The sequence below is a fragment of the Haliotis cracherodii genome, unplaced genomic scaffold (assembly GCF_022045235.1).
Source record: "Haliotis cracherodii isolate W230 unplaced genomic scaffold, xgHalCrac1.p SCAF_1, whole genome shotgun sequence".
NCBI classification, from domain to species: Eukaryota; Metazoa; Mollusca; class Gastropoda; order Lepetellida; family Haliotidae; genus Haliotis; species Haliotis cracherodii.
The window spans coordinates 49,164,504-49,308,682 of NW_027266264.1; the positions used below are offsets into that span (position 1 = coordinate 49,164,504).

The 144,179-nt window shown below is 40.2% G+C and overlaps 6 protein-coding genes across 8 annotated transcripts; 5 read left to right on the forward strand and 1 right to left on the reverse strand.

The window, feature by feature from the left end:
• Positions 1 to 201: 201 nt before the first annotated feature.
• Positions 202 to 17,349, forward strand: LOC139478943 (uncharacterized). The gene is made up of 18 exons (XM_071261647.1): positions 202 to 269; positions 2,207 to 2,259; positions 3,533 to 3,684; positions 5,442 to 5,572; positions 5,926 to 6,061; positions 7,415 to 7,483; positions 7,917 to 8,029; positions 8,561 to 8,642; positions 9,319 to 9,486; positions 9,790 to 9,876; positions 10,319 to 10,413; positions 11,218 to 11,325; positions 11,884 to 11,944; positions 12,060 to 12,167; positions 12,743 to 12,807; positions 13,942 to 14,013; positions 16,139 to 16,308; positions 16,791 to 17,349. The coding sequence occupies exons 1-18, from the start codon at positions 235 to 237 to the stop codon at positions 16,949 to 16,951; spliced, it is 1,866 nt and encodes a 621-aa protein (XP_071117748.1). The 5' UTR covers positions 202 to 234; the 3' UTR covers positions 16,952 to 17,349.
• Positions 17,350 to 20,774: 3,425 nt separating this feature from the next.
• On the forward strand, positions 20,775 to 39,840 carry LOC139465009 (uncharacterized). Its single transcript, XM_071246679.1, has 17 exons — positions 20,775 to 20,905; positions 22,020 to 22,171; positions 26,434 to 26,564; positions 27,555 to 27,690; positions 28,506 to 28,574; positions 29,107 to 29,219; positions 29,730 to 29,811; positions 31,494 to 31,661; positions 31,895 to 31,981; positions 32,513 to 32,607; positions 33,523 to 33,630; positions 34,570 to 34,630; positions 34,746 to 34,853; positions 36,115 to 36,179; positions 36,599 to 36,670; positions 38,783 to 38,952; positions 39,617 to 39,840. Exons 1-17 carry the CDS (start codon positions 20,794 to 20,796, stop codon positions 39,760 to 39,762), a joined length of 1,875 nt encoding a protein of 624 aa, XP_071102780.1. The 5' UTR covers positions 20,775 to 20,793; the 3' UTR covers positions 39,763 to 39,840.
• Positions 39,841 to 47,584: 7,744 nt separating this feature from the next.
• Positions 47,585 to 59,628, forward strand: LOC139465019 (histamine H3 receptor-like). 2 transcript variants are annotated; one of them, XM_071246698.1, is made up of 4 exons: positions 47,596 to 47,672; positions 50,655 to 50,710; positions 52,550 to 52,589; positions 58,088 to 59,628. In XM_071246698.1, the coding sequence occupies exon 4, from the start codon at positions 58,110 to 58,112 to the stop codon at positions 59,139 to 59,141; it is 1,032 nt and encodes a 343-aa protein (XP_071102799.1). In that variant the 5' UTR covers positions 47,596 to 47,672; positions 50,655 to 50,710; positions 52,550 to 52,589; positions 58,088 to 58,109; the 3' UTR covers positions 59,142 to 59,628. The 2 variants fall into 2 exon arrangements, with proteins under 2 accessions (XP_071102792.1, XP_071102799.1); XM_071246691.1 differs by lacking the exon at positions 50,655 to 50,710 and having other exon boundaries at positions 47,585 to 47,672.
• A 6,091-nt stretch (positions 59,629 to 65,719) lies between these two features.
• LOC139465033 (prokineticin receptor 2-like) lies at positions 65,720 to 68,159 on the forward strand. Its single transcript, XM_071246710.1, has 2 exons — positions 65,720 to 65,737; positions 66,896 to 68,159. The coding sequence occupies exon 2, from the start codon at positions 66,909 to 66,911 to the stop codon at positions 67,944 to 67,946; it is 1,038 nt and encodes a 345-aa protein (XP_071102811.1). The 5' UTR covers positions 65,720 to 65,737; positions 66,896 to 66,908; the 3' UTR covers positions 67,947 to 68,159.
• Positions 68,160 to 73,617: 5,458 nt separating this feature from the next.
• On the forward strand, positions 73,618 to 82,132 carry LOC139478960 (uncharacterized). Its single transcript, XM_071261681.1, has 2 exons — positions 73,618 to 73,657; positions 76,735 to 82,132. Exon 2 carries the CDS (start codon positions 76,747 to 76,749, stop codon positions 77,743 to 77,745), a length of 999 nt encoding a protein of 332 aa, XP_071117782.1. The 5' UTR covers positions 73,618 to 73,657; positions 76,735 to 76,746; the 3' UTR covers positions 77,746 to 82,132.
• Positions 78,520 to 106,874, reverse strand: LOC139478947 (uncharacterized). 2 transcript variants are annotated; one of them, XM_071261661.1, is made up of 18 exons: positions 106,412 to 106,874; positions 105,771 to 105,837; positions 102,406 to 102,554; positions 98,736 to 98,866; positions 98,148 to 98,283; positions 95,961 to 96,029; positions 93,735 to 93,838; positions 93,040 to 93,121; positions 91,911 to 92,078; positions 91,246 to 91,332; positions 90,185 to 90,279; positions 88,214 to 88,321; positions 86,584 to 86,644; positions 84,738 to 84,845; positions 83,292 to 83,356; positions 82,856 to 82,927; positions 80,528 to 80,697; positions 78,520 to 80,335 (listed from the first exon to the last, which is right to left on the reverse strand). In XM_071261661.1, the coding sequence occupies exons 1-18, from the start codon at positions 106,436 to 106,438 to the stop codon at positions 80,208 to 80,210; spliced, it is 1,827 nt and encodes a 608-aa protein (XP_071117762.1). In that variant the 5' UTR covers positions 106,439 to 106,874; the 3' UTR covers positions 78,520 to 80,207. The 2 variants fall into 2 exon arrangements, with proteins under 2 accessions (XP_071117762.1, XP_071117772.1); XM_071261671.1 differs by having other exon boundaries at positions 105,771 to 105,850.
• Positions 106,875 to 144,179: the final 37,305 nt, after the last annotated feature.

The following is a 144,179-nucleotide window of genomic DNA, read 5'->3' on the forward strand; positions in this document are numbered from 1 at the left end:
ATGAATGAAAGGAATGAAAGAATGAGTGTTTTGACGTTGATCAATAAATGAATGGATGGATTGACTTAGGATGAATACATATTAATAATAATATTCTCTTCTCTACCTGTCGGGAAACAGCTGTTCTATCCTAACCAGCCAATCGAATGAAGAGATGCCAGGATAAGGCCCCTAACCCTGATAGCACTAAATAACATCTGGCGTCAGTCACCTGGGACCCGCACAATCTGTCAAATGCGGAATACCCCACCATATGGACACGGAATGAGGTACGTTGTCCCCATTTCTTGTTGAAAACACCCCGTGACGACCAGGGTTGAGAATCTGCCCGTGAATTAGGACGACAGTCTACAATGTTGTTCTCTAGTTTTGTTTGTTTGTTTGTTTGTTGTTGTTGTTGTTGTTGTTTAGAAGCAACGCCCAAGGCTGTCGGGGCACTATGACACTCAGTCAAGCAAGTCACCTTGGCTACCGATTCTTTTCTTCGCCTCGAAAAAGGATAGGTTGATGGGGACCACTTCTAACCCGGACTAGCCAAGGTGGAGGACTAGTTAATCCCTTGAGGGTTGGGGGTAGAATATGTCCCAAACATAGCTGAATTGCGGCGTAAAACAACAACCACGCACCCTTCATGTAACTCTGTTAACGCCAACCTACTTCAATATGTGTAGCTGGCATACCTTATTTAGTGAGTATGCTAGAAAAGGTAGCATAAGTGTAGTAGATAGGTTTATCGTTATATGTCGATATTTAATACCAGGTTTTTAACGCATGAAGTGCAACAGATGGCCTGTATTAGACATTCACCCACTCCATAATGATACAACATCAACTGTTCTCCGACATGTTTCAATGATATGTTTAGGGAGAAGTGTGTTTTAGACTTTGTTTTTGTGTCATTATTGTGTGGATTTCTTTATGTATGTGCTTTATGTGTGAGCATTACCGCTAATAAGCATAACGAAAACGTCCAGTGACATTTTAATCACGAGAAATGTGTGCACGTGCGAAGAATTGACAAAACGCCGGTCGAGTCTACCTCCGCATAGAGATCAAAGAGCCGATGTATTTATTTTTGGTCGGAATTTTACAAATATTCAAAATTTATTTTGACATATATGGTCTGCGGTTTCAAAAATGGATAAAGCACGACTCGGATATGCTTGGGATTGTAACCCTCGATCGGGAGTGAAAGATGATATGGCCACACACATTTGACACTCTCGAACAGTGCATGAAGCTCGTGGTAACAAGCACGTTGACCTGACAGCTGCCCCCTGTGAATATGCATGAGTGGCGTAGTCCATTACTTCCTTGGGGATGGTTGGTTTGGTTTTGGTTTGTTGTTTTACGCCGCACTCAGCAATATTCCAGCAATATGACGGCGGTCTGTACATAATCGAGTCTGGACCAAACAATCCAGTGGTTGATATCATAAGCATCGATCCACGCAATTGGGATCGATGACATGCTTCAACCAAGTCAGCGAGCCTGACCACCCGATCCCGTTAGTCGCCTTTTACGACAAGTATAGTTGCCTTTTACGGGAAGCACGAGTTGCTGAAGACCCATTCTACTCAGAGGTCCGGGGGGTGATGGGAATAGATAAGCTCTAGGCACATGCTTGTTTTACGCATAAACGTAACCTGATGTGCTCTAGTATCCAGCAACCAACATGCAAGGCACTGAATAAGGTCGGTGTTCATTTAAATTCTTATGACATGTTGTTGAGATTATTGTCTGACACATTCATGCGCAGAATCAGATCGAGGCTGTACGTGGTGATCGTGATGTCCGTGCTTTTTCTAACCAACTAACAGTTAAATTCTCAATTCTCACAATCACGAGCTGACACAGCTGTGATAAGCGCATTGATGACATCTAGGTGAGACATGTCACCTTGATCGGTGTTAAATCCCTTTGTAAACGTGTATTAGATTACTGGACGAGACGCCAGTGATACACTTATATATTAACATACATTGACATTGACAAGAGTGGCACACGCCTTTTAAACCTTGGGTAATGTACTGTATACACTGCATGCCGTTATTATATTTCAAGGGATTTATTATCCTTGATGGCAGATAGAGGGAGTAGGGATTTCAGAGTGTGGGGCCAACTGCATTCGGCAGATCACTGCAGCCATGTCGGCGTCCAGATTCAAAGTTTCTGCCAAATGTCTATTTGCTTGCTTCATTTCCAGCCTGGTGCTTGTTGCTGTTATTGTGCTGGCCACACAGCTGGCTCCGTCAGCTGGTGAGTGTTCATTTCATATGTCATTCTGACAGCTTATGTACATTTCACATATATTGATAGTTCATGTACGTTTCATGCTCGCATTGATCATGCTCCAAACACCGGTAGGTATTGACCGATGAAAACGCAATGCTAGTTTGATTGTTTCCTGTTCGACGCCGCACTCAGCAGTATTCCAGCGGTCTGTAAATAATTGAGTCTGGGCCAGTGGTTGACATCATGAGCATGGGATACGATGGCATGCATCAACCTCGTCTGCGAGTCTGACCACCCGACCCTGTTAGTCCTGTGACGACAAACATGGGTTGATGAAGACCAATTCCAACCGGGTTCTTCACGGGTGCGCCGTGTCATACTCTACTGTGGGCACTTCTCGTATTATTAAAAACCACTTGGCAATGACGTAACTCCTTTCCCCCCTATCGTTTGTCTTGATGACAGAACAATTTCATGAAAAACCTTTGTCGCCAGCGGGATTCGACAGACGACAGCAGCCATGTTTATTGTTGCAGGTCGAAATGGTACAGGTTGATCATTATGTGACAGAACGCACACCGGAGTGGCCAATGTTCCCATGGTGGGGAGACCCGCCCTGTCACTTACACAAATCGATCAGTGCCGCGTCTCCCTGACTGACCATATCAGTCGGGTTTTGTTGAGAGAGGTATTATTACATAAGGTGTGGCAAGGTCATTATCCCACGTGTATTTATATACATAAGATCCGGCGACGTAAGGATGTGTTAACTGACATTTATAGATAGCGCTGGAGCTTAAGGGCCCTGCCAGGAGGGGGCTTATGATAAGAAAGGATACGCCGAATGTTTCCTGAATATATTAAACAGACAAAAGGCATAGCATTTCGGTGCACGTGGAAACATGTTGAACCAATTAGGTATTGAAGATAAATGAAATGTTAAATAAAAGTTTTGAAATGGTTTGCACTATAACATTATGTATGCATGGTCTATCTACGGTTTTGCATCTTTGTTCTCCCACATTCAGAATCTGATCCCGTTATTTTGAAAACAGTTCATTGATGTATAATTTTGAAATAATCTTGTGAAATCTATTGTAATATTAATGTACATTTTCATACGCTACATAAGAACATGTTTGTAAAGAGAATTGACTCACGTACTACAAACAGGCTTTACATAGTGAACTCTTGTAGATCACCAAGCCTTCACGTCACATTTTCAGTGAAACGCTTTTAGTATACACAGCGTAAATAACGGAATACTTTAAGACTATTGTTGATTGGAATATGTCAGGTGGATCAGCTGGCGATGACCTGCGGTCACTGGAGGCCGAGTTTTACCGATGGCGTGAGATGGACTCCCCGGAGTTTACCACGGAGACTGGCGTCCACACGTACGACAACACAGTAGAAGATTTCAGCATGGTGTCTTTGGAGACGAGAAAGGTGAGTGTGACGGGAATGGCTTTAAGTATGGCGTACCTGGAGACGAGACAGGTGATGCTTGGCCTAATGACCTTCAGGAGGTTGAGTGTGACTAGATGGTCTCACCTTGAATGTCGTACCTCTTTACGACGAAGGTGAGTGTGGCTAGATGATCGCAAACCTAAAGCATGGCATATTTTAAAATGTGGAAGGCGAGTGTGGCTAGATGGCACCTTAGTGTGATATACATGGAGAGGAAAGCAAGTGTGGCTAGACGAGGGAGGTGAATGTTGCTAGTGGTCTTCCAGTATGGCATACCTAGAGATGAGGGAGGTGACTATTGCTAGTGGTCTTCCAGTATGGCATACCTAGAGACGAGGGAGGTGAATATTGCCACTGGTCTTCCAATATGGCATACCTAGAGACGTGGGAGGTGACTATGACTAGTGGTCTTCCAGCATGGCATACCTAGAGACGAGGGAGGTGAATGTTGCTAGTGGTCTTCCAGTATGTCATACCTAGAGACGAGGGAGGTGACTATTGCCAGTGGTCTTCCAGTATGGCATACCTAGAGACGAGGGAGGTGAATATTGCTAGTAGTCTTCCAGCATAGCATACCTAGAGACAAGGGAGGTGAATGTTGCTAGTGGTGTTCCAGTATGGCATACCTAGAGACGAGGGAGATGAATATTGCTAGTGGTCTTACAGTATGGCATACCCAGAGACGAGGGAGGTGAATATTGCTAGTGGTCTTCCAGTATGGCATACCTAGAGACGAGTACGAAACGTTGACTAGATGATCCATGGCACATTAAATTGTACGATGGACAACGCGGCTATTTTGGTATATTACATGATACTAGGTGGAGCACCTATTCCAGTGGAATAATGTAGTCATGTGGACAAGAAGATCAACAACGTTGTCCTGCGAAGATGGAAGGCCAGTTATGATATTATCCAAGTGACAACAAGTATTCATAAACACGACAGACATGATTTGGATAACAACGACATGCGTGACATGTTATTTGTGTACTGAGTCTGTCCGCAAGACGTCTGATAAGGAAACGTCCAGGGACATCCCCTGGAGAGAAGCATGTGTAGCTTAAATGATCAGAAGACGCCATGTGGATCAAGATTACAAAACCTCATGGCTTGACAGAAATACAGCAAGATATCAAACGGGCTCAGGACTGAGCACTGCATGATGTCTGATGGTGGTTTTCTGTGGAAATATATTAAACACGTTCTTAACGTTTGTTTCGACTGGAAATAAATGGTCTTTGTTTGTTCCAAAATGAGATAGTGTTAATGCTTTTGACAGTATTATCTCGTAACAACTAGTATTAAGCCGACATATTTACACAATTGCTTAACGTTAATATACAGTGCTTCTGTGGTTCTATTATAACAGACTAGGGGGCACAGGTGGCACAGTCGTGTAAGACGCCGCGATTCGCTGTGCAGAGTTGCGTCCCTTGGGCACGACAGAAACCTATGATTGCGGGTTCGAATCCCTGTTCGCCCCGATTATGTTTCTAGGTTTGTCAGCACCATACCCGTGCTCGTGGCTTTCACCGAAGTGGTAAACGTCTGAGACCTGCATCACTTCGGGCTTTCCTCCCACGTTAAGCAGACATGCCGCGATATAACTGGAATAATGTTAAAAGCGGCGTTAAACCCAACTCACCCACTCACTCACTCACTCACTTGCCTCACTAAAGAAATATGATAAGTATGTGATATACGAACTGAACGTACTTGCTGTTTATCTATAGGCCAAAGTAGATGACTTTATCAGCCGACTCTCCACCATCAGCACCGACGCATTGACGACATCGGAGAAGTACAGTCATGAAGTGTTTAACGACACTCTGTCCACGGTTTCGTTTAACCACCAGTGGCGCTTGTACGTATGTTCCTAATGTGATGCCAAATTGAGATGTTAAAATACGATGAGTAACAGTATATTTCTTAATTACGTTTGGCGATCTGTTGAATTTATTCATTATGGAACTTTGGCATTAAAGGCCAACAATAACATTATAAGCCAGCTTGCAATTCACTGTGGTTTGGTGGATGGCACCTTCCTTTGACGGATCAGCGAGGCTCAGTTGTCATTCTGGTTTCTGGGCTTTAAATAGTCATTATTAACACTGTACTACTGGCTCTGGTTATTAAGTATCCACGAGCTGTGAACAGGCCGAATGAGGATGGACTAGTCAGTGTTAGTGTGACAGCCGGTGTATTTCCTTGTTTCAGCTATGGTCCGCTGAATCCCCTCAACTTCCTGGAGGGCGACCAGATCGATCCTGCATACAATGTCCGCATCCTTAAATATGAAACAAAACAAGATTACGAGAAATACCTCTCCCGGTTACAACTGTGGCCGACTAAGGTAAACTGGAGTTTATTGGGTGTTAGTCTAATCGTTGTTAAATGTTGTTCAAAGCTACCCAAAAGACTGTATGAAGCGAGGGATGACTTCAACTTTCCAACAGTCAACTTTCCCTTTATGTCGAGCAGCATTCCAGCGGCTCCAGCCTTTGGTTTCTATATTTCACTTTTGAGGTACAATTGAAATGTTCTCTCCGCGAAAATGTCCGACGCTTGCTCAAACGCTTTGTTTGATGAGGGTTACAATATTCAAAAGCGTTCAAACAGTTTTATAATAGACATGTGGCGGATATTTCCAAATTTGACGCATCAGTAACAAAAATGACGACTGATGGAATTTCCTATTTGACTTGAGCCATATGTTCCCGTGTTTTGTCAGGTGAACAAATTATATGATAATACCTTTGTATATTTACTAACGGGTGCCACCAACGGGGCAGGATACGCTCACCTTTTAGCGAACACCTGGTATCATCACTGTTTAATACCGATTCATAGCTAGACAGATGCTTATCATTTAGAAGGAATCATACAGTGGTCACTTCTTACGGACATTTCTTATGATTAAGGAAAGGGCTTTATTTGTATCCAATGTTACGGCTCACTACCGGAATGGCCGGAATGGCATCTGCTTTTTTATATGTCCAGCTACTAAATTTTCTGACTGAAAGGCCAAGCATATGATTTAGCGTCAAAGTATGCCTCTGCTACACGATTGAATTTGGAAGTCATTTAAAATATGTAAGCTTGGATTTTTTAAAGAAAAACGCCTTGCAACAATGTAATATTTCTGACAGGCAGCTGTTACATACGATCAATGCCTGACTTACCCGTGAAGATCCGGGTTAGAATAGTTCTCCAGCATGCAAGTCATCGTATCCCATTTGCGTTGATCGATGCTCACGATGCCAATCACTAGATTGTGTGGTTCAGACTCCATTATTTACAAACCACCGTCATATAACTGGAATATTGCTGAGTGCGCCGTTAACAACAAACTTGTCATGAATCTCTGATCTGGTGCGCATTGTACATATTGTATTTAACATCGTATAATATTTAAAGGCCTTCGTGTCTCCCTTCAAATTGTCTCATGGTCTTAAGTAAATGCATAACGACAGCATTATTTCAATTCAAGAAAAGTCTTTAACATTCTATGAACGGTTCTTCAAACATGCTAAAACCTTTGTACATATACTTTGTGTAGAATGTTAACACTGATAATGATAAATTACCACATATCCATTTATTGTATATTTGTATTGTAACCTTCAGTGGTTTCTTGAGTTATCGTTTGCCATATCAGCATCGGTCACGTTAAATTTAACACAAGGATATACACAACATGTTCTAGTTTACCCAGTACATCACACGGTTCAAGGAAGCGGCCAAGAACGGACATACGTACCATCGAGTCTCAGTGGTAAGAACACATACAAGACAACCGTCAAGGCAAAACATATCTTTGTATCGTAGTCTAAAGAATTTGATTGGTACCACATATGTATCTACGCAAGAACCAGATGCCTTTTCCATATGCTACTGCAAATAGTAAATCCGGATCCTCAACTTGATATTAAAAGGATGCAACGGACAGTATTATTTTTGATGTCACATTATGAAATATGTTATCCGTGATAAGCGACTTGCTCTTGAATTCATCGGTAACATTTAAATTGCATTCGATTAATAAGTATAGATTGCATACGTGAAGCAAGGGACCAGTTTGTGTTTATTTTGAGGAATAATTTTGTTATTTGAAAATAACTTTCGACAAAGATACAGAAAATGATTAAAACAGTCAGAGTGACTTCAATGATCTGTCCTGGATCTGATGCTCGTGTATAACCCTCCAGGACAAACTCCCAGGACAAATTGAGCCGCTGCTGGTGGCAAACCCTGAGACATCAGTCTTCTACAAGCCATTCACCACTGACGTCGACAAGCTGCCCATCTCCACAAATGACAAGTAAGTGAAAGGATACAGCTGAACACTAACACATGACCATGAAATGATGACCATGAAATGATGACCATTCAGCGGCATCTCAACCTGTGGGTCACGGGTTGGCCAGACGGCAAGATGACTTTCCACAGTTGAATGATAGTGCGTTCGAATCCCAGATGTGCATATGTTATTATTCTTGGTTTGTCAGTACCATACCCGTGCTCATAGCTATTACAACTGGAATATTGTTCAGAACGGTGAGCTTCGGACGAAAACAGTAAAGGTTATGACACGTTATATTTATAAGACGTATGACACCTAAAAAAATGCAATTTTCATGTAGTTAGAATAAAAGCATAAACGGGTACTTTGCGAGGGACACTTTTACATTCTTGTCGCAAAAATAAAGAAACTACCAATATTATGAAGCGAGTAATTAGGCTGACTACAGCATGATACACTGCCCTCTTCCTATTCCTGTTACAGTGGAACCTAGTTTTGTAGTTTGCCATAGCTATCTACATACATGTCGTTTCTCTCTTTGACTTCTAGAAACGATTTGCGCTCTCGTGGTCGACACGCTGTTGTGAATCTGCTGCAAGCATTCAAGGGAATCAAGGAATACCTGGAACAGGTAGACGCAAAGACTGAAGGACTTGTACAATTGAAACTAATTTGAACTTCTAAAATCACTTAGGTAGCTAAAATATTTCAATAAGGCGCTTACGAAGCTGAGATTCGTCATGTTACAAGAATGGGCCTGATTATGCATTGCGATAATCTGACAGAAGATATAGACAATGCTATATATATTTGTCCACAACACAACGACTTTGTCCACTCTCAACATATGTGTGTAATGTTTTTATCTTTTTTAGATCTTGATTATCTTGTGATCAATTTGTGTACCGCCAAAATGTTTGCGTATGCAAATACATGTATACCTTTGGATGTTTCTCCAGTGGTGTCTTTTTAAACAACTTGATAGCTTGTTGAGACATCAGTTCTTCAACAAGTTGAAAGTTTTGGGTGGTAGCACCTGCTGTCAAATGGTGTTGGGCGGGCTGTAAGGGTGGATGTGGATTACAATGATGACCCAGAGACGTGACGCTAACCCCATTTCACCTCACCCCACCTACTGACGTCACTCATTCACAGCTACTGACGTCACTTTCATACCCACTGACGTCACTCTTTCACACCTACTGACGTCACTGATTCACACCAACTGGCGTCACTGATTTCCACCTATTGAATGACAGCTGCCCCAAGTACTTCTACTGCTTGTCACGTGCCATGTTCTGTTGCAGGACTACATCTTCCAGACACGCACCACGTACGGTGTGTTGGGGCTGCCTAAAGGTAAAGACTTGTACAGGGCCTGCCTGAAGTGGCACATCTCGGTGGACCTCACCCCAGAGGAGGTGCATCAGAAGGGCAAGGAGGAGGTTGCGCGGATCAGCTCAGAGATACAGAGAGTAGGATAATTTAAAAAAAAGATATAATGACGTTAAATTTTATGTTTTAAACAAAGACAAATATTTTATAAATACGAGTTGTAAGTACCTTGGTTTGTAAATGTCATTTGATATGATTATTCTCACACGAAAGTTCGGAAATTACTAAATGCCATGGAAACTTGTGACAAAGAGAAATTCAGACATGACTAATCTCATGATACATATGGTCTACGTGCAAAGAGTGAAAAGACAAACTGCCTCTAATATATTCACATCCCCAATCCGAGTATAAAACTACCTGTATGAATGACTTACTTTTAGATAATGCGGAAACGAAATTACACTGGAACAGTGGCGGAATTCTACAAACAGTTGAAAGAACAACCCCAGTTTCACCTGAACAGTGCCGTAAGTTAAGGCGATTTATGAACAGTGTACATCGACTCTTTATAACCCCAGGTTGTATCAAGGATTTAACAAAGATGTGTAGCCTCATCAGGGGCCATGGTGTTCAATAACCGCTATCTCTGGAAAAAAAGATAGGCGTATACAACAACCTAGATATATCACAATTTAATAATTTAGTTGTTTTCTAATTTTTAGCTTCAGACATATCCTAGGTTGCACGCATAAAAAAAGTTAGCTACGCTCTCTACTATTAGCGATTAGTTTAGGAGTTTTCGAGTGTGTATTAGAGGTCCTGGTTCGAATTCCACAAAGGCTGATGAAAGGTTCCTCGGAAGCCATCAAGGTCATCATCCTTCTCACTCACTTTATGAGCTCATATGTTGAACTCAGTTTTAATGAAGACATTTAAATTGAAATAATAATGTGGCATTTCCATTTTTAGGATGAACTCTTGAAGGAATACCGATACATGATATATGACAGAATATACCCACAGTTGTCGAAGGCCTTCAAGAATATACCAAACCTCAATGTCACGTAAGGAATTTATACTATGGATCACGCTGGGAATGATGCACAATGAAATGTCGCTGAACTTGTGGTGCAGCATTGGGTCCCACAGATGCAACTGGCTCCCCATTAATATCTGTCTCTGGATCTGTCATTACATCATTTCGGTCTTAACCATACATAAATGTCGTAATTGCGGTACACAAGGCCAGAATCGGTGATCATTGTATCTCACTTACCAATCAATTTATAAATCGAAACGACCCGTGAAGATCCGGGGTAGAATAGGTCTTCAGCAACCCATGCTTGCCGTAAAAGGCGACTATGCTTGTCGTAAGAGGCGACTAACGGGGTCGGGTGGTCAGGTTCGCTGATTTGGTTAATGCATGCCATCGATCCCAATTGCGTGGATCGATGCTTATGATATCATTCACTGGATTGTCTTGTCCAGACTCGATTATTTACAGATCGCCGTCATATAGCTGGAATATTGCTGAGTGCGGCGTAAAACAACCAACAAACCATCTATAAATCGAAACTAGATGAAGATATAGGCGTTTTTTATCGATTTGTGTAAATGTTAGAAGAAGTGGTCGTATTTGCTCTTGCGGCAGTTGTAGATGACATAGTTAGTGTGATGTGAAGTGAAATTTGAGTCATTGATTGTTATTCTTCAGTAAAAACGTCAGCTGTTTAAGATAATTTCCCGACAATCGCGAATGTCTTGCGCCATAAGTGCGATTATTGAGACGTTTGTTTGTGTTCAATTTTGCAAACTGTATCTCAACAGTAGTTACAATATTAAAGTTATGATATTTGTTCCCTCGCTAGTGTGGAGGCTATGCCTAACGACGGACCAGGGGGGATGTACGTATCGGGGACAGCGGACGGATCACGTCAGGGAGTATTCCAAGTTAACCTAAAAAGGCCAAACGAAACGTAAGTCCACAAAAATAAAAATGATTAGCAGAGTCCAGTATCCGGTTCCGACTACAACATGAGCCATGTGTTTGTGAAATTGTGATGATACCAGGCTAGCGTATACATAAAACGTACGTGTTGGTTCCTGACGGAGCACTGCAGTACGCCTGCCGTACTCCTGCTATATTCTGAAACGCCAACCTTTATGAACAGTTTATGTACATGACACTTATGACGTTTGTAAGGAAAGCTATAGCATTAGATGGAGATCTGTATGCCCAAGAGAATTATATTCGTACGAGTGGTACTGACTTTACTGAAAAAAATAATCCTGGGTTTGTTTGTCGAGATCTTAGCCTCCTGTCTTGGAGTTATTTTCTGGTAACGTAATAACCTAATATACAGATAAGTGCTGGCTCGCTGACTCGTTGCTGCATCAGATTCAGTCTAAAAATTGAACCTAAAATCGTATATGAAATAACATCTAATATTTGGTATTTTACGAATATTAGTGATGTCTTCATGATAGATGAAGTGTGTTCTGGTGCTCAGTTCTGTCGATGTATCTTCTTTCAGAAACACGTTCAGTATGATGGCATTGACTCTACATGAAACAGTACCTGGTCATCATCTACAGGTGAGTCATTGACATGATCACAAAGTGTAAACACGTTCTCAGAGACGATATACACAGCTACATGTTGTAACATGCCACCTAATCAGTGAATACCTTCTACTCCCCATCGTTTCAGTCCGTGTACGCGCTCACTGCCAGCCTGCCAGACTTCCAGAGAAATATTGAATATGAGAAATATTTTGCCGTTCCTTATCACTTTCCGTTTTACACGGCGTACACTGAGGTGAGTAGCTGGGTGTGGTCTACATCCAAGCAAGTATGATCAAACTAAATATTACACTGTGTTGAACTGCAAACTCCGAGTTTATTATGTATATCAGTGTAACAGTCCATGACTACGAAGCGTACATCCCAAATATCACGCTCTCCCTCTCTCTCTCTGTCTGTCTGTCTGTCTGTCTCTCTCTCTCTCTCTCTCTCTCTCTCTCTCTCACACACACACACACACACACACACACACACACACACACACACAGAGCATATCGAGTTAAGAACGTAGACACTCTGTGGTAACACACGACTGATTGTTAGTTTTGTCATTAATTGGTCCACATTGGAAACATCTCTTCTTAACGTACATACTTCTCTTTATGTTTCTATGGTTCGCGTTACTTTTGGTTTCCTTCTGGGGTCAATATTGAGAGGTTGTTCATCAGTCAGGTGTTGATATTGGGCCGTGAGTTTTGCAATGTATCGCCACTCAGTCAAAACTGTCAAGACCGTTCTCCCTGCAGACCAATGCCTCGTTCCAGACTGACTTCCTCATGGAACTTTTATTTTGATGTGTTTCTTTATCAGGGATGGGGTCTATACGCAGAATCTCTCGGAGAATATTTAGGTATCTATAAAGACGATAACGAACTGTGAGTATGAATATAGTCACACCTTATATGGCAAATAAACATGACCAACAGCAATGGCAATTGTATCTGTCTCAGTTTGGTAACGCATGCAACCATTGCTGAGCATGAGGATTTGGAGATTAACATTCCCTAGATTATAAAAGAATTTAGTAGTTCACCCAGCAGGTACCCGATACATTAAATAAATCAATCAATCAATCAATAAATCAATAAATCAATAAATCAATAAATCAATAAATCAATAAAATTAAATAAATAAATAAATAAATGCAGCAAAGAAGGTTTGGGTGATCCTTGCACAGTCATCAGTTCAGGGCCCTAGCCCCCTCTACACGCAGACCAGACAATCGAACCCACCAAGAACCTTTCGGAGAATGTGAAGACTCCCCAACACTGCAACCTTCTGCATTACCCAGAATGTCATTCCTGGAAGCAAACCCGGGTACTCTCCCAATGTCAGTCAACAGAGTGAGAGGTACTAAACCTATAGGCACGGAGAACAATGGGAATATGGTACATGGGGTGCAATCGTGGCATTTCGAAGTCTGCATATTTTGCCATGTTTTTCCTGAATCTTGTCAATCACATTAGTGTGAAAAGGGAGAGAAAATTCCATAATAAAAATGATTTCATTTGATTTACAAGAAAGGACAAGGTCAGGTTTGTTGGCCTGGATAGGCCTGAGGCTGTATACGGGCCTATTCCAAAGAATTTTGTAGTAATCATTTTCCATGGCGCCCTCTACATATTCCAAGTCGTACCATGGATGGACCTCTGTGTCAAAACCACAAGCATGGCGAGGACTGTGCTAAAAGATCATGTCGCTTAAGATACTGTGCTTTTGCCAAAGCTGGGCAATAATTATTATTATTGGGGCGGTTGGGTAGCCTAGCGGATATAGCGTCCACTCGTCACGCCGAAAATCCGAGCCCGATTCACCACATTCGTGCAAAGTGTGAAGTCTATACCTGGTGTCCCCCGCCGTCATATTGCCATCATACTCACTTGCTCACTATTCTTCTTCCTATTATCATTGCTTGACGAGGAGGACGGGCAATCTTTAATTCCTGCCTTCCTGTACGACGTTCAACAATACAGTGACGTTGTCCTAATAATTTCGTTTCCAATTCTCAGACTTGGTCGATATGGGGAGGAGATATTCCGTGCGTGCAGACTGGTCGTTGACACCGGATTACATTTCTTTGGGTGAGTTCCAATCAACAATGTCTTCCATGTGCCCAGCAGACATGAAGTGTTATCGTAACGTACCTGCATACCACAGATGGACGACCAACGTCGGAAGCGGCAGGAAACATATATTTCACAAGGGACAGTTAACTGTCTCTTTAATCTTTAAAGATTATACACTCTCACTGAGCATGAATGTGATGATTTAGGTGTCTGTCATGGGAGACGGATTGAGACAAGTCGGAGGAGGGCAAGAGGCCTGAACAGAAAACAATGTGTCTGTCATTAGATCTTCACCAACCACTAGTTTGCTGTCTTTTGCTAGGAATATTGAAGCAGAACAAGCTCTCAGGAAACGCGCTATTTTATTACTGTATTGTCTGGTCCACTATCACTTGATTGTCTGGTAAAGACACCATTATTTACGGCAGGAACACCCCTGTGCGGCGTCAGGCAACAAACAAACAAAGACATGTTTACCTCTTCGTGAACACCTGGTGTCATCACTGATTTTCAGTGATCCATCTATATAATATTTACCAATATTTTTGCATTTCACGCCCGTCAGGGTTCTGAAGTGCCTTTAATATGTGGTAAACAGAGTAGTCGTCGGGAAGTAGGACGTAGCAGGACGTGGAGAGTTTCGTTCATGTGGACGGTACAGGTATCAGAGAAAGGTGGGGTGAAATGGAGTTTAACGTCGCGTCGAAGTTTATTGCACTGTGTAATATGGCGACGTGTTTGCACGTGTGTGAGAAATATGGTGAATAGGAGATACGTTTAATAAAAGAAAACCGAATACTAAAATACAACATACAATGATATTCAAATGTTCCTCCTAAGTCCGGGGGCACGGGTGACCCAGTCGTCTAAGGCGCCGCGATTCGCTGTGCAGAGTTACGTCCCTTGGGCACGCCAGAAACATATGATTGTGGCTTCGAATCCCGGTTCGCCCCGATTATGTTTCTAGGTTTGTCAGCACCATACCCGTGCTCGTGGGTTTCACCGAAGTGATAAGCGTCTGAGACCTGCACTTGCTTTCCACCCACATTAAGCTGACACACCGTGATATAACAGGAATTCTGTTAAAAGTGGAGTTCAACCCAACTCAGTCACTCCTCTTTAGTCCCGGGAAAAATATCCTGACATCATCTACGTGACGTAATTGTGACGTCATCGAGGACAGTAACTTAATAATGTTCTCAGTTAGTCTCACTGATGACGGACTTCCAACCACCTGGCGTCACTTCTACTGAAATATGTTTAATATTTTCTTTCACAAAATTATTAATATTGATACAGTAGTGTAAATATTGTCACGGGTGAAAATTGAATCAAATGTGGCACAAATCAATACAGAATACAGGGGCACTTTCATAGTTCAGAGGTAGTGACTTCAATGCAAGTCCAAAGACTTGAATGACAAAACTAAACTGCCAATTTGAGATTTCGTAATATCCCTGACGGATAACGACGGTTGTCTATGGCTGTACCTGCAAGTCAACCTAAGTAGAACGTCATCGTTCATCAGTATACGTCTTCTCCTATAATTGTATGGGGTTCCCTGCGCTGTGCTGGCGATGTGGCGGACATAGTGTGTCTGCAAAAGTTTGACACAAATATAATTTTTTTCTGGTTTCTTCTCAGGTTCAGACCGCCTCCGTGGTCTAGTGGTAGAGCGTCCGCCCGGAGAGCGGAAGGTCCGGGGTTCGATCACCAAAAGACGTTAAAAGATGGTACTTGTTGTTACCCTATCTGGCGCTCGGCATTAAGGGGCTAAAACAAGGACTGGTCAGCTCGGAGTCAGTATACTGTGTCTGAGTGGGGTATTCATGTTTAACTGCGGCATGGTATCTCAGTGAGCTAGCACTATGAATCGGCATCAGTCCGGACTAGTACAAGCAGCCACACAAACACATACACGTACATGAACGTCGCTATATAAGTGCAATAATCTTGGACGCGACGTTAAACCCAATTTCACCTCACCCCACTTCTCAGGTTCAATAATACAAGGGTTATGTAGATGTACATGTTCAAACGACGCACGTCCCATTCTGTATTAGGGCGGTCAGCGGGTAGATGGTCCATAACTGTGTGTATATTGAGGATGAGTTCATGTCTGTTTTCTGTTTTGACCCAGATGGACACGACAGCATGCGATCACGTACATGGCTGACCACACCCCGATGGGCCAGAATGAGATTGAAATAGAAATAGACCGCTACATCACGTGGCCCGGACAGGCATGCGCATACAAGATTGGAGAACTTAAAATAAAGGAACTGCGACAAACTGCTATTGACAAACTTGGTTCGTTCGAGATGTTATCGTTGCTTTGCATTTAATTAATTGACATTTTATCATCGGGAATTCCCTTTCACAAAAGGAGGACGGCAGACCCTTGAAGGTTCAACAACCCATGCTTGTCGTAAGAGGCGACTAACGGGATCGGGTGGTCAGGCTCACTGACTTGTTGATCGCATCCCAATTGCGTGGATCGATGCTCATGGTGTCAATCACTGGATTGTCTGGTCAAGACACGATAATTTACAGACTGCCGTCATATTGCTTGAATATTGCAGAGTGCGGCGTTAAACAACCCACAAATAAACACACAAATGTCCTCATTAATTCTTTATCAACATGGAAAGAAACTTTGCGGGGGACCAGTACTTAAAAGCAGAACTGTCGGCCTTCAGAGACTTCAGAAATAGATTCATTATATTCAAACGATCTGTAAGTGTATGGTGGACCTTACACATATTATAAGAATGTCCTGTTTATAATTTCAGGTTCCAAATTCGACATTGGAGACTTCCATAGTCAGATTCTGGAGAATGGTCCAGTACCGCTAAGTCTCTTAGAGAAGATCGTCAATAACTGGATAAACGGAGGTGGTGCCACGGGACAGAACTCTCCCAACCTGCCTCTGCTTCCTAATATTGTGGGATAACTGCTGACTGAAATGCAGAAGGGATATTAAGTGCTATGTGTTATACGCAACACTCGCACTCAGCTAAATGCTGACATATATTTATGTTAATCTATACAATAAAGGTACCACCTACCTTTTAATGTCTCAGGGCATCCATTGGATAATTATTTATTGTGTGTACAATCTGAGGTTCGATTTTGTTCCACTATATATTTTTACCAAATTGTTGAAAAGAAATGAAGTGCACCAATTCGTGAAATTTTGGTTGATTTTTTTCACTGGCATTTGGAACTATAACCCTGAATCTGTCGTGTTGCTTTCTGTTGACGTTCGTTAGGACACGGTCACGCCTATCCAGAAAGCCCAGATTGAATCTGGACTCATCTGAAAACATTACACGATGCCATCGGCGATTTACCCTGTTTCTACGCTCTACACACAATTGGCGTTCAAGTGGAATGTGTTGATTTGTTAACAGTGGTGCAACATGCAGACGATTTCCTAAACCAAACTATGTTTGCCGAAAAAAGGCGGCAATGCTTGTCGTAAGAGGCGACTAAAAGGATCGGGTGGTAGGCTCGCTGCCTTGGTCGATGCATGTCATCGCATCCCAAACGCGTAGATCGATGCTCATGGTGTAAGTCACTGGATTGTCTGATCCAGACTCGATTTTTTACATACCGCCGTCAGGGTTAAAAAACAAACAAATAAAACTTCACTTAAACTTCGGTGACCTAGCTCGTGACCTGATTGGCTATGTGGACTCGATTTTTTAAAGCCAGGTTTCATTAGAGCCGATCATTAACGTTTTGTTCTGCAGAAACATGTTACAAAGTAGGCAAATCACAGTCTGAGACACACAGAGCATATCGGCAACCACTCACTGAGTTCTTCCAGTTAAAAAACGTGCCCATCGTATCCCAATTGCTTGGGTCGATGCTCATGGTGTCAGTCATTAGATTGTCTGGTCCAGACTCGATTATTTACAGACCGCCGTCATATTCAGCTGGAATGTTTCGAACCGGGATTCGAACCCACAATCATAGGTTTCTGGCGTGGCCAAGGCACGCAACTGTGCACAGCGAATCGCGGCGCCTTAGACGACTGTGCCACCCGTGCCCCGGTTTCACTGAAGTGAATCGAGTGAATCAAGTGAATCAAGAATGACCCACTGGAGGGGAGGAAGCCTGGTCCACGTGCAATGTTTCGGGTGTGTTTGTGCGTTAACATTGTGGTTCCGAAACCGTTCTATCCCTGGCATTTTTCAAAGCTGATCGACCTTCTTTCGACCGATCATGATATAGATTTCATGATTTCCTGCTATTTTTCAAGAGTATAAATTAATTCTAATCTAACATATTCACAAACTTCATTGACAGAACAACAGTTACCTTATCGTTAATCTTTTGTATCATATCCAAAACAAACTTACATACCTCAAGTGGCATCATAACTTTGTTTTTCGACCTTGTTTCATCTCACAAACAAGTCCTTCCATTAAATCCAGCTCAAGTACTTATTTTTTGGTCGATAATTGACATATATTCGTATTATATTTTGACAAATTTCATCCGCAGTATGAGTCTATAAATCAGTTCTTGAGAAGAGTGCATGGAGAGTAAAGGAAGATTGAAATATCGCCCTCGTCTTTCTCATGAAGCTCATCAATCGTGCCAGCACTTATATTTACATTTATATTATATACTCATCGCCAAAAGAAACGCGAACCATAGAAACATATAGAGAAGTAGAGATGTTTCCATTGTGTACCAATTGGTGATAAAACTGACAATCTGTCAAGTGTTACCACAGAGTGCCTTTGTTCTTGTCACGATATGCTGCGCGTGATTTCCAAACTTTACACCCTAATCCTGCACGAGACAAGTGGTGCATCTCGAGTCATGGATCTATGACGTCACATCATGCGTTCATGAGCGTCGTTTCACACATCATACCAGCATGTTTGTTTGTGCATGAAACCAATCTAGTATCTCATGATTATGAGTTGTTCATATATTAACCAACATATGGTGTTCGCTTTTCTTTTGTCGGTTATTATATATAAATTTATATTATATTTACATTTATATGGACCGTGTTTCTTTTTCGAAATGGTGTGCATAGATATTGATAATGATCATGTAATAGCAGAAGTCGGTTTTTGAGTCAGATAAAACAGTCAAACTTCGGTTTTATTCCTTGGATTTATTCCACTCATGTGGGTTTTACATCGCATAACATCCCTCGGTGTGATTATAGATATAGGTACATCTTCAAAGTTTGAGGACATTTTTTTAACTATAAATGCAAATCAGAGCTTATTAAGAAAGCAATTAAGGCAAGAAGTAGCATCCCAATGTGCACAACTGTACTGCTTTCCTTGCTGATCTGTTTCTTTATGCATTTCAATAAAGCTGTTTAAAGATTTGGCCAGACGTTTAACTTATTCTTCATGTATAACGAAGATCTGATACCTTTCACTGATGGTAAAAATGCTAAATTCCTTCCACTTATCTGAGTAGAAATACAATAGACAAATGAAACTGTTTCATACTAGTATTTCAGAGAGATAAAAACAAGACTATGTCAGGAAGGAAGACTTCATCTTTCCTATAGTCAACTTTCGTGTTTCCCCAATCTCAGCAGCTCCAGCCTTTAGTGTGTACATTTCACAACGTTTGAGGTACAATCGAGCTCTCTCTTTCCACGAAAGAGCGTCATATGACTCTATATCTTTCTCAAAAGTTGTTTGCTTCTAGGTACAACATTCAAGTTCTTGGTGTTGTTTTTTTTCAAGTGAATAATTGACTTGCCTTCGCGTGTGCTTGTAACGAGTGCCATAGGTGGGACAGGATACGCTCACCCTTTCACGAACACCTATTGTGAATATTGTGATTATGAAAAGAGTTGTGTCACGTATATTTTTTAACTGGAAAGAGTTGTTACTTTTATTTTTGCTGCATGCAATACCTGGCATCTATGATCTGTTTATCCAAAATACACGAAAAGTTTCGACGCTCAACTAATTTTCCCAACATGTTCACACAGCAAATCAACTTTTTGTATAAAGTTTTATATATTACTTACTAATATTTCGATTTTGTCACCGACATTAGCGTTACACAGTGTACTCGTGTCTTCAGCGGCCGAGCGAACTCTTTAAACTAAAAGGTTACACAATTGTTATAATCATCAGTGTGTGTGTGTGTGTGTGTGTGTGTGCGTGCGTGCGTGTGCGTGAGCATGCGTGCGTGCGTTAAAAGATTAAGGGAAACCGGGTTTAGATTTGAATGAAATGAAGCATGCCGAAACATTTATAAAGGCGGATCGATCTGACGCAGGTCTTATAAATGGCTAATGAGGCAATAGGCCTAGCATTAAAGGGATCTGTGGCAGCAAGCGTCCATGATATATCGTGGTTCAATGTGGTTCAATAGGAGAGACGCATCGGAGGGAATACTTTTAAACAAGACGATATCGCGATTTGAAACAGCTGTGATAAGCGGATAAGCGGATGACATCTAGGTGAGACATGTTTCATGTGAGAGACCTGCACCTCCTAGATCTGTGTTAAATCCCTTTGTAAAGCGGTATTAGATTACAGTTGCGGGCACCAGGGATGGACATGAACTCACTTTCATTGAATTGAGAAGCCCGGGGTGACAGATTGCCACCAGTTGACGTCCCGGGGGTGAGAGAGGCCTTTTACACCTTAGGTAATGCACTGTATACCCTGCACGCCGTTATTATATTTCAGAACATGAATAAATAATAAAGAGACTTATTATCCTTGATGGCAGATAGAGGGAGTAGGGATTTCGGAGTGTGGGGCCAACTGCATTCGGCAGATCACTGCAGCCATGTCGGCGTCCAGATTCAAAGTTTCTGCCAAATGTCTATTTGCTTGCTTCATTTCCAGCCTGGTGCTTGTTGCTGTTATTGTGCTGGCCACACAGCTGGCTCCGTCAGCTGGTGAGTGTTCATTTCATATGTCATTCTGACAGCTTATGTACATTTCACATATCATAATAACAGTTTCATGCCCGCATTGATAATGTGTGTCAGCCACGTTGGTAGTTGTATCATTTTATATGTGTGCATGTTATTCCCTGTTAACTATACGTACACCTTGTAATGCCGATATCCATGTTATGTTTTTATACAGTACATATATGTGAAATGCGTTTATTTGATTGTTAATAATTCTCGGCACTGTACATTAGGTAACCAAGCTTTATTCTACACGTACATTTGTCACATAGTTGAATACTTTCCTTCAGATATTCACATTAATACTCGTATCATATATATGTACATCTGTACACTGTTATATAATTAATAAAACATTATCTATATACATTTATGCAAACAGGGTTTATGCTATTCAAAGTCATAATTCGGTTATTTAAAAACGTTTAAAGATAATGCTTTTATAACTACAGTTATAGTAATGTGCACCTTCATACAATACACAAGAACTTGTTTGTAAACAGAATTGACGAACGTAAACAACTACTACATGTGCTATTTCATTCGCATTCACACATCAGACACCCAGGCCGTGTGAGGTCACCAGCTTGATGCATTCCACTCCACACTACCACAGGCACTTTGTCATTCTAAACCACTAATGACATTGGCTTGAACGACGAGCTTTTACACTGGTGTCACCATAGGTCAAATCTTGACCTGTGACCTTTCACTTTGTGGGACGAAAATGTCGGTGTACCGACTTTAATACTCCCAGTACCATAGCTTGCTGCGCATGTAACGTAATAAGTCTCTGATTTGATAACTATAGATAAGGGTTTTTGCATGTTTTGCTTTCACCATTTCGTAGGAAGGTAAAAATTAGTGGGTGCGTTCGTTCGGTCGTTCGTTCGTTCGTTCGTTCGTACTATATATTGGTTTCACGTGTTCCTTTGTTGGGAATTTAACCCGATATTTCGACTCTTTAATTACTAGGCCACCATTTTTTTCGGTATTTGATAACGTATACAGTGTAATTTATTGAGTACTTTAGAAAGCTTATTGAAATATACACATGACTGGTTCGACCGCAATGTAATTTTACCGGTTGGTATAGGTGGATCAGTTGGCGATGACCTGCGGTCACTGGAGGCCGAGTTTTACCGATGGCGTGAGATGGACTCCCCCGAGTTTACCACGGAGACTGGCGTCCACACGTACGACAACACAGTAGAAGATTTCAGCATGGTGTCTTTGGAGACGAGAAAGGTGAGTTTGGTTTAATGGCCCAAGAGACGAAGAGGTTCAGTGTGGCTAGTTGGTCTCTGTTTGGCTACTTGGAGACGACAAACCGACTGAGTATGGTGCACTTAGATGCGAGAGAGTGTGTCTGGATTGTCTCCCCATGTATGGTGCACTTAGAAGCGAGAGAGTGTGTCTGGATTGTCTCCCCGTGTATGGTGCACTTAGATGCGAGAGAGTGTGTCTGGATTGTCTCCCCGTGTATGGTGCACTTAGATGCGAGAGAGTGTGTCTGGATTGTCTCCCCATGTATGGTGCACTTAGAAGCGAGAGAGTGTGTCTGGATTGTCTCCCCGTGTATGGTGCACTTAGATGCGAGAGAGTGTGTCTGGATTGTCTCCCCGTGTATGGTGCACTTAGATGCGAGAGAGTGTGTCTGGATTGTCTCCCCGTGTATGGTGCACTTAGATGCGAGAGAGTGTGTCTGGATTGTCTCCCCATGTATGGTGCACTTACATGCGAGAGTGTGTGTCTGGATTGTCTCCCCGTGTATGGTGCACTTAGATGCGAGAGAGTGTGTCTGGATTGTCTCCCCGTGTATGGTGCACTTAGAAGCGAGAGAGTGTATGGATTGTCTCCCCGTGTATGGTGCACTTAGATGCGAGAGTGTGTCTGGATTGTCTCCCCGTGTATGGTGCACTTAGATGCGAGAGAGTTTGTCTGGATTGTCTCCCCGTGTATGGTGCACTTACATGCGAGAGTGTGTGTCTGGATTGTCTCCCCGTGTATGGTGCACTTAGATGCGAGAGAGTGTGTCTGGATTGTCTCCCCGTGTATGGCGCACTTACATGCGAGAGTGTGTGTCTGGATTATCTCCCCGTGTATGGTGCACTTAGATGCGAGAGAGTTTGTCTGGATTGTCTCCCCGTGTATGGTGCACTTAGATGCGAGAGAGTGTGTCTGGATTGTCTTCCCGTGTATGGTGCACTTACATGCGAGAGAGTGTGCCTGGATTGTCTCCCCGTGTATGGTGCACTTAGATGCGAGAGAGTGTGTCTGGATTGTCTCCCCGTGTATGGTGCACTTAGAAGCGAGAGAGTGTATGGATTGTCTCCCCGTGTATGGTGCACTTAGATGCGAGAGTGTGTCTGGATTGTCTCCCCGTGTATGGTGCACTTAGATGCGAGAGAGTTTGTCTGGATTGTCTCCCCGTGTATGGTGCACTTACATGCGAGAGTGTGTGTCTGGATTGTCTCCCCATGTATGGTGCACTTAGAAGCGAGAGAGTGTATGGATTGTCTCCCCGTGTATGGTGCACTTAGATGCGAGAGTGTGTCTGGATTGTCTCCCCGTGTATGGTGCACTTAGATGCGAGAGAGTTTGTCTGGATTGTCTCCCCGTGTATGGTGCACTTACATGCGAGAGTGTGTGTCTGGATTGTCTCCCCGTGTATGGTGCACTTAGATGCGAGAGAGTGTGTCTGGATTGTCTCCCCGTGTATGGTGCACTTAGATGCGAGAGAGTTTGTCTGGATTGTCTCCTCGTGTATGGTGCACTTAGATGCGAGAGAGTTTGTCTGGATTGTCTCCCCGTGTATGGTGCACTTACATGCGAGAGAGTGTGTCTGGATTGTCTCCCCATGTATGGTGCACTTAGAAGCGAGAGAGTGTGTCTGGATTGTCTCCCCGTGTATGGTGCACTTAGATGCGAGAGAGTTTGTCTGGATTGTCTCCCCGTGTATGGTGCACTTAGATGCGAGAGAGTTTGTCTGGATTGTCTCCCCGTGTATGGTTTGATTAGAGACGACAAATTGAAGGTGGGTGTGGCTAGATAGTCTCCAAGTATGACATACCCAGATACGAGAAAGTTGCGTGTACCTCTCTAGGGTCTTCCTCTCCAGCATGTTGTTTATGTACAGACTGTCAGGTAATAGGATCTTCCTCTCAATCATATTGTTAATGTACAGACAGACTGTCAGGTAATAGGGTCTTCCTCTCCATCATGTTGTGTATGTACAGACTGTCAGGGAAATGGGTTTTCCCCTTCCAGGATATTGTTTGTGTACAAACTGCCAGGCCAATGGGTCTCCCTCCCCATCATGTTGTTTATGTACAGACAGTCAGGGAAATGGATCTTCCTTTCCAGGATATTGCTTATGTACAAACTGTCTGGCTAATGGGTCTTCCTCTCCAGCATGTTGTTTATGTACAGACTGTCAGGTGATAGGATCTTCTTCTCAATCATATTGTTTATGTACAGACATACAGTCAGGTAATAGGGTATTCCTCTCCATCATGTTGTTTATATACAGACAGTAAGGTAATAGGGTCTTCCTCTCAAGAATGTTGGTTATGTACAGACAGACAGTCAGGTAATAGGGTCTTCCTCTCCACCATGTTGTTTATATACAGACAGTCAGGTAATAGGGTCTTCCTCTTAAAATGTTGGTTATGTACATACTGTCAGGGTAATGGGTCTTCCTCTCCATCATGTTGTTTATGTACAGACTGTCAGGTGATAGGATCTTCTTCTCAATCATATTGTTTATGTACAGACATACAGTCAGATAATAGGGTATTCCTCTCCATCATGTTGTGTATGTACAGACAGTCAGGTAATAGGGTCTTCCTCTCCCGCATGTTGTTTATGTACAGACAGTCCGGTAATAGGGTCTTCCTCTTAAGAATGTTTGTTATGTACAGACAGTCAGGTAATAGGGTCTCCCTCTCCCGCATGTTGTTTACGCGTATGTACATATTGTGAGGCAATAGGGTCTTCCTCTCCATCATGTTGTTTATGTACAGACTGTCAGGTAATAGGGTCTTCCTCTCAAGAATGTTGGTTATGTACATACTGTCAGGGTAATGGGTCTTCCTCTCCATCATGTTGTGTATGTACAGACAGTCAGGTAATAGGGTCTTCCTCTCCAGCATGTTGTGAATGTACAGACAGTCAGGTAATAGGGTCTTCCTCTCCCGCATGTTGTTTATGTACAGACAGTCAGGTGATAGGATCTTCTTCTCAATCATATTGTTTATGTACAGACATACAGTCAGGTAATAGGGTATTCCTTCCTCTCCATCGTGCTGTTTATAACAGACAGTCAGGTAATAGGGTCTTCCTCTCCCGCATGTTGTTTATGTACAGACTGTCAGGTGATATGATCTTCTTTTCAATCATATTGTTTATGTACAGACATACAGTCAGGTAATAGGGTATTCCTTCCTCTCCATCGTGCTGTTTATAACAGACAGTCAGGTAATAGGGTCTTCCTTTCAAGCATGTTGTTTATGTACAGACAGACAGTCAGGTAATAGGGTATTCCTCTCAATCATGTTGTTTATATACAGACATACAGTCAGGTAATGGGTCTTCCTCTCCAGCATGTTGTTTATGTACAGACAGACTGTGAGGCAATAGGGTCTTCCTCTCCAGCATGTTGTTTATATACAGACATACAGTCAGGTAATAGGGTCTTCCTCTCCAGCTTGTTGCTCATGTACATACAGACTGTGAGGCAATAGGGTCTTCCTCTCCAGCTTGTTGCTTATATACAGACATACAGTCAGGTAATAGGGTCTTCCTCTCCAGCATGTTGTTTATGTACATACAGACTGTGAGGCAATAGGGTCTTCCTCTCCAGCATGTTGTTTATATACAGACATACAGTCAGGTAATAGGGTCTTCCTCTCCAGCTTGTTGCTTATGTACAGACTGTCAAGTTATAGGGTCTTCCTCTCAAGAATGTTGTTTATGTTCAGACAGACAGTCAGGTAATAGGGTCTTCCTTTCAAGCATGTTCTTCATGTACAGACACACACACACACACACACACACACACACACACACACACACACACACACACACACGCATACGCACACGCACACGCACACGCACACAGACACAAGTGTGTGCACGTCAGTTTAGAAGTGCAATAATTTTGAATGCGCGTTTCACCTCACCTCCGTACTTCATTATTAATATCTTTCCAGCCGAGGTATTGAAAAGAACACACATGACATTTCCAGAAAAAGACATTGTATTAACGGTTTGTTTGGAAATGTGTGTGATATATACTCACCGAAATTTGGTGTATTCATGCTTTGAACACTCACGCGACATCTGTTCTATATGAACGTGTCCTTGCCATCGATCTGTGTTCCAGACTGACCGCTCTTCCTCACTGATGATGATGATTCCCCTAGCTTGAGCTCTGTTTACATTTCTGGGTCGACAAATCAACGACTCAAAGGTGTGCTTGTATAACGTTATGTGATATTTAATTTCAGGCCATAATAGATGACTTTATCCGCCGACTCTCCACCATCAGCACCGACGCCTTGACGACATCAGAGAAGTATAGTTATGAAGTGTTTAACGACACTCTATCCACGTTTTCTTCCAACCACCAGTGGCGCGTGTACGTATATGTTCCTAATGTAGGTTTGTGATATCAAGATGCGTTTCACATTATGTGCTTTATGATAGAATACGACCCGTGAAGATCTTGGCTAGAATTGGTCTTCAGCAACCCATGCTTACCGTGAAATGCGACTATGCTTGTCGTAAGAGGCGACTAACGGGATCGGGTGGTCAGGTTCGCTGACTTGGTTGATGCATGTCATCGATCCCAATTGTATGGAGTGATGCTCATGATATTAATCACGGGATTGTCTTGTCCAGACTCGATTATTTACAGACCGCTGGAATATTGCTGAGTGCGGCGTTAAACAACAAACCAACCAACAACGAACCAATATGATAGAATACGTATCTCTATATTTGTATTATGCTGCTATACCTATCACTTACTTTGTATTACATGGTAAGTCATTATAACAGTGACCTACAGGTAAGCCAGCCAGGATAAGCTGAGTTGTGACCTGACAATTAATCCCTTATGACTATGTATGAGGTCCGCCCACTGGCGCGCGCCATTTTAAAGAAAGGGGTAGCGGGTGGTCCTCGACAAGTAGTACCATGGATGTCTCGGCTAAGAATTCTGGTATCGACATAATGGTCTATGAGCAACACTTGAGTCCATGGGAGCGTAGTCAGTTTCATCGTCATGACCTGCACGTGAACAATATGCATACACCCTCTCTACCTGTATAATAAACCAAATATGTTTGCCCAACTTCTGTGCACCGCCTACTTGTCTCAAACGCGTTTTGTGAGGTGCTTTACCTTATCCTGGATTACCAGTAAGGATACTATTCATGTATTTGTATTATGTTAGAAATGTGATTGAAATTGTTTCATCATGTGATAATTTGCCTTTAAAGTGCTTCTTCACACGATAGATTTTCAGTCAGGACAATTGTTACTTTATTGATGCTTTATGATTCAATACTGACACGATTAACATATTTGTACTTTCTCCTGTTACTGTTATATATGCTTATTTCAGCTATGGTCCCCTGAATCCCCTCAACTTCCTAGAGGGCGACCAGATCGATCCTGCATACAATGTCCGCATCCTTAAATATGAAACAAAACAGGATTACGAGAAATACCTCTCCCGGTTACAACTGTGGCCGACTAAGGTAAACTGGAGATTATTGGTTTCTTGTTTTGTGGTTTGATCAAATGTCTTTATGTATCCAATGTTAAATTCATTGACTGCTCACTGTCCGAAATGGTCTTATTAAGATGTATTTTAGTCATTTCAAGCTAGTAATTGTCATAAGCACAATACGCATGACCGTGGAAAGTAGCGATTGTTCATCTCTCGCCAGTATACCACAGCTGGCCGGACAACTGTTAGTATAGGATTTACATATGACCGGAAGATAATGTACCTGGTCATTGTGGTTTCAATATATGGTTGAATTACGTGCCTGATACGTCATGTCCTAAACTGATCATGAAGTCAAACCGATGAAGCTGACATGTAGATTTCTAATGGGATATATTTGAGTGCTACACATCTGGTTGTAGACACTTAATAGGATATAAGTCCGTTCGTCTTAAATTCGTCTTGTGACAATATTTGTATCGTGTTGGTTCCATGTCTAGAACGAGAATTCTACATTTAGGATGCACATTTTACAATCCCTTTTCATTCATTGTCGCATTGTCTTGTATAAATGCAGTTAAAACATGCAAGTAAACACATTTTATTGAATAGTTCCCCAAACATAGATTTATACATATTTTGGGAATGCAAGGATTAACGATAAAATGTCGTCATTTCAATATCCACGAGAGTAGACGCTTTAATGTTCACCTCATGAACTGCATTCGTTTAAGATATCTACGTTGAATTTGTAAATGTGACTTTTCGTGCTTTCATCGTTAATGATTTGACATATCAACTTTAGTTATACCTCATAATTATAATATACACAATATGTTCTAGTTTAACCAGTACATCACACGGTTCAAGGAAGCGGCGAAGAACGGACATACGTACCATCGAGTCTCAGTGGTAAGAACACATACAAGACAACCGTCAAGGCAAAGCATCTTTGGTCGGGTGACACATTTGTATCTTCTCTAGAACCAGGCGCCTTTTCAAGTGTTACAAGTAATTGTATATCTGGATACATATCTTGACAACAAACGGTGTTATCTATTTTTTTTATCTCACTCTATGAAATATGGAATCTATTGTTATGCAACTCTCCATTAGGCTCTTGAGATGAGAGTGGGTAGATTTAATGACCTGGCTGATTGGGTGGCATCTTACCCTGGTGTTTGTATCGGTGCTTGATTATCCGAAACCGGATTGTTTATTCATAGGCAATATTTATATGTTGCATTGGATTAATAAGTATGAAATGCATACATGAAACAATCGACAAGTTTATCTTCACTTTTTTTGACGAAAGAATGCTTTATCATTGAAAAGAATCACCATAGTGTAAAACATGAGACGACGATAAATATAAACATATATAAAAATGTATAGTGACTTCAATGATCTGTCCTGGATCTGATGCTCGTGTATAACCCTCCAGGACAAACTCCCAGGACAGATTGAGCCGCTGCTGGTGGCAAACCCTGAGACATCAGTCTTCTACAAGCCATTCACCACTGACGTCGACAAGCTGCCCATCTCCACAAATGACAAGTATGTGGAAGGGATGCAATAGAACTCTTAAAAATGATAATAAATACGGATTACCTAGTCCTCTGAGGATTGGCAATGCAACTCGCTGTGCAGAATTGCGTTCCTTTCAAGTGCCATTCTCCTGTGAAAGTGGGTACCATTCCCAGATTCAATCTGTTTAGGGCTTTACGTCCTCTTTAAACTGTCACGATGTGGCATAACTGAAAAACTGTAGCCCAAACAATAACTCTTTTTTTGGATTGTGTAGAATATGTGAGTGAGGATCAGAGTTCAACATACCAAATTATAAAGTAAAGTTGTAAAGTTGTCTCAAAATATTGTGACATGTAAAAGTATTTAGAGCTTCCATGTAGATGGACTCAACGTTTTAATTCTTACGGTCGGAAAATGTAATCAATAAGCTGTTGAGGCGTAATACGATTGACACACTGGCCTTCGACGTTTGTTACAACAGGATACGGTGCAAGGATCTTTAGATCCATCGTATATAGTCTGTCTATTTATTTCCAGGACAGACTTACGCACTCGTGGTCGACAGGCTGTGGTGAATCTGCTGGTCGGGTTCAAGGGAATCAAGGAATACATTGAGCAGGTACACACAGTGCTGGGTAGGACTGAATGGCGTAGTGAAGTAGAAAACTGATTTGCACTGATAGCATGCGGTAGATAACTAATATTTCTCGTTTTCACATGTTATATTTGTTCATTGACTTTGTTTCATATGTTAAAAATATAGGGATTCCGCTTTCCTCAATGGTAGTTGTTTATGAGATGAGATTCTATGATAAAATACTTGAGAGACCACTGTCATTGTCGTTTAGGGCAGGTCGCACCTAGACTTTCCCAAGGGTTAGTTGACTTAGAGCTGAGAGTTATAAAAAAAAATGTTTGGTTGTTTGAGTGAGTGAGTTTTTACCCCGCCTTTTAGCGATTTTCAGCGATATTCCAGCAATATCCTTGCAGCGGACAGCAGAAATGGGCTTCACACTTTGTACCCATGTGGGGAATCGAACCCTTCGTCTTGACGAGCGAACGTTTTGACAACAAGGCTACGCCACCGACCCTCTATATTATATGCATATTGTTTATATGTGTTTCTGTCGCGTGATAATGGTTTACTAATTCTTAGGTTCACTATACACGAAGAAACCTCCAATATTTCAATGTATTTCGGTAACAACTAATGACGGTGGGTGTGGAAGCTCTCTGTTCCTTTATCTGCCTGGGTTGTGTGTAGGTTACCGGTAGAGCAGAGCATGCTTAAGCTGTTCGTTTACACCTGGTGCTGTCACTGAGGTTTAGTGAACCATTCATATAATTTACTGACATCACTTAATAATGCCTATTGAGGCCACTCGTTCACCTACATGTACTAGCATCACTCATTCACCCCCACTGGCGTCACATCTACTGACGTCACTCATTCACACCTACTGACGTAATTCAATCACACCTACTGACGTCACTCATTTACACCTACTGACGTCAATCATTCATACCTATTGACGTCACTCATTGACACCTACTGACGTCATTCATTCACACCTACTGACGTCTCTCATTCACACCTACTGGCGTCACTTATTGACACCTACTGACGTCTCTCATTCACACCTACTAGCATCACTCATTCAAATCTACTGGTGTCACTCATTCACATCAACTGACGTCAATCATTCACACCTACTGGCGCCACTTATCTACATCTACTGACGTCACTCATTCACACCTACTGACGTCAATCATTCATACCTATTGACACCACTCATTGACACCTACTGAAGTCACTCATTCACAGCTACTTACATCACTCATTCACACCTACTGACGTCACTCATTCACACCAACTGACATCAATCATTCACATCAACTGACGTCAATAATTCACACCTACTGGCGCCACTTATCTACACCTACTGACATCAATCATTCACATCAACTGACGTCAATCATTCACACCTACTGGCGCCACTTATCAACACCTACTGACGTCAATCATTCATACCTATTGACGTCACTCATTGACACATACTGACGTCCCTCATTCACAGCTACTGACGTCACTCATTCACACCTACTGATGTCACTCATTGACACCTACTGACATCACTCATTGACACCTACTGACGTCACTGATTCACGCCAAGTGACGTCACTTATATATACCTACTGAATTCAATCCTTTCCCCCTCTTGACGTCACTGATTTCCACCTACTGAATGACAGCTGCCCCAAGTACTGCTGCTGTGAGTCACGTGCCATGTTCTGTTGAAGGACTACATCTTCCAGACACGCACCACGTACGGTGTGTTGGGGCTGCCTAAAGGTAAAGACTTGTACAGGGCCTGCCTGAAGTGGCACATCTCGGTGGACCTCACCCCAGAGGAGGTGCATCAGAAGGGCAAGGAGGAGGTTGCGCGGATCAGCTCAGAGATACAGATGGTGAGATGAAGGATGGAAGGAAGGAAACAATAACATTGACAAAGTGAAATAAGGAATGAAAAGAAATAGCTTTTGGAAATGTATGACGTACCCTTTAGACTATCATTCAATTCTTCAATGCCATCATTTTACCTCACAGTGGATTGATACGGGGTATGTGTCTCCACTACCTGTAGTTTATACACATCTCCAAACTGAGTATAAAACTACCTTAATGGATGAATTCATTTTAGATAATGCGGAAAAGAAAATTTACTTGGACTGTAGCAGAATTTTACAAGCAGTTGAAAGAACAACCCCAGTTTCATCTGAACAGTGCCGTAAGTTGAGGTGATTCATGTGCAGCGAGTTATATATACAAGTATATCGGATCTTTATATCATCCCGTTTCCTTGTAGCATCACCAGGGGGTACGATGCGTATATAAAGATAGCTCTTGTTATCAAAGTTAAATAATCGTTATATGTAGAGGAAAAGGAAAGGCAGATGACATAATCTAGATGTTTCAATTTGTGTCAATTAAATTCTTATGAATTCATAAATATGTAAACCTTAATGGATATCCGTAGTTTATTTCCAATCAGGATTGTAATATCACCCTCCTATTGAGTATTGGTTAGCGGAGGAGTTAGTACGTTTAAGTATGTAGCAGATGTTCTGGTTCGAATCCCAAAACGGGTTCATGTCGAGCCCATGTAATGTTCCTCGGATACTAGTACCAAGGTCAGCACCCTTCTCACTCTCTCGCTTATCTCGTATGTTGAATGTTTACGTGTTTACAAGATGGAAAGAAGTACGAAAGACGAAGGAATTGAAATTATATTGAAGAAGTTCCCTTTCTATAATTCCAGGATGAACTCTTGAAGGAATACCGATATATGGTATATGAGAGAATATACCCACAGTTATCGAGGGCATTCAAGAATATACCAAACCTCAATGTCAGGTAAGACACACATGGATTGCACTAGACGTAAGACAATGAAATGACGAGGCAACGCGATTGGCAGAGTTCTGTCCATTCGCTGCAAATATCAATGGCTGCCGATTAAAATCTGCCTGTCTACCACTTGGTCTATGGTCACATGTCGTTCTAAATCATATTTTAAAGCCGAAATTACCGTAAACAATGATTATTAGCAGCCTTCCTATAGATACATGTTATTATTGTTTGAGTGATGGCATCCGTGGTCTAGTGGATAGAGCGTCTGCCCAGAGAGTGCAAGGTCGGTGGTTCGATCCCCGGGTCGCGTCATACCAATAAAGCCTTCATATGGTACGTGTTGTTACCCTGTCTGGCATCCGGCATTTAAGAGGATAAAACGCTGGCTGGTCGGCTCGGCTGTGTCTGAGTGGTGTATGCATGTTATACCGCGGCATGGTATCGCCAATGGACCAGCACTATAACACCGGTATACACACACACACACACACACACACACACACACACACACACACACACACACACACACACACACACACACACACACGTATAAATATGGTGGTAGAAGTTGTCCTAGTTACTGCTGTAGCAGTGAAAATTGTATCTTTGACCTTTGTTATTTGTTATTCTGTTCAACAGAAACGTTGTTGTCATTGGGTAAGTAGGAATTTGTTTCATAGGGAAGTAGGATGAGAGGAATTTGGTTCATGTGTTCGGTATCAATGTCTCGCGTCAAAGTCGCGATTATTGGGACGTGCTCTACAGTTCATTACAGTCATCGCACGATCGCGAAAGATATGCATTCAACACTCCAGAGGTGAGCGTTGAAATCCATTTTACAACTGAAGGGGTCGCTGACGTACATTAACGAAAGTTGCAATATATAAAGAACTATCCCTGTTGCCCCTCCGTCACCAGTGTGGAGTCCATGCCCAATGACGGTACCGGGGGGACGTACATAGCGGGAACAGCGGACGGATCACGGCAGGGAGTATTCCAGGTCAACCTTAAAAGGCCAAACGAAACGTAAGTAAATATATCATCATAAGTAAACACTTTCCTCCAATAAACCGAATAAACAGTTCCGGAATAACACACTCGGGTTTCTGTCGTAAATGATAACAGCGTCAAATATCTTTCCATAATCTTAAGAAATCTTCGTTGTCCAGTGTACGATTCCGACTATATCACAAGCAGGTTTTTATGAATCACTAGCACATAGTGATGATACCAGATGTTCGCGAAAAGGCGACCGTATCCTGCCCCGCCGATCGCGCCTTTCACAAACACTTGTGCAAAGGCATGTAGATACATATGTCAGTATATCTATGTCAACCACGTTTTTGGACAAACGCCCCCATGAAATCTTTCCTCAGGTTTTTCGTTTTTGAAACGAAAGAATCGCCTAAAATGAATTATTCACTTACATTACCATACTCGGATGTTGAGCTTATATGCTTGAGATACTCACAATCAGAGAAGTAATTTTTTTTATGTATGCTGAACCTACATTACAGATTAGGTCAGACCAAATGGATTATTTGTTCTTTGTCGCATTCGTCGCTGCCAGTCGTTGGTAGTGATATGTGCTCAGTAAAATGTCATTAGTATATGTGGTGGTGACTTAATAACCTGCAGGGTCAGTCGGGTAGCCTAGTGGTTAAAGCGTTCGCTCGTCAGACCGATTCCCGACATGGGTACAATATGTGAAGCCCATGTCTGGTGTTCCCCGCTATGATATTGCTGGAATATTGCTAAAAGCGGCGTAAAACCATACTCACACACACTCACTTATAACCTACATGTAGTGGCGTTGGTACAAAATAATTTCGTTTCAGCAGTCTTTAAAACAAAGTACCTAGTCAATGTTATGCCATTATATATATATGTTCTTAGCGACGCCACCATGACACACCATATCCAACGTGTTCTGGTGCTCAGTTCTGTCGATGTATCTTCTTTCAGAAACACGTTCAGTATGATGGCATTGACTCTACATGAAACAGTACCTGGTCATCATCTACAGGTGAGTCATTGACATGATCACAAAGTGTACACACGTTCTCAGAGACGATATACACAGCTCCATGTTGTAACATGCCACCTAATCAGTGAATACCTTCTACTCCCCATCGTTTCAGTCCGTGTACGCGCTCACTGCCAGCCTGCCAGACTTCCAGAGAAATATTGAATATGAGAAATATTTTGCCGTTCCTTATCACTTTCCGTTTTACACGGCGTACACTGAGGTGAGTAGCTGGGTGTGGTCTACATCCAAGCAAGTATGACATAAGTCCGTCATACACTTTGTTTAACTACAAACTCAAAATGTATTTTGTATATAAATCTAACACTTAATGGCAACCAAGAATACATACAAATGTCAGGGTTACACACCTAGCACCAAATACAACTCCTAGACCTAGACATATACTTGTAATCAGAATAGAGTGTTTCTCTTCAACTACTTTAACATCAGATCAAACCCTTGCAGAGAATTGGGAGCACGGATGGCCCATTCGTCTAAGGCGCTGCGATTCTTTGTGCGGAGTTGCGTCCCTTGGGCACGCCAGAAACCTATGATTGTGGGTTCAAATCTCGGTTCGCCCCGATTATGTTTCTAGGTTTGTCAGCCCCATACCCGTGCTCGTGGGTTCTGAGACCTGCATCACTTCGGACTTTCCTCCTACTGTCACGTCGCGATATAACTGTAATACTGTTAAAAGCGGCGTTAAACCCAACTCACTCACTCACTCACAAAAACACTGGGAACAGTCAAAGCAGAGAAGCCAGGCATCAGGACAAGGGTCGCTGTGATATTGAATCATTATTTTGATATGGTATAAAAGCTATGGCAATAGACAATAAGTCATATTAGCTGAATATGAGATTATATTGGATAAAGACGTTAAACATTATTGTATTAGTCAATCTTTATTCATGGTACTGATGAGGCCAGAGGCCTGTGGGACATTTTCTTGTGTATGTTCAGAATTCATTATATATTTTCTTTGTTTTATGGAATTGAATATGAGCTAAAACTGCCTTTCATTATTAAAGAATGTATATACATTCCGTTTGAGGCAGAAATGGTCTTTTACACATTTGGGTCTTAAATTACTTTATTTCAGTCAATACTGGTAACAGTGGAGAACCAAGCACCTGAACAGGAAAATGCATTGTATTTTAACCCCAGGGCTTCCAGGCCCAATAACTCTCTGATTGGGCTGTTGTGATATTATAATTCAATGATAGGCCATGGCCATTATGCGCAGAGACAATACCTCATATTGACTCGATCTGCGATTATTTTCAATGAAGTCCGTATTGATGTATTTAATATGACATTGGTTCCCCCTGGAGGCAGTATTAAGAGATTCATCATCGATGGTATTACAATATATAAGTCAATTTTAAATTGTCCAGACCATGCGCGCTCTCTGCAGACCAATATCTCATTCCAGACTGTCTTCTTCATGGCTCTTTTATTTTGATGTGTTTCTTTATCAGGGATGGGGTCTATATGCAGAATCTCTCGGAGAATATTTAGGTATCTATAAAGACGATAACGAACTGTGAGTATGAATATAGTCTACTGCGCTTCATATTACCATTTCATGCAAAATATCCAACGGTAATTTCAATGGTCCATATAGCCATTGCTGAGCATGTAGCCCTTGGAAGTAAAAGAAAGTATTTAGAAGTTCACCCAGCAGAGAATGGGTACCCAACAGGAAAGAGCTTGAGTTGTATACTCCCGAGGAAGTTTTGAATGCAAATTTTACATTGACTCCTTGACAGAGTAATACATGTATGTGCTATTTGAAATTCACGTCATATTCTATTTATGATGACGGTGATGGTGATGGTGATGGTGATGGTGCTAGTGATGATGAAAATAATCAGCATCATTATTGTGGCTGGAATAGGAAGACCTGCGCGACGTTTAACAGTAAAGCACCCCAGTGTTCATGGTTTCGTTTCCAATTCTCAGACTTGGCCGATACGGGGAGGAGATATTCCGTGCGTGCAGACTGGTCGTTGACACCGGAATACATTACTTTGGGTGAGTTCCAATCAACAATGTCTTCAATGTGCCCAGCAGACATGTAGTGTTATCGTAATGAACCTGCATACCACAGATGGACGACCAACGTCGAATGCGGCAGTTATGGCATTGGAAAAATATATATCACAAGGGACAGTTAACTGTCTCTTTAATCTTTAAAGATTATACTCTCTCACTGAGCATGAATGTAATGACAGAGGCGTCTGTCATGGGTGAAGGATTGAGACGTGGAGACATGTCTGACGTGGGGATGTGGCCTGAACAGAAAGCAATGTGTCTCTGTCATTAGATCTTCACCAACCTCTGGTAAAGTCAAGAAATAACGTTGCAAAAATAGCCATGTCGTCATTGGGTAAGCAGGAATTTGTTTCATAGGGAAGTAGGAAGAGAAGAATTTGGTTCATGTGTTCGGTATCAAAGTGAATTTGTGAGGATGACATACCTGCACTAAAATATAACAATAACAAACGAATACTAAATATGATGATACATAAAGTTCCTTTTTAGTCTTACAAATCTCACGTTGATGACATCATCTACATGACGTATTGCTGACGTCATCGGGGACCGCCTCCGTGGTCTAGTGGTAGAGCATCAGCCTGGAGAGCGGAAGGTCCAGGGGTTCGATCCCCGGCCGCGTCATACCTAAAGACGTTAGAAGATGGTACTTGTTGTTACCCTGCCTGACCCTCAGCATGAAGGGTCTACAACAAGGAGTGGTGTTTTCGGACACACACACACACACAAAGAGACACAGACACACACATACTCACGTGCGTGCATGCACGTGGCTATATAAGCCCAATAATCTTGAACGCAACGTTAAACCCTATTTCACCTCACCTCACCTGACGTCATCGGGGACTGCAATTACACAATGTCGGCGTCGTTTGCACTGAAATACTCCGACTTAGGCTGTTTTTTCGAAATCAACGAATATAGTGAGATAAGGTGATATTGTGAAAATATTGTGACGACACAGAAACTTCAAATGAGACATAAATCAATACAGGATGTATGTGTGAAAGCAGTATATACCGGAGTAGACGAGCTCAGTTGGCTTATGCATAACGAGATCGAAGGGGTGATCTCGAACGTTCAGCTCGAAAAAGCCTGCACATCCAGCTTGTGACACATGCAGCTTGTGACACATGCAGCTTGTGACACATCCAGCTTGTGACACATCCAGCTTGTGACACATGCAGCTTGTGACACATCCAGCTTGTGACACATCCAGCTTGTGACACATGCAGCTTGTGACACATCCAGCTTGTGACACATGCAGCTTGTGACACATGCAGCTTGTGACACATCCAGCTTGTGACACATCCAGCTTGTGACACATGCAGCTTGTGACACATCCAGCTTGTGACACATCCAGCTTGTGACACATGCAGCTTGTGAATCATATATGTCTTGTAGCCGCCATCGGAGTCGCACTATTGTAAACCGCGTAAAGTAAAGACAGTTCACTGACACTGTATTTCCCAGCAGCTTGTGACACATCCAGCTTGTGACACATGCAGCTTGTGACACATCCAGCTTGTGACACATCCAGCTTGTGACACATGCAGCTTGTGAATCATATATGTCTTGTAGCCGCCATCGGAGTCGCACTATTGTAAACCGCGTAAAGTAAAGACAGTTCACTGACACTGTATTTCCCAGATGGAGATTCCGGATTAAAATAGTTCCCTAGCAACATATGCTGGTGGTAAGAGGCGACCAAACTGGATCGGCTAGGTGACTTCATGTATACATACAGCTGTAATACTGCTGATTGTGGCGTTAAACAACAGCAAACAAAATACATGGGTGGAACTTTGATGACAATGTCCATGTCTTAATAGTATACCACCTCATATACCAGTAATTACGACAATCTCATATAACATTCATATCATTGGGAAATACGACAACCTCATATAGAATACATCTTTGAGGGAAATAGGCTTTTCATTATCCATGGGTTTGTCTGCTCCAGTGACAATAAAATGTAAATCGGAGTACATGCGTCCCGCCCTGGCTCTGTATCAGCGCTGCTGGTAGTTGAGCCAGAGTTATGTGTATTTTGACCATTACCATGTCTGTCTTTCTTTCCTATCGAAGATGGACACGTCAGCAGGCCATCACGTACATGGCTGACCACACCCCGATGGGCCGAAATGAGATTGAGATAGAAATAAACCGCTACATCACCACGCCCGGTCAAGCATGTGCTTACAAGATTGGAGAACTTAAAATAAAGGAGCTACGACAAACTGCGATGGACAAGCTGGGTTCGTTCCATATTTTAATTGACATAATACTACAGGAAAAAGCCTCATACAATACAGAAGATTACACTTAGCTGTTGGGTAGTGGTTGGTTTGACTCGTGATGTAGTAGCTGCGTGTAAGACTGAATGAATTCATTATACCTAAAATTAATATAAAATTAAATATTAAATATTTAATAAATATTAAAAGTATACTTTATCACACCATGGAAAGAAAGGTTTGCTCATCCATATGTGCATGACCAGTCCCTAAAAGCAGCGGGGACACGGGTGGCCCAGTCGTCTAAGGCGCCGCGATTCGCTGTGCAGAGTTGCGTCTCTTGGGCACGCCAGAAACCCATGACTGTGGGTTCGAATCCCGGTTCACCCGCGATTATGTTTCTAGGTTTGTCAGCACCATACCCGTGCTCGTGGGTTTCACCGAAGTGGTAAACGTCTGAGACCTGCATCACTTGGGGTTTTCCGCCCACATTAAGCTGACAAGCCGCGATATAACTGGAATTCTGTTAAAAAGAGGCGTTAAACCCAACTCACTCACTAAAAGCAGAATTATCAACATTCAGAGACTTCAAAAATGGTTATTTTCAACGGTCTTGATGTATTTGGTGCACTGTACAAATGCATTCAAAGAATGTATTCAAAGAATGTCTGGTTTATAATTTCAGGTTCCAAATTCGATATAGGAGATTTCCATAGTCAGATTCTGGAGAATGGTCCAGTACCACTGAGACTGTTAGAGAAGATCGTTAATAACTGGATAAACGACGTTTCCGGAAACGCAGCGACATCTAGCGGTGGTGGTGCCGTGTGACACAACTCTAATTTTGTAACACCAGCCTCTGCGGCCTAATATTATGGAATAAACCTGACAGAAGCGGAAGTTCGTTGATCGTTGTTTAGCTTTTAGTTTCATGTGTTACAACTTCGGCTACAGTGTATATACTGACATATATTTATGTACACCTACGTAATAAATGATTTAAAATCAAATTCTAATTATATTTACTATTCAGAAAAAAAGGAAAAACGGAAATATTGCGAATTCCGAAAGACCCGGTGGTGAAAGGCAACACTTTGGACACAATTGGACAAAAGTGCATGGGATAACTGAATATTTACCTGAGAAGTAAGACTTCTCTCAAATTTCAATATATTTTCTCTTTTTGGGGTTTGAAAGCCATATATAAGCACAACACATACCACTTTGTTCGACATAATAATGTTGGTTTTTGAAACGTACACTGTCGAAAGGAAGGATGTTAAACATTCCAATTTGATTGGATAATACGTGTTTTATATTGACACAGCTCTCTTAGTGACTTCCAAATTAACTTCGCATATGTTTACTTATTTCAATATTTCTCATTTCCATGAGTTTAAACATGGTTTAATTTCTATAAATGTCATTTGACATCAATAGTGGAACGTACAGTATCGAGAACATCTAGACAGATTGTTTTTCCTTCTGATACACCTGGGTGAAATTGTATTTAGATGAACCCTGATGCGCTAAAGGTCAACTGCACAATTAAATTGAACCTTATATCTTGGCGTGAACAAATCTTTGAGCCTTTGATAAATTGGTATCCTCGCCGAAGTTGAAAACCTTTGTTTTCTGAAAAGTCTGAAAAACGCCAAATGTTGATCTTCTAACTCACACACTAGTTCACTTAATTTATGAGAAAGGATATCTTATATTATATAAGGATATTACGAGAACATTAAAATAATATTATGGGATCACATATTAATGAACTGATAATTTAGAGTAATTGAAAAGGTTAATCTACAACGAGTTGATTATTTCTGTTTCTGTGGGTCCTTAGGTAGTATTTCAGTACTACAGATACTTCAGAACAAAATATATTTATATATAATAATCATAAATATAGGTCGAAGCCTATTATTTTCTTATTATTTCATCTCTTGCATGCCGATACTCCGTATGTACTCTCGTCACGTTAATTGTTGGATGACAATAGTTATTAAAAGTTAAGTTTAAGTTAATTTAAAGTAATTATGTAAGAACCAAAGAAGAAAAATTAAATTCCAGCCGAATATGCATTTGACGTTTTTATCATTTGAAAGGCAATTTAGAATCTCTTTATGGTGCGATTACGTCTTTTCTGAGTCTCCTTGTCGGGGAAATAACACGTTCACGGAATAAAAAGAAGAATAAATTCAATTTTGCACTACAAAGGCATCACGTTTCTTGTATCACGGAGTCAAATTATACTGGAATCGGACAAGATGATTTGGTATCTGACAATTACACCGCAGTGCATGCGCAATTTAAACTTTTTACCTTCCTCCAATATAAAATGCATTTTAACATTCAACGATTTTTATTTTTCCAACACAAAAGGATGGAGCGAATCAACAAAATCACACTATTTTAGCATCGACTCAAAATTACGATGAACAAGTCGAATTTTTAGTGTTTTTTGATTGACTAATATAATTATGACATTATTACGCCATTATCGTCTTCTCACTCTGGAGCTAGGAGCACGGGTGTCCCAGTCGTCTAAGGCGTCAAATGTCGTCCCAGAAACCTTTGATCGTGGGTTCAAATCAAGGTTCGCCCTAGTTATCTTTCTAGTTTTATCAGCACCATAGCCATACTCGTGAGTTTCCACAAAAGTGATAAAGGTCTATCTGATTGGCATTAATCTGACATGCCATGACATTACTGAAATACCGTTCAAAGCAGCGTTAAACCCAACTCGATCACTCAAGATCTCACTTGCTCTTTTTCAAGGGGGACTGCACTGGGGCCAAAACCAGGTCGTCTCCGTCCTACAGTGTGAGTGAATGAGGAGCAGGCATACTTTTAGCAGTATTCCATCAATTCCACGGTGGGGGGCACCAGAAATGGGCTTCGCACATTGTATCCATATATCTCCGACCGAACTGTTTAACCACTAAGCTACCCCCCACCCCTACTATATTGTAACTATCAATCAACCTGTTGAGGATTGTGTTAGGTACACAGGAGCAATGCCTCAGTTTCACATGTGGCACTATTTACAATGTCTTGACCCAGCCTGGAATGCTGACCACACCAGTGAACATAGCCCCCATTTAATTAAACTTACGACCAAAAGAATCTTTACCATAGTTTTAAATCACTCTACTTTAAAAACCACAAAAGATAGACGCACAGAAAAAAGTCAGTCGTCTAATGATGTCATGTGGGATATGTCGCTATTCTTCTTGGAGGGCCTAGATAAGTTTTTGTCGGTTTGCTGGAGCTGTGTTCGCTGTCGAACACGACGATCCATGACATCCCAGAGGTGTTCTTTTGGGGACATGTGCAGGGCACGGCGATACGTTGACGTTGTTGGCTGCAAGGAAATTCTGCACAATTCGGACTGTATGGGGTCTGACGTTGTCATGCTGATAAAGGACACCACGTGGCAGCTGTCCGTAGTCGGACGAAGAATGTCATCCATGTAACGCTGAGCTGTCAAATTAACGATGACCAGTATGTTCTCTCCTGCTTACACCATAACACGCCCTCCACCACACGGCACGACCCCTGAACTCAACATGCTGCCGTTCGTTCTTCCCTTCGGTGGTACACACTTGCTGTCTTCCATCAGCTCTGAACAGAGCTGGCTTTCATCAGTGAAGACGACCCTCTGCCAGTCACGTAGTTGCCAACGTAAGGTCTGTAAGGTATGTGATTCCTATTTCGCCTTGTCACTGTCTGTCGAGTAGCCGTATGCCCTAAGGTATTCGTCACTGATGACGTCACTATCAGGAATCGATTCCGGAGATGCAAAGCACGCAAGTACCGGTCTTCATTGGGCGTAGTAACCCTGGGTCTGTCTGTTCTTGTCCTGTCTGATGTCTGCCCGGCCTGTCTGTAACGTTGCATTAGGTTAGTTACAGCAACACGGGAGCAGCCAAACGTTCTAGCAATATGGGCATAGGTGGCTCGGATCTGTATCATACCCAGAGCCAGCTCGCGTTCTTCTGGTGTCAGTCGTGGCATTTCTGTGGTGACGTTTTTTTTTTATCAGCGTGAGTGTCTGCCATGCTCATATGTCGGCCGCCAAAGCGGCATTTTTTATCCATTTTTCGCATTTTCGTCACAAAAAAAACGTGCCGTGGACGTATATCACTTTCTGCATAGAACATTCATTTAGTTTGAACTTGTGTTTTTAACTTTTTGCAATTTCATTATTAAAGTGGTAAAATTTCTTACGGACTTTAGTTTATAAATCTATAAACTGTCCTGGTTTGTAAAACAAATACATGAATTTGCGAGCTAAAAAGTATTTTGTCTTCAACAGAAACTAACGAAACGAAGTGCATGACGCTGTATTGCAATTATATAGGCCACGTACACAGTGTACCGCGGTCTGGCACACCACAAAGGAAGCAGTGCTTTACATGAGCTGTGGGTTGTGAACTGACATAGTTTCTCTAATTGTTGCGGATCTGATTTCTGTCGCTTGTTAGTGCCAGCCTGGCACTACATTCACCCAACTTTTGATGTGATTTTTTTGTTATCCAGCGACCGCTAGGTCGGGCGATGTGTGGGAAATCTTTGTTGTCATGGTGACATCCGCAAATCTACTGAGAAACTAATATATAGCATTTTCGTTTATATTTTATAGGATGTCCTTGGTCACTCCTGACTCCAACATCCACTAATCTGTATTTGTATAATAGAACTTTCGTGTTTCGTGAATTATGTCAAAACCAGAATCCCCACCGTATGCTGGTCAGTTCAGTGTGTGAGGGACTTGTGCTGAATGCTTTTTTGAACAATGTGTCATTTACATCACTACGTGTCCCTCTGTGGGAGAGAATATCCAGGTCGTGTATCATTTTACTAAACTTTACAAACACGGGTTTGATCCTGACAAACCAAAGATCGCATTCTGCGATTCGAACCCACTATTGGAGGCCGCACATCCAATTAGGCCGCTGGTGCCCGTGTACACTTCGCAAGGAATATGGTGACTCAAACGAAGCAAACGAACTGTGTTTTCATTCAACAGGGTCGAGTTGATAAGGAAAATTTCTGTACAGTTTGAGGTCATTGAAATGCATTGAGCTTCGGTATTATCAAGGGTTACTGGTTGACTGGTGTTGACTTTATTGCGCTGTTTTCAGAAGCGACGAGAGAGTGTTCTGTTTAGTTTCACACATTCCACGCGTGTCACAATAGGGTCTGACAGTACATCTGACAGATTTGGGGCTCATCGTGGGAATGTGATTGTACCACGACTGTCATTCATTTCATAATTTGTTTCACTCGTTTTGATAGAATTAACTATAAGTGTCCTCCATGGGTTAGTTGCAGGGAGGTGACTGTAGACATGGTTAGTTCACGTATAGGAGAATAACATGCACTTTGATTGAATCAGATAAAATATATGTAAATCATGTTTAAGTTTGTTAATTGTTGAAGGTATGACTGTAATGCATATACTCTAACGACATTAGCATAATCCTTGGTATGTCGATACGCGTTTTGTGATTAACACTTCTCGGTGAAGTTGGCGCGAATTCTGTAACGTATACTCCGTCTACAGCGTCTTCGACGCCTACACTGTCTACAACGTCTACAACACCTTCACTGTCTACAACGTTTACACTGTCTAAAACGTCTACATTGTCTACGACGCCGACAACGTTGTTGCCGTATTGACTCAGGGAGAAGGTTGGGCTCAGACATACTGCAGAGCTTCGACCTAATTTTATTGGCATTATTAAACTTGTGCTATAAACTACATTCTACATTCCAGCGATCATTGATTGTATCAAGCTTCCCTGTGTTCACATAGCACAAACAATATTACCACAGGCTGTTGAATTGCCCTGCAAGTAATTGTCTTAACTGTAATTATGGGAGTAAGGCATATAGAAGTATGTCACCAATTGGCCATTGAAAAATGTGTGTTGACCGTTAAACAAAACGCAGTGTCCTGTGATTACAGGATTATCACTGAATCAAATGACATTAACTACAGATAACGAACACACGAATTCTTTCCGAACGAGATAGTACGTCTTTTGAAAAGGACAACGAATAATCTCAGCTTGGTGTATTTTATGCTATTAACCATTGCTAAGGAGATCAGGCAACGCTACTTCATCAAAGAAGCGTGACTGTCACCGCCGTCATGAATATTCTGCTTGGACGGCCCAAATGCAATTTTTCGTCGGTTCTTGTTACTTTTTATGATCAGCTGATTGCATCTGAGAGATCGATTGTGATTCGAGAAAGCTCCGCTCTGCAAGAGCTGTGGCAAAATGTCGCAAGAATTACATTGGAGACACGACGGGAGGCGGAATAAGATATTATGGGCAGGATGGATAAAAGAACACCGTGGCTAACGTGGATTGATGGACAAATGGGGGCACCGATTGAAGTATCCGAAAATTATGAAATATAGCCATAGTACCAATACATAAAGACTGATACACAGTAACAAGATATTATTGAAAAGAGACACGGTATGGTTAAAATGCATCGATGGAAGAAAGGAAGCATGGTTGTCGAGCATTGACGGACAAAGAGTAACAGTGGCTACCATACTTGTCGAGCATTGACGGGCAAGAAGTAACAGTGGCTATCATAAATCGCTGGAAAGAGAGGAATCATACATGTTGAGCATTGACGGACGAAGAGAAACCGTGGCTGCCATTAATCGATGGAAAGAGAGGAACCATAGTTGTCGAGCATTGACGGACGAAGAGTAACAATGGCTACCACTAATCGATGGAAAGAGAGGAACCATACTTGTCGAGCATTGACGGACGAAGAGTAAAAGTGGCTATCATGAATCGCTGGAAAGTGAGGAACCATACTTCTCGAGTATTGACAGACGAAGAGTAACAGTGGCTATCATAAATCGCTGGAAAGAGTGGAACCATAGTTGTAGAGCATTGGCGGGCAAGAAGTAACAGTGGCTACCATTAATCGTCAGATGTCAGAGCGTACACAAGAAATATAGGGCTGACGTCACCGTATCCTCACATTCGTTAAACGTTAATAATCAGTCACTACTAAGGATATGAAAGGCTATATAGGGAGTTTAGACAGGATTTTTCAGCACATTTCTATGATACACTCAATTGATACAAATAATATAATATACTAAGGGGCAGGAGTTTTGTATGTAATTGAATATTAAAAGAACTGTTGTTAAACCTGATTATGTCTACGGCATTCTGTGATTATCTGTCAAATTATTTTAGTACATATTCGACATATCTTTAATATTATTTAATTTCGCAATGATGACTGGACGTCCAGTGCCAATACTTTGGAAATCCCTCCCGCCGCGTAATTGTATCGACCAGTTTGGCGTCGTCGTGTCAATTTATAACAACGCACTGTCACTGTTCCTGACTTGCAAAATATTCTCCAATGTTCCACATTAGACCTCGCTGTTCCTGAAGTTTACACATCACCATAGCATCTAAAAATAATTCCTCACCTCTGCTTGACACAAGTAATCATTGTTCAAATACAAGGCCACGAGCTTCTACTGAACCTGACCAGAAACAATGGAATACAGTTACAACCATTGTTCAACATTAAAATACACATACAGCAGTGTACACAATAGAATGTTGGCAAAATACATCCTACAAAACACCAGATAGTGACATAACATAATATAGAAATTGATTTCCACTTGAGAGTCCATACGTTACAGTGAACGTCAATTCTTAAATGATATAACCACTCAATACCACATAAAACCGCTAAACCACGTATGTAACGATGAACTAAACGGAGTGTGCTGTATAACGTTTAGCAGGACATGGATATGTCTTTTTGTTTTAAATTCAAACTTTCCATTCTTACCCATAAAGCGGCCATAAACCCAACTAACTCTTCGGGTAAAGGGTGTCACAGATGTACACACGTCAGGCATAGAATCGAAGGTTCTCAGTGTGACGAGTGAGAGGTGTGAGGCAGATTAAATGAGTAGTGTTTGATTACAGACAAGCCGTTTTACCTCTCAGTGAATAGTGAGTGAGAATGTTGGGTTTAACGCCACTTAGAACAATATTCCAGTTATATCACGGCGTGTAAGTTTAATGTGGGAGGAAAGTCCCGAAGGCATGCAGGTCTCAGACGTTTACCACTTTGGGGAAATCCACGGGCATGAGTATGGTGCTGAGAAACCTAGAAACATCAGGTCGGACAAGGATTCGAACCCACGATCATAGGTTTCTGGCGTGCCAAAGGGACTCAACTATGCACAGCTAATTGCAGCGCCTTAGACGACAAGGCCACCCGTGCCCCCAGAACATAATAATAAGCTCACAGAAACAATCCCTATGCCTCGCACATGAATGGTTGAGTACTTGAGTAACTACGCCAGCTGTATGAAAGGAATATCAATTTACAAAAGAAGGGACAAGATGGCTTGCAATCCGTCACGTGGCTCACTGTAACCATCAGTACCTATGACCAGTGCTTACGATAGGGATGAATCCTGACAGCCTCACAAAGGAATGTGAGCAAACCTTGTTATCGCTTTTAACACATTTCATTGTAATTCTGATATCAACTCAGCATCGGACGTGGACGTTGTTCCTCACACTCCGGCAATTCCACACAGCCGTGACCTTTCGTTACCAGCAGAGTCGTTTAAACCTGGTAATTGGACGTAAAATTGGGACACACTGTCGAGGTTTCCGCTTTAGACGTTGTCACATTGCTATGGTCGGGGCAGAGGTGAGGTAAGAATGTTTACCAATTGCAGTATGGTATTTGTAAACAATGATCATTTTCAGTGTATACGGAATTTCCACACTGAAGCTGCAAGATATGGTTTTATAACATCCGATCTGTATGTGTAGAATTCATCCTTTGTATAACAGGTTATGTGTTGATTACAGAAATGCAAGTTCATCAACTCTGAACATAAAATGTGACATTGGTACTCTCTGAACATACTTGTAAATAATGCTATTTGTAGAACATTATAGAGGTCAGCATACTGAATTAGACATATAACTCTAGTATATATATATGTATGGTGTATGTAATTTTCTTGACTAGACATTTCAACATTTCAACGTTGGACAGCTATAGTACTAAGAATCTCTGACACGCCAAACTGATGATTTATGATAGGTCCATGTGTATATGAATTAGTTGTGTTCATGTTAATACCATAGGCTTTGTCAAAACGAGTGTGCTATGTATCAACAAGGATAATCATGTTATGGTATATTTCAGTATCCAAGGCCTTATCACAATTGTAGTGGTATATGTATCAACTATAATGATTATGTATATGCAACTGGTACAGTATTCTTAAGTATCCTCTGCCGTATGACAATAAGAATAGTATATATCAACTATGATAATTATGTATATACAAGTAGTATAATATTTTAGTATCAAAGGCCGTACTACAATTGTAGTGGTATGTATCAACCATGATACTTATGTATATACAAGAGGAATAGTAAATTTAAGTATCCCAATCCTTATCACAATTAAAATGGTTAGTGTTAACTGTGATAATTATGTTTATATAAGTCGGATAGTATAGTTTAGTATCAAAGTCCTTGTCACAATAAAGTGGTATGTATCAACTATGATAATGACGCGTATGCTGGTAGTACAGTATATTTAAGTATCAAAGTCCTTGTCACAATAAAGTGGTATGTATCAACTATGATAATGACGCGTATGCTGGTAGTACAGTATATTTAAGCATCAAAGTCCTTGTCACAATAAAGTGGTATGTATCAACTATGATAATGACGCGTATGCTGGTAGTACAGTATATTTAAGTATCAAAGTCCTTGTCACAATAAAGTGGTATGTATCAACTATGATAATGACGCGTATGCTGGTAGTACAGTATATTTAAGTATCAAAGTCCTTGTCACAATAAAGTGGTATGTATCAACTATGATAATGACGCGTATGCTGGTAGTACAGTATATTTAAGTATCAAAGTCCTTGTCACAATAAAGTGGTATGTATCAACTATGATAATGACGCGTATGCTGGTAGTACAGTATATTTAAGTATCAAAGTCCTTGTCACAATAAAGTGGTATGTATCAACTATGATAATGACGCGTATGCTGGTAGTACAGTATATTTAAGTATCAAAGTCCTTGTCACAATAAAGTGGTATGTATCAACTATGATAATTACGCGTATGCTGGTAGTACAGTATATTTAAGTATCAAAGTCCTTGTCACAATAAAGTGGTATGTATCAACTATGATAATGACGCGTATGCTGGTAGTACAGTATATTTAAGCATCAAAGTCCTTGTCACAATAAAGTGGTATGTATCAACTATGATAATGACGCGTATGCTGGTAGTACAGTATAGTTTAGTATCAAAGTCCTTGTCACAATAAAGTGGTATGTATCAACTATGATAATGACGCGTATGCTGGTAGTACAGTATATTTAAGTATTAAAGTCCTTGTCACAATAAAGTGGTATGTATCAACTATGATAATGACGCGTATGCTGGTAGTACAGTATATTTAAGTATCAAAGTCCTTGTCACAATAAGAGTGGCTTGTATCAACTATGATATATGCAGTGGTAGTTCCCTAACCGTGGCATACCAACCCATATATCAGCGCACGTGGTATGTCATATTTTTATCACATTTCTTGTAATGAGAGAGATATTAAATGATAACCGCGTGCAATAAGCATTAAAGCAGTGTAACCAAGCGTTCTAAGTTATTTACATAGTTGTATATGAGGAGACATATTTAAATAAAAATGTTCAGCGAGGTAAAAAAATCATATTCACAGCACATATCGCATTTAATGAAAAGATTCGTCTTTAAACAGGATACAATAAAATTCTTCACTTTTGAAACCACTTATTTGGTGGTTTATTCTATGTATAGTGAAACGTTTCCTCGTATACAGGTTATTTTAACTGCAATTTTGTTAAGATAGAGTTGGTTTATTAAAAAATAAATAAGTAAATCCTTGTTATTACAAAAATCAGGGGCGGTCGGGTAGCCTAGTGGTTAAAGCGTTCGCTCGTCACGCCGAAGACCCGGGTTCGAGTAACGATATGGGTACAATGTGTGAAGCCCATTGCTGGTGTCCTCCGCCGTGATATTGCTGGAATATTGCTAAAAGCGGCGTAAAACCATACTCACTCACTATTACAAAAATCATGTCAATGTAAAGTTTATGAAATCAACTGAACGTTATGTTGATAAGGCTCTTCGGGATCAACCGCCCCAACATCCTCCACTGGATCAGCACAAGAAGGAACTGTACGGGTTTCCAATGACATAAGTACATTATTAAGTGCATTAATGATATAAACTACATTCAATACATAATATATGACAGGCGGTTTGGGTAGCCTAGTGGTTTAAGCTTTGGCAAGTCAAACCGAAGAATTGGGTTCGATTCCCAACATGGGTACGATGTGTGAAGCCCATTTTCCAGTGTTCGCCGTCGTGATATTGCTGGTATATTGCTAAAAGCAGCGTAAAACCATACCCACTCACTCGTCAGTATCCAGACACTTTTATTATCCAGATCACTTGGAAGCTGATCCATCTTTATCATAGTCTCCCCATGCCACGTGAATGTAGTTCTAGATTTTGTCCATGTACGTTATTTAACATGAGACAAGTGAGATTTATATGAATTCTCTGAACAAAACTTCATGACATATTTAGTAGATAAACAAACCTTCTTTTTAATGTAGAGCTCTGTTACCTGAAGAATTGACCTCGCAAGATTGAATCTAGAACGATCTTACTGGTGAGTGAGTGTGAATGTTTTCTTCGCCGCTTTAGGCAATATTCCAGCAATACCCCGGGGGGCACCATTACGGGCTTCGCACAACGTACCCCCATTCTATCACGAGGTCTTCGTGGCTTCATATCGTCTTTTCTGCCCACTATATATTGCCAAATGTTGTAACTATTGCTCTGCATTTGAAACCTACAACTGTACATGCCCGCCGACAATGGTTAGAGAAGTACTTATGTTATGTCAACATGTCGTTATTGTGTCTACACATTCCAAGGGGTAGGTGAGTTAAACTGTAACGTTACATCGGCAATAACTCGCCATATAGCGGACAGAACAGGTTCATTGTTGGATGCCACAGTTTAGACTGGTTCGTGTGTTTCAACATATTCTAATCAGGTTCACTGTTTTTCAACACATTTCAGACAGGTTCACTGTTTTTCAACACCTCTTAGGCAGGTTCGATGTTTTGCTTCACATTCTAGACACGTTAAGGTTCAACTGTTTTCCTTCACGGTTTAGTCAGGTTCATTGTTTTACTGTCAGTAGCTAGTCACAATCACTGTTTTACTGTTCTGTCCGGTCATGTTCGGTGTTTTACTACACGGTCGTTTTATGTTCACTGTTTTACTACACGGTAGTTTTATGTTCACTGTTTTACAACACGGTTTAGTCAGATTCACTGTTTTACTACACGGTTTAGTCAGGTTCATTGTTTTACTACACGGTTTAGTCAGGTTCATTGTTTTACAACACGGTTTAGTCAGATTCACTGTTTTACTACACGGTTTAGTCAGGTTCACTGTTTTACTACACGGTTTAGTCAGGTTCACTGTTTTACTACACGGTTTAGTCAGGTTCACTGTTTTACTACACGGTTTAGTCAGGTTCATTGTTTTACTACACGGTTTAGTCAGGTTCACTGTTTTACTGCACGGTTTAGTCAGGTTCACTGTTTTACTACACGGTTTAGTCAGGTTCACTGTTTTACTACACGGTTTAGTCAGGTTCATTGTTTTACTACACGGTTCAGTCAGGTTCACTGTTTTACTGCACGGTTTAGTCAGGTTCATTGTTTTACTGCACGGTTTAGTCATGTTCACTGTTTTACTACACGGTTTAGTCAGGTTCACTGTTTTACTACACGGTTTAGTCAGGTTCATTGTTTTACTACACGGTTTAGTCAGGTTCACTGTTTTACTGCACGGTTTAGTCAGGTTCACTGTTTTACTACACGGTTTAGTCAGGTTCACTGTTTTACTACACGGTTTAGTCAGGTTCACTGTTTTACTACACGGTTCAGTCAGGTTCACTGTTTTACTGCACGGTTTAGTCAGGTTCATTGTTTTACTACACAGTTTAGTCAGGTTCACTGTTTTACTACACGGTTTAGTCAAGTTCACTGTTTTACTACAGAGTCTAATCAGCTTTACTGTTTTACAATACGGTCTGGTCAGGCTCACCGTTTCATTACACAGTCTCAATCAAATTACTTAAATATGTTTTTTTCCAAATGGAATGTACTTATTCAAATCATCAACCGTTAATATACAGATAAAAGTAGGTAGTTCATATCTTGGATTTCAAACCAGTGAAAGCTATCATGACATTCATGCCAGAAATATGCGGCCTAATTGCTCCATTCTGCCCTCACATTGTGCTTTGCAGTGAGGAAATGGTAACGGAAGCCAGGGAAAGTGTGTTTGTTTGCTAAAAACATGTGTGAGGAAGTGAGCTGGGTCAACGCTCACACTGTATATACTAGCCTCTCGTAACAAGGGAGGAGGGCGAGGGTGAAGTAAATATCAGTCACAAGAACATGTTATTTTTGTGTTTTTTTTCCTCCAGGAAATGGACGACGTAATGCAATTCCAGGGCGTCACATGAGGTAAGAAAAATTATTTAAATTTGAAAAATCCAACACCAAAGTTTGTTTGACTCGAGCCCGTGAACGTGTCAAGTGTTCTTGTGATTAATTGCTGTAATACGATTAGGACTATTGTTGACATATGTGTACATTGACCCTTGTGTTACTCTGAATTGTAATAAGGGAGTATGTCTTGCAATGGAAGTTTATCTGCCTCTAAGACTGATTAGGACGGGTGTTTTCGACCTGTACTACCTGGAGGGCAGGAAACGCTCAGCTTTTTGCTATCATCACTATTTGAAAGTGAATCTTAAAAACATGCTTTATGATATTGTTGGAATATTTCAGTAGATCATTCTCAATGACCGTGGAAGTGTTTTGTCGTTTTGATTTACACAAATTACAATTACAGTATATACTTATGAATAACAATACAAAATACACGCCACATGCAAAATATGAACATATCAGCTAATTACAATTATAGTTTACATTTATTATAAACAAGTTTCATTCAAATACCAACATGTCACATAGAATGTACGGTCACGTAACATTCAAAATACAAGTGGTGCACATATTTCATATGAATTATGCCATGAATATCTACCACCTTGAGGTATTGGATAGACTGGGTTCGAATATAAAAACTCACGCAAAAACCATGTAAACAGCACGCGCTTGTCGCTGCTTACAATAATCTTCAATATTGATGACGTGTTACATAGAAATACAGACACCAACATGTTACATTCGAAATACAGACACCAACATGTTACATAGGAAATACAGACATCCCGAAATGTTACATACAAAATACAGACACGGTCATGTTACATACACAATACAGACATCCCAAAATGTTACATACAAAATACAGACACGGATATGTTACATACGAAATACAGACATCCCGAAATGTTACATGCAGAATACAGACACAGATATGTTACATGCAAAATACAGACACGGATATGTTACATACAAAATACAGACACCGACGTGTTACATACAAAATACAGACACCGATATGTAACATACGGAATACAGACATCCCGAAATGTTACGTACAAAATACAGACACGGTCATGTTACATACACAATACAGACATCCCCAAATGTTACATACAAAATACAGACATCCCCAAATGTTACATACAAAATACAGACACAGATGTGTTACATACGAAATGCATACACCGACATGTTACATACGAAATACAGACACCAACAGGTTACATACGAAATACAGACACCAACATGTTACATACGAAATACAGACATCCCGAAATGTTAAATGCAAAATACAGACACGGATATGTTACATACGAAATACAGACATCCCGAAATGTTACATGCCAAATACAGACACGGATATGCTACATACGAAATACAGACATCCCGAAATGTTACATGCAGAATACAGACACAGATATACTACATGCAAAATACAGACACGGATATGTTACATACAAAATACAGACACCGACGTGTTACATACAAAATACAGACACCGACATGTAACATACGGAATACAGACATCCGGATATGTTACATACGAAACATAGATACCGACATGTTACATACAAAATACAGATACCGACATGTTACATACAAAATACAGACACCGACATGTAACATACGGAATACAGACACCCCGACATGTTACATACGAAATATAGATACCGACATGTTACATACAAAATACAGACACCGACATGTTACATTCAAAATACAGACTTCCTGACATGTTACAGACAAATACAGACATCCCAATGTGCTACAGACAAAATACAGACACCGACATCTTAAATACAAAATACAGACATCCTAACATGTTACATACAAAACACAGACATCCCAATATGTTACATACAAAATGCAGACACTGACATGTAACAAACAAAATAGAGACAAGGATATGTTACACATAAAATGCAGACATGATGCAGATAGAGTTTAGATGTTGCTTGGCATAATGCTAACCCAACCCAATGGAAATGACGAAATACATGTACATGTCATATATGTATTTGATGAAAATTGGTCAGTACAAATCCTTTGCATTTTTGCATTTTGTTCAGAATATGTTCAGTGCAACCTTTAATGTGTTTCTGACAACATTGCATCATTTTCCAACCTGAATTCCAAGTGACATGAACCTCTTGCACACAGGAAGCGCGAGGTCTAGCAAGAGGAAACACCTCTGACCAAAACAGTTTGAAGTAACTGGGTTATCACATCCGACACATATACACTCCACGTCAATGGGACATCTCAGGCTCCGTGTATATCAAGAGCTTATCAGCCAACACATGTACAAACCCACAAACGGATAGATTTTATTCTTATTGCAGTGCCGCATATATATTAGATAAGATAATGATTGCAGCTCGACAACAATAATTGTATTTGAGCAGATGAACCAAATATGCATGTTTCAAAATGCTGGATGATTCCTATTTTCCAGTCGTGAATATACCCTTCATCTGGAGCAATATACCATCAGCAATAGCATATGGCGTCTACATTTCTCATTTGCCTAGGTACTTCAGAACATGTGCATTTATTTATTTAAATTCCATGGAAAGACACACCTTGATTAAGGCCTGGTTAAATCATCCCAGCCATTTTACGTTGACATTCAGAGGAATGTACTATACATGACGCGTCGCTAGGTAAGCATGATGCGATGACATATCCCCCCTCCCCCCTGGGAGTTATCACACCTCTTATCACTTACTTTAATGGATCGGGTGGTGATGATCAGGCTTGGTGTATGGCGATGCATCATTGCTCATGATTCTGATCACTGTAACGACTGTCCCAGGCTCGATCGTTCAGTATCCTCCTATATTAGTGTCATCATTCAATGGTAATGTCATTATAACTGTTACTGTCGAAATCCTATGTCAGTGTCATCCCCCTATGTTCGTATCATCACCCTATTTTAGTGTCATCTTTCTGTTAGTGTCATCCTCCTATGTAAGTGTCATCTTCCTATGTTAGTGTCATCCTATTGTTAGTATTATTCTCCCGTTAGTGTCATCCTCCTATGTTAGTGTTATCCCCCTCTTGTTAGTGTTAGTCTCCTGTGTTAGTGTCATCATCCTATTTTAGTGTCATCATCCTTTATTATTGTCATCTTCCTATATAAGTGGCATCCTCCTATCAGTGTCATCTTCCTGTCAGTGTCATCCTCCTATGTTAGTGTCATCCTCCTGTTAGTGTCATCTTCCTATGTTAGTATTATCCCCCTCTTGTTAGTGTTATCCTCATGTGTTAGTGTCATCATCCTATTTTAGTGTCATCATCCTATATTATTGTCATCTTCTTATATTAGTATCATCCTCCTGTTAGTGTCATCTTCCTGTGTTAATGTCATCCTCCTATCGGTGTCATCCTCCTGTGTTAGTGTCATCCTCATGTTCGTGTCATGACCCTATGTTAGTTTGATCATCCTATATTAGTGTCGTCCTCTTTTTAGTGCCATCCCCCAATGTTAGTATCATCCTCCTATGTTAGTGTTATCCTCTTTCTGTTAGTGTCATCCTCCTGTTAGTGCCATCCTCCTTTGTTAGTGTCATGATGTTATATTAGTGCCATCCTCCCATGTTTGTATGGAAAGGTGTCTTGTGCGTGTCTGAATACGTTTACTTCCTGTGAATAAACGCGCCTAAATATGTTTTTATTTTTATTAGGTAAGATCGACAGCTCGGATGTCAGCAGCACTATGTATAATAAGTATGACCCCAATTATGTACCCGATTTATATATGAACAGTTTTGTGCGGCACATGCACAGTTCTAGTAAATAAAGGTACAGTTTTAGTTAATACTTGCACAGTTCTATTACTACATTCCGACCATATCATGAGTATGTGTTTCTGAATCACTATCCAATAGTGGTGATACCAGGTGTTCGCCAAAAGGTGGGCGTATCCTGCCCCTTCGGTGGTACCCGTCACAAACACATGCACAGACAAGTCAGTTGTTCACCTGAAAACATAACGTTTGTCACTGTCCTCCACGTGTCTAGCAAAAGAAGTTTTGGAAGCTTTACTTTGCTGAGCAAGAATCGTATAACGCTCTTTGAAATATTCGCAGAGCACGCTCGATTGCATCCTTGAAAGTTGTGAAATGTGGACATCGAAGTCCTCCCTCTTGTCAAACAATCTTGTCTTTTGTTACTCTGAATCTTTATACATAGCTCTAAATATGAAACACATATGATGGTTTCACTTTATTTCTAGTTCGTGAAAAGTAAATCAGCGACTTGGCTATGTCGGGTTATCCATATATCTGAAGTTTAAGTTAAACGTCTTTATAACTCCCTTGTTTTGAGTTTGCCAATCCGAGCAGCACTCATGTTAACTTATGTTACTCATGTGAATTCATGAACAGCTAAGGTTAACTCACGAACAGCTATAGTGAACTCATGAACAGCTATAGTGAACTCATGAACAGCTATAATGAACCATGAACAGCTATAGTTAACTCATGAACAGCTATCGTTAACTCACGAACAGCTGCTACATGTTGTAGTCTGTCTTACAGACCCTGATACAAATATATATCAAATACAGCCCATGCAAGTCTATAATGTTTGGCAAGTCTAGATTACTGCAGTATCTGAAAATGAAGAGAGTCACTGGGCTCCCTTTTATTATATTTTTTATTAAGATAACTGAACAACTGTTTTGTTCTGTACGATATGTTCATTTCAGAGACTAGATGTTAGTCTACTCGACCACCACAGTTTTAGATTTTACGAGCTACTCCCACAATTACCGAGTTGTACTCGCATCAACCATCATCTCCATGTACACATCAATCTTGATATATACCTCTCCATAGACACATCTACCTTGATATATATCTCTCCATGTACACATCTACCTTGATATACACCTGTCCATAGACATACCTACCTTGATAAATACCTCTCAAGGTGCACATCTACCTTGATATATACCCCTCCATACACACACCTACCTTGATATATACCTCTCCATACACACACCTGCCTTGATATATACCTCTCCATACACACACCTACCTTGATATATACCTCTCCATAGACACACCTACCTTGATATCTACCCATCGAAATACACACACCTACCTTGATATATACCTCTCCATAGACACACCTACCTTGATATATACCTCTCCATAAAACACCTACCTTGATGTATATCTCTCCATAGACACACCTACCCTGATATATACCTCTCCATAGACACACCTACCTTGATATATACCTCCCCTTATACACACCTACATTGATATATACCTCTCCATACACACGCCTACCTTGATATATACCTCTCCATACACACACCTGCCTTGATATCTACCTCTCCATACACACACCTATCTTGATATCTACCCATCGAAATACACACCTACCTTGATATAAACGTCACCATATACACACCTACCTTGTCATCTACTTCTCCATATATCTTTTACTATTAGCATTGGTATATATGTAAACAAGTTCACACTTTGTTGCAGAGTTGCTGCGTGATGCCGTAAGATGAACACCAGCAACATCAGCAAGTTCGCTTACTACAGAGAACAATGGGAGAGTCGACAACGGCTACAAACCCGTATATTCAGGGCAACTGTAGCTGTAGGTGTCCTGGACGCTGTGTGGGTCGTGTTCGCCAACCTCCTTCTGATATGCGTCCTCCTGTCCTCAAGAAGGCTCCGGGGTGTGTTCAGAAACCAACTCATCGTCAACATAGCTGTGTCAGACCTGATGATCGGAGTCATATGTATCCCTCTCAAGGTGGACTTTGCTTTAAACCGCAAAAGGAACTATGGCTGCACGATGCATGTGGCTTATCAAATCATTGAAATATATTTACAGATTTTTGTAGCAAGCTGGTGCATTGTCATGGTCAACTTTGACTTCATATTAGAGAGGCTTCAAATAGCCCGCCCCCGACTGTCTCGTAGCTGCAGAACTCTGTTGTCAGTGCAACTGTTGGCATTGCCATGGGCAATTGCCTGCATTGTGATCATGCCCATCATATTTGTCAGCCTACACCCGATATGGTCCGTCAGCTCGTGGAGTGAGCGATATTGTCCAATACTTCTGGTCAAATGGGCGACAGTGACATTATCTGTCTTATGCTTCTTCCTGCCTGGAATTATCATTCTGTTCCAGGTGGGGGCAATCTTAGCTATCTTTTACAAGAAAAGGCCAGCAGGCGTGGCAAGTCTTGGTCTGCTGACGTATTCCGACTCTGCTCGGGACACTGCTGTTATTACCAGTGCCAGCTTGGTGACAGTCTTAATGTTATGTGGGGAGGAAATATGGTTCGTCATGGCGGACTACATGGGATCCTCGTGGACGTACCACACCATGGTCCTATCCGGCTTTATCTTTGGCGTATTCGCAGACATAAAATCTGCAGTGCTTCCGATTGTCTGGATGGCGCTTCCAGAAATATGGGAAACTATCAAATCCAATCTAAGATGGAGGCCATGGCGGCAGTACGTACAACATCATGACGTCGAGGTGACGTACTACAGAAACTATGGAGACGATCTGAGCCCGTGACCCGCGCATCATGACTTCAAAGTGGTGAAGTAATAAACCTATGTAGACGACAGTCCGTGACAGGTCCAACATGGAGACGTACTATAGGTTCTGTAAATACGATCTGGATGCGTTTCACGTGCATCGTGACGTCATGGGGACGTATTTCAAAAACTTTGGAAACGATCTGAGCCAATGACATGTTCATCCTCATGTGGAGAGGAATTATAAGATGGTTTGAGTCAACTAATTGTGTACCGTAACGTCATTCAGGCGTATTACCGAACCTTGGTGACGACCATAGAGGATAAACATGCAGTTAATGTATCTGTTATATATTATTACTTGTAATCCTACAGCTAGGTATATCTGCAACGGATATATCCATGACTGACACTTTGTATGTGTATATCTAAGGGAGACAACTGCAAGTGAGCATATTGGTATAAAGAGAGATACACACTCTTAAATATTGCATATTGCACGTATCTTGTCACGAACAATAAACTAGTTACCACTTGAGTTGGCGTTGTAATGTATGATGCGAGAGCTGTTCAAGGAGTTACAAAACCTACAGGAGATACCCTCTACTGCAACACAGTATGAGTCATCCCCTTTTTATATCGATGGATTCGTGAAGATCCGGGGTAGAATAGGTCTTCAGCAACCAATGCTTGCCATAAAAGGGGACTATGCTTGTCGTAAGCGGCGACTAACGGAATCGGGTTGTTAGGCTCGCTGACTGGATGGATGTCATCGATTTCAATTGCGTGGATCGATGCTCATGATATCATCAATGGATCGTCTGGTCCAGACTCAATTATTTACAGACCGCCGTCATATAGCTGGAATATTGCTGACTGCTTCGTTAAACAACAAACAAACAAACAAATAAACAAACAAAACATAATATACTGAACCGCAAAAGAAACGTCACCCCTAGTAACATGGCATGAGAAATTGTCATTTTAATATCTGGGTATTTGTGTCATAGTTTCTTAAATTTAACATTACATTGTCCGGAAAAATGAAATTTGAGGATAAAAAACCAAAACAGATGACACCAAAGCCGATCGCCAGAACGCATCACGGCAACGGCCATGGTAACCAGATGCACATGGGTTCCGTGCAAATTGAGATGCACATGCGTTCCCCCATGATTGGATAACATTCATTCGTTATTGAATAGCTACCACATGCCAAGATAGACAAGAAATCAGCGACACCAAGGCCTTGGACGATTGCAAGCTGGACAAACCGCCCGGCAAGTAGCCAATGCATTTCAAGTCCACGTCAGGACCATATACAGGCTCCAGCAACGGTGCTAGACCACCAACACCACAGACAACCGACCACGTTGTGGAAGCCGAAGGGTCATCACCCGACGTCAGGATCGTCAAATTGTGCGACAGCATCTTCAAGATCGCTTTGCTCACAGACCATGGGGGCACACCAGAGACACATTAGTGCGGACACCGTGCGTCGACGATTGACCAGGAGACACCTCCTCTGTAACAGGCCACACCGAGGACCCATTCTGACACCACGTCATCGCCGGGACCGTCTTCAGTGGGCAACACAGCACCAGCATTGGCGCCACCAGCAGTCGAGAAGAGTCTTCTTCTCAGACGAGAACCGTTACTGTATCTCAACAGCAGATAACAGAGAGAGAGAGAGTCTGGAGACGCCGTGGGGAACGTTATTCGGATGCTTGTGTTGTTGAGAGAGACTCGTGGAGTGGAATTGGTCTTGTCTTGCACAGAGGGTCGATTGTCCTTCACAGAAACAGCCCATAGCTCGATATGTATCCTTTTGATTGTCCTTCCGAAACAGTCAACAGTAGCTGGATGTGTATCTCTTTGATTGTCCTTCACGGAAACAGTCCATAGTAGCTGGATGTGTATTTAACAGAAACAGTCCATAGTAACTGGATGTGTATCTCTTTGGTCGCCCTTCACAGAAACAGTCCATAGTAGCTGGATATGTATCTCTTTGATCGTCCTTCACAGAAACAGTCCATAGTAGCTGGATGTGTATTTAACAGAAACAGTCCATAGTAACTGGATGTGTATCTCTTTGATCGCCCTTCACAGAAACAGTCCATAGTAGCTGGATGTATATTTAAAAGAAACAGTCCATAGTAACTGGATGTGTGTCTCTTTGGTCGCCCTTCACAGAAACAGCCAAAACATGCAGTAACTGGATGTGTATTCCTTTGATTGTCCTTCATGTAAATAGCCCATAGTTACTCGATGTGGATCTGTGTGGGTGCTAAAGAAACTGTCCATGCAGGAGTTAAAATATGTCACCCAGCTGACAATTCACTGAAGATATAATTTTATAGAATATGTATTTTGGCCATTTCTGATGTTTCGTTTCAACCACTAATGATCTTGCATTAAACGAAGAAATAAATTCAGGCGCTTCGGCCAGCAAGGTTAGTTAATAACTCAGCAAGACACGACGGGATCCCAACAGAAGCTGTGAAGGAAACCTGTTCTCTGTTATTAACCTTTTATAAGCGTCCTATAACCATATTCCTGTGACAGGTCGATTCCCGTAATCATGGAATCTTGGACTTATTGTCCCATAACATAAATCCGGCTCGAAGGATGATACAAATAATTACAGCGGCATTGCCATGTTAGATATTATAAGTAAAATATTCATATCAATTATTGAATCTCGCATAAACTTTTGGGTCTCCATCCAACAGATACTGCCAGAGTGAGTGAGTATGGTTTTACGCCGCTTTAAGCCATATTCCAGCAATATCACTGCGGGGACATCAGAAATGGACTTCCTACATTGTACCCATGTCGGGAATGGAACCCGGGTCTTCAGCGTGATGAGCGAACGCTTTAACAACAAGGCTACCCGACCGCCACAGACACTGTCAGAATGCTAAGCAGGATTTAGAGAAGATTACTCTACGATTGATCACATATTTACTTTATATTCATTGACTCATAAATATATTAAAAAGAGGCGTGGAAAATATTACTGCATATTTACTGTATTCAAAAAGCATTTGACATCGTGGATCGAAATCAACTTCTTTATACGTTGCTCAGTAAAGGTATACATGGTAAGACAAGTACACTAATAAGAAGTATATATGGAAACGTAAATGCAGCTGTAAGATGTAGTAAAAATACTATGACTTATATATTCAATACAAGTGCAGGTGTTAGACAGGGATGTATACTAGCATGTCAAATTGTATTTACAAAATCGATTTTTGTAAAGTACTCTCAAGGCAAGCAGATAAAGCAATGTATTCAGCCAAGCAGTTTATTAGTCATCTTCCCGAGGCAAGTGAGTTAACTGACTATAAAAGTCCAGTTTCCACCCTTGCCGAACTAGGCTGGTATTATGGAGTTACATTTTGGTTTGGCTAACGAGGCTATGCATAGTCCAATCAAAATCGCGCACCGAAATCGAAATCTGGTGCGAGAGGTGGAATCTTATTGGTCAATAGCAGAGGCTTAGAAGGGACATAACTGGTAATAGCCAGTGTAGGCGCTACGATCGATCCCAGCAATTCCAGCCTAGTTCGGCAAGGGTGGAAACTGGACTTTTAAAGTCAGTCAACTCTCTTGCCTCGGGAAGATGTTTATTAGTATATTTAGACATATACCTGGTGAATCTTTGTTTAGGAGATTTGATGGTAAAATAAAGCCAATACTGATGTATGGCTCGGAACTTTGGGGAACCTCATATCGCCAGAGTATCGAGAAAATTCATACTAAATTTTATAAATGTGTTAAAAGGCAATTTTAAGGCACCAGATATATGTAAACTATCAATGCAGAGTTATCTCATACTGGATACGTTTGCTCAGACAACCAGATACACGATACTCTAGACGATGTTATAACATGCTTAAGTGCCTTGGTGACTCTGGGGATATGAACTGGGCCTCTGGTGTTAGGGGAATTCTGTACCCCTTCTGCAATAAGTACCACGAATATGAATACCATGTGTTATTAATATGTCCAGTATTTGAAGATATAAGAATCAAATACCTGCCTTACTATTATTACGCGTATCCAACAAAACGAAAAGTTCTCAGTTTTTGTTCATAAGATATTTAAAAGAAGGATGATACACTGAATAGTAATAAAACTCAAACGTGTACATCTATTCAGTTACAATATACAAGAAGTGCTTCACGAAAACTTTCCTACAACTAAATTGTCATTGTACTATTGGCCTCATGTCCACATATACGAAATAAATCCGTCTGTCTGTTGGTGTGCCGCTTTGGCATTAATTGATTTTAAGGGTATGCAATAAAGTGCATCGCTCCACCTAATTACCGTATTTTCTTTAATAGACACACGCGTGGTGGAGTTTTTCGGAGACCTGGTGTTTATTTGAGAACTATCGTTTTTTGTATAACTGACCTTTATTGGATATTTTTTAGGGACTAGTCGTCATATGGTTTCTGAATGAGGGTAATTCATGTATGATAATGCTACCCCGGCGTGTATATGCTGCAAGCTTTGTTTCGTCTAAGTTGGTTTGAACCAAGTCTTTATTATGGGTCAGGTGTATTTTTGACGAAATATGGTAGGTACATATTATAGCTCTATCGTGTTATGAAGATGGGCATTAACTTTCCGCGATACACGGATATTTAACGCCGTCTTGGTTAAATAACTGTTTTACGTTTACGTTTTCTGGTTTTCAAGTTTACGTTTCGTGTCTGGTGTCTGTAACATGTACACGTGTGTCTCCGAAACAAAATGTGATCGTGGTCACGTGTGATAGTGAGTGGCCATGGGTGAGTGAGTGTGGTTTTACGTCGCTTTCCTTATTATTCTAGCAATAAAATGACACGGGACATCGGTGAGTGAGTGTAAATAGTTTTACACTGCTTTTAGCAATATTCCCTGCAAGAATATCACGGCGCGAGAAGCTAGAATTGGCTTACACCAGTGCATCATGTGGGGAATCGAATTACTTACTTCGGCACGACGAGCGTTCTCTTTAACCAACAGGCAACACATCCTCCACTTACCATAATGTAATCATGTTAATAATTATATACTATGTCAGTGAAGTAGTTAAATCTCTCAAATCTCCGAAAATTAGGTTAAAACTCTTTTCAGATACGCCCATCTTGTTGGTGAATTATATAACACCCTTCCTTCATTAAGGCCTGGTTCTTAGAATCAGTATGTCGCATAAACAGTCGTATATTGTGTTAATATGTAAGTCGTACAAATTCAATTAGTGTGAGGTAATACAGGGCTGAAACTCGAGTTGAGGTATCATATGTCAAAATAACTGATAAACAGAGATGTACATGTGTGAACGACGACACGATTACTGCGAGGAAACTAATGTACACGATATGAGGTCTGTCTCGTCTTGTAACTTCTAACACGGCTGGAACGCCACCGTGGTCTGGTCGTAGAGGGTCTGTGCGGAGAGCGGAAGGTTGGGGTTTCGATCCCCGGCCGGATTAAACCAAAATACGTTAAAAGATTGTACTTGTTACACTGTCTGGATAGCTAGCGGCATTTAAGGGGCTAAAACAAGGACTGGTCGGCTCAGAGTTAGTATACTGTGTCTGAGTGGGGATATTCATGTTTAACGTCGGCATGGTATCTCAGTAGACACACACACACACACACACTACACACACACACACACTACACACACACACTACACACACACACGCACACACTACGCACACACTACACACACACACACACACACACACACACACACACACACACACACACACACACACACACACACACACACACACACACACACACACACACACACACACACACACACTACACACACACAACTACACACACAACTACACACACACTACACACGCATTACACACGTCAATGCAAGAGAATAACCAGTCCTGACCATCAACCGAAACAGATTCCATTTGGCGCAAAGGGAAAAACAGATGTGAAAATTATGTTAATGGCCGGCTGAAAATCAGTTATGACAACAGGTGTTCGCGAAAAGGGTAAGCATGTCCAACACTTCCGGTATTTCATGTATTTCATTGTATTACCCGCAATTCAAGTGAACCATGGAACAGAAAATCTAGTGACATGATAGTGCCTTTACATTTACTAATTCATTCAGGCGCTTCTATTCGCTGTGCAGAGTTGCGTCCCTTTGACACGCCAGAAACCTATGATGGTGGATTCGATTCACAGATTCGCCCTGATTATGTGTCTAGATTTGTTCTCGAAGGTTTCACCAAAGTGGTAAACGTCTTTCCTCCCACATCAAGCTGACACACCGTGATATAACTGAAAACTGCTCTAAGGGGCCTGAAACACAACTCACCCCCTCACTCACCCATGTGCCCATTTGGTCAGATGTATATGAATAGTTCAAACACGACCGTGTCAAATGTATCGCGAGGCATACATGTATAGTATTACATCTGCCAAGACACAGACGTCTGACACTGATAACACTGAGGATACCTGAGAACAAGCCCCTTGAAAGTCAAACTGGAATCTTATCACTACAAGTGTTTGGTTTCTAAACAGAAACGAGTCGTGCGCATGAGCTGTACGTCGCAATCAGCTGTTAATTGAAGGGAACTTTCATAGGATCTACAAGAGGTACAGTTGAGGCGATTTTTCTTATGTTTAGTTTGCGTCCGTTTTTATATACTGTGTGTTTCGCCAATAGCTGAATGATAACATAATGATCTGTTAACAAGGATCCTGCTGGATCATTTTACTGAGATGCTTTCGCTTTTATCTGGACTCCCGATGCAGCCAAGGCTGTGTGTTTACTGAATTTAGTTAACAAAGACAGAGTCATTCCAGGTTAATATTTGGTTCGTTTGTACTTGGTTAACTATATGCGTAATTCCATTTGGAAATAACATAACCTCGAATCGTCCCGTTCCAGTTTAGCATATTTTCTATTGTCGGGTATGTTCAAAACTTACAGAAGGAATAGTTCATAATTAGCTATGACACTCATGCACCATGACTATCTATCTATCTATCTATCTATCTATCTATCTATCTATCTATCTATCTATCTTAAAGGTAGTAGTTGGTCAAATTTAAAGAATGTGTCACTGAAAATACACCTATGTTAGTTATAGTGTTTTACCTTCTAATTTCCACTCTTGCACATCGGACCGCCTCCGTGGTCTAGTGGTAGAGCTTCCGCCCGGAGAGCTGAAGGGCCGGGGTTCGATCCCCGGCTGCGTCATACCAAAAGACGTTACAAGATGGTACTTGTTGTTACCCTGTCTGGCGCTCGGCATTACGGGGCTAAAACAAGAACTGGTTGGCTCGGAGTCAATATACTGTGTCTGAACATGAATATCCTTTGTATGATAAACGTCCTTTGTATGATAATTTGATGAGTCTGAGGTTAGTGAGTGAGTGAGCACGTGTTGTTTTACGCCACTTTCGGCAATATTCCAGCAAATATCACGGCGGAGGACACCTGAAATGGGCATGACATTTGTGACATTCAACATGCATGGAAACTAGGTGCTTACACACTTCATGCCCTCAGTGTGACAAAACACAATGATATGTCTTAATACCATCTGTTGATATATATTGAAAACAATGTATTGAATGTACAAAGGCCTTTCATCAATTTAAGGTTTACGAATTGTTTGTGAATTGTTTGTGAAATGTTAGTGAAATATGGGCCGGAGAAAACATTTAAAGAATACCAACCAGCATATTAGTTTCGACTTAAGAAAGTATCATTTAATTTGATATGATTGATTTAAATTGTTCTTTCAGGGTCAGAGAGAAAATGAACTTCACAACAAATGCTACTAAAAACGCCTCTGAGCCTTTCTGGCCAGGATTTTATACTTACCTCGCTAACATTCGTTATGTATTCGCGATCATGGAAATTCTCCTTACACCCATCATCGTGTCCGCCAATATACTTTTGATTGTCTCAATCCTGAGCAATAAAACACTCAGACGGGAATTTCGCTACCTCGTGATGATAAGTATTGCTTTGGCTGACCTTCTCATCGGACTCATCTCGTGCCCATTCCGAGCTGACATCGTCTTAAAGTCGACATACCAACATGGGTGCTTGTTCTACATGTTCATGACAGTGACGGAGTCATATGTCCAGATCTTTGTTGGAATGTGGGGTATTGTTACCATTAATTTAGATTACCTGCTAACATTATTTCATGTCAAACGACCACAGCTGAAGACGTTCCCAAGGAATTTTGTTATTGCAGTGATTCTCGGTTTGCCATGGTTAGCGATGTTCTTCGTTGTGTTACCAATAGCATATTTACATGCTAAGGAATACTTTGCACCTTTCCGCTATTGTCGCCTCATTATTCCATTTGATGCCAGACAGATCGTGATGTCTCTCACGTATATCTCCCCTGCGATTATTACCGTCGTCCAAGTAACCATCATGACATCAGTACACCTCTATCGACAAAGGACCGGAAGTGGCATGCCTTCTTTGATGACTTCACCGGAAGCGGTTCCGTTGCCATGGGTATATGTTGCTGGAAGCTTGGTTACTGTCATTATGGTTGGTTTTGAACAATGCATCAACATTGCGCGGATGGCGTTTATCAAGGCTTTATTCCCCCAGTATAAAATAATATTTTTCATGAAACACAGCACTAATTTCCTGGCGGATTCAAAATCAGGAGTGACGCCGATTGTTTGGTTTACTATTCCCGAATTGAGAGCGGCATTCATAGAGCTTGTGAACAAATTGCCATGGAGACGAAGACTCAGGCGTTCCGACGATGCTAAAGAGCAAACGGTTCGTTACAGAAATTTGTGCGAAGATACATCAATGCCTTAAGTTCGTCTGCTGGTGTGTGTTTCTGTTCACTGGGCAACTTGAACTGTTGTGAAGACTATTTGCTACAACTATCAACAAACAGTCCAATGACAAACTGCAGAATGGCCTATGAGATCATTCAATGATGAACCCGTTTCTTTACGTTACAATACTGTATGAAATTATTACTGGAGTGAAGCCACACGTTATAAATTGAGTGAAATACGTAAATGTACAGAGACCTTTTAGAGAAAGTTTTTTCTTGAAATTTCAAGAAACTGAGTTGAAATTTCAAGATGTTATGTTGAAATTTAAAGATACTAACTTGACATTTCAAATTATAATCTTAAGATTTTATGTTATTATCTTGAAATTTCAACTGAGTATCTTGAATTTGAAACATAACGTCTTGAAATTTCAAGATACATAAAACAAACAACAACAAATGGCCATAAAGCCTAAGTAAGCCCCTTAGGGCCATTTGTTATTTTCTTTTTTTCTTCTTGAAATTTCAGGTTAGTAATTTGAATTTTCAAGATTGTAGCTTGAAATTTCAAGATACTAAGTTGAAATTTCAAGATGTTTTGTTGTATTTTCAAGATACATACTAAGTTGAAATTTCAAGATAATGATTTTGAAATTTCAAGACAATAAGTTAATATCTTGATTTTTTTTAAAATCATTATCTCGAAATTTTAACTTATGTTTCTTGAAATTTAAACTTTTCAAAAGTATAATTGGGTGTTAAGTGTGACAGACACTGATCCACGATCAGCTTAATGTGTGAATAAAGTCGATTTGAAGAAGTGTTATATTTAGAGATTATATACAGTTTTCATATCATACCCCGTATCAGTCCGAGACCCCCATAACAGCCCTCTGGCCTTTGTTTCTGATATGGAGTATGATATGAAAACTGCCATATAGTAACCTTTTTCTCATAAACCATTACATGAAATTGTTGTTGTATCTATTTGCAAGTGAATGCAATACATGTTCACCTTGTTTGGAAGACATTGTCACGGGAAAGCTAGCTGAGCAGAAGACGCAATAAGGGGCGTAACTATATTACAAATAGGGCTTAATGTCGTCACACTTTCAAAATGCATTGACTAACCGGGTACCACCCGGTCTTCCAAAACTGCGCCCAACTTGGGGTATAGAGGAGTAAGGGATAAGTGAATAGTCTGTATTAAACTGTGTCCAGCTTTTCAAAGAAAACTAAAATAAATAGTGTATCACTATTACCTTGTCAAGGTAGACACAATATTATGGATAACAACTTCTTTAAGATTGTGAAAAGCGACGTTTCGGTATAGATCCTTAAACCGTTGTCAAGCAAGACTGAAAGAGGGACATAGTACAGAATATATATAGTAGGTGGAGGATTAACAGTAGAGTATATTCTGTACTATGTACTAGGCAGGCACACGTTTAACGATCTTCCAAACTATTATTAAAATCAGCTTTGTTCGACAATACTGATATTACCATCTTCCCATTGTCTTCTCCTGCCGTGCATATATGGTTAAGAGTTAAAACATTTTCCCTTGGCAGCAGACATATGTTTAACCATGCTAAACAGTAACTAATATCATCTCTCATTAGGCCAGGCTGACACTAGTGGCTTACCACATACATACTGCGAGTTGGAAACTTTCTCGGCTATGGCCAGATACCATGGTGTCAAACCCACAACATCAGAGAAAATATTACTGTTACACAATAGAGCTGTGGGGGTATTTAAGTCCTTGCTTGAATAAACACACTTGCTTGAATAAACCTTGGACCCCACATCTCTCTCCTCTCTTGTTTCAAGGTAAGAACATTTAAATACTTTTTTTGTTATTTTATGACTTAACTTCTTATTTCATTGTTATCATTGTCCAGAAAATGTGAGTGTTAATTTTGAACAAGTGAATAAGTATTGTCATAGTGTAACGTTCAATCTTATGTGCATATACATGTTTGTTCTTAACGGCTGCTTATAACATAGTATTTACCGTTTAATACTTAGGCGCTATCCAGTAATCTTTTACGCATACTGCGTCGTGGGCTCCTCTAGTAATATGTCTTTAATGTACAAAACCAATATTCCATTTTTATATTTCCACATCCACTATCATCCCCCTATCTATGTCTATGTTCAACAATGTATGTAGAGTCCAGATTTTGGTGCTTTAACCAGAACACGTAGCTTAGTCAAAAAACGATTCCTAGGTTTAACATCACTACTATTTTATAGGTAGTCAGTTAATTCATACTTACGTCAGTTCGCTCAACAAATGTTATATGAGTTGATATTCTGTATTCTTATGTTTTATCACCATGTATATAAGTATTTAAATATTGTAATAGGTTTCCATCCTTACTCAGTTATAAACAGTAGAAATCCGCTAAATACATCACCGTGGTAATTTGAATTCACTTGTATTCTCCCTTTATATTTCACGGTAATGTACATTCAAAGGCACACCACTGAAGTATACATATACAGTTATATACGGTACAAAATAACCTATAAGCCAAATACGTTATCGTAGTCATGTAAATACATGTATAGTCTTCTTTTATGTTTTGCGACAATTAAGAATTGACTTTCACTTTTTTTCAAGCTCCGACGTTCATACAGTTTGGCCCTCACTACTCATACAAAGTGACAGACAATTCTTATATTTGTTTAGGGGCAGTGGGGTAGCCTAGTGGTTAAAGCGTTCGCTCGTAACGCCGAAGACCCGAGTTCGATTCCCGACATGGGTACAATTTATGAAGCCCATTAGTGGTGTCCCCCGCCGTGATATTGCTGGAATATTGCTAAAAGCGGCGTAAAACCATACTCACTCACTCACTTATATTTGTTCATATCACAACCTCGAATGACGAAGACCTTGATCTATATAGACAGTTATATTTAGTACGTGTGACTTCATGTTTACACTGACTGTCGTACTACAACCAGCTGTATCGCGTAATAAAATAGTTCCTCCAAACGAGAGGTGACATGAGCTTATGTATGCTCAATTTGCTCAACAGGGACAACTTTTGTAGTTTCTGTACAACAAATGAAATCAAATAATATCCTCATTAGGTGAGAAAGGTCTGTTAAGAACTACCACAGTAAGTCAGTCAAAATGACAGCGCGTCGTAATACATTTACATCAAGTACAAGACGTCAAAATGGCCGACACGATAAACGTGACGGGAGAGATTTCGGAAGTTGTTCAGTCATCGTTGATCAATTGGCCGACCACTGAAAGGTAATTAAAGATGTGTCAAATAGACAATAAGGTAAATTCATAGATTGTTGTAGACTCACTGTCAGTCAAGACACGGATCGACACGGATCGATCGGTAATTTGGAAGTGCATTTCTTCGCTTTGTTCATTAGGATGGGTCGTAGCGAGGAAATTCGTGAACAATCATAAGCCAAACTCTCTGACGTTTCTCAATGTATACTGTGACACTGAGTTCAAGATTACAGGGTCTAAATGTTCGGAAAGAACGCTTATGTATGTATTCGCGCTAGGGAAGTTTCCCAGGGGTTTCCACAGGAATGTGTAAGTAGTCCGTCAGTGTTTACGTCATTTCAAGAACACGGTCTCGTGTAAAATGCATGAATGTCAAATTGTGTCGTTCATACACTTATGAACGTCAATTTCGCGGTCATGTGACCGACCTCTCGTCCAATGGAAAAGTCGTATATCGTGTAAACATCAAATAAAGTTTTATTGTACATTGAAACGTGCATCGTTGGAGTACACAATTACCATAGTCACCCCATTATCTGTTATCGTCTAGCTCTTTAGCTACAGGAAATGCACGTCGTCAAAATAACATAGCCAACGTGATACCTTACCGTAGTCACCAAAATGATCACAAATTAAACTTAATATTCTCTCTAAAACTGAGCTTTATATTTTCTACCGTGTGCCTTAGTATCTTTACTCTGAACAAACACCTGACTTGTTTTCTCTACAGTCATTGCCGAAATTATGATGTTATAAAAAAGTATGACTAAAACTACATGTACACATTACCAAATTAAATGTCATGAACACACTGCGCAGTTGATCGTATATGCCCTGCGTATGTTTTTCTCATTCCATCAATTTGGTGTCAACGTTTGTCATATATTGTCACCTTAGTTACCCATCCCACACATATAATTGTCATGTAGGTTGTACACTGTCTATTACATGTTTATTAAAATGTTACAATTACTCATTTTATCTGTAAGCTAATGTTGATGGTCATTGCCGTTCTTATTCCAGTAAATGTATATCCCTTGTATAATAGCTAAATGCGTATTTACCGTACACACTCCAATATAACATACATTGCATTTATTCCCAGACTTAGAATAAAACTGTATTATGATTTATTACCATTATTATTAGCAGTGTATGTCGTTATTTGTAAACTGATGTCATTTGTCATTACCGTTATTACTCTAGTAAATGCCATATCTCTTGTATAATGACTGTGTGTGCATTTACAATACGTACATATATTGCATATATATCCAGAACTGTATTAGAAAATTATTATCATTATTATTATCATTGTATGTCATTATGATATATGCCTGAATTATAAGACAGTTGCTCTAATAAACCTTGGACCTCACAGCTTTATCCTCTCTTGTTTTTAAGGCCATTCCCAATAGCTTATTCCCCATATCGAGGCCTGACAGTAACTTGATCTGGGTCATAGCTGACTTATTATGAAGAAAGGGAGAAAATTAATTCATTACCGTGACACGTATTATATACATATTATATATTACGTCTATTTATAAAACATACTACTATATTACCATTGCTAACGGACAGGTTAACGTCTTGTACATCGCTAATGCTCTAGGTGGGCAAAAATAAAGTCCTATTCCAGTTACTATGCTTACTGTATGTTTAAGTGTGTTATATAGACATGCATATTTTACTCTGTTTGTTTTAGTTTTCTGTAACAATCCAAAATCCCTTAATCCAATACTATACCGTAATCCTCTAGAGCCAAAGTGCACAGTAGGGGTAGGCCGACTAGCTATCTCAGCCTGACAGGGTGTGTGACATGGGTCTGGTTATCTCATAGCCCATGACCGCCTCTATTTATTTCAAAAGAATATATTGCTATCTCTACTTCATGACTTTATATCGTCAGTCTTGTAACCCAAAACATTGGGTCTTTCGAACAGGATGGGTCATGTAACAGTTAATCGCTTTTACCCAATACCCATTTGGTAAACCTTGAAACACAACACGAACATATTTCTGATCATGATCAGAAGTATATTTTGACAATAACCAGGTCACCAAACCATTTTTAACCTCAATTGGGAGAAGTCTTGTTTCAATCCTCTGTGACATATCTAAGCCAGGAAAGCTAACTCTTTCGTTAAAATCCGGTACATCATGCCATTCAAAGAACTAAAACCCGGAAGGCCCCGACAAAGTCGTTCACAATGTATATATAAAATGAAAATATTTAAGGAACATATAAGGAAACGTTTACACAGCGTAACATAATAGCAAGAGTAAACAATTAAAGCATGTTCGCATTTATTTCGAGCAGTCATAATTGGTTAATGAATGTGTGACCCTAATTAGCCCCACATGTGTCTGAGAACCGAGACATTAAGGTAATACTACCCTTTACTTATCAAGACAATAACGCCCCTTGTATTTGGAGCTGAATGCACAACGGGCAACAACACAGCCGACGACGCTCTCAAGGTAGGTTGAACTCAAAGCAAAGAATCCATTAAGATTATGGCAAACAAAAAAGTATTCTTGTAATATTTGAGCTCAATTACCAAATATGCCATGTACATAAATAGTCAACCATTCCTTTCAAGCACTGGTAGGGCGTGTTGAATGAGTAATGTATGCTGCAAACACAGCAGAGCATCTCGAATGCAAATCGAAATGAAATAGTGATTACCAAATACACATTAGAGATTGTTTTAACATTATATAACATGTGTACACATATAAAATATCCTTTCATTGGAAACGTTTATAAAATGTATAGATAACTTATAAACTTACGAAGCCAGAAAACGGAGGAACGAACAAAGGAACGGGCGGACGAACGAACGAATAAATCTGATGAACACAGATCGACAACGGTTGCACTTAGATCATGTTACTTTTAGACACAGATTATTTTTTTATGCTGAGGAAAACTGTACAAAATAATAATTAAGGAACCTTTCACAGATTTGGCTGCAGCAACGATAGCAATGACACTAAACTTTGCAGTTTGTTGCCGTCAAAAGTTGAATTGGTTTCTGTGGCATTCTGTATTACGGATGATACAAGACCATCTAATGAAATGTGTCAGGAAGTTACTGTGATGTGAGGCCTAACATGCATTTTAGAACGTTTGTCGTTTTCTGATGAAAACTGTCTCAAACAATATTGCATGTGATTCATCTCTTTCAACCTTTCAATGGAATGAACATTTAGATTCTAATAACTCACATTTCAGGCCTCAATTAGGAATGCTGTGTTAAAAAACGCTTTGGCATAAGTGTGTGTGTCCTGTAAACATAAACTTTCCTGTGGTGAATGACAAAAAGGAGATCAGTTGGTCAGGTTCTGTGCCTGAGCTGATTATGTGTCATCGTGTGTGTAGTCACACTCTTTGCGTTTAATAGCAATCTAGGCTGAACTGCCACTGTTTGGGACTCAAGTCTTTACGTAGAGTATGGTAGAATTACACAATATCGTGACTGTCAAATAACAAAGATAGCTGCAAGTGTGCTAATACATATACATGTAAGTGAAAACAAACCATTTGGCAAAATTGATATGTGTGTGCTTTTGTAAGAAATGTCCTTCTTGTTGGCTATAAACATCGTCATTGAGTTTAGATCGCCCTGCCTGCAATCAGGGCAAGGAGACTGTAACGGTTACATGTTAACATGACAGAGCGGGAGAATCGAATTAAGTAAATCAATACATATGTCAGTTATCTTCATACTCCCTTAGCAAGGCATAGTATGATATCTTGACTAAGGAGGAAGAAGGTAAGTAAGAACATTTTTATATAGGTATCTAAAAATGCTCATCTTTTGTTTAAACATATTTATTCACAAGGAGTGAACGGGATTGGGGGACAAGTTCTTCCAACTTAGAATGCCCTCTCCCTGGTATTTACAAAATATTCACAATTTCAAATTCAATATATGCATAAAGCATAAAACACTATAGATGAGAGAGAGAGAGAGAGAGAGAGAGAGAGAGAGAGAGCGAGAGAGAGAGAGAGAGAGAGAGAAAGAGAGAGAGAGAGAGAGAGAGAGAAAAAGAGAGAGAGATACATTGTTGAATGAACAGTTCTTTACACAAATCTTTTAGTTGTACATATATAATGTTGTACTGCCTTAAATATAGCTTCATTTTCTGTAACAACGTGATCATCTTTGATGTCCCCTGATTGGAGAAGTATATTCTAAAATATAAATAGGTACATGTAGATCTTATGTTCCAAAAACTCAATTTGCTGTGAAGAGTCAATTTATGATAGACATTGATAATACATGAATTTAAGTTAATGTTAAAACAGTTATGTTTCTTCACAAGATTTCAAGATTTGGGGTTGGCATAGTGATTTCCTCATACGATAGTGAAGTTTAGATAAATTTGTGTTGACGGAGGACGAGCCTAACAAATAAAAGGTATTTTCACATATTATTAAATTTAGAAACCAGGACATAACTTGTTAGGATTTTTCACAGTTGGACAAGCGGACCTGTCTGTTTCCTAACTCCATATTCCTTGTAGGTGGGCAGGTATGAAAATAGTATAATTGCATATTATTTAATTTCAACATTTCTTCAAACACTTTGTGCCGTAACAATGTGTATTATTTTAAAGTCGTTCAATTCCTAATCCGCTCATACCTATTGCAAATCTGATAGTAATGCATCTTTTTCATTAGGAAACAGCACATTAACATTATGTTCCAGACAAACTTCCTTAACTTGATTATAGCTCACCATTATTTAACATTAAACAACCAATTATATAAACAACTTCAACAGGTCGAAGGCTTAATATTTGATTTTGTATTATTCCAAACTCCTCATTAACTTGAACAGTGGACTGTTACATAAACAGATAAAGCTAATTCTGTGAATCTAAGCAAGCATATTAAACCCGCATTAAAACCGCTATCCATGGAAATTCTATTAATCTAGATTTGACGCCAACTTTTGGAATATTTGTTACAACATATCATGTGTTTTTTAACATGAACTCAACAATAAGTCAGTGAGTGTAACACGGTAGTCAGCAATATTCGAGCTATATCACTGCCGCATAAAAAAATCGGTTCTGGTCCAGTGGTTGATATTATGAGCATCCTCATGATACGATGTTGTTGTTGTTTGTTGCTTAACGCCGCACACAGCAATATTCCAGCCATATGACGGCGGTCTGTACATAATCGAGTCTGGACCTGATAATCCAGTGATTGGCATCATGAGCATCGATCCCCACAAATGGGATCGGTGATATGCATCAATCAAGTGAGCGAACCTGACCACCCGATCCCGTTAGTCGCCTTTTACGACAAGCACAGTCGGCTTTTACGGCAGGTATGGGTTGCTGAAGACCTATTGTACCCCGAATCTTCACGGGTCACGATGATATGTAAAATACCCGATTCATACGAGTCGACTCGTAGAATAAATGTTCCATGGTGCCAATTCTAAGGCACAGAGAAAAACAAGACCTGTACGTTCCATTTCAATTCAACATATTCATTTTTATATAGATGTGCTACTGAAGTTATGTTTTTTTTTCAGTTCACTTTCAAAATGAACAACACTTACTTCAACGGTACCTCGAATTTTACAGGATCAACACGCCGCAAATATGATTTTTCCGCTCTCAACACCGCCCTTGCTGTCAGCGAGGCAGTGCTTATACCAGTTATAATCATTGGCAATCTTCTCCTCATCTTCTCAATACTCAGCAATCGGACACTAAGGCAAGACTTCCGCCACCTTGCGATAGTCAGCATGGCAACAGCTGACCTTCTCACGGGACTGATAACCTGTCCAGTTATTGCAGACATGAAAGCCAGCAATCATAGGCGACAACATGGATGTGCAACCTATTTGATCATATCCACCCTCGACTTTTATGTACAAAAGTTTGTGGTAACATGGGGTATAGTAAGCATCAACGCGGACTATTTGCTAACATTGCATCGTGTGAAGATGCGGTTATCTCCCTTGATACGGAAATGTGCCATTGGTATTTGTTTGGCTCTGCCCTGGCTTGCTATGCTATTTGTTGTTTTACCAATCGCATATACTCATATTGGTAGGGTATCCTTATCATATATATGTATACTAAGAATGCCTCCAGCTGCAAGATTATTGGTGACGTGCTTCGCGTTTGTTGTACCGTCCCTAATAGCTGTTCTGCAAATTATTCACATGATCATATTGCACTGTTGTAATTCAAGAAGACAAATACATCCGGTCACCACCGATGCTGGGTCGAGTAAGAGTCCTTGGATTTTCGTATGTGCAACTGTGGCCACGATCCTGTTGAGTCTATCGGAAGAAGCAGCGCCATTGATAAGTAGGAAACTGATTCATCAATTGGATGTTCACGTATTTGTAGCAATTGCGTATTCAATTGTTGCTCTGGCAGATGCAAAAAGTGCAGTTTTGCCTTTCATCTGGTTTATGGAGGCAGATATGCGGGCTGCAGTGCAGGAGCTGTACAACAAGTTGCCGTGGAGAAGTTCTCTTCACAGGTGTAGAGCCAGAGGTGACTTTGTTGTAGATTATAAGAACTTCTAATTATGGCAGTTGTATAATATGAAACTATCTTTTTATCTAGCTGCCTCAAGTGTTACAATCTTTGGTACTGATGGGTACTTAATGGGGAAATGCATACATTGTAAATCTGTTGAGAGTACGTTTTTGTCTTTTAATTTAAGTGAAATGTGTTATATGGAGTTTATTTATGAATTACAGCATTTGTCGAAAACCTTTTGCCACAAATATGACACATGTCATCTTACAGTGTATTCATATTTCACCAGCAATACATGTGGGGTAGTATCTCCATGTGATTTTGTGTTATGTTTTAATGTTGACAGTTGATGTTTGAAAGTGTACCAAATAGTCGAAGGGCAGTCTCGAAAAGTGTAAATTTAGTATATATTGTTGACAAGCGGGGCTGTAATATAAAAAACGCGTTTTGGCAAAGTGTTGATCCTCTAATAATGGTCGTGACTTGTGTATATTAACTTATTTCGGGATACAATTTACATTTTAATACCATAATGTCTCTGGAATAGGTCTATCTGGTGCATTTGTAAATTTGTTTGGGGTTGGCCATGTGACTGAATGACCCTATGTTAGTCGTCAAATACAGGAGCCAAGATAACCAACCACGTCAGCCAGAAACTAGCGATTTAATCATCATATACATACACTCGCTGTGTGATAACTCGACTGCGTTGTATTTTGTTTAGTCAACAGTACATCTCAGGCAATGATGTTAACTGTCGGAGAGCTATGCTACATTATGAATACAGTCTAGTTTATGTGATTACTAGTACTTGGTGAACGGAACGTCGCTCCCATTCTTTTCGCAAATAAACTACCGGGCAAAAGAAACTTACCACCTTGTTCAGTAGCTCTATTAAAAGAATCAAAGACAGGTGTTAACTATAAGATGATTATTTTAATAGAGGAAATCTTTTTCGATATCTGTACAAATATGCAAAGCCACATCGATAGTGCACTTGCTAAAGGCCGAGCGAAAGAGACATGAGGTCAAAATAAGAAAAAACTACATTAACACGAGTCAAACAGAGTCACTCTAAAGGTACTCATAAAGTCAAATCCTGTGATAAAACATGTCCTTAGTAGCGTGTACCAATGCACGCCAAAATACGTCTCCTCGTGGATGTCGTCCGTCAGCTGTCGATCACAATGATCCCAGAGATGCTCTATGGGATTCATGTCTGGAGAACATGCTGACCAAGGCAATACGTTGACGTTAACGTTGTGCGGATATTGCTGAACAAGTCTGGCGGTATGAGGTCGTGCATTGTCCTCCACTTCAGAATGGCACGACAACAGGTCGCAACACTTCATCTCTGTATCTTTGGCCAGTCAGATTCCCACGGATGATGACACGCCTTGTTGTCCGCTGACCGCAAATACCGCCCCATACCACGACGCCGCCGCCACCATAAGAGTTCACATCTTGGATGCAGTTAGGTGCCAGTCGCTCTCCCCTACGTCGATAAACACGTACTCGGCCATCATTTCGGAACAAGTTAAAGCGTATTTCATCTGTGAACAACACCCTTTCCAAATCACGCCGCTGCCACAGACGTGGAGTTCTTGCCAACTGTAAGCTGGGGTGAAGAGGGGTCAAGGCCAATCCACGGAAGGCTGTGATACCACCTATGCACTACAGGCTTCACGTGCATTTCTGAGAGACAGAATAAATCCTTTATACCCCGCTTCAAAGCCAAAAGCAGCACGTTTTTTTCCGAGCCAGTGGATGTCGCTCTGATACCACCAAAGCGGAGTCGCTCTGATACCACCTGTGCGTAAGACTGTTCGTCTGCTGATGGGTTCTCCAGAGCCGTTGACGGCACTGAATCTTGCTAAAAGTGACTTTCACATGTGCACAGGTTGTGTTTTGGTGAATGTTTTCTGATAACTTTCCAACTGATCACTCCGTCTTTAATTCAGATAAAACCTTATTTACAAGTGATAAGTTTCTTTTTCCCTTAAGTTTATGTAAAAGAATAATTGACGAGCAGTCCCCGCCGAGATTGTAAATAAATCTAAGAAATGAAAACAAAATCTTACAAAGTAGACAGATAAGTAACCTTAAAGTTTACATTCAAATTCATGTTTATTAGATAAATTTTAACATGTTTGGAAATGTTTGTTCCTTGGTTGTCAGGAAGATAATTATCAAATAATTGATAAAAAGTGGCCTGTGATATAATCTTCTGGTGTAATAAGCCTTTACAGTAGGACGGTCCCTTCATCTATCTTCGGATATCCGTCTTAGACAAGGATTGGGAACTCTGGATGTATTTTATGACCAAAGAATCACAATTCGTTATGAAGAAAGAAAAGGAATGCTAAAACGATTTTACTCAAAGAAACATTTGGAACCAAGTTGTTCTTTTGAAAGAGAAGTTGCTGACATATTATTAAAAGCGTTAGTTTTAAAATCGTTAACGTGATGACTGTACGAGGATGAATCAATCTTGTTCGTCTGTCCATCATCCCTGATAGAGCTCAGATGTCACATCAGTCATCCATTCGTTGACCATTCTCTCCAGGATTCTCAGAGGCACCGGACCATTCTTCAGCAGGAGAGCATGGAATGTCTTTAGGTCGAAAAGAGGACCTAAATATGACAAAGATAGAGTGCTTCTTAATCGTAAATAATTTTGACAAGTAGTGTATTGTACTTAAATATTGCATTTGTGTACACAAACAAAAGAAAAGAAAATATATCAAGGAACCAAATTGTTGCAAACTTGCAATTATGTCGAGCATAACCACTTTTATTGTACCGAACATTCACTTCGACACTCACCAAGTCTTTGCATGGCTCTCTCCCTCAGCTGCCGGATCCTAATCTCTCCGATCTTGTATGAGCACGCCTGGCCTGGCCACGTGACGTACCGGTGAACCTCGCTTTCGATGTCGTTCCGGGAATATGCCGTATGTGCCAGCATGTACGACACTGCTTGTTCCTTGTCCCAACTGAAAAATAAAAATAAAAATGTACTTTTCCGAGCCATGTACACTCAAAGAAACAAAGTAACTGTTCGCGTTCGTATTTATCATGCTGATAATTAAACGCAGTGGTTATTTGACTGAACTGACGATAGACTCTTCGTGTTTCAAAGTGTTTGTACAAATTAATGCTGAAATAAAAGCAAATTTTGACTCAAATTATGGAGTTTACGCCTTAGTAGACCTTTTAACCGCCTCCGTGGTTCGATACCCGGCCGCGTCATACCAAAAGACGTTAAGAGATGGTACTTGTTGTTACCCTGTCTGGCGCTCGGCATTCAAGGGCTAAAACAAAGACTTGTGTGCTCGGGGTCAGTAGACTGCGTCTGAGTCGGGTATTCATGTTAAACTGCGTCATGGTATCTCAGTGGGTCATCACTGATCAGCACCAGTCCGGACTAGTAGATAATCTTCAACACGACCTTAATCCCCATTACACCTGGTAGAGATTTCAATTTCTTTATGGTAGACATGTGGAGGACATGTTCCAAATTTGACGCATCAGTGACAAAAATATGCCCAATCCAATTCCATATTTTGGCTTGTACCATATATTTCTGTGTTTGTTCAGGAGAACAATTGACTAGCTTTGCACTTGTTTGTGACGGGTGACATCGGTATGGCAGGTTAAGCTCACCTTTCTTGAACATGTCGTCGCATCACTTTTTGATGAGTCATAAAAACGTAGTTATGATATGACTCGGAATCTATGATGGACTTTTTATTTTGGGTCTTGTCGCCTTTTTACATACAAAAGTTGTTGTGTTAATTCTTTGTAAGAGATCAAAAGGTATAATTCGACGCATGACAATTACTTAAACCCATTACTTGTATGACACTGAGCTTTTTGTTATTTGCCATCGCCGTGATATTGCTGGAATATCGTTTAAAGCGGCTTAAACCATACTCACTCGGTCTTATTTGCAAGCAAGTCATTAGTCTATATCATCATAAATGTAATAATGCTCGGTTATCAATAAATTTTCATGATCACAGTTTGTCTTTTTTATCACGAGACAGTAGTTTATGTACGTGTGTGTCTTGCCAATTTTATCGAAGGAACGGGTGTTGAAATTTGTTTTTGTGTCTGATCAAATTACCACTTAATAGTTCAATGGTACTATCAACACACATGTAGTGTGAAAAGCCTCGACAACTCGAACACCTTCTCCTTGTTAACTCGTTTAGTCTTATATATAGACAGTTTGGTTTCACTGCATATTGCATACGAGATACCACTATTACATATTTTCGCTCTTAATGCTGTTTATTGTACTATAGGTCCTCATGTGTTTAAGGTTGGAGCCTGGTCTTGCCCTTCTATATACTTCTTTTTGTAATATTGAGTCCACTGTTCTATATACTGAATGTGCAAATTAAATGTAGCCTCAATTATATACATGTGTACCGTCTATATTCTGCAAATTCAGTTCATAGCCTTTGTTGTAATAAAGCTGTTCTATATTAATCAAATAAAGAAATCTGTCATTATTATATATTAATTGGGTTTCACGAGAATTGCATCACAGGAGAACGCATTGACAAAATGGTAACGACCCAGTTGTGGCCAATAGCTATGTGTGAGTGAGTGGCATTGGGTGGGTGTTGGCATAGGGTTGATGAGTGAGTGAGTGAGTGAGTGAGTGAGTGAGTGAGTGTGAGTGGGTGAGTGAGTGAGTTAGTTTTAACGCCGCTTTTAACGGTATTCCAGTTATATCCCGGCGTGTAAGCATAATGTGGGAGGAAAGCCCGAAATGATGCAGGTCTCAGACGTTTACCACTTCGGTGAAAGCCACGAGCACGGGTATGGTGCTGACAAACCTAGAAACATAATCGGGGCGAACCGGGATTCGAACCCACAATCATAGGTTTCTGGCGTGCCCAAGGGACGCAACTCTGCACAGTGAATTGGGTGGATGCAGCCAGTGACCTGATGATTGTGCCACCATGCTCTACGGCGTGGATAGTAATTGATGCTAGCAACCATTTCTCTGCCTGATCTATATGGTACTCAATTCTGTACATCATGATCAAACCTTAACATTGCGAACTGGCAAACTTTGTGTACTACAGCATGTCACATATACGAATACTTGGATAAAACGGTAAATTCATCATCACCTACTTGAAGTAGTGGAGTCCGGTATCAACGACCATCCTGCTGGCGCGGAACATCTCCGAGCCGTACCGCCCCATTCTGTTGAACAAACATTTGAACGAAAATGTATATACTGGCTCATTAAGTGTGGTTTTCTGCAGCTCAATATTCCATCCAGACTTATCAAGGAAGGGGAGTCCCAGAACGGCCCTGACACATGGCACGCTTGTGAGAAGCCGAACCCGGAACTGCGAGGCTACCAAAGGCCCACGTATACCATCATCCAGACTTTGTTAGTTATATATACAATTATTAAATGAGAGTTAATTTGATAAGTATGTGTACAGAATTGCATCATTTTTCGTATTACTTCTTGAAGTGTGTATTAATTAACGGAAGTTATTATTACAAATACCATGCATACATAATTATGACTGTGTACTGGTTGGGTGGGGCTACTCACATTTCATAGTCGTCCTTGTATAGCCCCATCTCCTCTCCAAGATACTCTGCATACAGAGCCCATCCCTGCAATGTAATGGGAAACGTTGTACATACAGTCCAGCAAGGTGACTGGGGAATGTAAATCTAAGTACGTGCTACAACATTCTAATATTCAGTCAATCCCATTTTTATTATTTCTACATTTCTATCGTTCGACAATACTTTTATCTAGAGTGAGTGAGTGAGTTACATTTGAAGAGTTGTGAAGTGAATGTGTGCATAAAATCACGAAAAAGTATGTTGGTGTTGGTTGGTTGTTTTACGCCGCATTCAGCAATATTCCAGCCATATGACGGTGGTCTGTAAATAATCGAGTCTGGACCAGACAATCTCGTGATTTACATCATGAGCATCGATCTACGCAGTTTGGATAAGATGACATGCATCAGCGAGCCTGACCACCTGATCCCGTTTGTCGCCGCTTATGGCATGCATTGGTTTTTGAATGCCTATTCTAACCCGGTTTTTCAAGGTCCAGTGATTAATATCATGAGCATCGATCCACGCAATTAGGATCGATGACATGCATCAACCAAGTCAGCGAGCCTGACCACCCGATCCCATTAGTCGCCTCTTACGACAAGCAAAGTCGCTTTTTACGGCAAGCATGGGTTGCTAAAGACCTATTCTACCCCGGAATGTTCACGGGTCCAAAAAGTATGTCAGATACCTCACTAAAGGGTTCACAAGAAAGCATGTGAGTACAACTGACATTATGACCGATGAGTAAACCAAATGATTCCCTCTATTCTTCAAAAAGAATACTTTCTATACCATCTAAGGGCGTGAATTAGTAATTGTATTGTTTAATAGACAGAGCCTGTCATTTTTTAGCAACGTTACATATAATATTTTCAAAACTTTAAATATTAATTCCATGAAAAATAGCAAAAATCTAAACAAATTCCTGAATTTATGTGTGATGCAGTGCTTGACGTTTTTTTTCATAAACAAAGCATTATGAGCACGATGTCACACAATCAACCAAGTCACCAAGATTGACCACCCGATCCATTTAGTCGCCCCTCAAAACGAGCATAATTTGTGGGGCCCCATTATAACCGGAATTGCAAACGACTTGAATGAAGTATGACATCTTAGGTACATATAATTACAAAGTTTCATCAAGTTATGAAACTCTCATTGGAACCCAAGTCCAGACTGTTATTGCCTTAGAAACACTAAATCTAAATACTTATAGAAACCTGACTACCAAAAGGCCCCAGTTCAGCACTTCCTTGATGTGTATACACAGTTTCGCCAAGCTTATGAGTTATGAGCCGGAGAGGATCCCTGCCCTCATTTGAACCTAAGTCCATCTGCACCTCAATACAACCCTGCCATCCCCAATAAGCACCTCAAAATGTCATATTATTTTCACCAGAAATAACCAGCAAAGAAATACCTCAAGATAGGCTGTGTAAAAGGGGAATTTGAATGGTGCCTGCCAATAGTTGGTATCTTCCTGGAACTTCCGGAACGAAGGTAGGTCCGCAGCAAGAGCATATATTCTCTTATGAAAGAAATGACACATTTGTTAAACAAAATATAGAATATATTATCGGGTAAAATTATGCTTTATGATAATGATGATCATAAGTTCAGCAAATGTGTTTGTGTATTCAGTCTGTGGAAACATATATGGTTATTATCACTATGAGTTAGTGTTAGCGTGAGTCACGAAATGGCTGATCTGGTTAGTGTCAGCGTGAGTCACGAAATGACTGATCTGGTTAGTATCAGCGTGAGTCACTAAATGACTGATGTGGATAGTGTCAGCGTGAGTCACTACATTACCGATCTGGTTTGTGAGTGTATGAGTCACTACATTACCGAAAGTGTTAGTGTCAGTGTGTCAGTTTGGGCTTAATATCAAAACAATATGTCAAAACATCCTAGGGACCTGTCTACATCCGAACAGCACAGTAACACTCACAGTGAGACATTAACACTCATAGTAACACAGTAACACTTACAGCAACACTCACAGTAACACTTACAGCAACACTTACAGGAACACTCACAGTAACACTCATAGTAACACTCACACCAACACAGCAACACTTACAGCAGCACAGTATCACTTACAGTTACACTTACAGTAACACTCACAGTGAGACATTAACACTCATAGTAACACAGTAACACTTACAGCAACACTCACAGTAACACAACACTCACAGTGAGACATTAACACTCATAGTAACACAGTAACACTTACAGCAACACTCACAGTAACACTTACAGCAACACTTACAGTAACACTCACAGTAACACTCACAGTAACACTCATAGTAACACTCACATCAACTCAGCAACACTTACAGCAACACAGTAAGACTTACAGCAGCACAGTAACACTTACAGTAACACTTACGGCAACACAGGAACACTAACACCAACACGGTAACACTGACAGCAACACTCACAGTAACATTTTCAGCAACACAGGAACACTAACACAAACACAGTAACATTAACACCAACACAGTAACACTCACAGTAACACTAACAGTAACACTTACAGAAACACAGTTACACTTACAGCAACACAGTAACACTCACACTAACACTTACAGCAACACAGTAACACTCGCAGCAACATTTACAGCGACACTTACAGTAACACTCACAGGAACACTCACAGTAACACTTACAGCATCACAGTAACACTCACAATAACACTCAAGGTAACACTCACAGGAACCCTTACTGCAACACAGTAACATTTACAGCAACACAGTAACACTCACACTACCACTTACAGCAACACAGCAACACACACAGTAACATTTACAGCGACACTTACAGTAACACTCACAGGAACACTCACAGTAACACTTACAGCATCACAGTTACACTCACAATAACACTCAAGGTAACACTCACAGCAACCCTTACTGCAACACAGTAACCTTCACAGCAACACTCACAGTAACACTCAGAACAACACAGTAACACTTACAGCAGCACTCATAGTGACACTTATAGCGACACTTACAGCAACACAGTAACACTAACACCAGCACATTAACACTCACAGCAACACTCACAGTAACACTTACAGCAACACAATAACACTTACCGCAACACTCATAGTAACACTTACAGCAACACAGTAACACTCACCGCAGCGCAGTAACACTCACAGCAACACTCACAATAACACTCAGCAATACAGTAACATTTACAGCAACACAGTAACACTGACAGTAATACAGTAACACTCACAGTTAATACGAGGACCCTACCTGTAAATGATGACCAGGGACAGTTTCGTGAAGAGACAACGCCTTCATGTCTATGGTCGCACTGTTGAAGGAAGAAAACCAGGAGAATGTTAGTAAGTAAACAATTCTCATTATCTCATCACACGATGAGGCACACAAACTTATATGAAAACACTCAGAACAAAAACAACGACACAGCGAATCGATATGAAATGTACCGCACGTTAGCACACTGAAGGTATGAAATGTACCGCACGTTAGCACACTGAAGGTATGAAATGTATCGCACGTTAGCACAGTGAAGGTATGAAATGTACCGCACGTTAGCACACTGAAGGTATGAAATGTACCGCACGTTAGCACACTGAAGGTATGAAATGTATCGCACGTTAGCACAGTGAAGGTATGAAATGTATCGCACGTTAGCACACTGAAGGTATGAAATGAACCGCACGTTGGCACACTGAAGGTATGAAATGAACCGCACGTTAGCACACTGACGGTGTTAGCAGTTACTGAAAGCAGAATTAACATACATGTAACATGAATATCAATATCCCTCCGGTTCTGACCCGGAATATCCTGTAGCGTTAAACACCTTGCCTGGTGATAATACAAACAAATGTATATTAGTGTAACGTATTGTCATGAGAAAAAAATATGTACATACAATGGTATCTCAGTGACTTGATCAATGTGAATGTGTAGCAAATATGTAGACACACACACACAAATTATATATATTTATATAATAATTATATAGATACATACATATACATACATACATACATACATACATACATACATACATACATACGCACGCACGCACGCACGCACGCACGCACGCACGCACGCACGCACGCGCACACACACACACACACACACATACATACATACATACATACATACATAAATGGGGGCACGGGTGGCCCAGTCGTTTAAGGCGCCGCGATTCGCTGTGCAGAGTTGAGTCACTTGGGCACGCCAGAAACCTATGTTTGTGGGTTCGAATCCTGGTTCGCCCCGATTATGTTTCTAGGTGTGTCAGCAGCATACCCGTGCTCGTGGGTTCCACCTAAGTGGTAAACGTCTAAGACCTGCATCACTTCGGGCTTTCCTCCCACATGTGTGTGTGTGTGTGTGTGTGTGTGTGTGTGTGTGTGTGTGTGTGTGTGTGTGTGTGTGTGTGTGTGTGTGTGTGTGCTGTAGTGTAATAATGGTTTATCACTGTCGCGCGAGTGAATGTAATGTAATTGGTAAAATCACTTAAATGTCACAAACAGTTATGCATAGCTAAGATGTGAATATTTGCTGACGGCTGACGAGCAAAGGCAACAATCCACACGCGACTTATAAACACACTTTCAGTTGACACTAAATCAAATTGAAATGACTCGCAGGGGATTATCTGACGGAGAAAGGTGGCGTAAAATTGGCTTGCCTATCATATGACTGCAAACTGGACATAGTTACAGTGCAGGGGGATCTGACGGGTGACGTTCAAGGAGACGCGGATAGTCTCATTGACTATATATACACACACACACACACACACGCACACGCACACACACACACACACACACACACACGGCGAGCATATACATGTCTCTGTGTGTGGCAGTGTTATGATGAGTGTTCACAGTTTACTTACATCTCATTTGGATGGAAGAGATTGATGTAAAAGATTCCAGGGCGAGCTCCATCCGCTGTCCCCGCCAGATACTCTCCTCCCACCCCGTCGTTCGGCATCGGCGATGTTCTGCAATACAACAGACTACGTGTATTTGTCCTCGTGTGACACGAACATTCTGTATTGTTTCATTACAAACACACTAACTCTTTTTCATGCATTTGTTTTTCAATGTTGTGCTTTCTATATTCGCCCCTACGCTAATTTTTCAACACCAACACAACAGCAACTGCAAACACTGTGAATATTATACTCCATAATATTCACAGAGTTTGCAGTTGCTGTTGTGTTCGGGTTGGAAATTAGCGTAGGGGCGAATATAGTAAGCACAACATTGAAAAACAAATGAAAATGATTTTACGCCGGTTTCAGCAATATTCCAACAATTTCCCGGCGAGGCGACACCCACATTGTGCCCATGTGGTGAATCGAAATCCGGTAATTGGCGTGACGGGCCAGCGATTACAAAACCTGTCAACCTTACTGCTCCTGTCAATTTTAAAGGATATAATTCAAAGAGAACTCAATATACATAGGCCGCGTCGAAGAGATTCAACATACATATGTAATAGCTACCATTTACTACAACAACATTGCTGAGACAACTGGTCGAAGATAACTAATTTGTAGTCACAGCGTTCAATACTTGAATGCACTAGATGGCCTTTTAATACAGTAAACTACGGTTATAACGAACTCAGTGGGACCACTGATTTTAGTTCGTAATAACCGTAGTTCGTTATAAGCATATATACAGCATGTGTACAACAAATGGCCGGAATTAAAATATAAGTTCGTTATATCGGTCAGTTCGTTATAAGCGTGTTCGTTATAAACGTAGTTTACTGTACTGTTCTAACGGGGAAAACATCGTGCACCATAACAAGAGAAATAAATGAGTATGGTTCCCGACACTATTATTTCACAAACTCATTGACACTGATGTGCCGGGATTTACCTGCGAGTATCAGAATATTGCAAGCATAAATAAAACGAGTTGGACTTTGGACCTCAAAATGAGAACAGCACTGTTTTTTTTTACAGTAAAACCAGGACTTTCAGATAATGGACGTGTTGATGCATTGCCATGTTAGAAACTGGAATGCCGCGGAATGTTGAGGCTGGACGTTTTCGGTGTTCATCGTGACAGTCACTTTGGACACGTTACCATTAAACTGTCACCGCCACAGAACCTTAAACCATATGCATTTGGTCCATCTTAGGAATCGGCTTCAGGCAGCAAGTTTCACAGCCTGAAGCATTCCGGACTTGTGACCAGCCAGTGCCATAACTGGTTACGTGAGCACAACATCCGACCTCACAGCGTCGCAGTACTTCAGATATTGTCAACGGGATGCTCCTTTAGAATGATTTACTCAACTTCTGTGGTGACAAGATCGGGACGCTATCCCCGTTTCATTTGAGTCCAGGCTGCATTTTGACAGAAGCGAAGGTCGTTGTCGTGTTAGTCAACGGTCACGGGGACGTGATGTAATGTAATCGGGAGGCATCACTGTACACATCAAAACTCATTCGTATAAATGGAAATGCTATCGCCACGCTATCCCTTTAAGTAGGATAACGTGCGGCCTCGTGTAGCCCATGTCGACATTGACTAAAACGCAAAACTCAAAATATCATCTCTTCCCTGTTAGACATCCAAAAGAACAAAACTAGGAACAGGTGAAACGATGATCGCGCCGTCGCTGTTAACAGTTCGCAACCTTCTTGGAAACTCGATTTATATAAACTTCTATCGTACACATATGTTCACATTCTGGCGTCTATTTCTTGCTTTTCAAACATTAATGGAGCAAAATGATATGTCTCCCAAACTCGACTGTTTTTTTTTTTCATTTCACATTTTCCACAATAGGTATTAATGATTTCAAAGCAACATTTTTTCTGGTATTTTTTAATGGTAAATCGTACCTTAAGGGCAAATTAGGGATGTCTTTGAACAGTCGTGGAAGCTTTGGATATATCTCATTGTAGATAATATCGTTGTACTTCTGTAGAAGTGTTTGCTGAAAAAAAGATACACCATGTACTGTAAAAGATTGAATTCAATAGCCATCTTAACCCTGGGATATTGCACATACCAGACACTCACTTTATTCACAGACACGGGATTCTGAACATACTGATCCCTCCCTCATGTTATTCACAAACAGGCATTCTGTACAAACTGACCCCTCCCTCGGTTTATTCACAGACACGGTATTCTGTACACATTGGCCCCGCCGTCGGTTTATTCACTGCATTCTCTACACACTGACCCCTCACTTTATTCACAGACACGGCATTATGTACTCACTGACCTCTCCCTCGGTTAATTCACAGACACGACATTCTGTACTCACTGACCCCTCCCTCGGTTTATTCAGAGACACGACATTCTGTACTCACTGACCCCTCCCTCGGTTAATTCACAGACACGGCATTCTGTACTCACTGACCCCTCCCTCGGTTAATTCACAGACACAACATTCTGTACTCACTGACCCCTCCCTCGGTTAATTCACAGACACGGCATTCTGTAGTCACTGACCCCTCCCTCGGTTAATTCAAAGACACGGCATTCTGTAGTCACTGTCCCCTCCCTCGGTTAATTCACAGACACGGCATTCTGTACTCACTGACCCCTCCCTCGGTTTATTCAGAGACACGGCATTAATTACACACTGACCCCTCCCCCAGTTTCTTCACAGACACGACATTCTGTACACACTGACCCCTCCCTCGGTTTATTCAGAGACCCGACATTAATTACACACTGACCCCTCCCCCAGTTTCTTCACAGACACGACATTCTGTACACACTAGCCCCTCCCTCGGTTTATTCAGGGACACGGCATTAATTACACACTGACCCCTCCCCTAGTTTCTTCACAGACACGACATTCTGTACACACTGACCCCTCCCTCGGTTTATTCAGAGACACGCCATTAATTACACACTGACCCCTCCCTCGGTTTCTTCACATACTTACCCCAGACGTGACGTGGAAGCGAGGATCAGTGCGGACCACATTGAAGAAATCAGAAATAGTTCCATTGAAGTTCATTCTGCTCATTGTCTAAAAAGATAATGTCAATATCTTCAAATGTTTACAATTCCTTACGAGTTATTGTTGATCACTGAAACTCACCTGCATATATTTACAGTCAAAATGTAAGCAAACACAGACATTTAAATAACGTTGCTGTCAACATTGCTATTCAAACACTGATGACTATCAACTTACACCTAACTAGAATGATTTCAACGACATATGGTGCCGAAAAGGCAGAAACATACATATCAAAGTTCAGCTCGTTCAGTCTGTCACGTGAAGAGAAGAAAATGGTTTAAAGAGCCAAATATGCATTCTGGGAGAATTTAAGCATGGGCAAAATATATATTATTGTTGAGTAATTTCTGAGTAGTGACCATAAACATATTTTAAAGTATAACTGCTGTGGCAAGACGGACGACGGACAAACAGGCCACGACATAAGCTCACTTAACTGTCAGGCTGGTAATCTTGGACGCGACGTTGAACCCCATTTCACCCCACCTCACCTTAAGTATATTTAACATCTTTTTGGTATCAAGACAGCAAATGAGTATCGCCATGACCATTATTTCGCATCATGACAGCTGTGTCATACATACTTGCTCCATCTTTCTCCGTATTCTGGCCACTTCACTCAGGCCCAGTCTGTGAACATATTCCGGCGTGATGTCCAGCGATAGGTGCCAACGTAGACATGCCTTGTAATTCTCAATACCATTGTCCCACTGACCTATACCCCAGGACGACCGAGCGTGGGGCAGATATTCCTGGAACACAGCACAGAAATAGCATTGATTATAATGAATGAATAAGTCAATGTTGTCTCACACAAGCAAACACGCACACACATACACACACTCACGCGCGCGTACATGCACGTTGCTATATAAGTTCAATAACGTGAAGTGAAATAGATTTGGACCCGTGAATACGTATTCAGCAACCCATGCTTGCCATAAGCGGCGACTAACGGGATCAGGTGGTCAGGCTCGCTGATGCATGTCATCGTTTCCCAATTACATAGATCGATGCTCATGATGTCAATCACTGGCTTGTCTGGTCCAGACCCGATTATTTACAGACCCCAGTCATATAGCTGGGCTATTGCTGCATGCGGCGTTTAATAACAAACAAAGGGGAACGGATGGCCCAGTCGTCGAAAGCGCCGCCATTCGCTGTGCAGAGTTGCGTCCCTTGGGCACGCCAGAAACCTATGATTGTGGGTTTGATTCCCGATTCGCCCCGATTATGTTTCTAGGTTTGTCAGCACCATACCCGTGCTCGTGGGTTTCACCGAAGTGGTAAACGTCTAAGACCTGCATCACTTCTGACTTTCCTCCCACATTAAGCTGACACGCCGTGATATCACTGGAATAAAGTTAAAAGCGGCGTTAAACCCAACTCACTCACTCACTACTAATAACAAACAAACAAACAAAAAACAAACAATAAATCGATTTGATAGGTTGATAGGTAATACGGTTGACCCAGCTGCACGGTGTAATATAAATAAAAAAAGGTAAAGTATAAAAAAATTACCAATGACACGCAACAAGAAATGATCATCATTTGGAACACATTTCTGCATCCTAAAACAATAAAAAAACACGTACCAAAATAAATACAAATTAAATTACCAACAATTAGAAAACGCACAATGATAATACAGGCATGCTACTGACATAGTGGTTAATGTAGTTCCTACACTGTATTGAGTGTGTACATTACATTTATGATATAGTTCTTCAGTGTCCGGAATGCCTCTATGACGTCATTGACAAATTGTCTTCCCTTCTCTCTGATCTCATCTCTGAAACGGAACAATCAATGTACCCCTGAACATATTCAAATTCATAATTTATTGTATTTTGACAATGTGCTTTGATCAACGTTTACTGGAAATATGTAACAGTATGTATGTCAGTGCAATGAATTATCAACCCAACACTGCATCAAAATATCACAAGGACACTAATATTGACGATTTAAATTAAAAAAACTCCAACAAATCCCATTCTGTATTCATTTGAAATCTCTGCTAAAAGCATTGTGGATTGTACGATTCCGACCATAACATGAGCATGTGTTTATGATTCACTATCAAATAGTGATGATACCAAGTGTTCACGAAGTGAGGGTATTCTGCCCCACCGGTGGCACCGGTCATAAACTCATGCAAAGGCAAGTCAATTGTTCACCAGAAAAAACACGGGGACATATGACAAAAGTCAAAACAGAGAATTGTGTCTGAGATAGTTTTTATCACGGATGCGTCACATTTGAAAATGTCCTTTACATGTTTTACCATTAAACGTTTTTAAGAAAACTTGATGAAATTTAATTTCAACAACGATGACCATTGTACTGTTTATTAATAAAATATTTCATAGAACTATTATTATTGAATCTTTGAAAACGACGACCTTTTAACGGGCGATACAACTGACATGTCACGGAAGGGACTGTAGAAGGTTGATTGTGTTACGTCATCAACGAGCAACTTGTCTATCTGGCCAGGAACTGGCTCCTGTTGAAAGAAGGAAACTGATCATTACCATACAGCTGCCTTTGTAAACAGGGTATTGAAGAACACACTGAATAAGAGGAATTATCATTTGCAGCCTGTTTAAGATGCATCGATGGAATGAAAAGAGATTTCCACGAAAGTAATTTATTTTCACAATACTTCTGCTATTAAGCTATGACTTTGACACAGTTCATGGCCATATCCTCTCTTAAAGATATGTGGACATTGTTTACTTAAAGAAATAGTATGTACGACTTGGCTGCACTGTCTTCCCAGCTGTTGTGAAAGATGTCCAGGTCATGAAATTTGCTGACGGGCATGAATTTATTATTTGCGTTTTTTTCTAGCTGAGTTGTATACACTAACCATTTAAGACTTATGTATTATTTTTATTCTTATGTTACTTTCAAACAACAAAATATAAAACATCATTTTATGTCCAATAATTGTAAAATAGCTACATACAAACAAACCAAACTAAGATATCAAAATGACATGGAAATATCACACTTACAGACACTAGATATCCTTCTGGCATATAACTATTATTAGATGAACACAAGCATCCTTTATCTATTTATGTACTGCTTACCGGTATGTTTGCAGATATCGAAATCTGACTGAATCTTCTTACAGAATACTGGGGCACGGGTGGCCCAGTCGTCTAAGCCGCCGCGATTGGATGTGCAGAGTTGCGTCCCTTGGGCACGCCAGAAACCTATGATTATCGGTTCGAATCCCGGTTCGCCCGCATATATAGAAACATATGTTTCTATGTTTGTCAGCACCATATCCGTGACCGTGGGTTTCACCGACGTGGTGAATGTCTGCGACCTTCATCACTTCCGGCTTTCCTCCCACATTAAGCTGACGCGCCGTGATATAACTGGAATGCTGTTAAACTCGGCGTTAAACCCAACTCACTCACTCTTATACAATACAACGAAACTCGGAACAAGTTAGCGGGAAACCCAGGTTATGTCGATTACATAATGGAAAAATCAGGAGAATCTGTTAGTTCAACTTCCGGAATCAACAGATTCAAGCGATTTCTCCGACTTAACGACTTAATCCATGTTTTGGTTGATATATACTGAACCGCAAAAGAAACGTCACACCAAGTAACATTGCATGAAAAGTTGTCATTTAAATATCTGGATAATATTTGTCAAAGTCTAAAATTTAACATTACCTTGTTAAAAATAAAATTTGATGATAATAAAACAAAGCAGATGACAAGAAAACCGATCGCCCAAACGCATCACGGCAATGGTGTCACAGCAGCTCGGTACATTGATCAAGTCTTGAGACAACACGCCACACCTCATTTGGCACGTCGCCACAACCACGAGTTTCAGCATGATAACGCCCGTGCCCGCACTGCGAGAGCAACAAAAGCCTTTCTCCAGCAGAATGGCATCAGAACCATGCAGTGGCCTGCCCTCAGTTCCGATTAAAATCCCATTGAGCACCTGTGGGACGAGATTCAAAGACGGCTGAATGACGACGTCCAACCAAGGCCGACAGCTGTAGCTGCGTCGGGAGTTCGTCAGAGTTCGGGTTCAAGTGCCTATGGCCTTCATCAACCGCCTCATCCATTCCATGTATCGACGTTTCACGGCAGTCATCAATGCACATGGCGGACACACGAGATACTGACTTGTGATGCCATTTTCTCAGAGACTAGTATTTCACTTTAAGAACTTTTGTCACTTCAATTTCAACCTTGATGATCAGTTTTGCCAAGTTTCATCTGCTTAATATGTCTCAAAGTATGTTTACAGTGTTTGTACAAATAAGGTTTCTCATATATCTATCCATGGTGACGTTTCTTTTGCGGTTCAGTATATAATAGCTCTATAATTTTGGATGAAGACCTATAGTTGCGTCAGGTTTACTTGTTAAAATGAACGTTCATAATGACAAGTAAAATCCTGGCTCACATTGAACTACAACAACAATAATGTGACTTCGTCATAATCGCTTAAAGAATAGGGACGTTCATGTATGATACATGGCATTGATTCATTTATCCGGAAACTCGTTCTTCCGGGCGATTTCAGTGAGGTGAACGGGCTATTCTCTGGAAAGGACATTGTCCGGGAGTTGTGTGACTACCTACCACGGATACTCTGTGTAGTGTGTGCTGACGGCGTACTGCTTCACTGAAGAGATATCTGAATTCAGCAAGCTGAAAGTAGACAAGACACGTCACAACTCGGAACCTGCAAACTCAATTTTGCTTTTTTAACGCTGCACTCAGCAATTTTCCAACTATATGAAGGCGGTCTGTAGACAAATCTGGACCAGATAATCTGGTAATTGCCATGATGAGAATCGATCAACGCAACTGGGATACGATGACATCCATCAACCAAGTCAGCGAGCCTGACCACCCGATCCCGTAATCGCCTCTTACGACAAGCATGGGTTGCTGAAGATTCTAATCCGGATCTTTACTGGCCTTCTTGAAACTGTAGCATGGAATATGGTGATGTGTACATATCTTGGTGAATTACTGAAGATGTGACATTGCTAGTGACTGCTAAAGGTCGTGTAGTGTTGCGGTAATGTGTACATCCAAGATGCGTTAAGACACTGTCTTTTTTTAATATAGTATGTGGTCGTCACTCTGCTGGTCACTCTGCTGGTCACTCTGCTGGTCACTTTATATGGTCGAGTCCTAGTGCGATGCTGCCGGGAATAATTAGAACCACAAAGAAAAGCAATATGTGTTTGAAGCTGATTAGCTACTACACGCCTCTTGTTCTATTGTTTTGATAATTTGTGATTTATCACGTGGTTACACACATTTTTGTCATTTTCCTTCAAAATGAATTTGAGTGAAATTCAACCAACTCACAATTAGTAAATATGGATCAGCTGTCCGTCGTGAGATGATGGTCCAAGCAATAAGTTATAGACTATTAACATCAAATCACTCACAGAAATAAAATTGCTCGTATCCGATAGATAATGTATTCGCCATGCTATGGCTCCGTCCAAACAAGACATGATTAAACACCCACGCAACGCTCTCTTAAACTGGTAGTCTCTTGCGTCGCTTATCCCATTTACGACGTGTAATCTAATATTCAAACTTTCAAGACGCCGAGCAAACACAGGTTTGAAAAGAATAATGGCGAACAGGGCCGCTAAGCAGATGATGTTCTCCGTCAGCTGATGCTCTGCCAGTACTCGCTGACATGAAAGGACCTGAAATGCATTCTGATCAATTTCACTTCCTCGCGAGGGGAAGGGAGAAAGACCCAGGGACATCCGTGATCAGATGACTTAGTTACATTAGGGAATATCCAGCGTCTTTCCGTGATTTGTTTGTAAAGTGGTCACGTTTTGGTTCATGTAGTATTGACCGTTGATAACTGTGGTACAACAGCACCATGCATCATAGGATAGGGGGAGGACTAGTCAAACCATAGCAGATATTTAGTCATGTTTGTTTGTTGTTTAAAGCCGCACACATCAATATTCTAGCTATATGCCGGCTCCTGTAGATCATCGAGTCTGGATTAGACAATCTAGGATCATTAATATGAGCAACGATCCACGCCTTGGGGGTACTATGGCACGCTATGAGCCTAGCAACCGAGGCTGACAACCCGATCCAATAAGTCGTCTCTTACGACCAACGTAGGTTGCTGGAGACACATCATCTCCGTCTTTATCATAAACATCATAATCGTCGTCCTTATCATCATCATCATCATCATCATTATCATCATCAGCAGCAGCAGCATCGTCGTCGTCCTTATCACCACACCATCATCGTCTTCCTGATTATCATCGGTGCCGTTGTCACCGTCATCATTGTTGCAAATAATAAATTCTCAAACTCTCTTGTACAATTCGTACGTCTGAAATTTTACATTTACATAGTGCACATTATGTTTAGACTTTGGTCTCGACAATATACGTACTCTGGCCCACTGCAGTATTGTCAATATACTCCTTCACACTCCACATATGTCACTACCAAAATGCGACCTACGAAGAATGTTAAAATATAAGAGATACGTTGCGTGACTGGAAATATATGTATCATGTCTTTTTGTGCATTTTATTTATATCGGCCACAAACATGTCCAGGTTTCGTTCAATCTGATTAAAATCAGATCTTAGTTTTTGATACCGCTACACAAATTTGTTTAGCGATAGCGAGAACTAAGATCTGATTTTAATGAGATTGGGTTTCATTGACAACGACATAGTCTTGAGTTGCGTGCGTGATCTTACTTTCATCAACTAATACAAAGACAAACGGGTGAAGCATACGCAAAACGTCACTTACTTGCTTTGGTAGTTTATGGAGACGTCGAAGGTAGTTTTCGTAGTCATGGTCCGTTTTAAAGGGCAGAGTTTCAAGGAAGTGAGCAGGGTTGGTTTGCAGTCCTTCCAGGAAGTTGATTGGGTTCAACGTCTCGTAGCTGGAATTATACCGTAGCTGGAATTATACCGCAGCTGGAATTATTCCGTAGCTGGAATTATTCCGTAGCTGAAATTATTCCGTAGCTGGAATTATACCGTAGCTGGAATTACACCGCAGCTTGAATTATACCGCAGCTGGAATTATACCGCAGCTGGACTTACACCACAGCTTGAATTACACCGTAGCTGGAATTATACCGCAGCTGGAATTATACCGCAGATGGAATTACACTGCAGCTGGAATTATACCGCAGCTGGAATTATACCGTAGCTGGAATTATATCGCAATGTGATATCATTGTTTCATGCATACTTGTTCGTGATTATGTCAAATGACAAATATTCAGATTGTTTTTTACTGAGTTATCTATATGGAAATATTAATAATAATATTGAAACTGTTTGTTTGACCATGTAGGGTATGAATCATAGAAACGTATATGCTACTGACAATCTCCACGAGAACCCGTCCAAATACGTCTGGAGATGGTCACTGAGGATCTGGTAGTCCAACTGCTCTGCCTTGTCCAGCCAGGTGAAATCGACAGCCAAAAGACGCTCCAGAAACCCTTCCACAACCATCTGCGAGAGGGACATACTCTACTCAGCCATGTTCGGATATAACGAATGACGTTTAAAATGTATTCGATACAACCGTATTCGCTATCATCGAACGTGTGACGTAAAATACCTATATCAAGGGGTAAATACACAAACTAACATTTAGTCCCAGAAATAAAGTTCTCTTATTTTAAAATACATAAATCTATAAAAAATAACATGAAACCCAAATGGAGCCCAGCAAAATTCTTAGTAGATTTGAGTTGGAATATTTTTTGTTCTGTAGGGTCTGGGAGACAAGGTCCGGGGTGGGGTGGAATGACGTTTTGGCATATGGCAACAGAGGCATGTTTGTCTCAAGAAATAAGACAAGTGTATTCACTGTTTTAATTTGACGCAAGCCTCTCATTACAGCGCCTATATTTTAACACAGGGTCGTGGAACATATTCCCATTCGGTGCAACAGACTTTGAAGAAGAATCGATTGATCTTCAAGTCTTTCACACAGGAGATAAGATCAAAACGACTAACCACATTATTGATGACGTCTTTGTGGTTTGGCTTGTTGTTTTGTCGTTATGACTTACGTTGAGGCGTATAATCTTCAGGGACAAACAAAGTATTGATTATATGTCCAAACTGACTGGTGGCACAGCGACACACTTAACGTTAAAAGGCAAAGGCGTTCTGTTTTTATCTTGTTTACAAAAACACCTAGAATGTATTCTCTACTTACTACGCGTACCTTGACCATGTAAATATTGCTTTATGCCGCATCAAAAGCGTAAGTATTACAATGGACGTTCATCAAAAGTCACTTGGTACATTCTCATGCTGTTGCTTTTTTAAAGTTTAGACAACATGTCTGTCCAGCTATACATCAGACAACAGCTACACTTGCAGTTCAGCACTTGTCCACAATCGTGAAGATACATTTGCCTTATTAGGTACAGTAAACTACGCTTATAACGAACACACTTACAACGAACTGACGGATATAACGAACTTACTTTTTTGGTCCCGACTACTTGCTGTAGTTATGCTGTATATATGCTTATAACGAACTACGGTTATAACGAACAAAAATTAGTAGTCCCTTTGAGTTCGTTATAACCGTACTTTACTGTAGTTTGTTTCTAAGCTGAACTGATGGAAGTTCAATTAAATGAGTAAATGGTATTTAAATAAACACAACTCCGCAACTACATATCGCAGCGCTTAAACATTTCCTAACGTGGAAATCTTTACAGAAATGCCAAAATCCCCGGTGACACGGGTTCCCCAAACACGACATAAATCTCAAATCGATATGTCCGACTCCCTGGCCCATCATATTACCTAACTCCTAACACTGCATGCATGTTTCTGTTGCTCTGCAAAAGGAGTGATTATTCAGCGTAAGGAATCCCACTGTCATCTATTTCCCCTCGTGGCCATATGCTTTAGACAATGTCATTTAATCCTGATTGAGGTCACAGGGTCCGCTGCAATCTAATGTGGAGAACGCATTATCTTTCGCAACACGCATTTACCCGATTCGCTGCCAGACGCTGAGGGGATATTTACATGCATCTTGAATATTTTGTAATGAGTGGGAAACCTGTTTAGTCCTAAGCATACAATGAAATCTTTTTGTAAATGGAAGACTTGATATTAAGAGACCTTACAGTAAAGACCTTATGCCATTCTTCAAGTCAAAAAGCAATCCTATCAGTTGGTTTTGAAAACATCATTTCAAAAACCCTTGCACTTGGCAAAGCCGGGCACAAGTATTCATAATAGAATATAATCATGCAGTTTTACCTTCTTCCCAGCATTGATCAATTTTGAATTCTTATTTATATATTGTAAAACTGTAGTAGATATTTACATATGTAGCCCAAACATGCATGTAAATTTATGGGATAACCTGTATGTTGATTTCAGATTCGTTCATGTTATCGTTAACGGAGGAGTCAAAAGGTAAAAGTATCCTACATAAGTTTCGACAATAAGCTCTTATTCTATGACGTGTGTTCCAGCAACTTTGAAAAAAACATAATGACATAGAAACATTGAAGAGGTTTCGTCAAATTTTATTTGACTAAAATGTAATGAATACACTTTCCTTTACAGCCTTCCGAAAAGCACTTTTTGCACGTTAAGTGGCTGAGAAAAAGGAAACTAGAAGATTAATAATCCGCGATGATTTACCAAGAATATTGCAAGGTTGAAATTCCACTAACATCCATGACTAATTTGTCAGGTAGTTTCAAATATCACGAATAATGTACAAATCACATCACTTCGACTACTTCTTGTATTCAAATGAAAATATAACAAACTCCGATAACCCTACTGTGGGAATAATTATATTCCCTATATTGATTAAAAAATGAACACAATTACATTTTATCACCACTGGACTGTGATGCATTGAGCAAAGTCTATTAACACTAGGACATGATGAACGAAGAATTCCTAGCCAATCTGGGCAGTGTCTGGTCATATTCAGCATTAACACATCAGCCGTGCGTTGGATGGAAGCGCAGTTAGGCCGTGTCTCGAGGGAAACAACTATAGGATCATTTGTATTCAGTTCCAAATGACTGCGGAAATGGAAACGTAAACGTCTGTATTGTTTGCTTTATTTCAAAGGATTCGGAAAGACTCGCATTCCGTTTTAGTGTTGATGAAACCAACCAACCTTTTCGTGCTTTGAAGATAATGACAAGGATATTTTTTATGACGTTGACAGAATGAACATTTGATCAGATCTATATTTAAACAACTGAGAGTACGAGAGAGAGAGGAGGGGAGTGGAGTTAGAGAAAGAGAGAGAGAGGAGGAATGGGGAGGGACAGAGTTTGATTATTAAAATTTCCTTGAATTTTCTTTAAACAATCCAAATATGGATTTTTCATCACGTTTACCATGGTAACAAATTCAAAATTAGGGGAGATTGAAAGTTTAGTTTCATGGCTTTCGTTGTTGCAATCAAATATTGGAAAGGTTCCTTAATTGCTACAGTCAACAGTCAATATTGAGTCATAAATGCGTTTTTATAATGCGAAATAAAGACCACTATTAATATCACTCTAATAGTAGGACAATTAATTTACGACAGCATAGAATGGTTATACACTGTATAAGATCGACGCCTTTGCCGGAGCAAATGATGCAATAATGCGAACGCTGAAAAAGCTACCTCACATCTAAAATTAACCTTGCTGAGGAACCTATAACCTTTGGAACAAATCATCATTCAAGTTCATGAAAAAGTATCGATTTCTTAAGTTTACAAAATATATTTGACAAAGTAGCAATGGCTAAAAAATACCGTCGCGGGCCATTATGGGAAAGAAAATATATCGACATTTCATGTAAATCATAACGATTGGACATGTGTACTTGGGACATAGGGGTTTTATGTTGCCCTGTTTCTCCCTGTCCCTTCGTTGGTTATTTCAGAATTGAAATAGATTATAAAATATTAACGGTTTTCCGAGAACCAAAGTCAATCTCAGCTTGATTTGCTTAGCATAGCTGCTTTAGGCGGCAAATGTGTGACGTGCACATACCCGCCTGGATTCGAACACAGACACGTTATAGGAGGCCAACTTGTCGTTGTATGTTGTAATACCAACTGACGAGGCGAATTCCGGGGCTTGCTCCAGTCTCCATTGCCAGAAGTCGTCTTCAATCAATCGCAAACTTTCACCTTTCACAACTATAGAAACAGTACAACATATAATTATTGTATTTTGTTAAAAAGATATATTACTATTATCGAACTGATTGTTTTCAAATATATGTGTGTGGATACGTCATATACAATTAGGCACTATTTCCTAAAATTTGAGGGGGAACGGGTGGCTCAGTCGTCTAAGGCGCCGCGATTCGCTGTGCAGAGCTGCGTACCTTGGGCACGCCAGAAACCTTTGGTTATGGGTTCGAGTCCCGGTTCGCCCCGATTATGTTTCTAGGTTTGTCAGTACTTGGGTTTCACCGAAGTGGTAAACGTGTGAGACCTGGATCACTTCGGGCTTTCCTCCCACATTAAGCTGACACACCGTGATATAACGAATACTGTTAAAAGCGGCGTTAGACCCAACTCACTCACTCATAAAATGTGATTTTGTACTAGTCATATGTGCAAGACAATTAATTCATGACATGAAACTAGACAAACTGCTTCAATCAAACTAGAACATTTGAACATTAACATGAAACTGTACCATACAATTCAGATCAGAAGACTAAGACTTCCAAGTAATATCGAATTGTGGAAGTGTATCAGGTTGCATATGAATGCGTAGCGAGGATTTCGAAGCGAACTTGTATTTTTATTCGTCCAGTTATAATTCCTTAACGACAGATATTGCATTGCCTAAGACCGCTTCCGTGGTCTAGTGGTAGAGCGTCTGCCCGCAAAGAGCGGAGAGCGACATACCAAAAGACGTTAAAAGATGGCACTTGTTGCTGGCACTCGGCATTAAAAGACTAAACAACTACTGGTCGGCTTGGAGTCAGCGTACTGTGAGTGGATATGATCAAAAAATCATTTTTTGCAGCCACAGACAAAACAAAGCTATTGCAAAGACTATAGTTAATAATTGCCATCACAGAGAATCTGCTATCAAACAAAACTTGTTAAACAACTCATTTTTAATATGGCAACGAATATAATTATATCTACAAGAGATGTTTGATCGACTAATGTAAGGCATTGCATTTGGAGAATACCAATATTTTATTGTATTCTTATCAAAAGGACGAGCAATCTTTGTTCAAGGCCTTCTTTGACTTTGAAGTGCCAGCTGTCTAATTATTGGAAAGGAATTGTTTCGGATGCAGGTATTGTCAAACATGATACACCAACATGTACATCACTAGCATCGTTTGAACAATAGTTTGAAAGGGTTGGAAAGACAAAATATACAAAATACATTCTTTTAATCTGAACATTATCCTTATTCTGACGACATGAAAGGTCTCGACTCTAAGCTGTAACAAGAATTAAATGCGAACAATGAATATCATATGGTAAATGGAATAAAAAGATATGAGAGAGAATATCACACGATGGAGACAAAATTATGTTTCCTTCTGGCATAATTGAGTTTTTTCATAAGATGGCATGATTTGGAACAGATTCCTTTCATACCTTCTTATCATGGGAAGAGGCGAAAATGTGTTTCACGTTTCTGTTTGAGAAAGCTACATGCTCATTTTTACCTGTATATCGTATTTCTGAAATGGTTAATCTTTACTATGGGCTTAAAACTTCCATGCAGCATACGATCTAAAAAGTGTGCTGATCATCTGTAGAGCAGAATATGCAGTATTGGTGGACATGAACATTGAAAAATGGACAATATATCTTGAAATATTTACATTATTATTCCTTACAAATAATGTACTGCTCTCTCATATAGCTTTGTGAAAGTGTGCATGATTCATCAGAGAGGGAAGTATATACTAGTATCTGAATGGAAACTAATTTCGCAGTTGCTATTAATTTTAAGTGACCCTTCTTGATGACCTTCTTTGATTCCGAACACATGTTCATGATGGAGTGGGAATGATACAATCGAGGTTCGTTTTAAATATGGAAAGGGTTTTGTGGCTTTAATTTACCAGTGAATAACTGTAACGAGGAACACAGAATGGTTTTGAATAGATTAATTCAAATACTACACGTATAAATTGTAAACATAATAGACAGTAATATATGAATGTCTTCAAAAGAACGGGACTTCTCTAAAGTAAATCTATTTTCTTTGTGCGCTCGTTAAATATTTCATTTCGTGAACAATGAGTGCCGTCACGTAATAACACATCACACAGGACCGATGTTACATAACAATGTATTTGAACATATACAGACAAATGTGGCAACCAATCAGTTTTTTAATCACTGACATGCATAAGTGCAAACATCAAATCTTGTTATGTATTCGGTATTTAATAATCACAATGTGTATGATATTTATATATTTCACGTGGAGCTATCTTAGGAATAAATAAAATGATCCCACATTGGTTTGACATAAAATAACCAGTTGATGCTGAAAGTTTTGTTGTGCATCCAAACACAAGAAACAATGTTTCTTCAAATGGCTTTTCGTGATTCAAGTGAAGCGGTATGAAGAATAAAGGATCATGCTATTAATATTAAAGTGAAACTCCAAGGGATGTGCAGAGAAGACCACAGGTACCATCAACGAATACAAAGACAAAAGCCATCAGGACTGCCTTCATTAGTAATAGATGATATACTACGGAATATTCGACCAAAGTACAAATAATCCTGTCTTGACAGATCAATAGCAGTGTTGATAAGGTCACTGTCACAGCTGATGCTTGTGTTATTTCGCAATGTTGTCTGATGAGATACAGTTGCTCATCTTCATTTACATATAGACAACAAACATTTGTTTAGGTAGAATAGGAATCGTCGACAATGTCATTTAGCCCATTTTAATGGATAATAAGGCATACATGTAAGTTTATTAAACAAAATTACCATACAATTACTGACACTGAGGTACAAAGTTTCTTTTCCTCAACAATTCAAGGTATATGAAGGATTCTATTCTCGTTTCAAATATGGTTGTTGGTCAGTAATAAAAATGAGGGCGTTAAATTTGTGTTAAAAAGACTTCACTGCTCCCATCCATTCCTAACTGAAGTTGCATTGTCAGTGTGTACATGATCACGCCATATGCTAACGATGTCATCATAACTTCTTGAAAACAACAATACGTACAAGGTGTTTTTTTTTTACAAACCTCACTGTGATGAAAACCTTCATAGTCTCGTTACAGGCGTATATCATGCGTTCTTTAATCAATTCTGTCGGTTATAACATTTCAAATATATACATGTATACATATTTAACAAGGACAAACATCAAAGGCTAAATGTTTAATTGTCGACCTACCGTTAGATGTAATCGCTGTAGTCCATAGCACCGTCAGAAACATCGATGATAGCAGGACCATAGTCATCTGAAACAGTGCACTACACTTTCATAACAGTCAAGTATCCATACGTCTCTTGTGTTATGAGTAGGGATTACAGAATATTCCATTAATGAAGAAGTGGACAGATGCGTATCCTTGGTAACCGGTTATGGAATTGTGAAATATCTGCTAATGCAGTGTGCATCTAAATTGTCGAAATTGCATCACGCAGCTAGGCAAGAATAGAATAACATGCAACGATTACTATCTGACTAAAAGTAATGAATTAAGCACTGACATGTAAATGCTGTTACAAGGAGGATTATTTTAATATTATAAAGACATTTACGAAAAGGTGAATAATTCTATTTACTATAGGATCATAAATGATAACTGATCTGTATAACTACCACCAAAGATTTGAAACGAACAATAGATTCACACCAAACCTAGCATTAGTACCTAGTTGTGCAAAGTTCATACATAGAGGAACAAATATTGAACAACGTTCAACAAATTGTCACCAAATTTGAAGAGAAACAATCGAAAGTATGCTTTAAAATCCATGCATATGACGTTGATAAACATAGAATAAGGCACTATCTGAAAAAATACATACCTTTGAACTAGATAATGTATCCGACATGCTTTGAAATCTTCAAGCACGCATCCATGTCACAATGTTACAGTTCTGTTTGCTGAAGGAATAGTAATGCCATCAACAGGCACACAGAGAATGGGCAATCAGATTTAACACAATTAGCTCAACGGTCTGGACCACACCACTCGCTGAACAATTGATTTACCAAATCTTTGTCTGGGTAAATACACACTGCGTCTTGTTACGCTAGGAAATCTCAAGATGTCTACGAGTGCTTTTAACAAGACGACCCCATCAACGCGCCATCATGCCTCCGAAAGCATCTGTTCCAAGTCGGCGATTAAATGGTTATAGGCAGTGGTTGTTCTTTTCAAATCATGACGTCAAGGGATATGTAAGCTGCTTCAAGCGACTGCGTGGTCCGTTGAACAAAGGCGCCTTTAGACATACATGAATTATAGATTTGCTGTCAGAAACTTCGCACCACTGATCATTCAGGGACAGTTCATATGTAAAATCTCGCCCATCCCATACACAAAGTGTTTATTCATCCTCTTGTATTAAGAGGTACAGACCATTTCATGAATAATGCACACACACTTACACTGGCCAAGCATACTCACGGATAACATACTAAAACTATACAAATTTGTCCATTGACTTTGTAGTGCAGTCAAATATCATGTTTCCTCCCCCCTATGGTTATGTGCTTCAGAAACGATAGTTTCGATTTTAAATATGTGTGTGGCATTCGTGATGACACCCAACAAAGCTAAAAAGAGCTCACCAGTCAGGGTGCAACATGAAACAATGACACTTATCAGTATGACTAAATAATAACAACGTAATGTCCAGAATACTACGTAATGTCAAAAGGGAAAGAACGCTACGGGAACAAGGGACTGAACGTTGGTATTGTATGAAGTACGGTATATCTTAATGGTATTCGTTGTGTATTGTCTGAAAAGCCTCGTTGGAGCTGAAAGCACTTGATTGACTCCATGGCCGTATTTTTATTTGAGTTTAGAGCCTGAGAGGTGAATAATATATACATCGGAGGTTATGACACCTGGTATGAGCAAGATAATTTATAAAGCAGGGATATCGGATCAGAGGGTACAAAGCTAAGGCATGTCTCCAGGTGTAACCAGTGCTATGTCACCATATGCATATACGGTATATATAGCTATGACGGAATACGTTACTGCCAGCGTGACATGCAAGGTGTTAACCACGATAAGTACCCTGTATTAAAGGATATAGAATGTTACAGCAAAATAGGATCTCCCCAGCTTGAAACTGAGAATATGCTGCGAGGTGATTTTACCGAAAAACAGTTTGGGCTACCGCTGTGCTGAGTTTAGAGCGTAAAGGTTAAATGGGAGGCATGGGCAAATTGATCTGCAGTAATCCGTTTTGAAAGTGCAAAGTCAGTCTGATGGATTGGAGGACGGTGCCGCAGACAGAAGGTGATGAAGTGTGATACCGGAACCATTCTTTACACTTTCAATAGAGAGTTTGGCAGCACATAGGTTGATATTTTAATTTTCACATAATCAATGACGTTTTTCACACCAATGTAGAAATTGAAAGAATTATTAATGCAGAATTTATAAATCTTTATGTGATGTGAACGGTTAAAGTATCATGCTTGCATGAGCTACGGAGCGTCCTTCAATGCATCCTATAAACTCCACATAAGACAAACTTTTGGGCTATTTATTAAACAGGTAAACATGTACATTGTCAGTTTGTGACAACATAACGTTTGTATATAGAGGGATGATTAATTCATATACTGACTTTAAGGAACAAAAATACAACGAATACAAGCATAAATGTATCTTAAATAGTGTCATCACTTCTTAAGTAGTGAAGAAGTAGTGCTACACCCTGGCAGTGTACACCATTGCGAATATTTTTTTACTATCCTATTTGGGCAGACAACGAGGGAGAATTCTAAATTCGCGTTCGAATTTTTTATCCTTGTAAATAACGTTGAGTACTTGAAATTGTGGAACATCGCCAGGAGACTGGCCTTGTTGTGTGTGTTAGTTGCGGCCTCTATGCACTATCAGGACCCAGTGTGGCGCTGTCAGTGTCAGACACATTAACGCTGGAAGGTGTCTAAGCCGAAGATAGCATTAACTATTAATTAACAATAACCGTCGCCGCTTTGATATACTGTGAAAGGTTTCTCCCCAGTATCTTCCCATTCTATTCTTCCCCAGACTCTTGATCATCTGCCGTCTCGGATTTATACAAGATGTACATCTTCAACGCTACATATTTTGATGCGTCTGTTTTCATGCCCAGTAAAAAAAATTGCCTATTTTACTTTAGGATTTGTTAAGGCCTCAGCACCCATGTCTACTCTGTCTGTTCTGAGTGAGATGTTCTGTCAGATTGAGCGAGAGTGAGTGGATGTTCTGTCAGATGGAGTGAGTGAGCAGTTGTGTCAGATGGAGTGAGAGAGAGGTTTTGTCAGATGAAGTAAGTGCAAGGTTCTGTCAGATGGAGTGAAAGAGATGTTCTGTTAGATGGAGTGAAAGAGATGTTCTGTTAGATGGAGTGTGAGAGAGGTTCTGTCAGATGAAGTAAGTGCAAGGTTCTGTCAGATGGAGTGAGTGAGATGTTCTGTTAGATGGAGTGAGTGAGATGTTCTGCCGTCTCGGATTTATACAAGATGTACATCTTCAACGCTACATATTTTGATGCGTCTGTTTTCATGCCCAGTAAAAAGAATAGCCTATTTTACTTTAGGATTTGTTAAGGCCTCAGCACCCATGTCTACCAGATGGGGCGAGTGAGTTCGTGTGATTCTGTCAGATAAAGTGAGTGGATGTTCTGTCAGATGGAGCGAGAGTGAGTGGATGTTCTGTCAGATGGAGTGAGTGAGATGTTCTGTCAGATGGAGTGAGTGAGATGTTCTGTCAGATGGAGTGAGAGAGAGGTTCTGTCAGATGGTGTGAGTGAGATGTTCTGTCAGATGGAGCGAGAGTGAGTGGATGTTATGTCAGATGGAGTGAGTGGATGTTCTGTCAGACGGAGTGAGTGAGATGTTCTGTCAGATGGAGTGAGTGGATCTTCTGTCAGATGGAGTGAGTGGATGTTCTGTCAGATGGAGTGAGTGAGATGTTCTGTCGGATGGAGTGAGTGAGCTGTTGTGTCAGATAGAGTGAGTGGATGTTCTGCCAGATGGAGTGAGTGGATGTTCTGTCAGATGGAGTGAGTGAGATGTTCTGTCAGATAGAGTGAGAGGATGTTCTGTCAGATGGAGTGAGTGGATGTTCTGTCAGATGGAGTGAGTGAGATGTTCTGTCGGATGGTGTGAGTGAGCTGTTGTGTCAGATGGGGTGAGAGAGAGGTTCTGTCAAATGGTGTGAGTGAGATGTTCTGTCAGATTGAGCGAGAGTGAGTGGATGTTCTGTCAGATGGAGTGAGTGAGCAGTTGTGTCAGATGGAGTGAGAGAGAGGTTTTGTCAGATGAAGTAAGTGCAAGGTTCTGTCAGATGGAGTGAAAGAGATGTTCTGTTAGATGGAGTGAAAGAGATGTTCTGTTAGATGGAGTGTGAGAGAGGTTCTGTCAGATGAAGTAAGTGCATGGTTCTGTCAGATGGAGTGAGTGAGATGTTCTGTTAGATGGAGTGAGTGAGATGTTCTGTAAATTGGAGTGAGTGAGAGGTTTTGTCATATGGTGTGAGTGAGGTCTTCTGTCATATGGAGTGAATGGATGTTCTGTCAGATGGTGTGAGTGAGCTGTTGTGTCAGATGGAGTGAGAGAGAGGTTCTGTCAGATGAAGTAAGTGCAAGGTTCTGTCTGATGGTGTGAGTGTGGTGTTCTGTCAGATGATGTGAGTGAGAGGTTCTGCTAGAAGGAGTAAGTGCAAGTTTCTGTCAGATGGAGTGAGTGAGATGTTCTGTCAGATGGAGTGAGAGAGAGGTTCTGTCAGATGGTGTGAGTGAGATGTTCTATCAGATGGAGTGAGAGTGAGTGGATGTTTTGTCAGATGGAGTGAGAGTGAGTGGATGTTCTGTCAGATGGAGTGAGTGGATCTTCTGTCAGATGGAGTGAGTGAGATGTTCTGTCAGATAGAGTGAGTGAATGTTCTGTCAGATGGAGTGAGTGGATGTTCTGTCAGATGGAGTGAGTGAGATGTTCTATCAGATAGAGTGAGTGGATGTTCTGTCAGATGGAGTGAGTGGATGTTATGTCAGATGGAGTGAGTGAAATGTTCTGTCTGATGGTGTGAGTGAGCTGTTGTGTCAGATGGGGTGAGAGAGAGGTTCTGTCAGATGGTGTGGGTGAGATGTTCTGTCAGATGGAGCGAGAGTGAGTGGATGTTCTGTCAGCTGGAGTGAGTGGATGTTCTGTCAGATGGAGTGAGTTAGCTGTTGTGTCAGATGGAGTGAGAGAGAGGTTCTGTCAGATGAAGTAAGTGCAAGGTTCTGTCAGATGGAGTGAAAGAGGTGTTCTGTTAGATGGCGTGAGAGAGAGGTTCTGTCAGATGAAGTAAGTGCAAGGTTCTGTCAGATGGAGTGAGTGAGATGTTCTTTTAGATGGAGTGAGTGAGAGGTTTTGTCATATGGTGTGAGTGAGGTCTTCTGTCATATGGAGTGAATGGATGTTCTGTCAGATGGTGTGAGTGAGCTGTTGTGTCAGATGGAGTGAGAGAGAGGTTCTGTCAGATGAAGTAAGTGCAAGGTTCTGTCTGATGGTGTGAGTGGGGTGTTCTGTCAGATGATGTGAGTGAGAGGTTCTGCTAGAAGGAGTGAGTTCGAGTGATTCTGTCAGATGGTGTGAGTGGATGTCCCGTCGGATGGTGTGAGAGGGGTTCTGTCAGATGAAGTAAATACAAGATTCTGTCACATGGTGTGAGAGAGGTTATGTCAGGTGGTGTGAGTAGATGTCCTGTTGGATGGTGTGAGAGAGGTTCTGTCAGATGAAGTAAATGCAAGGTTCTGTCAGATGGTGTGAGTGAGGTTATGTCAGATGGTGTGAGTGGATGTCCTGTCGGATGGTGTGAGAAGTTATGTAAGTTGGAGTGAATGGATGTTCTGTTAGATGGAGTGAGAAGTTCTGTCAGATGGAGTGAATGGATGTTCTGTCAGACAGGGTACGCTTTTGCGAGATGGAACGAATGACACGTGAGAACGTCTGTTAGAGGAATAGTGATTTTCTCAAATTGAATGAGTATGATAAGCCAGAGAGAATCGGTTTGACGAAGCGTGTGAATGAGAGTGAGAGAAAATGTTGGATAAATTGAGTTAGTGCGAGAGGATTAACTAGCGTTAAGTATTGTTGTAGCCAGTTTACAATAAAATACAATTACAGTTTCCCTAAAAGAGGAGTTGCATGTCAGTGACCGACCATTTGATATACTAAAAAACACCGAAATTGTCTGCCACAAAAATCATCTAAAAATGGCAACTTGATGAAGACGCATTATTCCTGAGGGTTAACACAACAATAATGCATAGATCCAAAAGCACCCTAAAAGCACCCGCTTTCATTCAGATTTTTGCTTCTTGATTTTCCTGCAATGTCCTATTCTTGACTTTGTAATGTGTACGTAATCAATAGTTTTAATGCCAATTTAGTTCAAGCAGCGCTAGCAGCTGCAGCATTAGGCCTCAAAGGAAAACAATGGCCATCTCTTTATCTAGTTATAGGGAAACAAGTCTAGTAAAGAAATTCATGAAATCCCCTCGTGGTCGAAGACACAGGAAAAATTGACGTCACTAATACGCACTTATTTGTATGCAAATAATCATCGATTGCAGAATCCCATGGCGGATCGTGCTCGCAAGCTTCTACCGGAAGCGACAACCTGTCATATTTACTGTCAACCTGAAGATAACAAGGCAAAGATTAAACACATGCTATGACAAGGTTATTCTGGGGTGATGTCGAAGAAAGAGGAATTCATGGTTTTATGTCGCTAATGACATTTGCCTCAGGTCCATAATCTGACATACGAGTGTGTTGTAGAAATTGGCTTGCTAAAAGGGAATTATAAATGGTAATTTGCTGCTTACGCGATAACATTGGTTATTAAGTCAAAGGATATGCATAAGTATAATATATCATATCTGAATAAATGAGTCTGAAGCAGACAATCCAGTGCTTGACATCATGAGCATCGATCTACGCAATTGGGATACGATGACATGCTTCAACCAAGTCAGCAAGCCTGACTACCCGATCCCGTTAGTCGCCTCTTACGACAAGCATAGTTGCCCTTTACTACAAACATGGGTTGCTGAAGGCTGTCAGTGGAGTATGCCGAAGTCATACATTCAATCGCAGAACCTTTTAAGTTACATGTTTAAATGAAGTAGGATACTTAAAGTATATTGTAACCAGTACATTGGTAAGTAACCCAGTCAAGATTTTTAGTGAGTGGGTTAATAATATTAATGAGTGACCATATTAATGGTTTAACGCCGCTTGGAATGGTATTTCAGTAATAACGCAGCGTGTTACATTCATTTGGGAGAAGATGCGGAAGTGATGGACGTCTTACACGTCCAACAATTTCTGTTACGAGGGATAAATTCTCACTGGTTGTTCAAACATTCAGTGAAAGATGAAGTATATACATGCGTTGTGGAGACATGGATGTATAAATATGTATATAACATATAAATATGAAGTGAAATCACCACAGAGATATATTTGTACTCTTTTGAAATGGACACATGGTCTGATATTGTTGTATATAGCTAGGCACGTTGCTAACTAGCATGCAAGACGCATTGCCTCTATACCACATTAAATCATTGGTTCGAACGAATACTAGTCTTTTCATATCATCCATGACGCGTTACCAGACTTCCGATTAGCTCTAGACGATAGCCATGGGGGACCTAAGTTTGTTTTGTTTGTTGATATATATCTATAGCTGTTATATATATAAAGAATAAATCATGAGAGACGCAGCCCCGACTGGTTTTTGCTCTCTGCAGTGTTTTATTCTACGATAAACAACTCCCACTCGTCGTTTATTTCTTACATGAGATGTCAACATTGTTGTTTGTTGTTTAACGGCGCACACAGCAATATTACAGCCATATGACGGCGGTCTGTAAATAAACGAGTCTGGACCAGACTATCCAGTGCTTGAAATCATGAGTGTCGATCTACGCATTTGGGATACGATGACATGCATCAACAAAGTCAGCGAGCCTGACCACCCGATCCCGTTAGTCGCCTCTTACGGCAAGCATGGGTCGCCTGCAGTTAGGGCTTGGAAGCTTCCATGAAGACAGGCATGTAAATACAACGTGGAAACCCTGCGGAATACGTGCACGGGTATATATGCTGTATACAGATACAACGCAGTGCTTTATTAGGTACCATTCGTTACGAAAAAAATGCCAAAAAATACTTTCACATCTTGTTTTAAGGCAGCCATCGAGCCTGACTGAAAGTTCGTTTTGTGTACCTGTATCTAATTTCTTTAATTCTTTCTACAAGATGATTATGGTTATTCGCAAAAGTAGCATTATTCAATGTTAGATACATAAACTTCTACATCATGCTCATCAAGTACATACCCTGAGCGGCCAATTTTTTAGATAGTCTTGACATCAAGAGATCTAAAAGATCATCGACAGTAGGACCATTTGTCAATGAAATGCGGGTGGACAATCAAACACATCTGCGCAGCAGATGTGAGAGGACTTCCAGTGCCAAGGGGACTTTGGGTGACATATGACTTGGTGACATATTCACCTCTCCGGTCGCAAGAATTGCCGTTTCATTGACGACAATAGCTCACTCTGAGTATGACCTCTTCTGTATGAAAACCAACTGGGGTATATAATTACCAATATCTTCTATTTTAACCTTTCCAACCTATCGTCTGTGGTGATTAAAATAAAACCTAGGTACACGCAGTTACAAGAAATGTTGATTGTTTGGTTAGGTGCCCTAGAAACGTCTTGACTCGGTGTCTTCAAGATGAGTGCAATGTACCTGTGGCATCTATATCCTTCAAATATCAAAGAATAATTTAAAATACTCGTATTACATAAGCCCCTGCAACATCGATATCCCAGTGGGAGTCGTTGTCAAATTTCTGTCGGTAACAAAAGGTCCCGGTCCCAACCTAATATATCACCGACATTACATGAAATGATCGGGCCCTGATACTCAACTCATTGTTCAGCCCTGAGCCCTAGCCTTTGATTTCAACTTCCCAGATGAAACTAAACTTAAACTAAGGCATTCAGGCGTTACAAAGCATCCACTCCCTTCTGTCAAATCGATAGTGCGTAGCAACTGTGTTCTTTTCACTTTCATCTCATCAGAACTTTACAGATATATGCTCCATCCGACAGGCGGCAAGATAGGCGACAAGACACGCATAGACGAAATAGTACTTTTTTAGAATGAATCCCACCTTAGCTGTATTTCACTTTACTTCTGTTTGTTTTTGGATTCCAGCTGTCATTTGTAAGTATAAATATATTGCGAACTATAGAAAAACATTGAAAGGAAAGTCACGTATATCCAGTTGATTTGTATTTACAAAAGGCGTTGTACATATTTGACCAGATATTCGAATGTTAGCAGCAGGGGGACTTGTAAACTTTGTCGAACATAATGCAAACAAAAATGGAAGTAGAAGACTTAGTTACTTCAGATATTATTTGGGAAAAGTTTATAAAAGTATACTTATTCGTCTACTAATTCTCCTCGTGTATCGAACCTACCCTTGTCACGATCTAGTGACCGCTCTGGTCCCGGCTAGAGATTCAGTAACCCGACTATTGCATTCTCTTGTGATTTAATGGCATACTCATACCATTTGTTGTCTTGATGTATGATATCTCCTACATGTTCACTACTTTATTCGTGTATTGAAAATGTTTTTTGACTATGTTTTTCAAACATTAGGGGTATTTATATGTACATTCAGATATTTCTCTGATCATTTATGCCTCATCAATAATTGTACAAACTGTGGTTGTATTGAGCTAACCTTAGTAACTGGGGTTTTAATATTCCGTTTTTCTATATTCCGTGGATAAACAACCCATGATTGTCTGGCTTTTTGTAAATTTTAGTCTTTCCTTTCTCAGTTGAAATTACTAAATCTTTAATCTATTAGACTAGTTTGATATGCAGACGTTCTTGTCCATTTTATTGTCCAAGTGACTAGGATAGGCGCTCGGTGTTTATTTTCTGTTATTTAACCCAGCCGAGGTTATTCACTCATTTGAGTGTTGAGTTAATTAACTCAGGTGTTCATTGGTCGCAGCCGACTTAATTGCCTGTCTTCGCTTTTGGTCGGTATCATGTCGATGTGTTGTTTTAGCTTCTCTCATTTTACAACTGTATTACAGTTGCTTAGTTAAGCCCCTTGTGTATTTGCAAAGGAACACTGTTCATTGAACCACCCAGACACGCAATGCAAACAAACAAACGCGTTTTGGAGAAGGTATAAAACAACATACACAAGGTCATGTAAATGTAGGTCGGTGAACTCAAAATATGTCCACTGGCATCACAACTGAAATATTCCCACTAAGTTTATGATGATGAGCTTCGTGTACTTGATTTGAAAACTTTTAATTTGAAACCGTTTTAATTATTAAAACACTGACCATTCAGATCGTCTACATTCTGCCATAACAGATGGTATCAGTGAAACTGAGGAATGAGTGTTTTAATGGCGATGCATATTTATTATCATATGAGGCAGTTCATAAGTAAGATGCATTTTGTTTACATTTACAGGCGAAATAAACATAGCCTTGGGGAAACCAGCTAGACAGAGCACTGACTTCTCCAACAGCAATGCCTCTCGGGCAAATGACGGAAACAGAGCTAGTTTCTATGGGAAAGGGAGTTGTTCACACACAGTGAATGAGGAAACAAACTGGTGGCAAGTGGATCTCCAGGGAATCTACTCAATAGCTTCAGTCTTCATTGTCAACAGGGACATAAAACGTAAGATATGCTTATTCGGATAAGTTATAGCTAAAATGTCTTCGCTCGTTCACCAGAAATAGGGTGACCCATACATATTGCTTACATTATACAATACCTGGAATACTTCTGAAGATGACAAATACGTCTGCTAATATGTTGACGAAACGTTTGTGTAAAAGCAAACGAAATAAATTGGTTTTGAAATTTCAGTGAAAGGAGGAATTATATGCGAGGACTGATTAATAGGTTTTGAGCGTCACATATAAAGAATTTCATCATAATCTCCTTTCACATTGATATACGTTTGCCAACGTTGTTGGAGCGATTTTATCCCAGTCCCTCTCTTGTCGGTCCAAAACGTTCCCTACGATCGCGATGAGAGCTTTCTTCATGTTTGGTAGGGGGCTGTGGGGTAGTCTAGTGGTTAAAGCGTTCGTTCGTCACGCCGAAGACCCGGGTTCGATTCCCTACATGGGTACACTGTGTGAAGCCAATTTCTGGTGTCCCCTACCGTGATATTGCTGGAATATTGCTAAAAGCGGCGTAAAACCATACTCATTCACTCACTCACTCATGTTTGGTAACAGATGACATTCTGTAATTGCCTTAAAAGTGCAGCAAATTATATGCTCCGTATATTTTTGTCCTTTTGAAATATAGCCCACCATGACAACGGCATCCCAGAACACAGAGGACACGTTTCTTAGCTTATGGGACAGTGTTTGCCTTCTTTTGTGGTGGAGATTTCGAATTACTTCCACTATTTTGATTGTTGTTTGGAAGTCCTAAATCCAGGTTTAATCCACAGCTACAAATCGTAACAGTGAGTCGGAGCGGTGACAGTTGCAAGAACCTTCTGGATCAACTTCAAACAGAGCTAGATTACCACCATGCATGTTGTCCCTGCATATGTCAGAAGCTTCAGGGTTGATCATTTCTTCATTGCCTAAGTGTCTGTGATGATCGATGGGTGATCTGGAGAAGCAGAAACATCCAACCCATCCGAGTGGCTGTGTTGTAGTCAAGTAGTTAAAGTGTTCACTCATCACGCCTAAGACCCGGGTTCGATTCCCCACACATTGAGCGCAATTCTGGTGTCCCCCGCTGTGATATTGCTGAAATATTGTTTCAGGCGGCGTAAAACAATACTCACTCATTCTCCGAATCATTTTTGGTGCTGCTGACGTCACAGGCCTTCCGGGTCGGGGGTCGTCTACGTGATTAAGGCTTTTCCTGTCACGCTTAAACTCTGCTGCTCACCATTTCACGGCGTTAAGTGAAAGAGTATTTTCCCTGATATTGTAACATATCTTCATGGATGGTTGTTGGTGTCCAGCCCCTATTGAACACTGCACGTTCTTCAAGTTTGTTCATTTTTCAAAGGTCATAAATCCCTGTTTACTTTTTTACTTGTCACAGCGAAATTATTTGATTAGTTGACTGTTTTTTTTGTGTGGCTATACCTTTATGACGTCATAAAATGTCCACAACAATAGATTTCACTATAACGCAATTCCTTCTATGTGACGCTCGGAACTTATCAATCATGTTCATTACACACATACGCGATAGTGTTCATTTAACAGGCGACACATGTTCATTATACATGTCATACTTGACTGATTTTGACAGATACGTTTATGTGTATACGCACAGACGATTCATTATTATGTTCATAACGCACACACAATACTTGTTTATTACACGATACATGTACATTTTCATGTCAATCACGCACACGCGATTCCTGTTCATTACGTACACGATACATGTTCATTCTGCACACAGCACAATCGCTCATTACGTACACACGATACATGTTCATTACTTACAAACGATACATGTTCATTACGTACACACGATACATGTTCATTACGTACACACGATACATGTTCATTACGTACACACGATACATGTTCATTACGTACACATGATACATGTTCATTACGTACACACGATACATGTTCATTACGTACACACGATACATGTTCATTACGTACACACGATACATGTTCATTACGTACACTCGATACATGTTCATTACGTACACACGATACATGTTCATTATGTACACACGATACATGTTCATTACGTACACACGATACATGTTCATTACTTACACTCGTTACATGTTCATTACGTACACACGATACATGTTCATTACGTACACACGATACATGTTCATTACGTATACTCGATACATGTTCATTACGTACACACGATACATGTTCATTACTTACAAACGATACATGTTCATTATGTACACGCGATACATGTTCATTACTTACACACGATACATGTTCATTATGTACACACGATACATGTTCATTACGTACAAACGATACATGTTCATTACGTACACACGATACATGTTGTGGGTGCTAATATCACCCTGCAGTGTGAGGCCCCCGTCGTGGGAAGGTATCTAAGAGTCTACAGACGACCAAGTGAAGCTCTGCCAAAATCGAAACTGGTCCTTTGTGAAGTTGAGGTACATGGACGACCTGTGACAACATGTGGAGGTATGTAGGGGTGATAATCGCACTGTCTCATCATAGTTCACCACATAGTGTGGAAGCACTATGACTACTTTTGTGTCGTGGTTCAATGTTCATATCTCATGACAAAGTGTATAACAACAGTGCATCGCTGTGTTGGTCTGCATTTCTCTAACAAGCGTGTGCATTCATATTCAAATGTTTGTCTATGAAAAACACATGGACTTTCTAAATCAGTATGAGCTGTCACAAAGGATGGGAGTATCTCTGTCTCTGTTATTGTGATAAGTATATAACCGCTAACATCGGAGACACAATTAGCTCGTAAAACACATTGATGTATTTTTCAGTATTGGGTTTCAAGTCCAAACCAGGCATGCAAGCAATCTGTGATAAAGCGGGAGCGCAGTCCAGCTCATCTGTGATTACTTGTTCAATTCTGTGTCTACAGTCAATAGTATGCAGGGCATTCAACTACGTAAGGCAAGACGGTGGACTCGCTGTGTGTGAACTCATCTACGATATATCATTCATTAATCGTTTTGAAGCAATTGCAAATGCCAATTTCTATTAACTTACACGCAAGACCCTTCAGTCCAACTGATGAACATACTTTAAAGACGTTTGATAGAAATTCTTTAGGTGAATATTGGACGCCGAAAATGTTGATATCTTCCCCTAAACTGGTTTGGTGTGTTTGTCGTACAATAAAACATTGCAGGGAAAATATACCACGAGGGGTGCAGCTGCAGTGTTTTATTGTTCGATAAACTATTTTTTACAGCCTCTTGAGGGTGTTAATAGAATTTAAAACTTTTATAATAGTTACCAGTATTTATATAATGATGACTCCCTGAATACAATCTCGGCAATGTCCATTTTATGAACAGAGGGGCTGAGGTTTGGTATTTCCTGAATATTCTCACCGCATTATATGTACCTTTTCTCCCCTTACACATTGCCATATCTCGCCCACTTTTGGATGCGATCGTTTGACCATTGCGTTTGTCCGCTTTGCCCAGGTACATGTAAGGGACACAACTCATTGCCCTCTCACAAATAGCGGCGTCCCAAGTTACAACGTAATCAAGTTGAGAATCATGTTCGAATCTCCAGAAATGACGTCATGATTGAACAATGTATTATCGTGAAATAAACCACGCCTCGTTCTTCATTGTTTCTTGCGATTTGTCGCGCAGCTATCCTATATTGGATATTCAAATTCGGTGTCTGTATTCTAATATGAGTATGTCACATTGTGAACAAAATCGTGCGTGTTTCATCAGATAATGAATACAAGGCACGATGTTTTTTAAATAACTCGTTTATATAGAAATACAAAATAAGCAGTGCTTAACATTTTTCCAGATGTAGAACTCATGTAAGGTAATTGGCAAATGAAGGCAGCCAATATGAATAAAAAGTAAACGATAAAAAGACAAGAGTATATGTTGATAATTTATTGACTATAGTCATACATGGGACGCCCAATATATTCTAGACAAATTTCTCAAATGGCTTCTTCAATGGTTTCAAGATGTATAGTGTCAGAAATTGTACTCCTCACTTATTCTTTCCAACAATAATGTTTATGTCTACTTTTCACATGACAAATATGTATTTATAAGCACCGACAACAAACTATCCTACAAGACTAAATATCAAGAGGGAGGACCTCAATCTTCCCATAGTCAACCTTTCCTTCATGTGCAGCTGTATTACAGCAGCTCCAGCCTTTGGTGTTTACATTTCACAAATGTTGAGATACAGTCGAGCAGGCTCTTTCTATGAAGATTTCAAAGAGCGTCAAACGACTCTTGCTCAAAAGTTGTTTGATCAAGTTACATCATCCAAGGCCTAAGTAAATGCCATATGATGAACGATGTATTTCCCTGATTTGACTTGCACCATAATTATGTTCCCATGTTTTAGGTGAACTACTGCCCACCTGTCACCTTGTCGCGAACACCTATCATCACTCTTTGGTAGTGATTCATAAACACATGCTCATGATATAGTCGGAATCGTACAACAGACTCTGCTTCAGCAGAGATTTCTTATGAATATGGAAAAGTTTTTCACTGTTTTTTTTATTGCTTTCATGGTTTACATGTTAACGTATTTCATGTTACCTTAAGACTGTTTATGAAGACTGTTGAATATGGTTGACAGAAAAGTTCGTGAGAATAATGTACATTTATTTCATAGAATGTCTGAAAACATATGTTAAACTGAACATAGTTGAGACTCTCTGTTTGACTCTTGCATACACATGGCATTTACAGATTTTAATTCACTCCCTGCATTGACGTTGGCAAGGGTACGCAATAGGAGTGAGTGAGTGAGTGAGTTTGGTTTTACGCCGCTTTTAGCAATATTCCAGCAATATCACGGCGGGGGACACCAGAAATGGGCTTCACACATTGTACCCATGTCGGGAATCGAACCCGGGTCTTCGGCGTGACGAGCGAACGCTTTAACCACTAGGCTACCCGACCGCCCCGTACGCAATAGGAAGATACGTAACTACAAAATCAAAAATATTTGTCTGAGAAACCAAACCTAAATAAAGACCTAGATAAGCAAACTTATAATATTTATCCATATTCAGATAATTAATGACTTTATTTGTGCTACTTGTCGCTGCATTGCGATCATTAGTGTTGGTTTGCTCACACCTACGTCCATATTAAATTCTTATTTTTCGATCCACGTAGATGTAAGTTGTTGTTTCCTGTGTGCGTAATGAACATGTAGTATGTGCACATAATGACGATTACCATTGCATAAATGTATTAGTTAACAATTACTAATATTCCTCAAAAAGGCACTAGGCACACACAATTTGTAATTAACCACTTTTTCAAGTTCGTTTATTCGGAATGTTGTTTGTTTACATTTTGTGAATATATATTTATGTACGTTTTATGGTGCTTAAATGTTAAAGGACCAGAGAGTCACAGTGCGGGTTTGATGTTTACCTACCTCGTGAAGATCCGGGGTAGAATAGGTCTTCAGCAACCCTTGCTTGCCGTAAAAGGCGACTATGCTTATGGTAAGAGGCGACTAACGGGATCGGGTAGTCAGGCTCGCGGACTTGGTTGAAGCATGTCATCGATCCCAATTGCGTGGATCGATGCTCATGATATCAATCACTGGATTGTCTGTTCCAGATTCGAATATTTACCCACCGCCGTCATATAGCTGGAATATTGCTGAGTGCGGCGTAAAACAACAAACCAACCAACCTACGTCACTCACTCACACTACAAAACCAACCAAACATTCATATTGTATAAAAACCTCAATACTTACACAGTCCAACAAAGGGTCCAATACAATGTACAACCAATTGACAAAACATATAGCAACTGTGAAGTGCAATATAGATATTTGAGTAAAGACTGAATAACATTTTTTCATATGCATTGTTACACACACGTACAGTCGGTCGGTCAAAGTTCGAAAGGTCGTTCTGACGTGACCTATAATGGGAAGTCTTCAGCGGTAGCGAGATTTTGCATCTGTTTTTAAGGAGATTGAGTTAATTTAAGCATGTGATTTATCCTGTTTAGTTTATTTAAAACATTAATTGTTTATTGTCAAGCAAGTTTATCTCTGCAGCCACTGTAACATGCAGCTACCAGCCGAATCATCTCGCATCAAGTTACGGGACTGTCTACTCGCGGGCAGATGACCACTGACTACGCCGATCACTGTGCCGGATTAACGAGACTGATTAATGAATTGTTTCGGTAATTCGTTGCAAATTAGGTGTGTCGGAGTCGGAGTGCGAGACTGTCGGATTAACGGGTCTAAATAGCACTGATTTAATCGGTTCCCACCATTAGAGTCGGTTAAAGCCGATTGTCGGTTTAACATAATAGTGTGACGCTGTGCTAATTAGCGTCATTTCTATTCCAATTTTCTAAGTCAATATTATATGTATTTGTACAGTTTTAAAGAGAATTATATTCTCTACCTTTATATGTATTTGCTTGTATTGTCACTTTTCAACTTTTTATGTAATTCAAGATTTTGTGTCACTGAACACATATTTTGCGCTTGTGTATTCGCTGTTTATTGTCCCTACCAATTTCATTTGAATATTTATTGTTGTATATTTTACATCAGTGTATAGAACTGTTTATGACCTATACGCTCATAGTTCATATATGTATATACTCACAATATAATTTGAGTTATATTACAAAAAACGTGTTATAGAAAACACACTCTCATTAACAAGACAGGGTTGTTTTGCCTTACCCAACGTGAATAGGCCCCATCTCCCATTGGTTAATTAATTAATTAAGTGGCCAAATAGTGATGGTCAATTAGGGGCTCTTTCTTTTAAAGGCCGACTCAATCTTAAGTAAATCAGTAACGTCTCGGCGGACTCAGGTCACGCTGCTGGCTGCTCACTGCTGTCTTACTGCTGGACCGACCTAGGACTCTTTGACGGGAATTTTCTCTGAACTGTAAATGTTTGGATAACTTTGTCATACACACATTTGCTTATCTTACCCCTTATTATACCCTTTTTGTAAGTTCGTAGACTATTCTGCTTGCTCTTACATTTTATTATAGGGTTATTTGTACTTGTAAGTTCATAGAACTAGCTATTTGTATCTTACAGTACTTTGGGAAGATATTTTGGGTAAAATCCTTATTTACGCTTAACTTACTTACTTACTTACTCTGGAGATTTAACGTGGTTACGCTTAAAGCGTTGTAGTTCTTTTAAATCCACCTATTATCCCTTTGTCTTGTCTAGCGTCCGATGAGATTGATTAGCACAGCCTATTTAGTTGTGAGTTTGTCAATTAGCTCCATACTCAGGTGTTTATCTATCAGGTCCTACATACCTGTTGTTGTAACCCCTACTTGAGATTGCCTTTATAAATAAACTGTGAGTTTAGATTACAAGCCACTTGTTTGTATTATTATTTCTATCCTGACCATTGCTATTCACTGCCTGACATGCAGGTCTATGGCGATCCCCATGGCAGACTAGTGAGGCGATTTTGGTCACCGTGATAATAGTCATGAGCTTTAACATCCTTTATTTCATCTTTCAATTTAATCTTAAATTAAGTAGGGTTAATAATATCTTCTCTATAACACACTCTTGATGTTTTATTACCTCGTTATGCCGACAGCTCATTAGCGAGATAAACCCAATGTTACCTCACTGTGTATCAGGGATTAATAGGGCAATTAGGGTCGGGGGGATTAGCACTTGCTACTCATTGTGGTACAAGATACTCATTGTGTTCGTACATGTACGTTTAGAGATTATTGAAAAATGCCCACATTTCGGGCCGGTACTAGTTGATCAACAGACTTCTGCCAAAGAAACTGAAGTGCCTGGATCCCACTGGTGTATATTCTTCCTCCTGGAGGTGTAAAACCCCTTCACAGCAGAAATGACGCCGTCGTCAGATGCATTATACTTGCCACGCAGTTATTTCAAGTTTGGGAAGAAGTGGAAATCTGATGGTGCCAAATACTGTGAATAAGAAGGATGCTCAATGAGTTCAAAGCCCCAAATATGTATTGAAGCCATGGCGACAACAGATTTGTGTACAGGGTGCATTGTCCTGGTGGAACAACACATCTTGAGTGAGTCTTCCATGACGTTTAACCTTGATATTTACATGCCAAAGCAGACTAGAATTGTGTTTACTATTAATGGACAGACCTGTAAAATTTCTTTGGGCTCCCAGAATTCCGAAGCCATCACCTGGCCAGCTGATAGAACAGACTTTGCCTTCTACGCCGGAGGAGACGTTAGATGCTTTTACTACTGTTGTTTAGTCTCTGGCTGATAGTGAGAGATGATGCACTTGGAACGGTTTGATCAGGAACCCAGCATACTTTGCATTGACTATCCGTTGAGTACGTGATGTGTTGAGTCATCGATCATTATAATCATTTCCTGTTTGTTATTCGCATTTTCTCTATTGGTGACAGGTCTTCTTAATCTCAGATCATCTTCGAAGCTCTCTCCCCACTTCTTGAACTCTGCTGTCCACCTCCTAACAGTTGGCACAGAAAGCATCATCCCCTAAAGTTGACAGCATGTCAGCATGGGGGTTGGAGTAAGCCCTATCAGTATTATTCTTATTTAATACAGCGCGGTAGCCAGTTTTGCCCATTTACATCGACAGAGAAGACGTAGTAGGGGTAAATAATTAATGGGGCTACGCCAGATTTATTGAGATCGTCTCATAAAAATTACGTTTTCCGTCCATCTCACGAAACAGAATCAGTGATTGATCTGGAGAGCCAGTCGTAAAATCCTTTATACAAACCAACAAAGTTAGCAAGGTTGTCGTGTGGAGAGTTGCTGAACTATGAGTAGTTTCAAAAGCTTTTATACCTTCACCGTCACAAATCTAAATGCTTTAATGACTTTTTCAGCAATAACTACATGACTTTGTATGCTGGCGATTAGGTGCCTCACTCTGGCAGTGTCGGTTCAAATCCCAGATGGGACTTAACCCCCAAAAGTACTAGAATCTGAACTTTACTAAGAATCTGTTACCCCAAATATAACATTTGTTAGGATATTTACGCCGGTTTGAACAGGATTAATCATTCATTTCAGGGAGTGTCCCTTAGCGGCGAGGTCGGATAAGTGCCGAACTGCAAATATCCAATTTTAAACTTGCGTAAAACTTTGTAACAAGAAAACAGCGTTATCCGTTATCACCCACCACCCCCCACCCACCCCCACCCCCCCACCACCACCATGTGCCACATAAGAAATATGTTTGTTCATATAGTAGCAAACATAAACTTTAAAAAGTGTTTAAAAAAATGAACAAATGTGAAATTAATACACATACAAGACCCCTTCTCTGGACAAAATAACTCAGCCTTGATAAGTATCTCTTGGATAAGGCGACTTCAGTGGTTTCTGAGAAAACTTGTCCCCATTGAAGATACTTGTAAAATGACATGGATCAATGGTCGTAACTCTGTAAAAAAATAATTAATGGGACCAATTTTCGAAATCAATCTGGCAAGTATCGTTTGGATAACCATACAAACTTTCATTCATGTAACTTCTGCAGTTTCTGAGAAAACTTATCCAGATTGCACACACTATGCACTATGTAAAATAACATATGGATCTAGGGGGTAACTCTTTTAGAAGTATAATTGGCGTGACCAAGTTTTGAACCCAATCTTGACAAGTATCTCTCAGATAGGCATGTAACCTCAGTAGGTTCTGAGACAGCCTGTTCACACTTTTCACGTTCAAGTTGAAAAGCACGGACCAAGGACCATAACTCTTTCAGAATTTTTGTTTTAACAGATGTTGGTACTGTCTCAATCTCATTAAAATACGATCTTAGTTCTGGCTATCGCTTAAACACAGATCTGAGGACATCCCATATACGGGTCACGTCAGGACGACCTATCATCCGACCAACCAAAGCGTCGTTTAGCAGAACATGAAAGTGACTTCATCTGTATCCCAATATGACTTGATTGTTTGTTTGTTGTTTAACGCCGCACTCAGCAATATTCCAGCTATATGACGGTCTGTAAAATAATTGAGTCTGGCAAGACAATCCAGTGATTGACATTATGAGCATCGATCCACGCAATTGGGATACGATGACATGCTTCAACCAAGTCAGCAAGCCTGACCACCCGATCCAACTAGTCGCCTCTTACGACAAGCATACGGTAAGCATTGGTTGCTGAAGACCTATTCTAACCCGGATCTTCACGGGCCGACGTGATATTAGTTCTCTATGTAATCGTTTAATTTCCACAAACATTTCGTAACCATAGCTGGTCACACATGCAGCGATGTAACTGTGATAGCTCCTTGAAGTGTCTACTTCCGAGAACTGGGTTGTTTTGAAACACGATGTAAATGAGAGTGTTATTATATCCTGGCAATTTGAGTCATTACACTGACTTTTCCCATATCGAACATCAATAGCAATATCCCGTGACAGGTACATGTGAATGTATGGAAATATTTATAATAGTTTGACCAGATTTGTCTACATTATCAAAGGTCCGATCAGGAACTCATTAAATGTATACATGTTTATCAAACAGCTTGTCTATGACAAATAACAGATACCTTTAAACTTGATATTTCCTATATACTATACTAACGGCACTGCGTTATTGAATCCCCGTGAAGATCCGGGTTGAAATGTTCTGCAACCGATGTTTGTCGTAAGAGGTACTAAAGGGATCGGATGGCTATTGTTAGGCTCGCTGACTAGGTTGTGTCATCGTATCCCAATTGCATAGATCGATGCTCAAGGTGTCAAACACTGGATTTTATGGTGTAGACTCGGTTTATTTACACACCGCCATCATATAACTGAAGTATTGCTGAGTGAGGAGCTAAACAACAAATCAAAATCATTTAAAGAGAGCTCACTATATTTCAGTTTGTTTATACGATGACTCGTGTAATGGGGATCTTTTCTTTCACAAGGACACTATTAACAGTCAGTCAGGGCCTCATGTCTGTCGATACACTGGTTCATACGCCTCTTCATACTGTCTTAATAACTGTCTGTGTTAGATTCCATCTTGTCTCGCTGACCGTGTCCTTCAATCGCACAAGATCACCAGGCTGCAGCTTCACAACAATGTCCACCATGATCATCCAGACATTTTCAAAGTGATTAAGATCAGGTGAAGAATCAGGAAAATCAATGACGTCAACGTGGTTATCTGTAAACCATGGTTGTGAACCAGTTGGGTATTATCCTGCTGTAGCACACGTGGAATGTTACTTTGTCCTGTGACAGATTCTGGGAGTTAATGTTACCCTCCACGAAGATAATAGGAGTATCATCCAACATAAAGATACAGTCCCATACTGTTAGATGCGGTGAAAACCATTTTCATGGACTTCCATCATCCTGTCCATCTATTTACAGATGTTCTGTAGAAATGGAACAGTGACCCATCTGTAAAAATCACTTCATCAAAACTTTCAGTGATTTTTACCAGTACATCAGGCAATGCGCTTCTTCGTATGTGCGTAATAAGAAAGTTTTTTTCCACGGAATTGATTTCCAGCCAATGTCGTGTAGCATTGTACTGCCTGTCAATTCTGATGCCAAAGGACCCGTCTTCTCCCAATTTCCAAACCGAGTTGTTTAGCGAACCTCATCGGATGATGAGCAAGCTGAGCAACATATTGTCTGGTGTTAGCGTCATAAATGATACCAGAATATCAGTCTTTAAAACGTGCACCTTTTATTTACGGATTTTGTATTTTGTTTCCCAATTCTGTATTATTAAATCACCGAAAGTAATGAAACAAGCGTAAATATTGAGGACGGCCTGTAAACAGTGGGGCATTGATCAGACAATCACATGACGGACCAGCCAATGCAGTGATACCATGGCGCATCTATCACTTAATCAAAACTAAAAACGCATGCTGTGTATAAGTGCAGATGTTCAAACGTTTCGCTTGTAGTTGACTCAGCACAGCGGATAAAAGCTACTGCACTTATGATGAAACTCGGGGACTTCACTCCACCAGTAGTAACATCGACCAAGTTCAAGTAAATATAAATCGTCAACGCCAGAGAATAAACTTTAAGAAACTAAACATAACATTTACACATTTACAATCTCACGCTGTTTATCTCTGTAGACCATAAAATTAGGTGCAATGGAATCGAGGCACTTAGACGACATGGCAGCAGTTCGCGACACTGCAGTGTGTATAAGAACAACTCCTTCCATTGTAGTTAGTCCATAACTCTATTTAGGTTTGGTTCACTGGGAAAGAGTTTATATTAATCATCAATCCTATTATCACACTGATATATAACAGAACCAAAACTATCAGTTTACGTCTGCGACCTTAAAATAGGTATTACAAGTTTAATAGGAAATTTGCAAACTTGTACTGTTGTAAACGCCATTGTGTTTTATATATAATATGGTATCTTACTAATCTGGTAGCCTTTTAGATGTGTTCCATCTCAATCGAATACTTCTTAAAAGCTGACAATAAAAACCCAAGCAATTCTAGAATTCGTCTACCGTATTAAGCATATATGTTTATTTCTTCTGAGAAATCTGTGAAGCTAAGATTTTACATGAACATATTTCGTTTTAATTATCTTAATCCATTATATATATTACCCTAAATTCTTATTCGCGTAAATTCCACTAACTAACTTTATGAGATACTTAGGGCTATGATGGTGTCACGTGTGCTAGAATACAAAGATGCCACGCAAAGTCATTTGCTGCATTTGTTTTACATTTAATGCCTCTTCATACATGGCATGGTGTCAGAAGTATAAATGGAAGAATAATCACGCCCTGTGAGCTGAGATTTGACATAAACCAATGATCACTTGTACAGGCTATTACACTTACTCAATAAAATTCAGAATGTTACTTTGTTATGTAATACATGTTTCTGGCCGCAATTCTATATTGCTGTAATAATGGTTTACCTGTGTTCCTTTTGAAAACAAGAACAAGGTAGTGGTTATTTGTTGCATTCAATGATTTAACCCGACTATACAATTATTGTACATTTTACTGCCACTACAGTACTTATTTCTGTATTTCTGTATGTGTCGTACGCCTGCCCCACACAATGTAATGCGTCTTATTGTAACGTCACAAAGTTAGATTGCACTTTGACGCCATACTATGTTAGACTGCACTGTGACGTCAAAACAGCTTAACTGTATAACTGTACTCTTGAAAATCACATTCGTGAAACCGGTTGAGTAAATTATACAGCTCGCCTTTGGACTTTTGTAAAAAAAATCTCTCTCTCTCTCTCATACATATTCATTATACACACATGAGTCATGTTCATTACCTATACACAATGCATGTTCATTATGCACACGATACATGTTCATTATACACACGGTGCATGTTCATTATGCACACGATGCACGTTCATTATACACACGGTGCATGTTCATTATGCACACGATGCATGTTTATTATACACACGATACATGTTCATTATGCACATAATGCATGCTCATTATGCACACACGATTATAAATTTTATACAATTTTGGAGTATACAAATTGTATCTCCGTTATCTTTGATAATCACTTTTTCGGGTAATCAGTAACTCATTTTTTATATGATATTAATATATAACTTTTATACATTTCGTAAGGCCACCTTTATTCTGTATATTATTTAAACAGTCAGTGTATATTTTCTCAAAAACTGACGGATCAGTGGTCGGAGTAAAAACAAATGTTTTAGAAAACATGTTTTAACATTATTTCATTATTATCAATTAATCCTGAAGATCTAATGGTAGGTCAAATCGTTATTTCTCCAGTTTTGTAATTGCTAAACATGTTATCATATTCACCGATACAAGTCTATTACCAGACATATTTTTAAGTTGTTATTTTTTTGGATTTAATGATGAATGAAACTTTACTTCCTATATCAAATACTTTATTTTTGTCGTTGTTGTTATATTTTTCTAAATAAAATATAATGTTGTTTGGATTAAATGATGAATGAAACTGTACTTCCTATTTCAAATACTTGATATGTTGAATATGTAAACATACCCTCCGATTAAAGAGTGTTATCAGTGTTTTTATTTTACAGCCCATTTTCTGCAGAACATCGAAATCCATCTATTCCGGGAAGCACCATCATCTGGTCTCCCAAATGGAACTGTGTGCACCACCCATGAACCTGCTGTGGGTGCTAATATCACCCTGCAGTGTGAGGCCCCCGTCGTGGGAAGGTATCTAAGAGTCTACACACGACCAAGTGAAGCTCTGCCAATCGAAACTGGTCCTTTGTGAAGTTGAGGTACATGGACGACCTGTGACAACATGTGAAGGTATGTAGGGGCACTGTCTCATCATAGTTCACCAAATGGTGTGGAAACACTATAACTATTGTTACGTTATCTTACAATATCCATATCTCATGATATCTCATGACAAAGTGTATAACAACAGTGAATCACTATGTTGTTCTTCATTCTTTTCTCTCTCTCTCTCTCTCTCTCTATTATATATATATATATATATATATATATATATATATATATATATATATATATATATATATATATATATATATATATATGTATGTATGTGTATATATATATATATATATATATATATACCATTTTATATCAATAATGCTGTCACAAAGGATGGAAGTATCACAGTCTCTGTTGTTGTGACACAATTCGCTCGGAATACACATTGATTTATTTTTCAGTATTGACGTTCAGGCCTAAACCAGGAACGGAAGCAACCTGTGATAAAACGGAAGCAGTCCAGCTCATCTGCGATTACTTGTTCAATTCTGTGTCTACAGTCAAGAGTATGCAGGGCATTCAACTACGTAAGGCAAGACGTTGGACTCGCTGTTTGTGAACTCATCTACGATATATCATTCATTAATCGTTTTGAAGCAAATGCAAATGCCATTTTTTATGAACTTATATCCGAATGAAATCAACTTACACGCAAGACACAAAAAGGCAAGTATTGATGAACATATTTTAAAGATGTTAAAATGATAATATCGTCTCCTAAACATGCTTACAAAGATAATATATACACCCAGGAAAATACTAAGCACCACCTCTTCCCCATGTTCAAATGTCCTGAACTGCCATGTAAGTTTTGGAAACATTTACATTTGACGTTGATCTCATGGTAATAAATGTCTAATATATTACCAACATCTGACGAAAAAAAGGCAAAAGAACACACATTCTTGTTCACACAAAAGAAGCCATGGAGGCAATTGAAGGTTACTCAAATACATATTGCCATGGAACAGTACAAAGTATTGGCTATTCTAATTCAGTATGAAAAGAACATTGTGTTTCGTCAGAAAATGCATAAGGCAAACTTGTATACAGCAATACGAAAGCGGTGCTGAATATGTTTCAAGATGTATAACTTCTATGAGATTATTGAGGAACGAGGCAGCCAATACCAAGGAAATGTCAACAATAAAGGACCACCAAAACAAGGAAAATGTGGCCTTTGATGTTCAATACAACTGTCTATGTTGATATTTAATTGACTAAAAGTCAATTATGGGGCGCCCAAAATATTGTAAACAAATGACTCTTTCAAAAATTTCAAGTCAGAAATAGTATGACTCACTTATTCTTTCCAACAAAAAAATTGTTATGTCTACTTTTCTTGTCACAAATGAGCACTTTTAGAGGTATTTCAGAATATATTTCTTGCTGCCTGAAGACTGTTTCGGAATAATTTGTAATTGAATACAGCAGACATAAAAGTAAGTGAGAATATTGTAATGTCATTTACCAGCCTTCGTATTGGCCTAGAAAATGGAATCAGATATTGAAGTCTTGTCGCTTTTATTTGAAATGTACATTATAACATATTTCTTGTTACCTTAAGATCGTTGTTACCATTGTCTTTTACATAAATTTGTAACTGAATATGGTATGCATAGTGGTTAATGAGAATAATGTGCACAGGAAGGTAGAAAACATCTTTCAAGTTGAATGTATTTGCTTATTTTATAACCGATTAAGAAAGTTTGGAATTATTCTATTCTTCGTCTTCAATCTCCCCGTCGATATACACGTTGGCATCGTGAGGTATTTATAGCATGCATAAAATTGGTAAAATGATGAACATGACTTGTTTGATCTTGGATAAATCTAAACGATTTAGGCGATCAGTGTACCAAGATATTTATAGATATTTGTCAACGACGATTTAAGTATACATGACAGGCATTGAGTGAATGATTAAGTTGGTTTTAACGTCTCTTTGAACAGTATTCCAGTTACATCACGGCGTGTCTGGGAGAAAAGCCAAAAATGATGCAGGTATCAGACGTTTAACATTTGGTCAAACCCATGAGCACGGGTATGGTGCTGACAAACCTGGAAATATAACTGGGGAAGAATATTAAACTCCGCGTTGCCATTGAAACCCATTTGGTATATGTTGTTTTGGTGTATTTGAGCATACGAATTGACGAACAAGAATGATAACAATGTATTATATAGCCCGTTTATTAAACAAATACACCCCCAACCGAGCAAACATAACAATAAATAATATGTAGGTCAGTTCACACATTACGGGATCAGCTAGCCTACGGGTAGGTGTTAGAATGGGAACTTTCCATACAATATCTAGTACAGTATGTGAAGACTGAGTGTGAATATGTATGTCGCTGATATTTTGTATTGAGAAGGCCGAGCCGATTAATATGAAATTAACCTATACATGTTACCATGGCAAAATGGATTTTTGTTCACCGATCTTCCATGCAACATATTTCAGTTTCTGTTTCTCTTGCTCTCGCCAGTTTATCTCTCTCATCCAATCACCCTACTTCTCTGTAAATAATACAACATGCATCTTTATTCTTAAGGTATTTCCCTCATGCACCATGACACAACAGTTTGTATGTAGTAACCTCATTATAGCAAGAACGGCATCATTCAATAAATCCATAACGTGTTATATATCCTTTGGAAACCTTCATCAATATCTTATGATCTACTTATTGCGATGTAGTCACAAAACTTGCACAACTGTTCGCGAGAAGTGGATTGGTATTGCGTAATCTGGATAGTAGTAAGCGACTTGGAGTGAGCATATCATGGTCGTGGACCGTTCGTTAAAACATAAATTTGTTTTGCTCTCAAAGCCACACTGGTAATCATTAATATCTACACCAGACGCACCCGTTACATGTATAGTCGCTTTAACTCCAGTGGCAAAGACGGAACTAATGTTTTTTTTTCTTTTCATTTAGGTGTGTCGAGACTATGCTTGTCGTAAGAGGCGAGTAACGGGATCGGGTGGTCCGGCTCGCTGACGTGTTTGATGCATGTCATCGATCCCAATTGCGTGGATCGATGCTCATGATATCAATCACTGGATTGTCTGGTCCAGACTCGATTATTTACCGACCGCCGTCATATAGCTGGAATATTGCTGAGTGCGGTGTAAAACAACAAACCAACCAACCAAATTTACGTGTGTCGCAATAGGATTCCAACTCACGAAGTGCTCACCTAATCCGACATGGCAGCTTGTGGAATTAACAATGAAATATAACGTTACATCAAGATCATGAATTAATACCTTCATGAATGAGGATATTTGTGTTGTATTCAGTATAATATTCTATACATAGATCGTATAGTGATTTGGTATGTTTTTGTTGAAAGCAACGAGTGAGTGAGTTGGGTTTAACGCCGCTTTTAATAGTTTTCCAGTTATATCACATCTTGTCGGCTTAATGTGGGAGGAAAGGCCGAAGTGATGCTGGTCTCAGACGTTTACCACTTCGTTGAAACCCATGAGCACGGGTATGGTGCTGACAAACCTAGAAACATAATCGGGGCGAACCGGGATTCGAACCCACAATCATAGGTTTCTGTTAGCCCAAGGGACGCAACTCTGTACAGCGAATTCGGGGCGCCTTAGACGACTGTGTCACAAGCGGCGTTAAACCCAACTCACTCACTCACTCACTCACTCACTCACAGCTTGGGTGAACCTTAGTTGCCCGTACCTATTGAACCCCTGTTTTGCTTTGCAGCCTCCAAGTGATGCCTTCGTAAAAACATTTATTTCATTTATTGATTCAATCACGAATGTTAACATTTTAATGAATGTAATTAGCTAGAGAAGATATGTATTCTGACATTCGTCACGGAAATGTAACTTTCGATTTTTGATGTTAAGACTTTAGAATCGATCAGTGCAGTAAATAGAAACACTTGCTAATAGAAGAATTTGTCTTCAGCAACCCATGCTTGCCATAAGAGGCGACCAACAGGATTGCGTAGTCAGGCTCACTGACTTCGTTGATGCATGCCATCGTATCCCCATCGGTGCTCATTACGTCAATCACTGGATTGTCTGGTCCAGACTCAATTATTTTCACGCACCGTCACATAGCTGGAATATTGCTGAGTGCAGCGTTAAACATCAAGCAAACAAACAAAACATGTTAATATATCATTGTGTGTTATAGCACTACACGTGACTGTTGTGTTTCTCCTCACCAACACTTACATATATCCAATATAGCATTCTTTGCATTTTGTTTCGGATTCCTCCCTGAGTTATCCTTTACTAACACTGTTGTCAAGTTGAATCGAGATAACCTTAGTTGCCAGAAGTGTGGTAATATCACTTCGCTCAGGTCACTCAAATTTTAATAACAAGAACAGAACACAACTTTATTTCCAGACCAAACAGAACTTTATTATTTTTACACGAGAGTTATAATACATATAAATAATGTATATGTATACAAGATTATGGACGGACTAGACATTGGGTATAATAGTTACAGAAGTACAGTGAAATTGTTTTAAAATACTATTGCAAAATGTACTAAGATTTTTAAGAATACTTAGGTTTTGGACTCAAGAAAAGACTCTTTTGCGCACCCGTAAAGTCAATGATTGACAACGTACTAACCCCGTATGTCATCATGTGAGTGACTTAACAGCACACAGAATAAGCAGTGTGATCAACGTGTCTGATTTGGTACCATCATTGAATCTCCCTGACCAATCACTCTTCTGAAAGCTGGTAACTGGAAGATAGAAACATTTCGAACGCAGAAACCCACAGAAGCGCCGTAAAAGTAAAATGATAAGATTGTGCAGTTGCAGATATCAAGACTAGAAGTCTGGTGTGATATGTATAATCAGTTTGTAACATCTGTTAAAGATGAAATGGACACAGAACATGAACACGGGGAGATATACCTGTCAGCATGCAGAGTGGAAAAGTTAAGAGGTATACAAGGCAGTCATACATGTAAACGAACTGAAAGTGGGGAAGTTTATGCAGTGAAGATTTATAAAATATACTACGAACTCCAGTTTGGCCAGGAATTTGACAAGCTACATAGGATGTAATAAAGGTTCCATAAAAATCAAATGGAAGTCAAAAGGCAAGGCGGGACAACTCAGGTATGGCCAGCTGTTCCAACTCAACCACACATAAGGGTTCAAGAACATGAACAAACTGTACATAATTGGAAAGCATTGGATGAGATGAATTGATCTTATATGTGGCCCAATTTGTGTTTTCGTTGCCATATGCTAACCCATGCAGTGAGTGAGTGAGTGTGGTTTTACGCCATTTTAAACAATATTCCAGCAATATCACGACGGGGGGACACCAGAAATGTATCACACATTGTACCCATGTCGGGAATCGAATCCGTGTCTACGGCGTGACGAGCAAACGCTTCAACCACTAGGCTACCAGACAGCCCCTGCTAACGTATGCATGTTTCTGTCAGAACGTTTCACCCCCGTGAATTTGGTTGTTTGTTACATTGTTATCGATAAGAATACAGCAGCTAAATCAGCGTATATCACATACAGCTTGACAACAACTTCGTTGATGATCTGAGATTGCGGCTAGCGCGTTCTAATGCCTGACATTGACAGAAAACAAGTCAATTGTCCAATCATGAGCTAGGACGTGTGTTAAGCCATTGCTATGTACAATAAGATTGTTACACGTCACACTTGTCTATCACAAGACTAACACCATGAAAACCGTTCTTTAAAATAATTGCATATTTTTCCTAAAGAAACTAGGCTTGGTTTAGTTTGATCCAGACTTGCCTAGGCTTTTAGTAAAAAAGGCAATCTACGGTCAATGCTCAGGACAAGTCCATAACATTCTCGTGAATTGTGATTAGCAAGCGATAGTCGGTACGTCATCAGCCGATATGCACCACACAGAAGGACAGTATGTCCCAAATTTATGCATGCTCGGAAAAGAACGTGTCATCTGAGGTCCATATGACCAACGTTTGAAATGATCATTTGGCTGCTCAATTTGCATTCATTACGCAGGTTATGAAACAAAGGGAATTCAGGTGACTATTAACATATATGTTCCTGTCCCATGTAGTGTGGCATTCTTTTTGATTGTTGCTTCACTCATCACAGACAACGTCTGTCTGTTATCCTCCATTGCATGCATATACATATTTTTATATATGGCAAAAAAATATATATATTGCGTTGAAATTAAGATGGTTATTTTTCAATGTCTGTGAAATGTCCCCTGAAGTTACTGGGAAACTGAAATAGCAGATATTGAGCTGCCGGGGACACTGCAACGTCGTGCATTTCGAGAACTAATCATCTGTAAAAGTTTACATCTGACAGTAAAGCTTATCTCATTCGCCAAAAATGAATATTTGCACATTGTAGCCATTGAAGCTTGGGTCCCAGGTGATAGTCGGTAGTAATTCAAGACTGAGTTCAAATTGTTTCATGACCTGTCGAGGCTTATCATCATCTAAGCTAATAATTAGTAATCTAATATGATATCTATCTGAAGTTTGTAGTAGTCGGGGCTACTTCCTCTCCCTAGAATATGTCTAATTGGTAACAACGTTGTCTATAATATGATATACCAGATTTGAAGGAGATAGAAATTTTTATACAGTTAATTTCTGTGATTCTGGACATTGCAAACTTCATTTTTTGCACACACGAATGAGTTCAACCTTAGTTTCATCTGGCGGAGGTAAACAATAATGTTCATGTGGGTCATGTTGCCCTAACCTCTCCGTCACAACTGTATACAAGCATGTGTATTATCTTAACCAGGGTAAACATACATTTTTCAGCTGTTTCAATAATAAAGGGCGTTGTTACAACATGTCGTTTATGTCTGTACAGCACAATGCCATTTATTTATAAATCGGTCGATCCTTCATAAAGTAATACTTTTGCCATTGCGAGAGATCTTTGTTTCGTGAGTGTGTTGTGAGAGGGAGATTAAATCTATTTTTGGCAGTATACATGTATTGATTTGTGACTACCACAGAAGAAGCGAGTAGAGTTGAGTCCGATGCAATTCTCTATTTTGACTTGTACCATATTAAGAATGCGTTGGTTAAACGTTGACTAATGTTATTTGCATATTCCTATGGAAATGTCCATATTTCACATCCTAGCAACGTAAGAAAGAGGACAGAACTTTCAGCACTTATTATAATATAATGAAATGCATTTGAAATGCTCTATGATCAAGTATTTACTCTATGATCAAGTTTTGTATTCATGGTTGGAAATGTCTGCAAATCCGGTCATAGCATTCATGACAATGGTGCGTGTGCATTCGGTACTACACGATGATTATGTGTTGCAAAGGTATGGCTTAATATGAAATAAATGCCCAAAGTTAGTTCATATCGGGAAACATACGCTAATCCTGTCATAGGATACATTTCCTACTGTATATGCATTCGTTTTAATGGTATAAAATCTGTTTTTTTGGTCCTGTGATGAAATTAGAGAAAGAATGGGTTAACTTGTTACACCTGCAAGACTGGCAGGGTGAAACGATCTTGTCGTAAATCTTACGTTACGTCATAATAGCTGTGATTGGTTGAGAAAAACAACGTGCAGGGTTCGCTCTATTTTGTAAGAGGTGCCTATCACTCGAGTCCGCTCGGTTTATTTATCTGCATAACGGAATTTATGCATCCACTTTGTTCAGCAAACTGAATCAAGTTGAACCGTCATATCAGGTCCACGACTGTCTTTGTATTGTACAATGTGACAGTCACGTGTGCACGAATCCAGTTTCTGTATGGATTCAGTGCTGACTGAAGTACTAAGGGGCTGAGACTAGTGGGTGTCAAATTATGTTTACTTAAAAAACTTACTGTGCTCCCGCCTGCATAGAATTTATAACCACCATATACTGTGACCGACATCCTACTGAAAACACGAGACAACGTGCTATATCACTCATCATCTTCACCCACATGGGCACAATGTGTAAAACCCATGTCTGGTGTCCCCGCCGTGATATTGCTGGAATATTGCTTAAAGCGACGTAAAACCATGTCCAACCACTCATTATCTTTGCAGTCACCAATGAGTTTTTTTTACCATGGCAGAACGGGCAAAAAATACAGAGCTTTCAATGTTGAGTTATGTTACATAGTGATTCAGAGGTATACATTAAAAATAAATTTGTTATGTGCAGTTGCTATATATATCTCCGAATTAAGTTATTCACTTTTATTTATTGCCCTGTAGTTAGTCACCTTTCTCATGTGAGAATTAGAAGATAAACCTACTGTGTTTTGGAATTAGATATAGTCTTAATAGTCTGTTGTGCACTGTTTGGACTCACCAAGTCATTTCTTGGTAATCGAATATGGCATGTCCCATTGTAGGAATGACAGATTGTAGAAATAGTTTAACAAAATGCGTAACGAATTTATTTCTTCTAGAAACTTTATTAATTAACATTTTACTATTTATTTTACATATGTAAGTCTTATTAATTTGTTTGCAATTACGGCCAGTAAATAATACAATTTGAAAATAAATACCTCTCTCCACTCTACTCACAACTGTCAATGGCTCCCAATGTTATTCATGCTCACCGTACCTCTGACAAGTTACACAAGCAGGATATCAAGCCCGATATATGATGTGGTTCAACATTAACGGGAATGAGCCTGCTGGAAAAACGTGATTGACAACTGCGTGGAGTGTGACTGACCAGTCGTTTTTAGGCTGCAGACGAGCGGGCATTTTGTCAGGAGTTATTTTTACAAAAATACAGGTTCAAACCCTCTGGCCTCTCTTTGGTAAAAAACAACATCTCCGGGCTCTTGGATTCGACAGTTGTTGCCCTGTCACAGTCGTCCGTGTATGTTGAGCTTAATTGTGTGTGTTTTGCTATGAATTTCATGAAGTTCGATAAGCTGTTGTGATCAAGGTCATGTGCTGTGACCTCAGTGATTTTGGTACATTTGTGAGTTTTTGAATCCTGCCAAATCCTAATGTTGGTGGTTAACGGAAATAAAATTATATATTGATCACGAAAAGGTTTGCAAATACCATGTTGTCATGAATAAAGTTTTTAAAAACACTTTTTATAATTTTATATTCTACTTTCATTACCGTGTGTTTCAATCAGGGAGTTATCTGACGGGGGCACGGGTGATTCGCTGTGCAGAGTTGCGTCCCTTGGGCACGCCAGAAACCTATGATTGTGGGTTCGAATCCTGGTTCGCCCCGATTATGTTTCTAGGTTTGTCAGCACCATACCCGTGCTCGTGGGTTTCACCGAAGTTGTAAACGTCTGAGACATGCATCACTTCGGGCTTTCCTCCCACATTAAGCTGACACACCGTGATATAACTGGAATACTGTTAAAAGCGGCGTTAAACCCAACTCACTCACTCACTATCTGTTTGACACTGAACATACCCCTAACAATTTTATTAACGGTATCATTTGTATGTCGTCGTTAAGTCTTGTAAACTCATCAAAGCATTCAGCGTTACGTTATAGAATGTCAAAAGCATCCCATATCAAAAGCACCATATTTCCTCTATTAGACGTTCGCGGGCAATGAATTTCGCGAGAGCCGTTGACCGTTAGCTGTGTTTCATGAACGCGATGGCATCTCCAACAAGGCAGGTACCAACATATCCGCTTTGATCATTATCATATACATGTACCAAGAATTAATCATATAGGTCACACAAAGATAGTAGTTGACAATCTGAAACAAATTGGTCTTTGTGATGCGAAGGACATCCAAAATAAGACTTATCAGTGATGTTGTTTCCTGATGACGGATGGATGCTATTCAGGTTACAACGCCAAACGGGTTCGACACAATCAGACCTTAGAGCTCACTACTGCTACACGAAGATCTGAGAACAACCCATGACAGGTCACATCCGAATAACCTTTTACGAACATTGACCGACCAATGACTAACAGGAGGTGGACCTTTGCCAATCAAAAGACAGTTTTCTCGAGCTCGAGCATGTCCAAAAGATGGCAGAGTTTGTAAGGCAGCACTCCCCACAGTCTATGGAAAGTCTCTTCAGTTTCAAATGTTTATCCCATTGAAGCAAGAGATAGACGATCATTTTGACGCAATGAGTCGTACACCCCTTTAATTTCGAGGTTACATGGCCTGTGATTAGAAAAGACATTCGAACTTTCACTTTCGCGATCTCGTCAGCGACGCTCTGATTGGTCGGATGAAAAATCATTCAGACGTGAATATATGGGATGTCTTAATTGGGATGTCTTCAAATCTCAGTGTAGCGGTAGTGAGCACTAAGATCAGATTTTAATGAAATTGGGTTCTACAGAGATGAATATTGGACATTGTTTCATTGGTGTGAGCAAATTGTTGATCAGCTGTAAAATAATTCCACTCGGGACATACACTTGATAGAAAATGGGACCTTGCCTAATATCCAATAAAGATGCTGTATTTTTCTTACACACAATATGATTATATCCCATATCAAATGATGATTTATATGAATTTCCTTATTGTACTTATGAATATTGTATATTGCTGTGCTGGAAATAAAAAAGACCTTTATCCTTATTGAAACCACCAGGTGGATAACAGAATCAAGAATATAATTGCTTGCATTTACTGCATTATATAAACATTCATTACAGTGAACATTTATATCTTCAGGTGTGTCCGAGTAACCTGTCACAGTTCTCAAACAGAGACCGATTTACACAGGATAATACAAAGTACATTTAATGTTTTCAAGGGGATTGGCATTGATGCATATTATCATTTTATATTGATATTTGTCCATGTTACCCGTCCCAGTAGTGTACAATATTGTGAGTGAGTGAGTGAGTTGGGTTTTACGCTGTCTTCCAGTTATATCGCGGCGTGTCAACTTAATGTGGGAGGAAAGCCCGAAGTGATGCAGGTCTCAGACGTTTGCCACTTCGGTGAAACCCACGAACACGGGTATGGTGCTGACAAACCTAGAAACATAATCGGGGCGAATTTGGGACGCAACTCTGCACGGCGAATGGCGGCGCCTCAGACGACAGGGCCACCCGCGTCCCCGTGTACAATATGGACGTTCAAAATGCAGGGTAACTCATTAAAAGGCAAAGTTATGCATGGTGTCAGAGGTAAAAAAGTTCAATGAAACTACCATTTGTTTTTTTCGGCAGTGAAGCATTTAGTCGTTTGGCTTTCAACGGAGGCAGAACGAGAGATATTAATGTGTTTTCATACAAAGAGGCGAGGGGTTTGAATGACTCAGATGTTTGAAACCCCTCTGCACTTTCCCGGCCGCTTATTATGTACTATTTTAATCAAGTGAATGTGCGTTCCTAGAAGACCCATTGTTAAAGGGGTAGCTGCACAAGCAATCAGCATAAACCTTTGCCAACAAAAGCCGATCTTTTCTCAATACAGACAAAAAGACTTTAGGTCTGTATGAATAGAAGGTGCAGTCGTTTCGGCCGAGTGTATCCCTACAGAATGAGGGGCGGCCGGGTAGCCTAGTGGTTAAAGCGTACGCACGTCACGCCAAAGACTCGGGTTCGATTCCCGACATGTGTACAATGTTCTGGTGTGCCCCGCCGTGACTTTGCTGGAATAAAACCGTACTCACTCACTACAGACTTGAAAGGGGACCAGCCCAGCAAATGGTTTTAACCCGTTGTGGAAATGTACGCAAGTTCATTCTGTTTCATACGTTTTATGATTATTTTGCAGTAAGACATTTAATGTTGGCGACTGTCCTTGTGTACATGTCTGAAGGTCATACCATATCACTGTGAACATTACCAGTGGTGCCCAAGTTTATTTAAAAAAGGGATGTGAAGAACGAGACTCTTCGTCGCATTACAACATTGTTCATAGGGCCTTTCCGTAAGCCAACCTTTATAAGAGCCTGTGATGCCTAAACAATCATCCATACTAGCATCAAACAATTGACGTTTCTGAGTGTTCCAGTCATCTTCACCTCGCCAAGACCACGCAAACATTAGAAATGATGAAAACATCGAATTAGCCTGTCACAGTAAATAGATTAATAAACATTGCGGACAAGAAGCCTTGGTGATCATAATAGAATTATCCCAGGTAAATGTCCAGCTGTTCCAGCAAAGTACATTAGCAGGTCACTTATCGAGTGTTCCTTCCCAACTCTGATCTCCTCCACATAATATGTGTTGGAAATAGCTCTACATATCTTTTTTTAAGTTACTTCAATCTCAGATCATACACAACGATCCTTATGCAACTGGGAAACAAAATAATTTGGACATAGTCGATAGCATTTTTTCATTAAAAAATACTGTAAATAACATGAAAATTCCAGGAGGCTTTCTCCATGAAATGCATTTCATTCATGTAGGATCCCGTTTCATGGTTTCTAAAAAGCCTTCCGAAACAACAGTCCTCAGTTTATACGTCAAACACCCGCTGTGATATACCGTAACTATGTAATACAAAATAATCTTCCCCTTGCAGCGACCTATGGAATGAGTCGTTTAAGTTACAGTACCATCTTTAGAGACAATACGTCAATCACCGAATCACCTTACCTACATCTTTTATATACGCAATTGCTTTCTTGATAAGGAGGTCCGAAGTACTGTTTATATGATTATTCAGTTTGTTTCTATATCTAATATAGTTTTTCACGTAGAGCTGCCAAAAGATCATACGATTCGGACTATATCATGAAGTCAAAATTTGAATTGCATCAGACATAAATTTTGTCACATGCATCAATTTGGAAATGTCCTCCACATGTCTACCATAAGCCTGTTTGAAGCTACACTAATGTCTTGAATGTTGTAACCTTGATTCAACAACTTCTGAGCAAGAGTCGCATAGCGTTCTTTGATATCTTGGTTGTAAGAGCAAGCTCGATTGTACGTCAAAAGTTGTGAAATGTAAACACCAAATGCTGGAGCTATCGGAATATTTCTTGACATAAAGGGAAAGTTGACTATTGGAAAGTTGAAGTCATCTTGCCGGAACTGTATGGATAGATCTAAACATGAAATAGATGGGAAGATCAGGGGAAGGGAATTGGCTATTTGTTGGTTATCGAACGATATCACATCATCGCTATACCTGAAGCTTAAGTTAAACATTTCGTGACCAATTTACCTTGTTTTCCAATCCGAGCAGGAATTCCGACTCATGTGCATAAAGAAACAGATCTGCAAGAAAGGGAGCACAACTGGTGCCCTTGGGATACCTACTTCTTGCTCTAAGTGCCTTAGCCCCAAATTTTTCAAAGAGGGTTATTATTGAGGTTGGTTGGTTGGTTGGTTGTTTGTTTTACGCCGCACTCAGCAATATTCCAGCTATATGACGGAAATAATCGAGTCTGGACCAGACAATCCAGTAACTGACATCATGAACATCGATCGACGCAATTGGGATCGATGACATGCATCAGCGAGCCTGACCACCCGATCCCGTTAGTCGCTTCTTACTACAAGCATAGCCGCCTTTCACGGCAAGCATGGGTTGCTGA

Excerpts from the sequence above, each read along its gene's own strand:
- LOC139478943 (XM_071261647.1), top strand. The coding sequence starts at position 235 with ATGCGGAATACCCCACCATATGGACACGGAATGAG. Across the intron at positions 12,168-12,742 it reads TTTACACGGCGTACACTGAG|GGATGGGGTCTATACGCAGA; the intron begins GTGAGTAGCTGG and ends TTTCTTTATCAG. Across the intron at positions 16,309-16,790 it reads AACTGCTATTGACAAACTTG|GTTCCAAATTCGACATTGGA; the intron begins GTTCGTTCGAGA and ends TTATAATTTCAG.
- LOC139465009 (XM_071246679.1), top strand. The coding sequence starts at position 20,794 with ATGTCGGCGTCCAGATTCAAAGTTTCTGCCAAATGTCTATTTGCTTGC. Across the intron at positions 29,220-29,729 it reads CCCATCTCCACAAATGACAA|GACAGACTTACGCACTCGTG; the intron begins GTATGTGGAAGG and ends ATTTATTTCCAG. Across the intron at positions 29,812-31,493 it reads TCAAGGAATACATTGAGCAG|GACTACATCTTCCAGACACG; the intron begins GTACACACAGTG and ends GTTCTGTTGAAG.
- LOC139465019 (XM_071246691.1), top strand. The coding sequence starts at position 58,110 with ATGAACACCAGCAACATCAGCAAGTTCGCTTACTACAGAGAACAATGG.
- LOC139465033 (XM_071246710.1), top strand. The coding sequence starts at position 66,909 with ATGAACTTCACAACAAATGCTACTAAAAACGCCTCTGAGCCTTTCTGG.
- LOC139478960 (XM_071261681.1), top strand. The coding sequence starts at position 76,747 with ATGAACAACACTTACTTCAACGGTACCTCGAATTTTACAGGATCAACA.
- LOC139478947 (XM_071261661.1), bottom strand. The coding sequence starts at position 106,438 with ATGTCGGATACATTATCTAGTTCAAAG. Across the intron at positions 83,357-84,737 it reads TTTACACAGCCTATCTTGAG|GGATGGGCTCTGTATGCAGA; the intron begins GTATTTCTTTGC and ends ATTACATTGCAG. Across the intron at positions 80,698-82,855 it reads ACCGGACTCCACTACTTCAA|TTGGGACAAGGAACAAGCAG; the intron begins GTAGGTGATGAT and ends TTTATTTTTCAG.